Below are 144179 nucleotides of genomic sequence, written 5' to 3' on the forward strand. Positions count from 1 at the left end.
TGTGCCTCTGTGTGGTGGGGTTGTCTATGCTGTGCAGTCTCTCTGGCCTTCGTCAAAACTTTTGGTCGTAGGGGTTTGTGGGTGATGTGGGTGTGTGTTTTATATAGTATTGATTGTGTGGGAGTGGTGTTTGTATGTGTATCAGGTGTGTGTATTTCGAATTGTCCAATGTGGCGGTGTTTTCGAGATGTGTGTGTATTTTGAGCGCGGCTTCGTGGGTTGTGATAGCATGGGCCTGTTTCTGTTGGCGTGACAGTGGAGGTTTTGTTTTCGCCAGTTTATCACTGATCTTTGGTGTGGCGGACTTGTGTGGGTGTCTGAATTTCGGCGGATTCCGAGATGTGGGTCATAATAGCTGTGGCGGATTTCCGCGGCCGCGGTGGTGTATTGGAAGTCTTCTGCACAGCGGTAAGCGGCTTTTACCGCCAATGTTGTAATGACCACCATAATTCCATATGTAATACATGGACATCTCCCTCCCTTAGATGTGTTCAGACTTAATGACCCTCCACTCAATACCAGGGCAGAAGACTTTGGGACAATTCCAAGTTTCTCATCTGTGCGTATGGCCCTATGGGAAAGGCCCCTTAGGAACCGTTGACCCAAATTATTGCTGCCCCACCCCGCTCATCTCAGAGTGAGAACCATAGATTCCCAAGGGTATCAGGCACAGCCAAGCGACATCATAATGGGGCGCAACAAACTCAAGTCATCTGTGCTAGAAATACGATACCGCTCATGCTACCCACCCTCTGAGAGCTCCTCAACTCTGACTCCTGCTGACTGCAATACTCCTACAATGGCAGTGCCTCCTATGGACAAGCTAGAAATTAGATTACAGGAAATCCATGACTCCAGAGTAGCGATAGAAAAACAACTTGGTGTCATGACCACGGATATTAACCTTCTCAAAGACGAGCATCGGAAACTGGCCAATAGAGTAAAAATCACCAAGCAGACACATCCACACTGATACCCAAACAGACTGAACAGGACACTTTAGTGGTGCAACTGAGCAGGCAGGTGGAGATGCTCCAAGCCTGCGCTGTCAACGAGGAGGGGCAAGCAGGAACAATATCCACATTGTGGGTATGCCTGAGGGTGTGAAAGGCCTGCAGGCCACCTAATTTATTGAGGCTTGGTTCCGGTCTGCAGTGGCCCCATCGGGCTTGTCAGATCTTTTCACTATGGAGAGGGCACACTGAGTACCAATGAATAAACCTACCCCTGGTGCACCCCCAAGGCCCATAGTGGTGCGGATACTTCATTTTAGAGAACGAGACCAACTGTTGTGGCTACCCGGTAAAATGCACAAATAACAATCAAGGAAACAAGTGTCTCAACAATCCCTGATTTCACCTTGATTGTTCTGTGTCAAAGATCTTCGTTTCAGGCAGTAAAATGCTTCATGCATTTTATTGGACTTACCTATGCCTTAATCTTCCCAGCCAAGCTAAAGATCGTACACAAACAGTGCTCACATTTCTTTAACTCCACCGAAGTGGCCCAAGACTAGCTAGACCTTAGTTTCCCTGACTCCTGCGGGAGTACACAACCACACTCTTCTCCTTAAAAAGCCACGGCAACCACCTCAAAGGCAACATAAAGGCCGGGCCACCAGGAAATGCTACTGAGGTGCCAACATAGCAGCAGGCACTGGAAGGCCAATGCACGGCACTACGCTCGACCACAGTGCTGCAAGATCCTGACTGTCACTCCAGCTCATCCCAGGGCAGTGCCTCAGACACTAACACTGATGGCAGCATGCCACTATATCTGGCGATAACACCACAAACAGCTGACGACCTGTTGGGGTGAGGGTTGTAAGTATACGTTCACTCTGAGACACGCCATCCTCTAGGGGACTGATGATGCAATCTACAAATAGAGTTTACTGACCCTGTGCTGACACTAATCATGTATGATTGCATTCATTTCCATGAAGTATGCCTGGTAGTAGTCCAAATGATCAGTGCAAAGGCACCCCCTGCCTGATGAACATCATACAGAGACCCAGATGCTTGCCGCCATCCACCCTTTTATTACTGTACTCCACAACTCCATCCCATCACTATGGGGTCCATGGTCCAGACTTGCCACTGACTAAATTTGTGGTCCTATCCCACTAATGACCACCTGGGGGTTTGAACAATGCATCCCACAAGCAAAGGCCCATGGTTATTTCTGTTTTTAATGTTGCGTTCTAGATGGTTAACTTGAACGAACGTTTCTCACTGGACCGAGTATTTTGGGAATTTGTTCATTGTTTTGCCTCTGTCATCAATAATTATTGCATGCGGTGCACAATATCAAACAGCGGGCACTACACCTCAAAAGTTGCAATGCCAGTATAATGGTCACCACACCTAACTCTTACCTGGAACGTTTGGGAACTGGGCTCTTTGCACAAAAGACACAGGGTTTTGTCACAATTTCACAGGCGGCGCATACATATTACATATCTCCAGGAAACACACCTCACCAAAACAGAGGCCCAAAAGCTATGCAAAAGGAGGAGAGGTCCACTCCTTTTTACTTCCTACTCCGCCTATGCCTAAGGAGCTGCATTATGGGTGCGAGCAGTGGTCCCCCTACAAGTCCTTAAATCCGAAATTGATACACAAGTTCGCTATGTACTTTTACGAGGTAGCCTAGATGGGATGCCCATAGATCTAGGATGCCTCGATGCCCTGAATCACGGCCAAGATCTGTATTTTTCCCACCTCACTACGCTGTTATTGGATTGGTCTCATCTCCTCTGGGTCTTGGGCGGAGACTGTAATACAGTACTAGATGTTCACCTTGACCCTTCACATCCCCCTCTACCAGCAGCCTCTCCAATACAACAGGTTAAGGCGCTCCAACAGTGGGTGACAAATTAGAAGCTGTCTGATGTCTAGTGTAGACATACTCATTCTACTCACCCACACATGCACTCAACTGTTCCTTTGTGTGTCCCACTTACAACCGCAGATTACACATGCAAAATACTTGGGTAAAACACTATCAGAACACAACACCCTGGAAATTACAATGGCATGTTGCTGAACACCCACCCCAATACCAACTTGGCGTTTTCAACCCACTCTCCTCGAAGTTGCATCATTCTGAGACAAAATTGCTGCAACTATCGACAAATGTTTCCAGGAAAATGCTGGTACAGCTTTGTCGACATTGATAGAATGGGAGGCCTTCAAAGAGGTGATACTTGAGTCATCTATCCATTCACTAGTGGGTGCATGTGCAGAGGTTCTAAGGGAACTCATGCGAGTGGAGGACAGCTTGAGCTAGCTCGAGTGTGTGGCATCACATGACACAAAGAGCAAGCCCCGACTGCATAGCTTATCCTGAGCCACTTGAACACCTCCGAGTAATAGATCATAGGGCCTACACACAAAAAATACATACATAAAGTCGGTACGCTACTAACTAGACTGATAAAACTGGAGCAACTATCAACACCCATACTCTCAGTACAAACCCCTTCCTTTTACATGGTGGTGACACAAACTGAAATTAATACCACATTCCGAGGATATTATGCAGAGTTATACACAGCTCCACCGTCCCCGCCTGACCAGGCAATTTTAACAACATTCTTAAACCAGGTCAAATTGCCAAAAAATTTCAGCAACTGACAAGGAAAATCTCAGGGCTCTTATTTCTGTGAATGAAATACGTGAAGCCATTAAAGACCTAGCGCATAACAAAACGCCTGGGTCTGTTGGGCTTGCAGAAGAATTGTATTCTACCTACAACACGCGGCTGGCCCTGCGTCTTGAGAAACTATACAATGCCGCTCTAGAAACAGAGTCACTTCCCCCATTGACCCAGGAAGCACTGGTAAACTCACTCCTTAAACCCGGCAGATTGCCCACTGACTTGTAATCTTATAGGCCCCTGTCAATACTAAACATAGAGTACAAAATCCTCAGTAAGATTCTGGCATCTAGGCTGCTCCCTCTACTCCCTCATTTACTGCACCTGGACCAAAGCAGTTTCATCCCTGGTCACCGTACCTCCTTGCCAGATGCCTATCCCTCAACATACAACAGGTGTTCAACATTATGAGTTGGGACTTCATGCTAGAGGTACTTGCTGCCTTTGTGATTTTCACCGAATATACTGGCTGGGTGCGGTTATTATACATTAAACCTACGGAAAGAGCACAGACATGACAATATATCTTGTCCCTTCACCGCATATGACGAGGGACCAGAAAGGGATGCCCTTCATCTCCACCCTTGTTTGTACTAGCACTAGAACCACTAGCACACTATATTTGCAGAGAAGCCGTAAGTTGGGGCTTCGTGATTGGCGTACCTTCCATTCAATATGGTCCTGTATTATGGAGATCTACAGAGCAACTTAGATGATGCAGCTGAATCACTGTCCAGATTCAGTGATCTCTCTGGTCTCCGGATCAATGCTGATAAGTCCTTTGCATTTTTCTTTAGTGGTACCTACATGTATCCCACGTTCCAATTTGGGACCTTACTCATCAAAGTAGCACCATCCTCATTCTGATTGGTATCCCCATATATCACAAACAGTCAGATATACTAAAGGGTAATCTTATGAGGGCAATAACAGTGATCTGATCACAAATGGTCCACACTGCCACTCTCAGTGGCCGGCCGATTAGCATTGGCAAAAATGATACTATTACCCTGCTTACTGTACTATTTTGCAATTCGACCAAAATTAGTTCCGGCCCGAATATTCCAGGTAATTGACTCACTGTTAGTAGATCTGATCTGGGGTAACGATCATCACAGAATTATTCTAAAAAAACTGTAATTACCATCAGACAATGGCGGCATGAGTGCCCCAGATCATAAGGCCTATTGTATAGCTGGACAGCTGCAGTGGCTTTCATACTGGCTAGCTGGTCATCATTTGGAGGAAATTGGCTACACTGCCGAAATGCTCCGCCGGTGGTGACTAAACAGACTGCTGTGTCCTGGTCCTCCTGCGCTCATCACCAGATCTAATCTGTTACTGCGCATGACTCTACCCTATTGGAAAATGGCTTTCAGATATACTGTCTTCCCAGTCTCCTACTCCCCAAATGTTCCACTGAGCAGACTTCCCACATCCCTGGGTACCCTGACAGCCCATATGCTCCCCCCATCAGAGCAGGAAGGGGTGCATTCCCTAGGAGATCTATTCAAGATGGCATATTAATGGCTCACTCTGATTTTGCACAGATCCATGGGTTGCCAGAAACTCTGCTCCTAATCTACTCCAGTATACTGGACTATGTTCGTAAGCACTGGCCATCTGATGGGATATAGCCAGCAACACATGAATTCCTACAGGCACTTCAGTCCATGGGACACGGTAGGCACCTAATTCGTTGACTGTATCGAGGACTCGAAAAGCATCTCAAGATATCATTAGATCACCTCAAACTGAAATGGGAGATGGCCCTTAATAGGGGGCTCACGTGTAAAGAATGGAGTTTTCTTTTACAATATCCCAGGAAGAATTTCATAACTCCTGATTAAATTTCAATCAATCCTTAATATACCATCATGCATACCTACACCACATAGACTCAACGTAATGTTTCCCACAGCCTCATTGTGCTGCCCCTGATGCCACGCTATAGACTCTGCACTTGCACACATGATTTGGGCATTCCCGCTGCTTACTAATTACTGGACAAACATTGGGGCAACACTCAATAAGCTATTGGGCATTGATAATTAGCGTACATTAGAACAATGTGTATTGGGCTTATTTCTCCAACCTCACAGTTCCAAAGTAACTTCACAATTCTAGACTTGGCCCTCCTTTTAGCAAAACGATTACTGACCAGGCACTGGAAAACCCCATGATTTCCCTAATACTCCGATGCCATGAAGAGTTAGTGCACTGGGGACTAGTGGAGAGTGCAGCACTCCACTGCAAAGAGTACAGGAGGTTGCATAAATGACCGATCTCAATGCAATGGGATGCCCTATTAAAGGCATTTCAGGTGAGACACGCTGAGGATAACAGCAAGTGTTAATAGCTCATAATGGCCCTGATTCTAACAAACATATTGTTAGGAGACCCCACCATCCAGATTCGGCCTGTAAACTACCATTCCGCATCGCTGCCCCTTTCCCCCCGCCAAGGCATATTGGTTCCCCAGACTTGACATTTGAACACAGGTATATTCCAACCAGGAAGGAGGCCGGCTCATCACACTACTTTGAAACAGCGCTCCACAGTGCCTCATGTGCATACATGTACAACCAGAAAATGACAGGCAGATGGCAAAGGAGAGGGAGAGAATAGGAATGCTTCACAATTGCAAGAATGATTTAATGTATTACAATACCGCATTACACATTTGATGATCTCATCCTTCTATTCACTCTTACTTTTGAAACCAGACTTGCTATGTCTAATAGTTACACCTGTTCTTTGGACCTGTTCACTGATGTGATGTGTTGACGTTTGTCATAAAAAAATAATGCAATTATTGCCAGTCGCCATTACCCATTCTTGAACGCCTCAGTTTTGCAAATAAATGTCAACCTCTAAAAGTGTATGCTATAACTCAGCGATTATATGTACCTACATTGCAATGCTTATCCTTGACAAAATTGAGGATTTACTCTAGTGTCTTATTACTATCAATATGCCAACAGCCAGTTTACATATGCACATTGTCAACCTGGGCCCACCTACATAGTATTTGTTAATTAACTGGTCATTATCGCTGATTGCCAACCTTCTAACTATACCTAACGGCACCCACCAGACTCAGCGCCGTGGCGGATAAACTCAGCATCAAAATTCGACCTCAAAAGTTCAAAAGCCAAACCAGCCTTACCTGATTCACCAATTAAGAGCAAATTAGATATAAATAATATCATTTACATGATTCTAAAAAAATTGGCTGAAGTACATGACGTTGCAAAAAAACATAGACAGAATGCAACTGCAAATTACATCTATAAAGGCAGATATGAACTATATCAACAGTAAAATAGCAAAAGCAGAGAACAGAATAAGCTCAGTTGACGATACACCCACCAAAACATCCAAGGATCTAAAAGCCCTCCAACTCTCAACACGATCTATGAAGAAAGACATAGTGGATTTGGAAGATCAAAAAAGAAGAGGCAATCTCAGACTCTTTGGGATTCCAGAGGGTACCAAGGACTCAGCTGGATTTTGCATAGCTTGCCCAGAAATTTGATTACCACAAGTCACCAACCTAAAATTCAACAAAGAACTGGAAATGGAGAGGGCCCACCATTTCACATCATTCAAACATCTAAACAGAACTATCACAAGACTAATTGTTAGCAGGTGACTACTATACTAACAGAGAGAAGCAATGCTGGCATATATGAGCAAAATAACCACATCAAATATAATGGCCTCAAAATGTATATCGCACAAGACTACTCTAAAACAACGGTTGACACAAGGAAAGGTTTTTTCAGCACTTGTAGATCATCTAAAGAGCCTGAGTCTACAATTCTCCTTTGCATGTCTGGGCAAATTCCAAGGTCTGGCAAATTGCAAATACCACATTTCTGAAGATCACAAAGACCAATGAGCCTTTTTGCATGGAATAGAAAAGCACAAAGTGGAAATCTCACAACCTACCTCGAACAAACAGAAAACATGACTCAATCTGTTTATTATCAAGACTTTTTCCTCAGCTGTTAACCTGTTTCTGTTTCAAGCTGATGACACATTTTCTAGATAAGTATAAAATGTTCCCCAATATTAAATACTTAAATAATGTTCATGCATATATAATGACATAAGCTCCTCTTTATTGCTAGAGCTATAAAACAATTTCTTATTCTCAAATAGTTTTGATATTGTTGTACAAATCACCCATATGTTCAATCTACTCAAGACCATGCTCCACTCAGACCCATAATATTGTTGGTTCATGGATATTCATTATATAAACAAATCCCACACCAGAGTTCTTCTTGTTCAATATAATTAGTTTTATAGTTAGATACATGTTTTCACGTCATAGATGTGGACATGCTCCACACCATATGTCATAATGTTTTCTTTTGCTGATGGACAGACACTCTTCTCTGCCCCTTCCTCGAATGACGATGTTCTTGGGGTGATCAGTGAGGGGGGCGAGGTAGGGGACTTGGGGCAGCTTATGTTTATTCAGGTATTCTTTTGCTTTTTGTGTTTGGATTTTACTTTTTCTTTTTTTTTTATCTATCCCCTAATATTTGAAGGTCTTACTATGGGCACAACCACTTCCTCCTAACAAGATATGCACATGCATATTATCCTGCATTTAACCCATCTACATACCATGAATGAAGGAAAACATACTGCAATGCCCAGATTCACTTCCAACTCATGCTTATGAACTGATCTTATCTTGCCTATCACAACCTACCTAAAATTATATCTTTCCTGTGTTTCCACCTGATGGTAGACCTGTTCTACACACCGAATACACCAAATTCTACACTTGCTGACAAGCTTAATGTTGTCTCCATGAAGGTTAAAGGTTTAAAACATCTGGTAAAAAGACACAAAACATCTGACTATCTATATAAAACCAAAAGGGACATAACCATACTACAAGAAATGAGACTGCCTCTCAAAGAACCCAATACCTTCAGACATAACAAGATATTAGAAGTCATTTGTTCCCCTGCAACACACAAAAAAGTGGTGTAAATACAATAATCGCTAGAAGATGAAACCTAAAGATCGGCTCCCATACCACTGACAGCAAAGACAGATGGAAAATAACTAATTTAAGGAAAGATGACTTGAAAATAAAATACATATTGTCAATATCTACAGGGCCAGTGATGATGAGTCCTCCTTCTGGAACACCATCACAGAGCATAAGTCAACTACTGACTAATGACCTAATCATTGTAGTGGGAAATGTTAATATACCGTTAGTTAATATCCTTGAGAGGCAATCTACCTGTAAATGACACTAAAACTCACTATGCACTTCAGAAGCTTTGCACCAAATACAACTTAAAGGACCACTGGAGACTCCAGCACCCAGGCTCCAGAGACTATACCTTCTATTCAGCTCCAAATAATTCTTACACCAAAATTGACTACATTCACATCTCAGGCACATGCACACACTTAATAGACCAGGCATATATCCACCCTAGGTTACTCTCGAACCATTCATGAATTAACATGCTTCTTTTGGGAAGAAACCCCAAAGCACAGACAAATATATGGAGATTTGACAATTACATTGTATCTAATCCTGACAACATAGAGGAAATAGAAAAAAATCATCTTGAACTACATAAAAAAATGCTTCCACTGAAATACCAATAATAATATTCTGGAACGCACTTAAACAACCCTACAAGGCTCCACAATAAGCATAAAAGTGAAAATTAACAAAACAAACAATGCTCTATTAACAAAGCTAGAGGGAGAAATAAAACACCTCAAAACACTACATATAAAAATTGTAGATAACCCCACACTTTCTCTTCTCACAAATAAAGTTTGACATTACTTAAAGAGACAATACATGCTTTTAACCTGGGAGATAGTTTCATAAAGATGATCATGGCCCTATATAGCAACCCTAGTGCTAGAGTCAGAGCAAGAGGATTCCGATCACAACTCTTCACACTAGAAGAAGGCGCGAAGCAAGGATGCTCACTATCACCTTCTCTCTTTCTACTGGCTCTTGAACCACTTCTAATAGCTAAACAAAACTATGTAAACATACCAGAAGTTAACTTCAATTACACCATAGCAAAATTATCAGCATATACAGATGACATCTTAATAGTCACCAAAAATGCCAACACCTTGTCAATGCCCCATTGACATGATTGAATCATATTCAGCAGTGTCCAGTTACAAACTTAAGAGGGACAAGCCAAAAATTACAACATTAATCCTCTAGCCTCTAGGGTCAAAGAAAATACTAGGCAACTCTGGCCTAGCATGGCAACCTCATTACTTCAAATACCTGGGCATTGAATTTAAATCTGACCTAACAGATACCATTAAACATAATGAAAATATATATATTTTTAAATCGGATCTATTCAAAAGTTATCAGCTGTCGAAACGATCAAAATGATTAAAACTCCATTATTCAATTACCTAATCAACATGATTCCACTACTGCTATCTAACGACTTCCATCATAAACTCAACAAACTAATCACAAACTTCATTTGACAAAATAATGAATTAGAATAGCACTGAAGAAAACTCAGTCTTCTCATCGAATTAGGAGGTGTCAACCTTGCCAACTTTAGAAAATAACAGAAGGCTTTTTTAGCAAAATAAGGCTACCATTGGTTCTCTACACCAGATAGTTGTAGACCCATGTGGCTAATGTTTGAAAAAGCCATACCAGAAAATCAAGACCCCCATAACACTTCTCTGAAATGAAACCACACACTGTACCACAGCCAAATATACTTTTAAGGATACAAAAAATGTACTACTATGTATTGATAAAACAGCAGCCTGACCGATCCACTTCTCCAATTTAGTCTCATGTTGGCAAAACCCTAAATTCTGTATAGAAGGTAAACCACTTTACTGGCATAGCTGGACATTCAAAGCCATTTGCATTCCCAGTCAACTAGGCACAGGACCTTCTCCTATAACATTCAACAACCTCCAAAGAAAACACCACAGTGAAAATATAGAATTCTATAACTTCCTCAAACTTAAAGCATACATCACAAAAAAAATCTTAGACCAAGAAAGCTTTCCCTTCCAAACATTCTTGATAGATTTAATGAAGATGGCCATCAAGTTTCCAAATTCTCTAAACTATTACAACCCAGTGTCTCGAATATAAACTACAAAACAAAGAAGAAATGGGAAGCACACAGCTCTCACCCATACAAGAGTTGAAATGGAGAAAGATATGGAAATCAATTACTTCATGCAAAATCTCACCGCTATTATCACAGACCAAATTGTGGCTAATTTACAGCTCTTTTTGGACCCCATTATGCTTACACAAGCTGGAAATATTAGATAACCCTACTTTCTGGAATCGCAAAGAGACTTACCTCATTTACTTTTACTGTAAATCTGTTAAACCATTTTGGGGGAAAAAATCTTCTCTTTTATTACTAAAATATTTTGTATTCACCCGAAGTATGAAGTCAAAAATCGCATGAAAGGATTTCTAGTCCCCGACATCAAAAATAGCAATGGTAGTCTCTTACTTGACCTCTTATTAACAACTGCAGTCAAGTCAATTACCACCAACTGGAGATACACGAGCAACACTTCATTCACAAACCTTGTTAAACTGGGTAACACATTCCAGAGGCGCTGACAACATTGTCCTCCAACACTCCCCATGGAAATCACAACATAGACCCATCTTGAAATTCTTGGCCACATACTTTAAAACCACCAAACCTCCTTGAATGGCAATAGTTTTCAGCTTTGCTTGCATATCTATTACGCCCATATCAACACCTCACAAAAAGGAGCTTATGACAGTACCGAACACAAACCTATACAAGAAGTAAGATACTCACCTTCATTCCTCTAATTTCATCATACATGGATATATTCATTGGCTATATTTATACTTTTGCAGTGTCATAAATTGACTCTGTGTTTATTCAACATAATTATTTAATGATTATATAATGTGCAGTTGTCCTTGGGCATTCATTCCTTTAAAGTGCTCTCTCTTATTGTTTTTATATCCCTAAGTTTTACCTTGTCTTTGCTCACTGTAAACTCAATAAAGATTCTTTGAAATAAATAAAAAAATTTGGTGACAATAATAAAAAGCGTGTACATTTCAAAGAGAGCTAGTAAAAGGCAATAACAGGCTTTTGTGGGTAAACATTTAAAAAACGTTTGGGGCTTAATATAAAATGAAGAGCAAAAAAATGAAAATGGATCCTGAGTTCTGTACCTCACCTTAGGCACATTAGATTCAGAGATATCAAGAATGAAGCTTGGTGCTAAGAAATGCCTAATAAGTCTTACTTCTGGTTTATGGTGAAACCTTTAATCGATATTCTGGGTGACAAAATTAAAAGTAGAATCAGAGAAAGCCAGTATCACTGGCAGAAAATAACCTTGTTTCTTGTTAAACCATCAGGTTCAGTTAATTATTATTTCTGAAACAATTATCTTCAGAACATGTATATAAAACAATCAAACAGTATTTATTTATCAGGAGTTCAAAGAGTTTTACTAATAAAAATACAACATTCCAATCCTCATCAAACAAGTGTCCTCAAAGTGCTTTATCTTTGGAGTCTTAAATATTCACTTTCCTTCTGGAGTTAAGTTGGCTCACACAGAAAAAAGCTTATCTTATGTCTTGAAAATAAAGAAAAGAACTGGCAAATTTACCTTTGTGTAATGGTAGTTAGGGTACAATACTTTTCTGTGTGATTCGGCAGGTATGCAGCGAGTTTTAGGGATTTTGTAATTGTGCCTATTTCAGGTGTTTTACTATTGTTATCTGTTGTGTCTCATACTAAATACACTAATATGAATTTTCCATTCATAATACAGCTACATAAAGTTTACGAATTAACTATTAGCAATAGTTATGTATTTTATTTGTGAATATATAGCCTTATTTTTAGGTCTGACAGTAGACAATAACTTTTCAATTTACTAAAATGATTTAAATATAATATACTTACTTTCAGTCAGCCCTCTTCATCCATTTGTATGTTGTTGTGCCATTCACGTTTATCTTCCACACATTACAGCATGAGGTAATGGGTCAGCCCACTTCATCCATTGGCTAACTTCACTATGAGTATTGGCTTTCTGCTTTTTCACAAGGAGCACGTACATACACAAAGTAGTTCCCCTACATTCATGGGACTACTATGATAACGTGTTTGTTTAGACTAAATCATATTTTTTTGGTTTCACTATTTTTTGTAAAATATTAGTGGAAGCCTGGCAGCTCCACAACTGTAAGATGTTGCAAAAACTATGACAAAACAAAATTAGCATTGACAAAGCCAAAAGGTTGCAGCCAATGCCAGACCTATTGGCTTTGCTAATGCTTGTCATTAACATTTTCCACCTTACCTGCACATGTGGTTTAAGTCAATATGTTCTATTTCTTACACAGGCACCTATGCATGCATTTGATTCTTTTGTTGTCCTCATGCACCACTGCACTCATTCTCTTGGTGCCAATTGATTCAGTTCATTTAACTTCAAGATCCACATGGTGGTTTTGCATGACTACATAAATTGTGATGATTATCAACTGCATTGTAACCTTTCATAACTCCTATTAAAGTAAAGACACAGAAAAGTGGAAATGTCATCATGGGACGAGATGATTGCTTCAGTAATGGAGGTGGACTATTGGGTTGGTGGATAGTTAGTATCAAATAGGAATACAGAGTACAATATTATGGACAACAAATAGTGATGGTAAGGGGGTCAATCACAGTCACATCAACCAATACTTATATTGACTCCATAATGTAGACTATTAACATGCCTTCAAAGTGAGTAGATGAAGAGTTAGGAATGGTCTATACTTCCTGTTGTGTGGTTTTCTTGACAATACGTTGATTTGTAGAAGTGCGATAAAGATACTCCAAAGCCAAATGTCCAAATTGCAGAACTAAAACACAATCTTTTGTTATTACAAACCACAAAGGGTGGTATCATAATTTGTCCAATAAGAATTGAGTACATGGTTATTTTTTCGACAATCATAGACTGGTACACTACAGGAAAGATTTCATAACATTGAAATATATTATCCAGTAAAATTTCAGAGCAGTACATCGTCAGCAGATTTGTAGCAATAATTACATGTTCCCTATAATATCAGATTTATAAATATATGAGTCAATAGCAGGTGTCTTGAGTCAATAACAGAATGTTAATACTGAGCTAACATGCTGTGGTACATCACGAGTGCTGTCTTTTGAGCAAGCCTTGCATTTTGCAGCGTTTCAAGCTAACATATGTGAAATAGGAAAACAAGAGTTCATCAAGGTCATGTGCTTCAGCAACAGGCATCATCATCATTGAGTATCACAGGATGATGAGAGGCCTGGAAATACAAAATGGATTCTTTAACCATTTCCACATTCCGCCCTTATGCTTGTAAGTATCACTCCTTGGGAAATCATCTACACGCTTTGAGGGTGCTGATCTAATGCAAACAACTAGTAAGGAATATCTTTATGCATGTACGGCATACTTGTGTCAGCACACACAAGGTCACCAATGCTGCAACTCCAATTATGAGTACCTCCAGTAGCCAAAACCCCCACGTTGCTAAGCTGTACTGCAAGTATCTCCCAAATTCCACCTGTATGTATTCTCTTCACCTCCTCTTGGACCTCTTTAATTTTCCCCAATGCCTTGTTGATATTGTTTCTTTTGTTCGGTTTGTATGCACAACAGGTTTGGTGTACCCCCTGCCATACCCCACCTTCCTTGGCCAGGAGAACTTCTAACGCAATACGATTCTGCATTACCATAACCCTCATAGCAGTCAATTCTTCTGATATGTTACCAAGGGCCACTGCTATGGAACTGGCTAGCTATTTAATTAGCCCTGCCGGTTCCTGGATCCTAGCTGTGGAGTATGCTATTCCTATAGGAGTTAATAAGACCCCCATAACCGTCAGACTAGTATCTATCCTGGTAGGCATCCTTTCTGGCAAGCTTCTGGGCTAGCCAGGTGACCTATCAGCATCATGTTGGCTACATGAGTCATCCTTGGTAGCACCAAGGAAAGGTGGCAGCTACCACACCACCCAGCAGGTAGCGAAAAGTATGCTGAATCCCCACATATGAAGAAAAGCCCTTCAGGTCCTACTAACTTCAATGACAATCATGTGGGACCATCTCTCATGCTGTCTAAGTCTGTGTATCTGCGACATTTACTGGTGCCCACACATATGCTATGCCTCTCCCTTGCTGTGTGTTCCTTACAGGCTAGTGGTCCCTCCATGATAAGCATGTTTAGCACAATGCTTGGGTCCACCTCCTTACCAGTACTAACTTAACCCTTATCCTTGGAGTAGCTTATGCACCCTGGTGCCACAGCTCTAATGCAGATCTTTAAATGTGGCACTTTCAAAATCTCTGCCTTCTTATCCCACTCAGGCCAACCAGCTTCTGAGTCTCTCCATTTATTAACTTCCCATTTTTTGCAAGCCTTAAACTGGTTTAGTAGCTGTCGGTCTCCTGTCTGTGAATGCATTTTGGAATCCCACTGACCTTCCCCCGTGGACTTTGGGGACATCCCATATTGTGTGTGCATCAGTTCAACAACTATGTTGCACCCTACATACTATCCAACTGGAATAATTATTTTTCTTTCCCTTTAAAATCAGTATATGTCACAAGTAAGACAGTATAGCCATGTCATAGGTACCAGTCAATGACAATTGTAAATCTGGTCTCTTAGCTGTCAGTGCATGCCATTTCTCAAAGTACATGAGTACCCCAAGCCTTTCTCGTGTGGCTACCTGGAAAGCTGAGGTGTCTTTGGGTGGGGCTGGTTGGCTAGTGTTAATGTTGCTTTTGCTGAAGGGGTTCCCCATGTTCTAAAGTCAACTGACCCTACTGCTCATACAGAAAAAATCAGGTATTCTTAGCACAGGAAACACAAGGAGTTGGTGAACCTTTTTCACTGCACATGCCTGGGGTCACACAATAGGGAGGCATACACCACACTACAGGCGTCGCAGTCACTCAGCCAGCAACCTGTCTTGTTAGTGCAGGTGAAGAGGTCAGCGCTTCACTCACAAGACATTTCTTTTATTGCCAGTTCAACATAAAGCGTTCACTAGTTGGAGGGAGAAAGAAGAAGCTAAAGGTGCTGAGCTTTTCCCTCAGTGTCCTGTACCCAGAAAACAAGGTGACAGAGAAGCATGAATAAGTACAGTATTTACACCCCCTTGTTGTCCTCCCTCTGGGGAGTTTGCGGCAGGATGCAGATGAATCTGACTGAATCCACAGCCAGTGGCACACAGTTTATGCAGACAGTGGTGAACTTTGCAGGTGCTTACATGCATACACATATAACCTGATAAGCGGGGGACTGCCCCTAAGCTATGTTGGTGCTCCTTACTCGTACACCAATATTCCAGGGACATATTCCCAAAAGTTGGGAGTCTGAAATATGAGCAGTGTGGGGAAGGAATCAACCCAGAGAAGGGCTGTGATGTAGCCTAATGGTAATGTACTATTAAAAAAGATGAGCATTCTACAGTCCTGACATGGCACATAAAGTCATAATACAATAATACACAATTTCCTGGTAAAGATAGACGCATAATATTGTCAGTTCACCAAAATGTCAGACTACCCCAATATGAAGGGCACTTATCAGAGCAAGCAAGACATTAAAATATCCAACATTGGTAACAACATGGCCCTAAAAATGCATTGTAAAACATGTATATGCATAACACAGTGAAAACACCAGACTACCACCCTCCACTTGTACCAAGGATCCTACCGAGCCTGGGGACAACCGGATGTCCCACAGGCACCAGACATCTGGCACAAAAACATGCAGTGGAGGAAGGGACAGAAAACCAGCATAGTACTTTCTATCAGCTTGACCAGGCAGACCCCCACAGTCCCAAATCTGGCCAGAAACAGCAAACCTCACGCACAACCTGCGTCCACAGCTCCACCAGCTGTGAAACCCAAGGAGGGCCACCAGCTCACACCAGGACACCCACAGCTTCCTCTGTATTGGAGTTAACTCTGTGGAGGACTACCAACTTGGAGTCTCTGGAGTTAGTCCCACAAGACATCTGTTGCGACAAAGTAAACAATAAACAAAGAGGGTCATAAAGGCTAAGCACCCAAAGGGAAGAAAGATACAGAAGACAATCTCAACAGGCAAAGCCAACTCCATGGGAGGAAGGGGAGAGAGGAGAAAGAAAGAGAGCACAGGAGCAAGACCTGTGCCAAGGAGGTGAGGTATACTCACGGCCACACCAAACCTCCCCATGGTGAGGGCAGCACACGGAGGATAGTGGCAATCTGTGGACCGGCCCCAGGCCTGGCCGGGGGAGCAGTGTAGCTGGGTATCAGGTCACACTTTGGGATGCATTCTTCACCACCTGTAGAAGTGCCTCAGAAATTCCAAGTACAATCAAAGACAGAGAGCATCCATCTATAATGGTATAAAGATGAATGTATTAACATGACATGGGGACAGCTGACGCCAAAGCCAAATGTCCAAATTGCGGAACTAAAACACATTTTTTTGTTACTACAAACCACAAATAATGGTATCATAAATTGTCCAAAAAGAATTGAGCGCCTGGTCATTTCTCGGCTATCATAGATTGGTACATTACTTGTCTAGCAATCTCCAGGCAAAATTTCATAACATTTATATATATATTTTCTAATCAAATTACAAAGTAATAGTGTATTGTAAAGAGATATGTAACAATAATCATGTATTTCCCATAATATCAGTTGGGAACTTTTCGAGTTTGAGAAATATATTAGTCAATAGCAGGTGTCTTGAGTCAATAACAGAACGTTAATACTGAGCTAGCATGCTTTGGTACATCACAAGTGGTGTCTTTTCAGCAAGCCTTGCATTTTGCTGCGTTTCAAGCTAACATATGTGAAATGGGAACACAAGAGTTCATCAAGGTCGTGTGCTTCAACAACAGGCATCATTAACATTTCAGTATCTTGGGATGATGAGAGGCCTGGAAATATAAAATGGATTCTTTAACAAGTTTCTACAGATTTTTTGATGTTGTCGTGTTGATGTAAATGCAGGTTCATATTTTGTATTGCTATTGTTGCTATTATTATTATTATTATTGTTATTTTTATTATTATTATTATTATTATTATTATTTTTAATATTATCATCATCATCGATCACAACCCATCTAGAGATTGTGAGCCTGATATACACACGTGGATGAGATGGGGAGGACAGCACACACCAAAAAAATGGCCTGATACAGATAGGTAGCATAGGTTTTAGTCACACTTTAATGTAAATACCATAGAAGCAACAGTTACTTACCAAAATGAAAACAGCATTACATCATTTGATAAATCTATGTTGTCGACAAGTAATATCCCATGGTAGGTCCCATGTGAATCAGGGCAATGCTGAAGAGATAACAGCCCAATGTGACCATGCATCTGGTGGGGCAGTGGTGTGCAAGTGTAATGTCTATAATCTTCATGTAGATGGTGGATAATCTGTGTGTTAGGAGATAACATTTTAAGGGGGCCCACCAATCTCTGGGTCTAAAGGCAGATGGTAACAACTCTACATAAATCTTGAGTTGTTCATTGCAAAAGAGGAGGTTATCTATCCATTTCTGGCATGTTGTGTGTCTGCCCCCACCCAAGTGGCATGCCACAGCCCTCTCCGCTAATAGTAATGCAATGTATTTTTATGAGTAGTGTAAAGTCACTCTATCCAACCTAAAAGTGGTTTTGGGGTCCACTGGAATGTCAGTAATGTGGGAGAAGGCAGATGTCACCTCATGCCAATATTAGGAGACCACTCTGTGTAATTCAAGGACAAATGAAGGAAGCCTACTTTCGATGTCCCACAAAGTAAACAGCTACAACATTCTTGAATGCTTGAAACCATAATTCCATGCAAAATGGGCGGGGGATAAGCACACAGTCAAAATTAATAGTGTAGGATGCATATTCAACTGCTGGCTGATATCAAACCAATTTGTGTACAACAGAACTTCCAAGTATTAATAGGTATTTCTTCACCTAGATCCTCCTGCCACTCATTCTAGCCGGGCATTCATCAACCTGCTTTTCAGCTTGTATGGCCCTGCAGCACACAGAGATCAGCTGCTCTGTGGTTGTGTGAATCAGTACTGTCTCCAGTGTTGGGAAAGGGTCAGACTAGTGGGCAAGGTTGAAAGAAAAACTCGCCATGCCCTACTAAGCAGACAGTACAGAAATACATCAATTGGGGTGCTAGGACGACTTCCCTGGAAATACACTAAGGCACGGAAAGTCCAGCTGACATATATGCCACCCCAGTTACTGAGGCCCAGACATTCGAACTGTGATATTGTCTTTGGTTTGTGTGTCAGAGGCAGTTTCAGGTGACAGTGCAGCAGAAGCATTCGGGAGTGTGTCACATCTTATCCGCACCTCCTCATCAGTCTATTCAAAGCATTCATAGTTCATCCAGTGGTGCTAGCATCTGCCATGAGTGCTGGGAAGGGCCTCCAAATCAATGATGATATAGAGACGAGTGCTTCCTTGTACCACCACATGTGGTAGATATGGAGCAGGATGCATCCAGTAATGAGCAAAATGAGCCTGAGTACAAATGTAATACAGCTGTGGTCAGGCGCCTCAAAGACGCCTAATGCTAATAGTATTGTTTAAGCTTCCCACCACATCCTATCTTGTGTTCCCGCCCACATCAACCTGATCAGCTGCATTCTGAGAGAGTGAAAGAAAGACCCGCTGAGAATGAGTGTCACATTAGCAAACAGGTAAAGTACCCTGGATAAAATGACCATCTTTATCGGGCCGATACATCCTGCTAAAGAGAGAGGAAGAGATATCTAACATATGACCTCCTCAGCAATCTCTAGTGGGAATTCTGGCTCAAACTTGGTTATATTACAAGTGAGAGGGTATATATGGGACTTCGTCCAGTTAGTAGTCACACCAGAGTGGTTACCGTATTTAATGTACTCACACATAATCCAGTCGAGGCAGTGTCGGGGTTCCCTAACATAAAGGGGGTCATTCTGACCCTGGCGGTAAATACCGCCAGGGCCGGGGTCGGCGGTAGCACCGCCAACAGGCTGGCGGTGCTCCGCCGGGCATTCTGACTGCGGCGGTACAGCCGCGGCCAGAAGCGGAAAGCCGGCGGTCTACCGCCGACTTTCCGCTGCCCATGGGAATCCGCCATGGCGGCGCAGCTTGCTGCGCCGCCATGGGGATTCTGACACCCCATACCGCCATCCTGTTCCTGGCGGGTCGCCCGCCAGGAACAGGATGGCGGTATGGGGTGTCGTGGGGCCCCTGCATGGGCACTGCAGGGGCCCCCGTAAGAGGGCCCCACAAAGAATTTCAGTGTCTGCTTTGCAGACACTGAAATTCGCGACGGGTGCAACTGCACCCGTCGCACGTTCCCACTCCGCCGGCTCCATTCGGAGCCGGCTTCCTCGTGGGAAGGGTGTTTCCCACTGGGCTGGCGGGCGGACTTTTGGCGGTCGCCCGCCAGCCCAGTGGGAAACCCAGAATGACCGCCGCGGAACGGTCTTCTGGCGGTTCCCGCTTGGCGGGCGGGTCCCGCCGCCCGCCAAGCTTAGAATCAGGCCCAAAGTGTCCTATTGTATGCATGCAAGCAATCCAGGATTTAGGTGCTGGTATACTGCAATGCGTACATTGAGTAGTGTCTGAATTCAGCAGCGAGTGCATCCAGGGCCAGTGCACAAAAAGCATGGCCAAAATCAGGCAGCCCTGACTTGTCCTGAGTTAAATACTGATACGGTCCAAAATAGCACCATTTACACAAATTCTATCGACATGGGAGGTGTATAGTAACCTGACCCATGCCGCAAAGTCATGGGGCAGGTCTATTCTACTGAGGAGAGTAAAAACATTATCCCATTCAAGGGATTAAAACACATTAGAGCATTAGAGGTGTCCGAGAATACAGCTGCGGTGTCCGATTCACTGCCCATGTCATTTATTATAGCATGTTGGATACAATGTATGCAAGTTATGAGCCGTAGATTGATGCGGTAGAAAGCCAGATTGGTCATCTCTTACAATGTCGGGTAATTCCAGTGATAAACAACTAGCAATATGTTTGCCCAGTATCTTGGGATCACAGTTGAGCAAAGAAAGAGGCATGGATGATTCACATTTAGGTGGCGCTTTTTTCCGGCTTCAACAGTGCTACCAGGACTGCCTCTTGCATGTTAGGAGGGAGAAGGCCTAGGACCGTACCTCCTGACAGAATGCAAGCAGCTGCAGTTCCAATATATCTACATAATGCTTATCAAACTTTACAGGCAGTCCATCAGACCATGGTGCTTTGCCAGTTGGAAGTTAGCCTATCATCTTGTGGATCTCGTAAAGCATGAATGGTTGTGACAAAAATGTACAATGTGACTCCTCTAGCCAGACAAGAGCCATATTCATATTTTCAAGATAGTTCACTCTCAGGTTCCAGTTCCTTTTGTGGAGTACTGGTCTGCAAAGTAGGCAGAGAATATACAACAGATTTGTGCAGTGTGATAGCATGGTTGCCCCTCTGGGTCATGGAGTTCCAAGATTCAGTTGGCTGCCCAGGGCATTTATTTATTGTGGCCAGTGATTTACCGGATCATTCCCTTCCACCACAGGATCACGCCTTGGCATGTTTCCCTCTCAACTTCTGTTCCCTCCCAGCCACCTCCAAGTATTCTGTGATTTTGTTCTTGATATTTTCTACTGTGGCACCACATCTATCTGTTCTAGTCCCATAATGTCCTGCTCAAGGATAGTTAGGTGCATGCAAAAAGACCTTAAAATGCCATAATGCCAGAAGATATACTGACCTCAGATTGTGACCTTGAAGTCCTCGGATACTGTACAGATGCATTTGACTGAACTCACATTGCACTGGTCAGTAGTCAGCTATGTCACTTTGCAGTTCCTCTGAAAATGCCCCCATCTCAACATCAGCCTCCAGAGCCTAGATGTAAGTGAAAGGAAAAAGGAGGGACAAGTGCAGCAGGGCTGGGGAGTAGTGCCATGTGCTTAAATTCACTGACCGAAGGTACCACATCTATTATGGTCAGCCAGAGCCCTCAGCGAGACCACATATCGTACACTGCTGAGTAAAAAGTGGATCTGCCTCTGCTAGATTTCCAGGTCGCCAAACATCAGGCAGATTTGATTGTGAATAAATGAGTCACAGCTGTGCTTCTCCAGCCTGGCAGATTTGAGGATCCTTGAAGGTCTTCCCACGGTATACAGTTAAAATACCCTTTTCAGATCAGGGACTGTAGCCAATACTGTGCCCAATAAAGATGTGTAGAATGTCAGGTCATCTACATTTAGACTGTAACAAGTGAATATAGTGATGTTTTTTCCATTACATCTACCCCAAAGCAGCATTTATTGACCACATTGATTACAGCATGTACCCAATGTGTGCAGCGGTGTGCCCTTCCTAATCAAGATAAGGACTCCCCAAGCATAAGATGAGTATGATGAGGCAACGTGATGTGCTGCCCATCTAGTGGCGAACTAGCGTCTCTGTTTTAGTAATGAGGATGTCTCCTGTCGTAGGGCCACGTTTTTTTGGTGTATGTATAACTAAAGAGGTACCTTGTATATCTTACGGGGATTGTTAAGGCCTCTCCCATTTGATGCTAAGCAATGTGCAGGAACAGTTATGTGTGTGCTCTATACATCCAAATGGGTATGTTTGGTGAGACCATACGCAGGTACACTGAACTGTAGAGAAATGCTATCCAGTACAATAATACAGTTGTAAAACTAAGGCTCAAACTAACAGTAATAAAGTCAAAACCCAAAACCCCATCAGCCCCCACCGACACCAGCAGCCCAATTCTGCCAGGACACAGTCAGTGTGTCCCAACTAATGAGAACCATTCTACTCAGTAAGAGCACCAGAAGATAACAGAGAAACCCTAAGGGGATATTGCCTATGGGGAGGCTCCCTAAGAGCCAGCGATCACCCCTCTCTAAGAATGTGGAGGGAGGGTCAGCGAGGACACTAATTTACATTTCATATTGAACATTTGTCTGGGTATACATAATTCTGTCAAGTAAAACTTATAGCAACCTTTTAAACAGGCATCTAAGATGAGTCAAAGCAATTCTGGTATGTCTGATGCAGCTCAGCAACCCAACCCGCTGTACTGTATTGTGTAAAGTCAGCTGCAGTCTGAGTCATTGTGGCCCCCGGGTTACCATGTCTTGAGGTGTTCAAGCTATGTGTGCTGTCTTTTTCCAGTTTCTTTTTTAATTTGGAGACTTGCTGTGGTGAATTAAATATATGAGGCTTACCCTCTACCAAAAAATTTAAGTGGGCTGAATGTATCCTGGCATGTTAGATGTTGACCTTTAAGAGTTATTTCTTTAAAGGAATACATTTCCATCCAGTTTCTTGCGCCACAGTGTCAAGTTCAGAAAAAGGTATGTCTCATTCCAATCAAATGCTAGATGGCCTTTTTCTCTCACTAATCAAAGAGCAGTGTCTTGATCTGTGAAGTTGAGAAGGCACACCATGATGGGACAGGCCAAGGCCTTGGGAGAAGGTCGGGCTGACGGGGCTGTATGTGCCCTCTCTACAACCAAGAACTACAAGGTGATGGATGGAATGGCTGAAAAAATCTCAGCCACTGGCAATCGCTCGTGCCACATCCCAATCCATCAATTTTTGCCCACCATACCATCTCAGTTTGGAATCAGCCAGATGCACATAAATCTTGACCCTGCTCCTCATGGGAACAGTCTATCCCGAACTGCCAGGCAAGGTCCTCCCTAAACTGGAATACAATAAACCTTGGATCGGTTTCACTGTAGATAGGGCTCTTCAGTTAATTATAGCTTGGTTCCATTGGCAACAAGTCTACCACAAAGAGGCATGAGAAGGACTCTGTACCAAAGCCGGAGTGTACCACAGTAACCGTTTAGCATAGTCCTCCATTTTTACTTGTAATGGTGTACTCTGGGATTCCAAGTATGCATAGATAAATGCACCCTGATCTTACATCTAAGACTTTATCTTGGAACAATGACACGGAGGATCTTTTCCATCCTCAGGAGTGTTTCTCTTTTAGCACTGAGGTCAGCTTCCTCTTTAGAGATTCTCTGTTTGATCTCCTTCAGCCTGGTGTCCTGTCTTTCCAATATATTGCTAATTTCATCCATGCAGGTGGTCAAGGAGTCCATTTTATTGTCAATGGACACAAGCCTTTCTTGTAGAGCACCCAAAAAATCTCTCATGTCCAGGTCCTGCCTCTGTAATGAGGGGGATACCTTGAGATTCGGCCATTGTGTCATACTTAGTGCCAGTCTACAGTCCATGCCAAGGCTTAAACTGTAGTTTCGGTAGTTTAGTATCTAATTTGCCTATCATGTAGGGAGCTTGTGATAGTGCCACGGAGATATGTGGGACACAGAGCTTGCAAAGCTTGTCAGTGCCGGCAATGTAAATTTAGTGTTATTTGCCCCAGCGATGTGTGTTATGCCGAGTGAGAAGGCCTGCAAGACAATGCTTAGAAGGTGGGCCGTCCCTCCACTGAGGCCCCCCTACCTCAAGCAGTCCAGGAGCAAGTGGGCTCTTCTCTCTGAGACAGAGCGGTGCAACTCATGGGCATCCCAGCAGACAGTAGGAGTGATCCACCCCCATCCACTGACCAGAGGACGCCCGTGCACCTGGAACAGGTAATTAATTTCCTCACCACCGAGCATCACACCAATACAACAGCAGCCACCATCTTGAATCAGGAAAAGCAACCTTTGGGATGCCCTCAGAGTTTCTCCATATGAGCCAGAGGCTCAATCTCACCCTGCTAGGCATGCACCTCAGTCCACCACTAGTCCAGTGCCTACAGCATCAGTCTCTCTCCAGAGGCAGTGTGGCCCAGTGGAGGCTCTCAGGCATTATGCACCCACCAACCAGATTTTCACGGCAAGCACCATCAAATTCAATACCTCCCTCAGCTGTCTCCAAACAGAGTGATGCTGCCTGAGTAAATCAATAACAGTGTCTCAACTGCCTCGACCGGCGCTGGGCATTGTCACCATCCAGCAGGGCATGGCCATGATCCTGACTGCAGGGCCACACCTCCAGGGCTCTGTACCGTGATGTAACACTTGCTCTGCTCCCTCATCAGACAGCTATGGGGACACTCTGGTGCACTCAAATGAAAAACTGTTTAGGAATCTATTTTGATCAGTTTATGTCGGATTAGGCCCTGTGAAAGCAAGAGCCTTACAACAGTGCAGCCATTTTAGCCGGCGCCCCCACCAGGTTCATATAATAAATCTTACTATTGTGATATTCAACTAATTGTGAAGATCGCAGAAGAGCAAAGACATACTGTTGAGTTAGCTATGTGACTGTCTGCTTATATTCTAAAAGGAGAACCTCAATTCCAAGTGAAAACAATTCTTAACAAAAGCAAATGAACTATAGTCACATGTTGTATTTTTGTTTGTTAAGACAAGCAGTAAAATAAGATGAATTTTTCACACTTTGGCAATTCTACAAATATTTTGTCTTGCATTGCAGCCCGGTACAGGATACTGGATGATTTTGTTTTTGTTGTGGCGGGCACCACACGGGAGTCAGGTGAGAGTGTGAGATTTGTGAGAGATTTTAGTGATAAAAATCTATAATTATTATGTAATCATTTTGACAGACTAACATGTGATTTAACTTTGATTAATGATTGTATTAACAAAACGGGCCGCCATCTTATATTGACTTATGCTAACTTGAGCTAACCGGAGTTATTTTTCATTATTCAGTTTTTCTCAAGAGATGAGTGTGCTTCTTAACCAATAAATGTGTTAATAGTGACATCTGCAGGACCAGAGAAGAAGCAGATGCAAGGTCATTGTGTAATGCAACTAATGGAAATATTTCAACTGTCTCTCAAAGTTTGAATATCTCATTGTGAGAGAAATGTTATTAACATGTGTATTTTCCTCGAGGGTGGAAGTAAAAGAAACAGTGTTAATCATTCTTCCTGCGTGTTTGTGTTCTTGGTGAAATGGCAACAAAGGATCCACAGATGAGACCGAAGCGAAGGAAATCAAGAATATAAAATGTAGTAGTTTAGGTTTTGTCAATAGAGTAATAGCGCATATAAAACTTGGTGTAGGTCTAATGTACAATTTCTAGATATCTGTTAATATTCTGATTGGTCATAATTTTCTCACATTATGTCTCATCCAATCATTTTCACTGACAAGTTTAATTTGACATTCTGGCACTAGTTTTGGGGGGCAGTCTTGGGTCAGTCTTCGGACAGTCTTCGGGCAGTTACTTATGAGTGTATTCTTATGCTATTTTATTACTATTAATGCTTTAATGGTTTAGTGTGTCTTATAGCCCAAAGTCTAAACCATTACCCCTATCCTGAATCCTGATGCTGATTGCTGATGGTGTGCCTCTGATGAAGTAGACAGTGCTGGTGTTATCCGTAGTGCATTGGTAATGTATAGACTGTGATTTGCTATGTGTCTTTTTGTTTTCCAGGTACCAGCTGCATTTAATAATTAACTGCTGCATATACTTTTTGATATAACCTGAATTAGATATTTTCTTAAATTTGTCTTACTAAAACTTTTGCATGAAGCCCAACATGTTAATGCTAATTATTGGTTAGTGAGGGAAGGGTTTTCTCACATGCTCATGATATGTTTCTGATGCTTTTTCATTTATCATTATACTGTTGTATTCAATCTCTCTTGCTCAGATTCTGGTGCTATGATTTTGTGTTATAACCCTTGAGTTGATTTGTCTACTTGCATTGATTAAACTCAGAAATATAAGGCAATTGAATCAGCCTTTGTTGTCTCTCTATATGTATCATTTGTGTTTGAGAATCATTTTCGTGACCCTAGCGTTGTTAACATAGAGGAATACAATTGTTAACTTCTTAATAAACTGATGTGGTTATTGAAGTGTTATTGAGATTGTATTGATTCCCATATGCTGTTGTGATGTTTATGATGTATTACAATTGACATCCCCTCCAAACAAAGTTGGTTCGGGTTATCAGCCTGATGTGTGAAATCCACTATTCAGTCAAAGATAATAGCTAGGCATTCTCAGCATTCACAAGAGCATATCTTTTACGTGGCTCTCTGTCACTCCTGGCTCCCCTCTCCAAGACAACTTAATGACTGACTGTCATTGATGCTGCTGGCAACACTTATATTGTGTTCCCAACTAACGAGTCGAGAGGCCCCATCTACATACCGCTCGAAGGCTACCAGATTTGCTATATGGAGAAAAGTTAAACTTCACCCACAGTCCGTACCACGCTGTCAGAAGCAAAAGTGAAACCAGCAACGCTGGAAACAGTTACCATCCTGGGACTGCACTAATGAAGTGGTCAGTAAAAATTAATCATGTCCCAAAGAGCAGCACCATGCATTTGTTTTGAGGTATGTTTTTCAATCTTTGGCCAAATATTTATCTGTGATAAGATTATTATCGCAATCGAGTTATATTCTTGGTCTTTATGAGTGGCTCTGGCTTATGTTTGTAATTTATGGCTATTTCTTCAGCCATCAAGAGCGTTAACGTATTTTGGCTCTGTAAAGAAAAAGGAACATCGGTGAGAGCTATTGTCAAAGGCCTTCTCAGTTTGCACTGAGGTCTTTGGGTTACAAGAAAGGCTGGATACAAGAAGAAGTTATGAAAAAATAAGCTTGCAATAAAAAAGCTACTGAGAGCTGTTTTTAATTCGCTATGACGTGTCACACATAAGGTCACTCATAAATACCCTGAAAGCCTATAATTGTCACACATGAGCAAACTGAAAACCTGCCAGCTATGCAAACTGGTGCTAACTAATATGGGGTTGTACCCTTACATTGAGAAGGTTGTTGTAAATTTAAACACTGGAATATCAACTTCTCAATGTTGTTGTGTGGTAAATATATTTTTGTGCTTTTGCATTTTCAAGAAACATCAAGTAACCCTGAACCACCACTATTATTGGAAGGGACCTTCTTTTGCATGATATTCCCACAGATATTTTCCTTGACTGTTTTTTTTGGAATTCTGTAGATTTTACCCTTGCGAACCAGAGATAAAGTGCTTGTGCTCCTCATCTAAACATTATGGAATTAATATACACCTGAATTAGCACATTTAATATACCTATAAGTCCCTAGTATAAGGCATACTGTTGCAGCGTGGTTGAGCAGTTCTTAAACTGCCAATTTGACCTGCCAAAATGCACACTGTTGACAGGCCTCGAACACTCCTCATAAATACTATTAAGACACCCCTAAGGTGGATCTTTCTGGCCAGCAAGGCAGGGTATGTGGTATTTAAAAGTAGGACATGTAAAATCTGAATTTTCCACTTGATCTTACAGTAACTAGCCCCTCAAAGTTATATTCACTGTAGCAGGAAAGCTCCAGGATACACATTTAAAAAAGGAATACTGCCTCTCAGGAATGAGACCAGCTACAAGATAATTGAACAACTATTTTTAATAGTCATTCAAATTCCAATTCAAGGGAGAAGTCATATGTTTTCTAGATAATATGGAAAACTAAATGTACCTTTAGAAAGTTACCCTTGCCCTTTCTAAAGTCCCTGGAAGCTAAATCTGCATTTTGCTTTCCTGCATTTGCCAGCCACTAATTCACATTTCCATATATGTGAATGAGGTCTGAATTTGCTCCCAGGACAGGGACAAAAGGCCTTGGATGAAGGGAGGCATTGTGTAATTGACAAGGTGACCTGTGGGCTAGGCCCAAGGACTTGAAAGAGTCCTAACCTGTCACAAGCAGATATAGCTAATACCCAGAGCTACACCCTTCTTTTGTCTTCCAAGTCAGTCAGGCCCCAATCACGGTAGGCATATTGTGCCATTACGGTGTTTTAGCCTGTTTGATGGTCTGCAGTGTTTACATTTACATTTTGGAATGCACTTTAAAGGAGGGAAACAGAATGCCAAAGCAAATTACTGTGTATCCACTGTCTGGTTGCTGATTTTTTTTTAACTTTGTTGTACTAGGCATCTGTCTCTGAGATTGTTGTGGGTGCAGGGACTGCTTAAAACTTGAGTTTGGTGTTAGATGTGGCAGGACCGTGGGATTTCATTAACATGCTCAATGTGGGTAGGGTTGTCTCAGGAAGCTTTACCCCATTGATTATGGCATCCCTAGGGGTAATTTTCAACTACTAAATTATGTTGGGCATTTGGTAACTCCAAGCACCCACTTCAGAGTATTGCTGGACTTGTGGAAGATTAGAAGAGGATTAATCCTATTGTCTGAAACCTGAAGACCCTATAGCACTGGACCTGTTCTCCCTCTTGCATCCATCACAAAGAAATGAACTCCAAGGGTGACCTCCTGTTCATGCTACAGGGATACAACAGGTACTTTCCTACAACTGCCCAGTTGATCAGTGGCAACTGGCCACGGACTGGTCTGGACTCTACCTGCCAGCATGTAAGTCTCTAAGTGAACCTCCTGAGAACTTAGAGGGCTCTAGAAGTGTACTTCTGCAGTGGAACTTAAAACAATAAATTCAGAAGGTAAATTCTTCAACTAGGAAGAGCCTGGTTGGCATATCCTACCTGCGCTCCACTGCGGTCAGCTCCAAATTGTGACCATTGACCATCATTAACACTTGGAGCTTCTTGGTGCTAGTTTAACCTGAAACTTTTAAAATTAATATCTAGAGTTTCCCTTATTGGATGTTTAACATTTTCGCGCAATTTTGTTCATTGGATTTTTATTGTTTTGCATTTTGATTTTATTTCTGTTTTAGCACTGCATAATATTTTACAGATTGCCTGTCAGTTAAGTATGCAATGGCAGTTCATCCATAGGAACGCCAGGGCATTGCCCCTGTGCGTGTCAGATGTCACATATATATTTTTCACAGTAAAAGTGAATGTAATTATCATTATGGCCCGGCCGAGACTTCGGTCACCACGCCCAATGACATTCCGTGGGCTGGTCCACTCCAAGCGTAATGATTGGCAGCCTATCACAGTGAAAGTTGAAACAAAGTGTGCATGTCAGTTTGGCCATTTTGTTTTCCAAGGCCAAATTGACATGCATACTTCAGCTCTTCTCAACCTACGCTATACAAGTGAGCTGAGGGAACACAGGCACAACCTCCTGGTCCTGATATGAGCACTGTGTCTGCCTTCCCTATCCAATCCTGGTGCTGCTGTCATTCTGTTAACTAATACAAACAACATCAAAACAGCATCAGAATTTTTTTAGTTGAAGGATGCCACTATTACACACCTCTGCGGAGTCCGCACTTTGATTCAAATTCAAAAGGCCTGCATCACAGCATGACACTTCAGTACTTAAGCGACTGACACAGTTGGTCTTCAGCACCTCAAATACATACTGAGACATAAGGAAGAGAGTAAGGGTGAAAATAAGATAATAGTGATTTGGAGCACTTCAAAATTCGAACGCAGTTAAGAAAATATTTCAGACTGAGTAATAATAACTGTCCACTGAAACCTGATCGTTGTACAGTGCTTTTAAAATTGCAAGCTACTGAGAGCTACGGAGCGCTACTAATGCACCTCATTCTAGACCTATCCTTGTCCAGCTCTCATAATTCCTATGCTACACGAGTGGTGGAATACCATGCAGCCCTCCCAATGTACCTCATTCTTTCAACATAGAGTAGTAGAACGTACTTTAGGAAAGCGCTAGAGATACCCTATTTTTGCAGCTCTGCCCCCATTTGGGATTCACCTGGTACTCCTGAATGTCTTACTGATAAATTATCAATTCCTTTGAGAGTGAGTGGGATTGTAAGATGGGGCCAGATAATGGAAGGACCAGAACTGTTAAGCTGGTCGACACTTTATGAAGGGACTGGAGGGACAGTCTCCAAATTCAAGTATCTTCAGATAGCTAGTTGGGTTAAATCGCAACAAACAGGAGAAATAGGAAGGAATATATGGGAAGGAAAATTAAACCAGAAAATCATTAATAAAGAAGTCGCTATGTGGTGCCATGCTCTGTTGGAAGCAACAAGGGATGGGATATCCCTTCCCTTGTTGAAGTGGGGGGGGATTTTTCCAACTCTAGATGTGAAATCTTTATGGTATAGGTCCTGCTCAGAATTGTGGTTCACGACCAGCCCGGCAGAGTTGAAGAAAAACCACTTGTTCACACTTCATAGGGTTTACTGGACGCCGGCTAGACTAACAGCTATTGGGAAAACTCAGAAAAACTGTCCGAGGTGTGGTGACGATAAGGCAAACGATATACACATGTTTTGGCAATGTTCAAAGTTGTGGGAATATTGGGAGGAGATAGGAAACACTCTAAAGATAATATTTAATGTGAAAGTAAAATTGGATCTCTCTATGGTGGTGTTTGGGGTCAGCGAACAGGGTATGAATTATCAAAAACTGTCAACACATCAGGAGCATTTGTTGTTTGTATTAATACTCTTGGCTAGGCGAGAAATTTGTCGTAAATGGGTTGACCCCTTTCCCCCCCGCTCTAAGGATTGGCAAATATCTGTAAATCGAATGTGTATAATGGAACAACGAGGTCCCCTTTCTAGAAGGGATAACTTCTGGATGAATTGGGAAAATGTCTACCAATAGTTCATTACTTCCCTTTTTCTCTTTTCTTTCCCCCTTTTTTTTTTTTTTTTTGTATATTACTGTGTTGCTGTCTGGTCTCCGCCTTGTGCAAACTTAGTCCAATGATTAGTACTCCCCTTACCCAATACTGGGTGATGCTTTGGTTTAAGACTAGGTTTCATGGAAAATAGTATATCCTGGTTGATGGCATACGATTGGGAGAATAATAATACGTAGACCAAACGGGATGTCCTAAGGGTTACGTTTCCCTCGTTCGGAACTATTCTTCTCTCTTCCAAAGCAAGGGTGATAATTATGAGGACAATAAAAAAAAAAAAAAAAAAAAAAAAACATAGAGTAGTAGAACGACTTTAGCTTTCCCTGTACTGCTTCTGTAAAAAACACAGCCTATTCACCTCTTTTTCAACCAGCAATTCTTATGCTATCTGACTGAAAAGATTTACATAAATATCTCCTAATGCACCTCACTCCTGACCAGTAACACTCTTGAAACCCAATGAGATCTAAATCAGGCGTTACTGATTAACTTTCATCCTAGGCAGCATCCCTTGTGATTTAACTATCAAAATGCAAGCACAATTCTACAAATGAATCTTATAATAATCCTGCAGCATCATAAAACATTCAAATGTAAATATTTAATCACTCCTCTGCCACTGCACATCAAATAGCAATGGTCAATAGCAACTGTGTATATTGTTCCACTACACAGATATGCAATAACATCCAGCAGTGCACCACATTTTCATAAGCAGACTACATCTATTTTCAATTGGTGAGACCAAAATACAATTCTCACAATGCGCCCAGCCAAACCAGCAATATCCAACGTACAAAGCTCTTCCACTCTGGCTTGGTTCTTTCAAACTGTTCTCAAGCATTAAATTGTATGATGTTTATATTTAACTGTATGCAGTCAAGCAGTGAGTGGGCCTACCTACTCATGCACCTCTGACCTGACAAGCCTCACTGCCAGCCAGGAGTATTGATGAGATTAATGCAATAGGGCCTTGAGGCATGAGGGTGGCTATGCACTTCGGTCATTGCTGTCTTTTACTACTCATCCAGGGACACATTTTCCTTCCTAGCAATAAGGCTCATGGCACACTGAAAACATCACTGATCATGTTGTCAGAACCTCCTCCTTAGGCTTGGACTCTCAGGGAGCTGAGAATTTGAAAAGTTAAGTCTTACTCTTAGAGGGTGATGTGCTGTATAATAGTTAGTTCAAATAGCTCATATAACTCTTTCAATCAATAAATTCCAATAGTCATTTATATACAGATGGCAAAAACCAGTGGGTTATGAAATCCTTTGGAATAAATATTTATCTAAGTCTAAAAAGTCGTTTGCACATTTCATGCTGAGCTACATAAGCAACAGTGAGGTGCACAAGAACACACAGTCAGATATCTTGCTTAATTCATGATGAGACACTCTCACAGTTGCTTTCAGGGGCCTCATTAAAGGGTGCCAAACTCCTGGACACTGTATCCTGTGGTTTTATTTCCCCATGTGATTCAAGCAACTCTGTAGTCACAATCAAAGAAGATGGAAAAGCCACTAGGGCAAGGCACACATAGGGGGTCATTACCAGCTTGGCGGTCACTAGACTGCCAGACTCGAGGGTGGAGGTCGGACTCCCACCAATGCGGGAGTCCGAGCACCACATTACAAACCTGAGGGTTGGGTTGCCAGAGAACCACCAGCTCTGCCAGGATCGGAGATCCCAACGGTCTGGAGGTGGTGGCGGTCCTAATCTGCCAGGGGCAGCGCTGCATGCAGTTCTGCCCTGGGGATTACGACCCCGTTCTTCACCAGTGGTTTCCTGGAGGTACTACCTCCATGAAAATGCTGATGGAGAACGGGTGCTGGGAGCCCCAGGGGGCCCTGCACTGCCCATGCACCTGGCATGGGCAGTGCAGGGGACCCCTAGCCAGCACCATCGTAATATACACTGTCTGTTTTGCAGACAGTGAACATTGCGATGGTGCTGGTGCACACTGCAGGCTACAGCATTGCCTTTGGCTCGATTATGAGCTGGAGACAATCCTGTAGATCTTTTTCCTGCTAGGCCAGTGGCGGAAACTCAGGTTTCTGCCCGCTGACCTAGCGGAAAACTCTAAATGGGGCCAGTGGGGAGGTAGCTTGTGTGGCGGCAACCTCCCTGTCGCATGTTCGGCAGACGGGAAAAACCATCTGCTGAACTCATAATGACCCCCATAATGTCTGTGTTGTGGGTTTTGCACCACAGTGAGGTATTGGGAACAATAAATGTTTCTTTCCAGTGATATGTACCATTTTAGATTGTTGTGTGGTCCCAAGTTTGTCTACCAGGGCACTCTGCAGTGTTTCCTATAGGCCCAGCCTAGGTCCGCGTGGACCTGTGGTGTAAGTTCTTTCTGCTCACAGCTTCTGAAAGGATTCATGTAGTTCTAGTAAGAGACAGATCCTACTTAACTATGCACAACATTTCTCTGGCCTCTACATAGAGACTCAGATAGCCATAACCCCCCAAAGAGTCTCAAACTCCATTATCAAATGAAATCTCTTTATTGATGTCATAACTGCACTTTCTCAAGTGCTTTATTAACCTTTTGGTTTCTCAAATATGCTTGAAAATGCACCATGTGCCCACTCTTTTTTCAAAATAATCCTGGGGTTCTACATAGTTTTTTCAGAATGTGAGATAAACTGTGAGCACCAGTCAGAAATCAGAATAGGTTGAATCCCATGTTAAAGAACCAGAGCTTGTAAAAACACTGATGTTACTTTAGTGCATAAGGTACTACTTTCAAAAGAGTAAAATTGGCCATTTTAGTTAAGTGATCTACAGACATGACCATAGTGTCAAACTGTGGACACATTTTGGACAATTAATTGTAAAGTCTAAAGACATTGGGCCTCATCATGAGTTGGAGGTCACTTGACCACCAGACTTGCGGATGGCGGTCAGACCGCCGCCAATGCGGTGGTCCAAGGGCCATATTAGGACTGTTGGACTTTTTTTGCTTATGCAGGGTCATCCCCAATCTTTTTGCCTCCTGCCTCCTATTTTTTCTGACCTGTTGCTGTTGGCTTTTGAACTCTGAGCACTTTACTACTGCTAACCAGTGCTAAAGTGCATATGCTCTCTGTATAAATTGTATGTAATTGGTTTATCCATGACTGGCATATTTGATTTACTAGTAAGTCCCTAGTAAAGTGCACTGGAGGTGCCAGGGCCTGTAACTCAAATGCTGCTAGTGGGCCTGCAGCACTGGTTGTGCCACGCACATGAGTAGCTCTGTAATCATGTCTCAGACCTGCCATTGCAGTGTCTTTGAGTACAGTTTTAACTGTAAATTCGACTTGGCAAGTATACCCACTTGCCAGACCTAAATCTTCCCTTTTCTTACATGTCAGACACCCCTAAGGTAGGCCCTAGGTAGCCCCAAGGGCAGGGTGCAGTGTATGGTTAAGGTAGGACATATAGGGGGTCATTCTAACCCTGGCGGGCTAAAATGACGGAAGCACCGCCAACAGGCTGGCGGTGCTTCCTTGGCCATTCTGACCGCGGCGGTAAAGCCGCGGTCAGAAAAGGGCAACCGGCGGTTTCCCGCCGGTTTACCCCTGGCCCAGGGAATCCTCCATGGCACCCGTCGCACCCCTTCGACTCCGCCAGCTCCATTCGGAGCCGGCATCCTCGTAGAAGGGGGTTTCCCGCTGGGCCGGCGGGCGGCCTTCTGGCGGTCGCCCGCCGGCCTAGCGGGAAAGCCAGAATCTTTTGACCGCGGTGTGGTCATTTGGCGGTTCCCGCTTGGCGGGTGGCGGTCATGTAGGAATGACCCCCATAGTAATGTGTTTTATATGTCCTGACAGTGAAATATTGCTACATTTGTTTTTCACTGTTGCAAGGCCTGTTCCTCCCATAGGTTAACATGGGGGCTACCTTTAAATCTGATTAAAGTGTAGATTCCCTTTGGGAGCGGATGGACATGTGGAGTTTCTGGTCTCTGGGCTCACAATTTAAAAATACATCTTTTAGTAAAGTTGATTTTAAGATTGTGTGTTTGAAAATGCCACTTTTAGAAAGTGAGCATTTTCTTGCTTATACAATTTCTGTAACTCTGCCTGTTTGTGGATTCCCTGTCTGGGTCAGTTTGACAGTTGGGCTGGTTGCACCTCACACTAGACAGTGACACAAAGGGAGCTAGGTTGTAGTCTGCATTTCCTGATGAGCCATCTATGCTAGGAGGGAGGGGAAGAGTGGTCACTCACACCTGAAAGGGCTGTGCCTGCCCTCACACAATGCAGACCCCAACCCCCTGGTGAGTGTCTGGGGCCTGGCCTGGGCAAGGCAGGATTTCACATTTAAAAGAGACTTTACTTTGAAGTAGGCCTACTTCAAAGGAGAAATTGGGTATAAGAAGGGCACCCAAAACCACAGATTTTAGAAACACTTCTGGAAACAAGAGGGACCTCTGCCTGGAGAAGAGCTGAAGAGCTGATGAAGAAGAGCTGCCCTGCCTGTGACTGTGCTTTGTGGAGGTATCCTGCAGTTGCTGCTTCTGCCAGAGTAAGAGGGCAAAGACTGGACTTTGTGTGCCTTCCATCTTGAGAAGAACTCTCCAAGGGCTTGATTTAGAGCTTGCCTCCTGTTGTTTGAAGTCTCAGGGACAGCAAAGACTTCTCTCTGCCAGCACCTGGAGTCTCTAGAGAGACTCCTACTCTGCCATGTGGTGCCCATCCAGTTCCTGGGACCTGAAAGGAGAAGCAGGCAGCCTAAAAAAAAGGAAATCCACGCACTGACCGCGATGCGGGGAAAAGATCAACGCAACTCCGATCTGCAGCTGAAGAATCTACACACGGAGCAGGAGAAATGACGTGCAGCATTGCTGACGGACACTGGGAGATAGCAACCCGCACTGCGTGGTTTTCGGATCATCGTGCGGCTGGATTTCCGATGCAAGAACCACTGGGCATGTAAAAACAACGCAAGGGTTGCCCGGACCCAAGAGTGCTGACCGGATCGACGCATCGCTCTCCTGTGGAAAGAAGAAACGACGCACCCTGACCCGACGAAACGAGAAGTGACGCAAGGTCCCGCTCGTGAGTGGAAACAACGCATCGCAAGCCTTTTTTGACGCACACTCACCCGTGCGGGGTTATTTTTGATGCACCCAAGGTACTTTTTCATGCTAACAGTGTTAGTGTGTGTTTAAAACTACTTAAAAACTATTTTTACATTTTTATTGATAACTTGACTTGTGTATTGTGGATTTTTGACATTTTGGTCTAGTTTTGTTTAGATAAATATTTCCTATTTTCTAAACCTGTGTTGTGTCATTTTGTAGTGTTCTCATTGAGTTACTGTGTTTGCTGGTACAAATACTTTACACCTAGCACTCTGAAGTTAAGCCTACTGCTCTGCCAAGCTACCAAGGGGGTAAGCAGGGGTTAGCTGAGGGTGATTCTCGTTTACCCTGACTAGAGTGAGGGTCCCTACTTGAACAGGGGTAACCTGACTGTCAACCAACGACCCCATTTCTAACAAGGACCATGGCGGTTGGGTTGCGGTGGGACTGCCAGCTTCGCCAGGATCAGAGATCCCAGCGCTCTGTCGTTTGCTGAGGTCCTAATCCACCAGGGCAGCGCTGCAAGCAGCACTGCAATGGGGATTACCTCCTCATTCTCCGGCAGCCATTTCAATGGAAGGCAGTGCAGGGCACCTCCAGCCAACACTGTCGCAATGGTCACTGTCTGCTTTGCAGACAGTGAACATTGCGAGGGTGCTGGTGCACCCTCCATCCTACAGCATTGCGGCCAGCTGGATTACGGGCTGGAGACAATGCTGTAGGGTGTTTCCCACTAGGCCAGCAGGTGAAAACTCAGGTATCTGCCCGCTCACCTAGTGGGAAACTCTTAGGCCCATATTTATACTCTCTTTGCGCCAGACTAGCGCCATTTTTTTTATGCAAATCCAGTGCAAACTTAACACCATATTTATATTTTGACGTTAGACCCGTCTAGCATCAAAATATCTGAGTTTGCGTCATTTTCTGGATGCGTGAAACCGCCTTGCGTCAATGAGATGCAAGGTAGGCGTTCCCGTCCAAAATGGGACTCAAACACCCGTGCGCCATATTTATTCATCCGGTCAAAAATGATGCATGGCTGGGAAGCGGACCCGAAAAATGACGCAAAGCCCGATTTGCATAAAATTTTAACACCTGGGTCAGGGCAGGCGCTAAAATGGGGCAAACACACCACTACTTAAAGAAAACTTACACAGCAACATCATTGCTCAAGAAGGACGATATGGAGGTGCTACTCATGCAGCACGCCAGATGAGGCAGAGCACAAGACCGACAGCAGCAACTACCACCACACCATCGTGGACTCCAAAGGCAACACAGAAGGCAGGAGAGGCTCTCCAGGAACAGGACCACCCTCCTGGGCCTCAGGGAACAGGATATCATCCAGAGGTACAGACTCAACTGGCAAGCCATACTGCAACTGCTGCGCCATATTGAGCCACAGTTAACAACCAGCCTGCAGACACCCCACAATACTCCACCGGAGACCAAGCTGCTAGCTGTCTGGCACATGTTGGCAAGTGGCTCATTCCAAACTATGGGTGGCCTGGTTGCTGGGGTATCACAGTCCTCATTCTCTGCCTTCCTTCCCAAGGTCCTTGATTCATCATCTCCCTCATACCCTGCCACATCAGCTTCCCCAACACTCAGCAGAAGCAGCAGGAGACCAAACAGGGTTTTTATCAAATACATGGATTCCCACATGTGCTTGGTGCTATTGACTGCACCCATGTCCGGATTGTAACACCTGCTGCAACCAAGCACCTATACCACAAAAGAAAGCACACCCACTCCATAAATGTGCAGGCCATTGTTGACCACCAGGGATTGTTCACAAACATCTTGGAAAAGTATCCTGGGAGTGTACATGATTCTTTCATCTTCTGAGGTGTGACACAGGTAGTTATGTTTGCCATCCTGACCCAATGGGATACACACCTATGGACAAATGACAGCTGTCAATAACAATAGATGCCACTCTAGAGCCACAAGGGGCCAATTTAAAACCACACAGTGACATGGCCTGCACTGGCAGTACAACTTGGAAGATTGACCATTTAATATTACATAAGGCCATATAGTGAATCCCACACCCTCCCAAGCAATAAGTACTGTGAGAGGGGTGTGCAATGTGTGTTGCTGCATGTCAAACACCATGAGACACATAGCATGATGATGCTGACTCACATGTAGGTGACATGGAAATACTGAGGCAGTACCAGCATCACACATCACTCCTGGGGTGACGTTGCCATCTAGCAATAAGGAAGTGGACTGTGCTATGAACACATGTTGATGTGACACTAATGGAAAGTGCACACTGCTGCACATACTGAAAGAGCCAATTCACCATCTACATAACAGATGTACATGGAGATGGCCCTTCCTGCACACATACATCCACCTCCGCAAGCCAGTTAGCCAGCTCACCTGGAGCAAGTTCAGTAGTGTAGGTGCATGGTTGCACATGAGCCACTGGCAGAGGGAACCACAAAGGTCTATATAGAACAAAGTCACACATGGGACAATTGGGCATTGTCAGTACTGAACACCTCTGTGCTGGCAACTTAGGGAGATATGTTGGGGATTGCCACCAAGCTCAATCAAAGGGCCTCACATGCGGTTTTCATCTGCAATTCCATATGTCCAAGGGGATGGGATGTCCAGGCCATACAGTGCAACCATGCTACCACCACATTGGAATCTATTATGTGTGTGGAAGTATAATGTCCCCTCCAGTGAACGCACACTAAAACATCTTGCTCACTACATAACGCATCGGAGAAACACACTGAACTGCAGTTTGGAATCTAAACCATAGACATCAGGTGAATGAGCTAAACAAAAGTTTTCAAGTCAAACAACCCAATGCAGAAAGACCCTCACAGAAGCCCAGGATCCCACACAATGCCCCAAGCACATATGAGTCACAAACAGCACAAGATATCAACTGCCATGCTACATGACATTCCTGGTGCAAGGGACAACAAAATACTTGTGCCTATTTTCTCTTTCAGCTGATCAGGGTTACAGGATCCAGCCATGGATCATGATCCCATTCCCTAACCCAAGCACAGCAGCAGAGTGTGTCTATAATGAGGCACATCGGAGGACATGCACCATTGTTGAATGGACCTTTGGCATTCTGAAGTCCAGATTCAGGTGCTTGGACATCACAGGAGGCAGCCTCCTATATTCCCCAGAAATGGTCTGCAAGATCATATTGACTTGTGCCATCCTGCACAACATTTGTGTTAGGAGGAACGTCCCCCTATATGAACCTGAACAAGAACTGCCTGAAGAGAAGGAGGAGGCGGATGGTGCCTGGGAAAATGAGGGGGAACATCCAAACACAGCTGCAGGAATGCGTTGCAGATAGCAGATAGTTCAAAACTTTTTTCAACAATAGTCACTATAAACACATTGTTACGATATGGAATTAAACACCTCACTTTATCACTGAATCCTGCTCTGGGTAATTATTTATGCATCACATGTTCTTTAGGAATCTGAGTATTACCACAGGGAGCATGTCACAAAGACAAATCTGACTACTTCTGATGCCACATCCCATTTGATGGGTATGATTGTACAGCAAACATCACACACATTTTGAATGAAAGCTAGTTCACATTTGAAGGGCAAAATCATAGGACCACAGCTATGGCAGACAGCCATGTTGCCAACATGGTCTACTGTAGCACATGACACACAACTATGACATCTTCAATCATAAGGTAAATAAACGCATCATACATGAGGCAGTGGATGTGAAATTGCATTGGTAATAGGAATCTATGGACAGACCCTTGACATTAGTAAGTGTGACATTAGCTATCTCTGCAAGGAGCTTGTGTGACAAGAGGTGTATCAATCTTGAAAATGGATAGCACGAGTGTCCCAGGTATGACAAGCAATGCTCACAAGACATGCCTTGCGCAGTCCATCCCAGGTAATAAGTCCTGCCACAGCCATGTTTTAAGTCTCTGCCCTCCCTTCTCTAGGGGGTGCTGTAAATGGACTATCTGTACCCTGGGAATCATCATCAACACTCACCTAGACTCCCATTCTGACTCCTGTTTGCTTTCCTTTTCTGTATGGCATGCCATAGTACAACTACATTAGCCTGCATGGACTTCACGTCCTATAATGCACTGCCTGGTAGTCGGTAAGACCTGTAATCTTCTGTCCACAGCTTCCCATGGGAAAAGTCCGGTTGGCCCCTTATACTGGATTCTCTCTTCCAGGACTTGTAAGAGACTAAAGCTGCACACACCTGTGAGCTCTCTCATGCAGCCCAGCCATTTGACTCTGCCCTGGCCTTGCTGCTGCCTGGAACTGCTTAGAAGCTGCCATTCCCTGAAGCTCCTCGTCATGCATTGGAGTACAATTAATTTGTGTACCACAGCCCTTGTTGGATTGTGTTACCCCTGAAACTGCTCTCTGTTTCCACAGTGTTGTTCCTGGTTGTTCCAGTAAAACTCTGCTCCATGTTTTTCTGCCTTGTTCATGTTTGTTCCTGACAGAGCCTGCTTTCTGTTAGCCAGACTGGTTCCAGTCTGTGCGTCAACCAGAGCCTGTTCCCTGTGCCTGCATTTGCCTCCTAGTTGGTTCCCATGCCCTCAGTTTCCTCTTGTGGTATTGTGTCTGGTAAGTGTATGATCAGCCTCAACTGTATAGAATTGTTTAATTTTGTATTGGTACTGGCACATGTTTTCCAGGAGGCTAATCCAGCCCACATCCTTTGTCTGGTTTTTCATGTATTCATTAGTGCCAAACAGTGACAGTGTGCTATGGCTGTATTCCTGGACTTGTTACTGTACCTCCATCCCAACAAACAAGGGCTGGTCTTGTGTGTGTAAAGACAATCCATGTTTGTGCCCTGACTGTCTAGACACAGATTTTCTTCTGCCGCCACCTTTCGTTGGGGCTTGTGTGGTGACTAACTGTGAGATTAATCTGCACAGAGGCACTGATGTTCCCTGTTGCTGTGGGAAGTTCAGAGCCCTACCCTGTGTACAAATGTAGTGATGAGCCCTGCGTGTTTGACCATTAAATATTTGTCCACACCAAGGTTGCTCTGTCTTTACTCTTCTGTATTATTGGCTGTACCATAGCTGCTCTATCCCCTTGTATGTCTCTACGAGATCTTCAGCTATAGGACAAATCTGCTTTGAAAGATACTCAAGGGTTGCCTCAAAATACTCCTGACTAGACCTGCACGAAACCGTAACACCACGGAGCCCAATACTGACACAGGGTATATATGCCCACACACTTGAACTGGACACTTTTGTGCAATGCACCTCTGAAAATATGTGAACATATGCAGCCTGCGCTGCTGGCCCACCACAGCCACAGGAGGAACATAGGTAATTTACATCAGTCAAACTGACGTGTACATAACAATTTTATGATTGGAATTGAGGCTCTGTGTCGCAAACACTGTATCTACCAAACATGTTTAAATGTCTGACTTATGGGTAGTATACACACAAGTGACCATGAAGTGGTAGGCAACAATTAATGACATGTGAGGGGTAACATATCCGACATAGCCCTCCTCAGCCATCCTCGATCTTCCCTGTGTATTGTTTGTTGTGGGAAATGTATTGCCCCCAAAGTCAAACAACTACACACAGCAAAAGAGTCGACACATATTGCAAACACATATCATGACTGTTGTACCTCATTGATTGGCATCTGATGTTGATACCCATTTGTAACACATTAACACATTCATACATGAACATCACGCATAATGTATTGCATGCCGTTCTAACAGAAGCACACAAATAGTTGTAACAGTCAATTCACACACAAAACACACAGGCCATGATTTAGATTTTTGTAGTGCAGCCTTGCTGTCCTCTAGTGACGCAACATCTGTGCAAACGTACAAATTCCATTTAAAATACCTAAGTTCGCCCTGCTTTTATGTCAGTAAAAAATAGCTAATCCTGCACAAAGATAGTAGAAATGTGGGCAACAGTTGCATTGTCTACCACATGTGGGCAAACACTGGAAAACACACTGCAAGCCATGCCATCCTATCTTTGTCTAGATATAGGCTGCATGCATGTTATATAAAGAAAAATGACGCAAACAAAGGTTGAGTCAGACATTTTGATGCAAATGCGTCGAAAAATGACGCAAACACACACTAAACATCAATAGGTTCCTAGCGTTAATTCCACCAGCGCACCCCACGCATGCGGATATCCATAAAATTTTTTGTTTTCCTGGAATGCGTGGGATTTTGACACTTATGCATCAAAAATATTCACACAAACTACGTAAGTGTCAAAAGAATTACACGCAAGATGGAAAACGGGGCGCAAAGGGGACAGGAAGTGATTTAATAGGATATCCTGTTTACAGACATGGTACAGTGGGCGTACTTTCACTTTCACTTTCACTTTGCTGTCTGTGATTTTCTGTAGTCTATCTTTTGTCTTTTGGTGTTACCTAATTGTATTTTGTACCTGTGTAAGTGCTTTTCTGTCTTTTATTGTTGTCAGAATTCTATTTGTACTGTCGGGGGTCTGTTTGTGGGTAAGATTAGTTGGAGTAGTTTGGGTCTGTCATTGGAGTTCGTAAGTTTCCTTTTTTCTACTTTCTTTTCCTTTATTTCTCATTTTATTGTAAAACATTTTGTACTGTACCATGTCGGGAAGGGTGCGGCTGGGGGGCATGGGTGAGGAGGAGCTTGGAGCATTTGTGTGGCTGGTGTGCCACTTCCTTTCTATGATGCTGGAGGCAGGGGGCCATGAGATACACGGGTATCACACGGAGGAAAGACGGCTACGTTTGGCAAAGGTGCTCTTCCACCTAAAAAGAATATTCAACACCTCCTGGAATAAGCATCAGCTGAAGCATCGCTGGGCTGACCTGGTGGCCCAAGAGCAGGACCTGCTGGACCACCTGGGTGTGGTGATCGGTGGCCCTGTTGGTGAGTATCACATTGACAAATGTGTACAGTTGAATGTTCCTGAGTGACAGTAGCAGATGTTGTGATGTGTTGCATGCAATGTTTGTGGCCATGTAGAATGCATGTTGAACAAACTGTTAGTGTACCAGTAATGAGATGTATTACACATGTTAATACATGGTAACAGTACAGTCCAGAGTTTCGTTGAGCCATGTCCAACTATTATTCTGGGCCATATGTACCAAGCTCTTTATAACTTTCACTGATGGCTAAGTTTACTGAATTTTTGTGTTTACATCAGGACACATTTTCATTCAAATGCACAAACCTAAATGTCCATTCTGCTATCAGATTGCACAATCACAAAACAGAGTTTTCTAGTGGCATTTAGGAGTAGGCTTTCAAATCCTATCATTGAGTCACAGGTGCCTATTTCTTTTTTTCTTGGACACAGTTGCCGGGACTGAGCTATTACAGTTACCATCCGTTTCAACGTGGTGCTAACCCATTTTCAAAAGGGGAGGGGTCACCATGGGATTCCTTCCTCTTTGTGAATGCATGGTCACAAACATTTTCTGAGCATGAAGTTGTGCAAGAGACCACTGACTGCTTCCAAAAATCTCTTTGAGTTATGAAATAGGTTGTTAAAATACTTTCCGTACACACCTGCTGAAATATTGCTGCATTTCAACAAATATTTACATCTCAATATGAAAGCAGTCACAGACACAGTGGTCTGCTGAGCTCAGCAGGCCAGCATCCCTGTAAGTTCCGCCATTACCAAGGGGTTTGCAAAATGAGACCTACTTCATCATGATTGAAGAGGTAGGTCATTTTCTACCCCATTTTATAATTGCAAACAGTGTCATTTCGAAAGTTCTACCTCTGATCATCCAGCTTCCTAATTGCTAGTTGCTCAGTTTTGCTATATGTGAATCACAATACCTGATATAGGTACATATGGTCCTGAGTGACACATTTCAGGTGTAATGACTACACCTGTGCCCATGCATTCTGTCAATGATGAGTAGCTAAGACATTGTCAGCATACCATCTTTCGCAGTTTTGGAACAGCAAAGTGGGCAATCCATGTTTAGCGCTACATTGTCATCATTACAAACACACGATCCCTGCCATCATGTTGTCATAAGGGGCATATACGGTTCAGGGGACACTGCCAATGGGGCATATGTTACCTACATACCACACTGGCACACATATTATGGACCACTGAAAGCACGTTAATTCCTGAATGAAAATCGACCCACATGTCCATCACACAGTTACTCATTGTCTCTTGATGCACAAACCACCATACCGGAGTCACTTGTATAGCAGTGCACCAGGGAAGTGCCATTGCAATTGTCTGTTGTAGTGTCTACATGCCTAATGTGCAGCTCTATCATATAAAATGTCACACACTGTGATGTTGTTCGCACATTTGTACAGTGATCAGGCATTGAGCATGTATCTCCCTTCCATGTTTTACAGGTGGACCGGCCCCCTATACCACCAGGGAAGTGGCTCGATTCGAGGACCCAGACGTATCCAGTAAGTGTGAAAATGTCTGTCCTGAGTTGTGATTGCAGCTGTTGTGTGATTGACTCTTGAGTGCTGGACTCATTGCAAGATATGATGAGCTGGGACCTGCTCTGATATGTGACTTGACTGGAGGTTGATGTAGTGTTCTATGCAAGGGTTAGACATTCACTGGCAGAGAGTCATATCTTGGGAGTCTAGTGATGTGCAATAGGCAGGAGCAGGTGAACAAGGTGATTGGTAGCCACATGTAGGCCCACATTTGAGTTGGAGGTGGTCCAGTGTCAGAATATTGTCTGCAAGTCATACCCTAGTTTACACAAGAAAGTGATGCATCAGTTTTGCACACAAAATTGCCCAACCCTGTATTGTAATGAACATGTAGGACTGTATGGGTGACTTTCCCCCAGCATCTAGCCCCAAATGTTGTACTCCATTTACGTGGCACTTAAGTGGTATGGTATAGGCGTGCATGCAGGTCAAGGCCAGATGTGTGCTTGCATCAATGTGGGTGATTTAGGAAATGTCAGTGAGATCTGATGTCGATAGTTGTCCACAAATGCAAACATGAAAGTAGATGTGATTGACCAGTGGTTTACTCACTCCTAGTTGGCAGGCCTCCTTACATGTGTTCCACTCACTAAATCCATGTAAAACTGGACAAGCCTCCGTGGTTGTACTTGATGGTTGAGAAGATGTATTGCATGCCCATGCCCCCTGAGGCACAGGGGCAGGGGGAGAAAATATATGTAGCTAGGTGTGATGGTCACAGTGCAGGTTACCAACATCTAATTCAGGCATGCATGTGTCCCAAACAACACTGACACCTTATGATTAGCAACTGAATTCCATCCTTCCAAATCACAGGTCTTGTGTGCCTTGAAGTCGATCCAGATGATAGGGATTAGTTGGCCTGGCACATGTTGAGTACTTGCTGCATTTGCATTGTGACACATTGCACTACATAAATGCACAGATCGCTTAATTTGGTACACACCTTGTTGTGCTGTGCTGTTAAATACTTGATGGGTAGGCCGTGTTGCCATGTCATTCTTCAGGGACAATCTATCATCTGTACTGTGATTTGAACTGCATGTGCAATTTGAGGGAGAGTGCTAGATTATCATTGGTACATGCATCACACAATGATGACATTAATATTTGCCTGTCTCTTTTTTTACAGCTGCCAACATGAATGCCACACAAATCAGAGCGTTCCAGAGGTGGGCAGTGCGATACAGGCATATCCTAGATGTGGAGTCTGGGTTTCGAATGATGGCAAGACACTATCATCAGGACAGAGCCACTGGAGCATGGTGGGCTTTTAACCAAGGGGGCCCGGTATTGGCCACACCAGGTGTCGCCACCACCCTGACTGCAGGCAGTGGCACAGTGGGCACCAGTATCTCTGCCACACCTACTGCATCCTCAACCTCTGGAGCTCCAGCCACAACACCTGCTGCACCGTCAATTCCACCACCCCGACCCCGACACCTGCAGTTGCTACAACATCAGGGACACAGACCACCACAGCAGCTGGTTTGGACATGGCTGCATTCAGGCAGCTTCAGAGGGACATGCGGAAGGTCCTGAAGAGAATGGACAGTCTCCAACGTGACATTGCTCGTAATAGCCGGAGACTGAAATCTATACAGAAAACTCTGAGGAGGGCAAACCTCTAAATCCTGCATTGCCTCACCCCTAATTCCTTCCCCTCCCTCCTCTTTCCTTATACTGTTTATTAATGGGTTTAGGGGGTTTAGTGATAGGTTGGAGTAGGCTATTAGTTTAGATAGGATAAATAGGTTGGGGGTGGGGGAGTTATATTATTACATGTTAGTTTGTGGGTGGGTGTTTGTTGGTTGATGTTGGGGTTTTTGTGTATGTGTGAGTGTGTTTGCAGACTCTTGATCCCCATTTACTTTCATGGACTATAGTGTATATGAGAAAAACGTTTGCAGCAAAGGGTACAAGTTACAACCTGCAGACATTTCTCCGGGTGGATATAATAATGATCCTATACCTTTGAAAGGCATGATGTCTATGCAAATAACATTTAAGGATAGACAAACCATTGGCAAGGTTTATTTTACAAATAAAGGATCCAATCTGTTAGGATGGAAACATCAAAGAGAATTGGGCATTAAACTAGACCCTAACAATTAAGAACCAGTACTACTGGTAGACGTCTTAAATTGTGAGAAAAGCATATGCAAAGAATTCCCTGAAGATAAATTGGGATTGTTAAAAGATTATCAACACAAAATCAAAGTGAAGGAAAATGCAATCCCGATAGTCCACAAGGTCAGACCTATTCCATATCTAATGCAAGAACTCTTGAAACAAGAGTTAAACAGAATCGAGCAGTTGGGTGTCATTGAACCAATTGAAAGCTCCTTATGGTTGGCCCCCATTGTAGTGGCTCGTAAACCTGGTGGTAAAGGCATTCGTGTGTGTGTGGACTTGAGGGACCTAAATGCAAACATTTGGGTGGATAGGTTTCCCTTACCCAGCATTAATGACATGTTAAGCACCATGGGCCCGGCCAAGTTTTTCAGTGTGATAGACTCATCCTCGGCCTACCATAAAGTAGAGTTGCATCCATCATCCCGTTCCCTCACATCCTTCATCACACCGTATGGGGCTTTTAGATAATGTAGGATGCTTTTTCGTCTTGCTTCTGCTGCAGCAGTTTTCCAGTGTATCATGCAGGGCATATTACAAGACATTGATCATGTGATGTGTTTCCAGGATGATGTTTTGATATATGGTGTCACGGAAAAAGAGCATGATGATACCTTGAAAAAAGTATTCAGGGCACTTGAACAAGATGGTATGACTGTCAAAAGAGAAAAATGTCAAATTTGCATAGAATCTGTGGAATATCTTGGCCACAAAATCTCTAAGGATGGCGTACAACCCAAACATAATTTAGTGGTGGTGGTGAAAGAAGCTTGTGCACCCACTAACAAGCAAGAACTGAAATCATTTTTAGGTTTAGCTGAATACATGGCAAAGTTTGTGCAAAATGTTGCTGTAGTTAGGCCCCCGATGAGAATGTTATTAAAAAAAGATGTCCCTTTTGAGTGGAACCTGGAATGCCAAACAGCCTTCATCAGGGTAAAGGAGGCTATTGTTAAGTCTCCCAAATTAGATAATTTTGATTCAAAAAGGAAAACGTGGGTGACAACGGATGCCAGCGGCAAAGGTTTAGGGGCGACTTTGTCTCAGAGTGTAGATGGACAGGAAAGGATTGTGGCATTTGCATCTAGATCCTTAGGAGGGGCTGAAGAGAACTATTTGACAATCGAAAGAGAAACTCTAGCATGTTTTTAGGCCATCAATCACTTCAAGTTCTTCCTATGGGGTTTACCTTTTACGGTTAGGACAGATCATAAACCGCTCACCAACACATTCACTACCAAGGGAAGAGAACATGCTACCATACGTATAGCCAAGTGGATGATGAGCCTAAATGCTTACAATTTTGTGGTAGAATATGTCCCGGGGAGGAAAAATATTATAGCGGATTATTTGTCCAGATTGCCAAGGAGTGGTGAGAGGGAGGAGGAGCAGAGTCAAGCTTAAGAAAGTGAGAGTCAGGCCCTAGAGCCAGTTTTACATGTTGAGCTTGAGGGTCTTTCAAAAGAGGAATGGGAGAAAGAGACCAGAAAGGACCGAGTATTACAGTTGCTCAAGGAGAAAATAATCAATGGATGGCCAGCTAAATCTAGAAGTATAGAGGAAGAATTGAAGGGGTATTGGGAAGTCAGATCAGAACTCCACATTTCCAAGGATATAGTTATGAGAGGGGAGAGAGTTATACCTCCTAAGGTGTTGTGGGACAAACTGGTGGAGTTAGCGCACAAAGGACACTTGGGAAGAAGCCTGACTAAAAACAAATTACGAGCTACTTATTGGTTTCCCACAAATGATCGATTAGTGGAGACTGTGGTGAGAGATTGCGTTACATGTGCCATGAGTGATAAGACTAATATGTCACCTATCTGTGAGCGCCCCTGCAAAAACCATGGAATAAACTTGGGTTGGATATTCTAGGACCTGTAACTAATTTGGGGGGCAAGGGACGTTTTATTTTTGTGTTGGTAGATTACCATTCACATTGGACAATGATCAAAATTGTAAATCAGATAACTACCCAGGAAGCAGTAGAATTCTTCTTAGAAACATTTATGAGAGAAGGGATTCCCAGCACTGTTGTAACCGACAATGGTGTGCAATTCACTTCTGATGCCATGAAGGAATTCCTCAAGGGATGTGGAGTTCACCATTTTAGAACCTCTTTGTATAACCCTCGCGTGAATGGGCTCGTAGAGCGAGCAAACCTAATGATTAAGGAATGCCTACAATTGGCATCAGTTTCGGGTGTAGCGTGTGAGACAGCATTAAAACAAATGTTGTGGTCTTATCATGCTTCACCTAATCTAGTTACAGGAGTATCACCTTTCCAGTCCCTCAAAGGAAGACTTCCGGGAACTAAACTAAATCCAAACTGGCTGAAAGGGGGGGAACAGAACGTGAGAGGAGAGAGGAGATGGCAGATTGCGTCAGACGGAATCAAGAAAAGTACAGAAGATGGTACAATGAGAAATACAGTACTAAGGATAAATCATGGAGTGTGTGGCAATAAGTCAAAGTAAAGCTTCCTGTTCCCACTAGAAGAGAGGGTAGCAAGTTCTCTAAGCCGTTGAGAATTTTTGATGTGAGAAAAGTTTTTGTAAGGTTGGAAGATGGGAGGATGTGAAGCATGGACAACATTGTAGGCAATCAAGAACCTATTTTGAGCCTGGGACAGGATGGTAATGATGAAAAAAAAATGGTCCTTTGTAGACACCTGTTTGTAGTAGAAGTGCCAGGACCAAGAAACGTCCTCCATGGCATAAAGACTTTGTTTTTCAATATTAAGGAAAGGAGATATGTTATCATTTTGATGAAATGGATTATTATTGTTCTTGATATGATAATCTTCTCTATCAACTAATTACAATTGTTCAGTTCTTCCCATATTCTATATGTAATTTTAAGATCACCTATTGATCAGGTTAAAGTGTAATATGTTAACAATTAAACAGTTGTCTGCCACTTAAGAAGCTGTGTCATACAGGAATGGTAACTCCCGGTGTCTCCCTAGAACGTTGTGACAATGGAACAACCGGGAGCTTACCTTAGAATGTTGAGGTGAGCTTGTTGACAGAATGGTTGCTGTATGGCATTGGAGGAGTTCGTTGAATAAACATCCTTTCAATTTCACTCTGTCGCGTTATTTACAACTGTTGTGAATAATAGTATGATCCTGACACAAATTTATAGCACCTTTCATGTAAAGCTTTCTCCATTAGTGTATAAAAATAAAGGCAGCATAAATCTCCCGGACCTGCATATCCAACAGATGAGAGATATAAGCAAACTATTTCTAAAGACAGTGAAGAGAGGTATTTGTCCCAAATTGACCCCCAGGTGGTTTACCAGAAAGTGTCGGATTGCCAAGAGTAGTCTCTTGGAAGTCGTTAAGTCAGACTGCCAGGCTCAGGTTATAATAACCAGGAAGGCTTACAAAGCTACTGTGACAGAGGCAAAGAAACAATGGGAAATTACTCAGCGGAATGATCTAGCAGAAGCCCTCACATAAGGTGATGCTAAAACCTGGAAAGGTATCTCGGATGGAAAACATACGGCAGATAGCCATTCAGAGCTAGTAATTTCTCCTGAGAAATGAATGACACACTTTCAGGGCCCTTATGCAGAGTGGAGTAATATAAAGAGTAGGCCACAGAAACATGACTGGGGTTTAGCAAGCGAGCATAGTGCTCCTACATGTAAAGCTTACCTACTGGACAGCAGACAGAGGGAGGTGATGGCGTTTACCCTAATTAAGACAACTACCACCCTAAAACAAATGAAAAGGGAAAAGACCCCTGGTCTTGATGGTATCCTGTGTGATATGTATCTTTCCCAACCTGACTTATGAATTCCTTATCTCAACTCCCTCAGTAGTGCTATATTGAGGGGTGAGAGTATTCCTTCCTTGTGGCAAGGGGCAGTCCTAATCCCATTGCATAAAAAGAGAAATAGAGACGTGCCAGCCATGCCAGCCAAGTATTGGCCCATAAGCCTAATTGGCACAAGCTAGAAGGTCTTCTGTAGGCAGGTCCAGGCTAGACTCCAATCTTGGCTTGATAACAACTCGATCCTTGCAGAGGAACAGGCAGGCTTTAGGGCCACAACTAGTACCCTTGACCAGGTTTTTTGTTTCATGACTATGGCCCTCATTATGACATTGGTGGTCAGCTGACCGTCACACCAGCAATGGCAGTAGTTCAGTTGCCAGGCTGGCAGTGAAGACCGTCCACTGAGCACATCGGTTGCCATTTTCAGGCTGGCGGAAGACAACACCCCGCCCTCCATATTATGAAATAGCAGACCGCCAGGATTTCCAGGGCTGGGACACCGCCACCAAAAGCCTGGCAGAAACACATCATATAAAAGGAAACACTCACCTCTGGCGACACAGAGGAGTCTGCGGTAGCCATGGAACCTGAACTGGAAGTCCTGCTGATGCTATACCACGCAATGGCAGTCCAGGAGCAGCCACGCCGATGAAGACGACGATGATGAGTACAGCCGCATAGCACACAAGGGAGGTAGGGGAGAGTGACACACCTACACACACAATATTACCAAACACACATACCACACACTGAGAACTATCTGAAGAGTTGTTCAATAACAACATAACCCAGGAGCAAAGAAAGCTAGGACATATACCTTTGGTCTAACTACTGTAATTAGGTGGGAACAGCGATCTCAATTGAATATATATGAATATATATATATATATACATAAATACACACGAACATTGAACATCAAATAGGAATCCAGGCATGCAAATTCTTTCTCAACCAAAGGAATATACGTTTTTATCAACACAATGAGATGCTTCTGGAAATGATTAACATTTGTCTAACAAATAATTATTTCTTGTTTAACCAACAACTGTATCTGCAAATTAAGGGCACGGCAATGGGTTTTTCTTTTTCTCCCAATTTTGCGAATCTGACAATGGGATGGTTTGAACAGCGAATAGCTTGGGCAGAAGAAAACGAGATTTACCAACAAAAAGTAGTGACTTGGCTGAGGTTTATTGATGACCTTTTTCTTATCTGGGATGGTACTGAGTCAGAATTTGCTGAATACTTTAAGATCTTGAACTCTAATGTAGCCAAACTTAATTTCACCTACGACATCAGTGCGACACGTGTGACATTTCTAGATACAGAAATTTATGTTAAAGAGGGGACAATTCAGACTTCATTGCACAGGAAAATAACAGCTACGAACTCCATATTACATGCTAACAGTTTTCACCCACCACGAACAAAGTGGAACATTCCCTATGGTGAATTTCTACGAATAAAGAAAATCTGCTCAGAGCCGGAAGAGTGTGAGAAGCACTTGAAATTAGCGGAGGAGAGATTCCTGGCAAAACAATATCCGAAAAAGTGTTTAGCTCTGGCACAGAAACGTGTGAAACAATCATCAAGAGAACAATTAATTCATGGAGGAAACCAAGCCATTAAACATGCCAAACAACAACAGCTGAGGTTCATAACAACATACTCACAGAGTGCCACACAAGTTCGTAAAATCTTGGAAAACCACTGGGCAATTTTACAAATGGACCCAACAGTGGGGGAAATCATGGGACAACACCCATTAATGACTTTCAGAAGAACAGCAAACTTAAGGGATAAATTAACGCACAGTCATTTCCAAACTACAAAAGCAAACTGGTTACAGAAAACTGGCTTTTGGAAATGCAGCAGCTGTAAGGCATGTAAAATTGGGGTGAATAAGAAAGAGTACTCCACAAATACTGGCATGGAGAGAGTGATACGTAAGCACTTGAACTGTAAAAGTCGATTCACAGTATATGTGATTGAATGTCCGTGTGGGTTGAAATATGTTGGCAGTACCATATGTGAGACTAAAAAGCGAATTTTAGAACATATTCGAGCAACTATCAATATGGATAGGAGCTATGCAACAGCGAGACATATGGAACAGAAACATGATAGCAAGTGGGAACTCATGACATTCTATGTAATTGATCAGGTACTAAAATCAGAACGTGGTGGTGACAGAGAAAAGAAATTGCGTCAACTGGAATCCAGACATATACTTGATATCCGATCTCTCACCCCGCTAGGTTTAAACCAGGATGAGGAGTTATTTGTACACCTATAAGGGTTGTCATAGCTCATAAGATGTTGCCATTCATTTATTTTAGGTCATTTCCACTAATTGATAAGATGCTTTCTTTCCCGTTGTCATTTGTCAGATAGACATATAATTTTGGCGCTATCAATGTAAGTTGACTGAAGGAATAATACCCAAACATTAATGTCCTTACATCAGAGGTGCAGGATTTAGTGAGGGCCTTGTTCAAAAGAAACTTTGGGGATTGTGCTATTGTAGGTAACATGCAATACATGAATATGAATTCAATGTGAATATAAATTAAAAACTAATGAGGGCCCCTATATTTTGTTAACACACCTCAGAAATTGCTTTGAAGTCTCCGTTAGTCGCTGAAACAAGATTTTATGACATATATTTAAAAATAATTTGATTCAATGAAATGCTATAAACTACATATACCAGAATGCAATGTGGAACTTAGTGAAAAACACCTTGGATTGTAGTTAAAACACTGTTATAATTTGGTAAATATGCATATAGAAAAACGTTTAATAATTTTTCTTTGTTAAAGTGTATATATTTAGTGATGTTATGGAGTAACCCTTGATAAGTGGTGTAACTTGAGTATTTTTTCTGTTTCTTTGGAGTACTTTATTTAAAGCGCCGAAATTAGCACACAGGAAACACCTGTGAACAAGGTCCGGTGAGACCGAAACGCGTCAGGGGATTCCTGTTTGTTTGTTTATGATCTCACTAATGTATTAAAAGTTAAGGTATTTTTGGCACAACTACAGAGTGCGGTTTTCTCTTGTTAAAAAAGAAAGAGAATCTTGTTTTCTGAAAATATGGTTGTCCTGCCTCAAACCAGCACCACCGGAGAATTAAGTGCGCCGTAACACGCAGATCAGGACATCTTTTCTTTCATATATATATATATATATCTATATATATATTGGCAAGTCCAAAGTCATTGAAAAGCCACAGGGCAACGTCTAAGGCCCAACCTGACTCCTGACAGCCCAAGTTACTCCACTGGGCAGGGGCATCATGGTGATGGTAGGCAGGCACCTCAGGGGGCAGGGGGGGGTTGGGGTTTTCTTGGGAGAAGGGTCCTTGGTTTTGGAGGGGTGGGCCCTTGCTCCATTGCTTAGGGGGAGAATGGGGATGCTTGGGGTGGGGGAACAAAATGCCACATGGGCCCCTTAGTGGCAGGTGTAGCTTTAGGGGCAAGATCAGGAGTGTACTGGGAGCTGGAGACAGTGGGATGGGAAGAGGGATCTTCCTTTTATGGGCAGGACGAGGGGGAGGAGGAAAAGATCAAGGCGGGAAAGGAAAAGTTTCTTAGGTCCAATGGGGTGGGTTTTGGGAGGAGCTTTGGGAGTGGAGGTAGAGGGAGTGGTTGTAGGAGGAGTAAGTATGCTGGACATGGTTGCAGGTGCATGGACAGTGTGCATGTGTGAGGTGGATAGCTGTTGAGTGTCTGAGTTGGAGCGTTTATGTGTTTTTGGAGGGGTGGGCAGACAGGGTGGGAAAGGACAAACAGGACGTGTGTATGTCTGTTGTTGTGGTGTCTGCAAGTGAGGTGGGTGTGCTGTATGAGGTTGTGATGGTGGTGGTGACTGTGCATGTGGTGAATGGGGTGCTAGTCTGCATGTCTGCTGTTGTGATGACTGTGGCAAAGCTGTACAAGTGGCAGGATCTGGGACTGATGATGCAGTGCATGCAGGTGTGTGTGTTGAAGTGACTGTGAGGGAGGAGGAGGAGGGGAGACAGTGGAGGCAGTGGCTGTTGTAGTATGTGCTTCTGTGTGTTGGCTGTGTGTGTGTGCCTGTGGAGTGAAGTGTGGTGCCTTTGCTTGTCTGTGCGAGTCCTGTCTGTTGTCCTGGGTGCATGCTTGTCTGATTGTGTGCATGGGATAGGTTGGGCGAGAGGGCTTTGGGACTAGGAACAGGTAGTTGGAGGGGGGACGGAAGAACCAGGGACACTGGCTCCCATCAAAGAGAAGGCCAGAGCCTTAAATGATCTCTGTAGGGCTGCTAAGCCACCGTGCATGCCCTCCTGGTTGGCATTGCATTGCTACATCTAGGATGCCAGCCCCTGGATGGCATTCACTATGGTTGAGTGCCCTACAGAGATGAATCTCAGGGGATCAATAGCCTACTCAGTGAGAGCAGCAGGGCTGACGGGGGCAGGGCCTGAGGTGCCTAGGGCAAAGTAGATGCCCACCCTCCTGGGTGAGCGGGCACGGGCAACTGGGAGGGAGGCTACTGGGAGGGCGGTGCTGGTACGGGGTTGGCAGAAGATGTAGTAGCTGGGGTGGTCCAAGAGCGGTCTGCCACCACCAGGGAGCTTCCATCAGAGGAGGATCAGAGTCTGTAGTAATTGCTCCAATCTCCCCCATGGTGCTCCCCTCACCCTCCAACCTACTGGTCCCCTCAACATCCGTGGACTCTGCCTTCTGGGTCCCGGGGGAGAAAGTAAGGGAGCACAGGGTAAATCACAGCAACAACAGCATATATGGCATGCACATCACCATCACTGACTGGGACTAAGACTGTGCAGTATGAACCACAATGACAAACCATTACCTGAGGACAACTGTGATATTGTGTGTTCATACTTCCTGTAGTCATGCACATCTCATGTTCAGTTTACTTAGATACCTACCACTGCGGAGGTGGAGGCAAGCACCCGTGTACAGACCCCTAGTGAACTTGGCTACACTGGAGGAACGGCACATCATACTCACCTATCATCTGTACAGGGCCACAATTACTGAGCTGTGTCAACAATTGGAGCCAGATCTGCTTCCTGCTATCTGTAGCACTACAGCAATACCCCATGAAGTACAGGTACTGTCAGTGCTCTACTTCCCGGTAAGCGGTTCTTTCCAGGTGACAGTGGTCTTGGCTGCAGGAAAGAGTGAAGAATTGTCCACTGTAAAGGCTGCATTCTACACCATGGGACACATACCACATGTGATTGGGGCCATTGACGAGACCCATATTGCCTTGGTCCCTACCAGGGCAAATGAGCAGGTCTATAGGAAAAGGAAGAGTTACCACTCTGTAAATGTCCAGATGGTGTGCCTTGCTGATCAATACATCTCCAACGTCACTGCCAAGTTTCCTGGATCTGTGCTTGATGCCTATGTGTTGAGAAATAGCAGTGTCCCACAGCTGATGGCAGGACTACAGAGGCAGAGAGTGTGGCTCATAGGTGAGCTTGTGTCTTCATGCAATGTATGACACTGTATGCCAACTGAAGTTGTACTCCATACCATTGTACATGGGTAATGTGTGCCCCTCACTACTTCCAGGTGACTCCGGCTATCTAAACCTGCCCTGGCTGTTGACCCCAGTGAGGAATCCGAGGACAGGGACAGAAAACTGGTGTAATGAGGCACATGGCCATACCAGGAGGGTTGTTGAACTCACATTTGGTCTACTGAAAGCCAGGTTCCGGTGCCTCCATTTAACAGGTGGATCCCTATGCTACGCCCCTAAGAAGGTCTGCCAGATAGGGGTGGTTTGCTGCATGCTTCACAATTTGGCCCTCAGGCGCCATATGCCCTACCTGCAGGAGGAGCGGAGAGCCAATGCACCTGTGGCAGAAGAGGACACTGCTGACAGTGAGGGGGAGGAAGAGGAGGATGTGAACAACAGGACACATATGATACAGCAGTACTTTCAATGACACTCAGGTAAGACTGTACTTCTGTTCATATCTCCATTACAGTTAAGTGCTGTGTGCCTGCTGTGTTGTGCCAAGCAATACCTTTACTTTTCAATTGACTGTCACTTATGCTTTCCCTTTTTGCAGATGTTGGCGTGATCACAACATTTAGGCCCTGCAATGGCTACATGATCTTCTGGTGGTGTACCCCCTGCAGCTGCTGGTTCTTCTGCATGATGGTGATCATCTGGCCCATCCTGTCCTGGGATTGTTGGTATGCCTCCAGGACATGTGTGAGTGCCCCCTGGGAAGTCGATTCCCTGAATCTTGCCTCCCCTGGCTCACAGCTGACCTTGCACTGTCCCAGGCCCCCTGTGCCTCTGCTCCCTAAACCGTGTGCCCACTCCACTTACACCAGGACCTTCACCGTCTTGCTTGTGGGGTGTCGACTCGGGTCCCTGTACAGGTGGGCACACTATTGATTGACGTGTCCTGGGGACAGAGGTTTGGGGATGTTGGCTGACTGCTGTGGAGTTGGAGTCGGGGGCTGTGGTGGACTGGGTGTGGGATGTGGAAGCCGACTGACCAGTGGTTCCAGATGGGCCAGGGAGTTCATCCAGATCGGGACATCCAGACTTGCTTACATCACTGAGGGCATCCTCTGCTGGAGGTCTAGATTGACGTGGCACATGCTCACCGCTGACATTGGCTGGGGCACCTGTGAACATGAAAGTGATTTGTCTCAGTCATTATCTGTCACATATTTTGCATTTCTGGGTTTCCCTCTGGGTTTGGTGTTGTCCTCCCATCTTTGGTTAGAGTATGGTGATGGATTGTGAGATTGGTAGTCCTATATGCTACCCATGTATTATTGTTCTGTGTGCATGCAGAGCTGGGAGGGGTGTGCTTCCAGTGGGTAGGGCTTGCAGGGGTACACAATTGAGGGTGGTTATTGGGGTGGTGAACTGTATGGGATGGAGTGGGGTGTAGGGAGTCAGGGTGAGGGGGTGACATGCCATGCAGGTATCAGTGGTGGTAGGGTAGTAATGTTGAATTACCAGTGTCCAGCCCTCCAGCAACTCCAATGAGGCCCTCAGGATACAGGATTGCCAAGACTTGCTCTTCCGATGCTGTCAACTGTGGGGGAGGAGGTGGGGGTCCACTGCCAGTCCTCATAATGGCATCCTGATACCTAGAAGCAATGGAACGCACCTTCCCCCGTAGGTCGTTCCACCTCTTTCGAATATCTTCCCTTGTGCATGGATATTGTCCCATAGAGTTCACTCTGTCCACGAACCTCCGCCATAGCGCCATCTTCCTGGCAATGGATTTCTGCTGGACCTGTCCACCAAACAGCTGCGGCTCTACCATGACGATTTTCTCCACCATCACCTGCAACTCCTCGTCTGTGAAATGGGGATTCTTCTGTGAGGAAATGCCCGTTGTGTGGTCGGTGTAGTGTGTATGTTGTGCAGAGGGTGTTAGGTGTTGAGGTTTGGTATGTGGTGTGTGATGCGTGAAGGGGTATAGGTGGTTGTGGTTTGTGTGTGCAGTTCTTTAAAGCTAGATTTTGGCAATTACAAAGGATTGTGGGTTGTGTGGGGGGTGTTTTATTATGCTGTTGGTGGGTGTGTAAGGTGTGCATATGTGTCAGGTGTGGGTTTTTTTAACTGGCAAATGTTGGCTTCTGTTGGTGTTGGGTGCCCAATTCTTCTGCGTGGGTCTGCATTACCAGTGGCTGACCGCCATTGAACGTCCACTGTGGTGATCCGTGGGCCATAATTTGGAGGGCAGTGTATTGCTGGCGTATTGGGCAGGGTGGTGGGTATGACAGTTTTTCACCTCTGTTAGGTCTGGCGGAATTGTTGTTGTGGCTGGTTTCTGTCAGTTTTGTGTTTGTGTGTCATTATTTTGTTTCCTGCTTCCACGGCGGTCTGTTGGCAGCCGTCACCACATCGGTCTTAGGATTAGATCACCAATGTCATAATGAGGGCCATTATGCTAGAAATATGTATTTTTGAGGCAGGAGCACTTGTGTGTTTCATTTATAGACTTATGGGCAGCATTTCATGTTGGTACTGAGAGACATCTTATGAGAGGCTTTAGAAGCATATGGAATTCCTGGTGATCTCTTGTGGATCCTGAGAGTATTGCACCAAGATACATACACAAAAGTCAGATAGAGCAGAGGAGGGGACCTTACATCTAAAATCCCCATTAGGCAAGGAGTTAAGCAAGGGTGCATGCTTGGGCCAACATTGTTTAGCCTGCAAACAAATTGTGCAGTGAAAAGGCTTTTACAATGTAGATACGATGCACTTAAAAGTGCTGGGGTAACTGTTCAACGCCTTATGTTTACGGATGATATGCTTTTTATATAAAAATCCCATGAGGAACTACAATGTAAGCTGGATACTTTTATTCTTTTCTGCCATGAAAAAGGTTTAGCATTAAATCCATCAAAGTTTATGATGATCAACTAACATCGGTTTTTCAGAAAGAAGCCGATAGTTTGTGGAGCCCCACTTGAACAAGTCAAACATTTTGACTACCTTGGGGTAAGGCTATCAGATAACATGCACTGGGGACCTCAACTAGACAAAAGTAAGTCTATTCTATTTCAGAGGGAAATGGCTATACAGAGAAGATATAAAGCTACCAGGGGAGCTTAGTCCTACCAGTTCTAAAAGTTCATGGGGCCGCTGCTGTGCCAGCAGCCACATATGGGGCTGAGATTTGGGGCTATGCAAATGTAACACCTTTGTCACAGACAGAAAATAAGTTTTCCAGGGCTTTGTTTGATCTCCCAACCAGTAAACCCCTTGTGGTGATCTGCGGAATCCTTCCTATATAGGAAATCGCTGGTCGAATTGGTATCCCTAGATTCACAAGTATGCATACCCTGGCAAAAACATATAAAACAATTAACGGATATGTTAAAAATTGGAAAATTGAGGAGCAGGCCTCGGTGAATGGGGAAAGACACTGTGCAGAAATTGAAAAAAGAACGTTGGATCTCATTGTGTTAAGAGCCTGGATTGATGAGAAAATTGGGAGTATTACTGCACAATTATTTTTACACAAGTGTATTCCCAAATTTTAACCATATGATGACAGAATCACTCCCCTCCAAGCAAAACGACTATGGGGGTCATTACAACCCTGGCGGACGGTGTTAAAACGGCGGTAAGACCGCCAACAGGCCAGCGGTAAAAATTTTGCAATTACGACCGTGGCGGAAACCGCCAACAAAGACAGCCACTTTAACACTCAGACCGCCACGGCGGTACAAACAAACAGCGCAGCGCTCACCACCAACAGACAGGCGGGAGACAATGTACGGCCCACACTATTATAACAGGCCAATCCGCCACCTTTTCCGGGGCGGATTCACTGCGGATAAAAACACGGCGGAAACAGACATTTCAAAGTGAAAACGCTCACCATTACACACTCCACGAGGAACGACAACACCATGGAGCCGGAACTCCATATTCTTCCTGCACTAGTCTTCCTGCTCCTGTACCAGGAGCACCAACGCCGGCTGCGAAGACCACTGTGAGTACTGCACCTACGACACAGGGGAGGCAAAATACAGGGACACACACACGCACCACCCCCACCCACTACAACACACACACCAATGCATATCCAAACATTACAGTAACACCCCCCAACCCCCCCGGAAGAATGCAAAGACAAAAGGAAATGAGTGGAACCATTGTAATATATCAAAATAGAGTAAGCAAATATATACATATATACACTATTATCAACATATACACCACGAATAGTAGTCCAGGTATTGCACTATTCATAGTCCGTGGACCACTGGGCCCAAAATGCATGGGCGAGGCCCACACAAGATACCCGAACATGATGGAGAGAACATTGCAGGGGCATCAGATAGAAATACAACAGGCACCTCAGGGGGAAGTGAAGGGGGGGCACCTCAGCCGGATGAGTGCACGACGCCAGATCCACGAGGGGCCTCCATGCCCATTGATGTATCCTGGGGAGTGCAAAGCCACAGTCTCTCAAGTCTCTCCAGTGGGTGGTTTGCCCACTGCTTTATCCTGGGGAGTGCAAAGCCACAGTCTCTCAAGTCTCTCCAGTGGGTGGGTTGCCCACTGCTTTCTCCTGGGGAGTGCAAAGCCACAGCCTCTCAAGTCTCTCCAGTGGGTGGTTTGCCCACTGTACCATCCTGGGGAGTGCAAAGCCACAGTCTCTCAAGTCTCTCCAGTGGGTGGTTTGCCCACTGCCTTATCCTGGGGAGTGCAAAGCCACAGTCTCTCAAGTCTCTCCAGTGGGTGGGTTGCCCACTGCTTTATCCTGGGGAGTGCAAAGCCACAGCCTCTCAAGTCTCTCCAGTGGGTGGTTTGCCCACTGTACCATCCTGGGGAGTGCAAAGCCACAGTCTCTCAAGTCTCTCCAGTGGGTGGTTTGCCCACTGCCTTATCCTGGGGAGTGCAAAGCCACAGTCTCTCAAGTCTCTCCAGTGGGTGGTTTGTCCACTGCTTTATCCTGGGGAGTGCAAAGCCACAGTCTCTCAAGTCTCTCCAGTGGGTGGTTTGCCCACTGCTTTATCCTGGGGAGTGTAAAGCCACAGTCTCTCAAGTCTCTCCAGTGGGTGGTTTGCCCACTGCTTTATCCTGGGGAGAGCAAAGCCACAGTCTCTCAAGTGGATAACAGTCTCCACTGGTTCTGGAGGTGGACTGGTGCCCAGAGTGCTTCATCCTGTGCAGGACAGACGGACTGGATGCATGTCTCCACTGGTTCAGGAGGGAGACTGGTGCCCAGAGTGCTTCACCCTGTGCAGGACAGACGGAGTGGATGCATGTCTCCACTGGTTCTGGAGGGGGACTGGTGCCCAGAGTGCTTCATCCTGTGCAGGACAGACGGAGTGGATGCATGTCTCCACTGGTTCTGGAGGGGGACTGGTGATCAGAGTGCATCACTCACCCTGTGACGGTCCCTGTTGCGTCACTGCCCCTGCCGCTCATGGGCTAGTGGTGCTTGAGTTGGCGGTGCTTGCCCTGTTCAGCGGTGCTTGAGTTGGCGGTGCTTGCCCTGTTCAGCGGTGCTTGAGTTGGCGGTGCTTGCCCTGTTCAGCGGTGCTTGCCTTGGCAGTCCTTGCCCTGGTCAGCAGTGCTTGCCCTGTTCAACGGTGCTTGCCTTGGCAGTCCTTGCCCTGTTCAGCGGTGCTTGCACTGTTCAGCGGTGCTTGAGTTGGCAGTGCTTGCCCTGTTCAGCGGTGCTTGCCCTGTTCAGCGGTGCTTGCCTTGGCGGTCCTTGCCCTGTTCAGCGGTGCTTGCCCTGTTCAGCGGTGCTTGCCTTGGCGGTCCTTGCCCTGTTCAGCGGTGCTTGCCCTGTTCAGCGGTGCTTGCCTTGGCGGTCCTTGCCCTGTTCTGCGGTGCTTGCCCTGGTCAGCTGTGCTTGAGTTGGCGGTGCTTGCCCTGTTCAGCGGTGCTTGCCTTGGCGGTCCTTGCCCTGTCAGCGGTCCTTACCCAGTTCAGCGGTGCTTGCCTTGGCGGTCCTTGCCCTGTTCAGTGGTGCTTGCCCTGTTCAGCGGTGCTTGCCTTGGCGGTGCTTGCCCTGTTCAGCGGTGCTTGCATTGGCGGTCCTTCATTGCCCAGCTGGGCTGTGGCTGGCGGGGCCCTCCTGGGCAGCTGGGCTGTGGCTGGCGGGGCCCTCCTGGGCAGCTGTGCTGTGGCTGGCGGGGCCCTCCTGGGCAGCTGGGATGATGGCGGTCTTCTCCGCCGTGCTGCTCCTCCCAGACTTTGCGGGTTTCTTCTGCCCCTTCCCCACCTTGGGAGGAGTCACAGCAGAGTCCACACTCCCCCCGGGACCCCTGTGATCGGCTTGAGTGGCTGGAGTCTTCCCCCTCTCCCGCCGGGAACTGGCCAACTTCTGGTGCTTCACAGGGGTGGGACTGGCTGTGCTCTGGCTCAGTGATAGACTGCCTGGCCTGGTGCACTCCACATACCTGTGACAACAGGCACCACTGGTCTCGGTGATTTTGTGGCTGAGGTGCTAGTACGTGGCTGAGGTGCTAGTACGGGACCTATGAGTTGGACGGGGGGGTGGTGGGAAATAGGTTAAGGGTGGACAGGAAAAGTTGTATGGAGACACTGGGACGGGTAGCTGGAGGGGATTTGAGAGTGGAGGAAGAGGAGGTGGTTGTAGGAGGTGTAACTTTTGTGGCTTTGGGTGCAGGTGCATGTGCTGGAGGCTGTTGTGAGGTGGGTGTATGTTGGGTGGGTGTGTGTCTGCGTTTGTGTATCTTGGGAGGGGGCGTCACAGACACACTGGGAGAGGACACAGGGGACATGTGTATGGTAGTGGGGGTGGTGACTGCACGTGAGCGGGGTGTGCTGCTGGGTGTGCTGGAGCGGGACATAGTGGCTGCAGAGGTAGTGCATGCAGGTGTGAGTGTAGACGAGACTGGGCGGGAGGAGAGAGACGACGAGGAGGGGGACACAGTGGAGGCAGTGGATGTTGGTGTGCTTGTATGTCCGTGATGCTTGCGTGAGTGCCTGTGGGATTATGTTTGCCTGAGCTTCCCTTGTGTGGTGAGGTATGTGCAGGCTGGTCTGATGGTGTGCTTGGGATAGGCAGAGGTACAGGGGATTGGGTCTGGGTGGAGGAAGTTGGGGCGGGGAGGCTAGACACAGGGACAATGGCTGCCATCAGTGCTGAGGCCAGAGTCTGAACGGTTCGATGAAGGGCAGCCTGACCAGAATGAATGCCCTCCAGGAATGCATTTGTGTGTTGCAACTCCCTTTCTACACCCTGGATGGCATTCAAAATGGTAGACTGCCCAACAGTGAGTGACCTGAGGAGGTCAATGGCCTCCTCACTGAGGGCAGCAGAGGTGACAGGGGCAGGGGCTGAGATGCCTAGGGCGAAGGTGATGCCCACCCTCCTGGGTGAGCGGGCACAGGGTGAAGGCTGAGGGGCTGCTGGGAGGGCGGTGCTGGTAGGGGGGGTGGCGGCTGTACCTGTTGAAGTGGGGGGCACAGATGTTGCCGCCACCACAAGGGAGCTCCCTTTGGAGGACGAGTCTGTGTCGCTGGTTGCAGATCCTGTGACCGCCGTGGTGCTCCCCTCGCCCTCCGTCCCACTGGTGTATTCAGAGTCCGTAGTGTGGGCCTCCATGCCCATGTGGGATGCAGCTCCCTCGTGCTCCAGGGCCACTGCACCTCCGTCTGATGATGCTAATGCGCACAAGAACAGGGAGACAGCAAAAAAAGGGGGGGGAAACAGAAGAAAGACATGTTGAGTGCATGCATTACCGCTACCGTTGGTGGACAAGACAGACACAGCAGCCCCCTGCACTACGTCGCGCTGTTGGGCTCTACACTGCAATTCCTGGGAAATGGCCTACAAGGCTATGGACAACATCTGCACACATAGATGACACAGTGGCATGAATACCTGTACTTGGCACTCTACAGAGGTGGGGTGGGGGGCCACAGGGCCATGCCTTACGAAGGGGCTAGCCTACGGAACTCGCCCTGGCCTAGGGAAACCCACAGCCCTCCTCCCCCACCCAGACACCTCCACTGCGCGCAAAGTCAGCAGAATGAGAGTGTACTCACCCCCTTGTGTCTGCTGTGATGCCCTCAAGCGCCCATCCAACTCAGGGTAGGCCACCCCCAGGATCCTGAACATCAGGGGGGTAATGGTTCGGCGGGCACCCCTCCCACGTGGGGAGGCCATCCCCAGCTGAGCCTCCGCCATCTTCTTGCTCCAGCGGCGAATGTCCTCCCATCTGTTCCGGCAGTGGGTGCTCCGTCTGTGGTGGACCCCCAGGGTCCGGACGTCCTCGGCGATGGCATGCCAAATATCCTTCTTCTGGTGGGTGCTGACCTACATGAAATGTACAGGGGAAGAAGAGAAGTCATTACCAACTGCACCGTCAAAGTGAGTGGCCCCCATCCCTACCCTTGCCATGTGGCACATGCACCCACCGTCTTTCATGCACGCAGAACTCTGCCCCCTTCCTTCTTACAACCAGACCTCTCCACACACGCATAGCCCATACAGCATGCTCCCTGTGTACTTACCTGTTGGTCTGGAGGACCGTAGAGTAGCGTGTACTGGGGGAGGACCCCGTCGACGAGCTTCTCCAACTCCTACGCAGTGAAGGCAGGGGCCCTTTCCCCAGACGCACGAGCCATTGTCTCTTCCAGACCGAGGTCACAGCAGCACTTGCAGTGTAGGTCCTCTCCTGTCGAAGATCAGGTATTGAGTGATTCAACGGCTAGAAAATGGCGTTCACGTCCGCGGCGGTCACGTCCGCGGCGGTGCATACCATCACTGCCGGCATACATCGTCATTGGCTCCTGGGACCCATAGGGTCCAATGTTAACCAATGCAGCATTGCGCCGCGGTCTTCGACCACCTACCGTGACGGTGCACAACGCCAGCGCTGTTACCTCACATCCCATTGTCCTGCTTTAGAGGTCAGGCAGCCGCCATTTCAGGGGCCCACATGGCCTAATTACCAACTGCATCACACATACCTAGGCCTTCTCTCAACACACATACAGGCCAGAATTTGTATATGAATCGTGTTCTGTCTAGACTGTGGGTACTAACCTCTGAGTTGTTTGACTCTGTGCTCGCTGTTGTCCTTCATAGGCACCGTCTGCTGGGACATGTGAGGAGATGGCGGAATCCTTCAGTGTACCGACCGCTGGTGGACCTGTCGACAATGGAGGAAAGAAATTTGATCATCACCTACAGGTTTGACCGTGCCACAATCCAGGAACTGTGTACCCAGTTGGAGCCAGACCTGATGTCAGCAATCCGCCATCCCACAGGAATCACCCCTCAAGTGCAGGTGCTGTCAATGCTCCATTTCCTTGCAAGTGGGTCTTTTCAAACAACTGTGGCCATGGCATCAGGGATGTCCCAGCCTATGTTTTCCAACGTGTTGTCCAGAGTGTTGTCTGCCCTCCTGAAACACATGCAGAGCTACATCGTTTTCCCTCAGGTGGAGGACTTGCCTACAGTGAAAGGTGATTTCTATGCCCTTGGACATATCCCCAGCATCTTAGGTGCTAATGATGGGACCCATGTGGCTTTGGTCCCCCCCCACAGGAGTGAACAGGTGTACAGGAACCGGAAGAGTTATCATTCCATGAATGTACAGATGGTGTGTTTGGCAGACCAGTACATCTCCCATGTGAATGCCATGTTCCCTGGCTCAGTGCATGACGCCTACATCATGCGGAATAGCAGCATCCCTTATGTGATGGGTCAACTACAGAGGCACCGTGTGTGGCTATTAGGTGACTCTGGTTACCCCAACCTGTCATGGCTACTGACCCCAGTGAGGAATCCCAGGTACAGGCAGAGGAATGCTACAATGAGGCACATGGGCGAACTCGGAGGGTGATCAAACGAACCTTCGGCCTCCTGAAGGCCTGGTTTAGGTGCCTCCATATGAAAGGTGGATCCCTATTCTACTCACCAAAGAAGGTGTGCCAGATCATCGTGGCCTGCTGTATGCTTCATAACTTGGCTTTGCAACGACAGGTGCCTTTTCTGCAGGAGGATGGTCCAGATGGCGGTGTTGTGGCAGCTATAGAGCCTGTGGAGAGTGATGAGGAGGAAGCAGAGGAAGAAGACATTGACAACAGGGACTCAGTCATCCAGCAATATTTCCAGTGAGACACAGGTGAGAATACATTCCTGCCTACTACAAGTACTTTTACACTTCTACCTCTCTCCTGTCTGTCGATTTCACCCAGTGTATGGTCACTGAGTAGTCCCTTTCCCTTACAATTTCACAGGTGTGGGTCCCAACGTGTGTAATCTGCTTAGACTCCTCATGGACTAGAGCTGTGTGACAATGGTATGTTGACATTACTATTTCCTGGAATTTTTTTCACTGTAATTGCAAATACACTATTTCGAAATCACAGACAGACAGATCTTTTGGTGTTTTAGGTGTGTTTATTTAAATAACAATTATTGGAGGGTGAAGTTAAATGGTGGAGGAGTGTCCATGGCAGAGTCCTGCCTATTTGTCTCATAGGTGCATTGCCCATATGGGCATAGGAAGTGGAGCTGGGGCAGTTCCAATATGGACAGGGTGACAAAGTGGGACAGTGGGTTGACAATCAGGGTGGTCTCATTTCTTGGCGGGGATCTTGGCATCGTGCTCTGTCTTGTTCCTGGATCTCAGGGACCGCTTGTGGGGTGGTTCTCCATCTGCAGGGGGTGGGGTGCTGGTGTGGTGGTCCTGTGGCGGTGCCTCCTGTCCACTAGTGCTGGCGGAGGTGGTGGGCAGTTCATCGTCCATGCTAGTTTCAGTGGCCCCTTGGAGTGCCACAGTGTCCCTCCTGGTGTTGAGTATTTCCTTCAGCACCCCTACGATGGTGCCCAGGGTGGAGCTGATGGTTCTGAGTTCCTCCCTGAACCCCAAATACTGTTCCTCCTGCATGCGCTGGGTCTCCTGAAACTTGGCCAGGACCGTTGCCATCGTCTCCTGGGAGTGGTGGTATGCTCCCATGATGGAGGAGAGGGCCTCGTGGAGAGTGGGTTCCCTGGGCCTGTCCGCCCCCTGTCGCACAGCAGCCGTCCCAGTTCCCCTGTGTTCCTGTGCCTCCATCCCCTGGACCGTGTGCCCACTACCACTGCCCCCAGGTCCCTGTTGTTGTTGGGGTGGTGGGCTATCCTGGGTGCTCTGTAGTGGTGGACACACAGCTGATTGACGTGTCCTGGGGACGGAGGTATGGGCCCGCTGGGTGGGTGCTGTGCTGGTGTTACCAGAGGGTGGAAGGTCTGTTGTGGCCTGTGCCTGTGTGAGGGGAACCAACTGTCCCGAGGCCCACAATGGTCCGGGCTGGTCATCTAGATCCAGGTGGACAGAGCTGCTGTCATCACTGTGGGCCTCTTCTGTGGGTGGGGTGGAGATGTCTGGACCCTCCTGTCTGGTGACGTTGGGTAGTGGTCCTGCAGGGGTGGAAAAGCATGATTATTGCATCTGTGTGTGTCATGGTGTGCAATGGGTGGGTGACCGTGTACCTCAGTGCTGGCATTCCTGTGTGGGGGCTTGTGTGATGATGTTTTAGGGGGTTGTATGGGTATGTGCAGTGGGCATGCTTTAGTGATGGGTGTCCATGCTTTGTTTTTGCATGCAGGGCTTGGTGTTGGGATGGGTGGTTTGTGATATTGGTACATTTGTGAGGAGTTGGAGTGCTGGGGGTGAGGGTGAGGGTGGGGGTATGTGCTGGCATGCAGGTAGGGTGGGGGATGTAATAGTTAAGATTTGTCTTACCAGAGTCCATTCCTCCACCGACTCCTGCGAGGCCCTCAGGATGCAGAATCTCTAAGACCTGCTCCTCCCATGTTGTTAGTTGTGGGGGAGGAGGTGGGGGTCCGCCGCCAGTCCACTGAACCGCCTGGTGGTGTCTTGAGACCACGGAACGCACCTTCCCCGTAGGTCGTTCCACCTCTTCCAGATGTCGTCCCAATTTCTTGGGTGTTGTCCCACTGCGTTCACCCTGTTGACTATTCTTCGCCATAGCTCCATCTTCCTTGCAATGGAGGTTTGCTGCACCTGTGCTCCAAATAGCTGTGGCTCTACCCGGACGATTTCCTCCACCATGACCCTGAGCTCCTCCTCCAAGAACCTGGGGTGTCTTTGCCGTGCCATGGGGTGGTGTGGTTGATGTGTGAGGTGGAGTGTGTGGTGATAAGTGTGGTGATATGTAGTGGTGTGTGGTGTTTTGTGCGTGGAAGTTGTGTGGGTGATGGTGTAGAGTGCCTGTGGATGCTAGTTTGTGGATGGTGGTGTCTCTCTCTGGCCTTTTCTCTGTAATAGTGATCTTAAGGGTTTGTGGGTGATGTGGGTGTGTGTTTTATATTGTATTGTGTGTGTGGGAGTGGTGTGTGTATGTGTATCAGGTGTGTGTATTTCGAATTGTCCAATGTGGCGGTGTTTTGTAGAAGTGTGTGTATTTTGAGCGTGGCGGTGTGTACCGCCAATGGAATACCGCGGTTGAAAGACCGCCACGTGGATTCGTGGGTCGTGATAGTGTGGGCGTATTTCTGTTGGCGTGACGGTGGAGGTTTTGTTTTCGCCAGTTTATCACTGACCTTTGGTGTGGCGGAGTTGTGTGGGTGTCTGAATTTTGTCGGATTCTGAGCTATGGGTCATAATAGCTGTGGCAGAATTCCGCAGCGATGTGTTAGCGGTCTTCTGCACGGCGGTAAGCGGCTTTTACCACCAATGTTGTAATGACCACATATATGTTTTGTTCAGATGTAAGGTTCTTCCCCTAAAGTAATTCACTGCAAGTTGGAGAAAAAAAATCTGCAGCCAATCTTCCTGCCCACACTGTTTAGCGCTCAATAAATCTGAGGATAATTTTTAATTCTTTTGTCCACAATACACCCAGGCGGGGAAAAAATGGATAATTCCACTATGTAAAAGAATGGGTGTGATACAATACAAGATAATGTTGCGAATATTAAAAAGTGAAACCCAAGAAACAATGGGGTTTGCAGTTTCTAAGTATTTGCACTGGACTCTATAGAAACCTATGCAAGCCTGTCCAGGTTCAAGGCATCACAACCAACTCGACTAGGGTGACCAAATAAAACAAAATGAAAGATGATCAGACAGAGTATAGTGCTATATGGACAACAACCACCCAGCTGGGATGCCAACTGCAACCTGCAGGACTCACCTGTATGCAGTACTGGCTGCCTGAGAGTGATCACCTTCCCACCACAGCCTCACTCCCTCAGTGCCCATTTAAATGATCGGTGCCCGACGTGCCACCAATTACCAGCTCACCAAGTGGAACCTAGTCTGCACATACTAGCTTAGAAAATCATGCTGGCATACACCAGCATGCTGCTCCATGCATTGCTTACCTTCCGCCTCGACTGTTGCAGGACCTCGTGCCCGATTGTACTATAGGAATCAGTAATGTACCCTTCAGCACTGCCCCACCAGAACAACATACTAATTTCTCAAGAACATGCTTGCCCAAGGAGAAGACAGTTTAATCCATCCTTCCGCACTGACAAGCCTGTGCTCTCTGCCAATCGTCCCCAACAAAGTCTGCAAGCTCCCCAGCAAGCCTCCGCACCTCAGGCCTAACAAAAACAAGCCAGCACTGAGTGGTGCACCCCTCTCACCCTGCTGACTCATAAGCAGATTGGGGCTCGCTTCCACTCTACTGTGTGTGCACCATGCTGGCCCTGGATGATAATAATCACTAATTCTCTCTGGGCTATGCCACGTAGTCCCTCCGCTGCACTCCCCGCTCTTCACCGCTCTTCCCAGGTCAAACACTCATCCAGATTGGGTCACACAGTGAATCCTACATCCTCGTAGATCTGATGTCCTAGTAACTTTTTGATCCATGTCCGCAGCTGTGTGGCAGAGAAAGAAGAGGCCGCTTCTTCATCCTGCAGTCCCTTAAATGGCCCTTGACTAGTTGTCGCTCCTTGATGATGTCACCAGACCAGAGGCTGTGACACAAACCACAGACTCCTTTGCCTGCTCCTGCCCATGGCAGCAACTAATGGCACCCCTTCCACTAGCCACGGGTTGCTCCCGGCCATTCTCACAAGTCATGCAATGGTCCACTTTGTCATTAACATCTTAAAAACAATGTAGATTCAGCTTAGGAGTACTTTAATGTTTTTCTCTTTCTGTGATCTTGGTACACCTTTGTTGCCCATTGAAGGAAGCATTGCATTCCATACTTTGCTTTGCCACTTTTTCTTTCCTATTAATCGATATGTTTGCAATCCTGTGCTTGTCATTTACTGCTTCTTTCTCTCTACTGTGTTTGTCCCTCAACTGCAGCATTGCTCTTTTACCATATTTGTGACCAACTGCTGTGTGAAAATTTCCACTGTTCAGGTCATGGAATTACTTTATGTTTTTTAAATAAATTTGATTATAACTCTATCAGAGTGCCTTTTCAGAGCAAACACTTATTCCAGAGTGTATTATTGTTTTTCCCCCAGCCCTTGCCTCCTGCCCTATCTATGCCCTGCGTATGTGCACCAGATGGTGGTCTCCATGATCCCACTTGCCAGATGATCCTCAACTACGAGCAGCTATGTTAAGTGCCTAAAAGACAATGGGGGTGATTCTGACCCTGGCGGTTGGTGATAAAGCGGCGGCCAACCCGCCAACAGGCTGGCGGTCCGAAAAATGGAATTCTGACCCTGGTGGGAACCGCCAACAGAGACCGCCACTTTAACACTCCGACCGCCACGGCGGGACAAACAAACATCGCGGCAGTCCCCGCCAACAGGCAGGCGGCAGACAATGTACCGCCCACCCTATCACAACTCACCAATCCGCCACCTTTTCCGGGGCGGGAGCACCGCCGATAAAAACACGGCGGAAACAGACTACGAACGGGAAAACGCTCACCTCTACGCACTCCACGAGGACGGAGGACAGCATGGAACCCGAATTGAACATCATACCTGCACTCGTCTACCTGCTCATCTAACACGAGTACGAACTCCGCCGCAGACGTCAACGGTGAGTACTGCACCTACGACACAGGAGGGGGGAGGAGGAAAGGTTACGGGCACACACATATGCGACCCCCACCACCCCCCCAAGATGTACACACCAATGCAGAGCAACAAGTCACAGTGACACCACCCAAACACCCGTAAAAAATACAATCACATAACCAAATTGAGAATAAATATTTATGAACAAAATAGTCTCAGAAAAGTATTTATCAACCATCAAAACTTTCTTCTGATAAACAAATTATTTACACAGCAGTGGATAACTGAAGCAAGTAGTCCTGCACATCTTACGAATCCATCATGTCCGTGGGCCAAAGTGTAGCGAAACAAGGGCAAAGCCCACACAGGAGACCTGAGTCCTTTGGAGAGAACACTGCTGGGGCATCTGGTGACAAAACCACAGGCACCTCAGGGGGAAGGGAAGGGGGGGCACCAAAGCCACATGAGTCCACGACGCCAGATCCACGAAGGGCCCACCATGCCCACTGTGCCATCCTGGGGAGTGCAAATCCACAGTCTCTCAAGTCTCTCCAGTGGGTGGGTTGCCCACTGTGCCATCCTGGGGAGTGCAAAGCCACAGTCTCACAAGTCTCTACAGTGGGTGGATTGCCCACTGTGCCATCCTGGGGAGTGCAAAGCCACAGTCTCTCAAGTCTCTACAGTGGGTGGATTGCCCAGTGTGCCATCCTGGGGAGTGCAAACCCACAGTCTCTCAAGTCTCTACAGTGGGTGGATTGCCCACTGTGCCATCCTGGGGAATGCAAAGCCACAGTCTCTCAAGTGGATAACAGTCTCCACTGGACAAGGAGGATGCATGGTGGGCACAGTGAACCGTGAACAGTGCCTGACAGGAAGGGCCCAGCGGAGCGGTGCTTGAGACGGCGGTGCCCAGCGGAGCGGTGCGTGACAGGAAGGGCCCAGCGGAGCGGTGCTTGAGACGGCGGTGCCCAGCGGAGCGGTGCGTGACAGGAAGGGCCCAGCGGAGCGGTGCTTGAGACGGCGGTGCCCAGCGGAGCGGTGCTTGACAGGAAGGGCCCAGCGGAGCGGTGCTTGAGACGGCGGTGCCCAGCGGAGCGGTGCGTGACAGGAAGGGCCCAGCGGAGCGGTGCTTGAGACGGCGGTGCCCAGCGGAGCGGTGCTTGACAGGAAGGGCCCAGCGGAGCGGTGCTTGAGACGGCGGTGCCCAGCGGAGCGGTGCTTGACAGGAAGGGCCCAGCGGAGCGGTGCTTGAGACGGCGGGGCCCAGCGGAGCGGTGCTTGACAGGAAGGGCCCAGCGGAGCGGTGCTTGTGATGAAGGGCCCAGCGGAGCGGTGCTCGAGACGGCGGTGCCCAGCGGAGCGGTGCTTGACAGGAAGGGCCCAGCGGAGCGGTGCTTGAGACGGAGGTGCCCAGCGGAGCGGTGCTTGAGACGGCGGGGCCCTGTTCAGCGGTGCTCTTCTGCACGGCGGGGCCCTGTTCAGCGGTGCTTGTCTTCACGGCGGGGCCCTGTTCAGCGGTGCTTGTCTTCACGGCGGGGCCCTCTTCAGCGGTGCTCTTCTGCACGGTGGGGCCCTGTTCAGCGGTGCTTGTCTTCACGGCGGGGCCCTGTTCAGCGGTGCTCTTCTGCACGGTGGGGCCCTGTTCAGCGGTGCTTGTCTTCACGGCGGGGCCCTGTTCAGCGGTGCTCTTCTGCACGGCGGGGCCCTGTACAGCGGTGCACTTCTGCACGGCGGGGCCCTGTTCAGCGGTGCTTGTCTTCACGGCGGGGCCCTGTTCAGCGGTGCTCTTCTGCACGGCGGGGCCCTGTTCAGCGGTGCACTTCTGCACGGCGGGGCCCTGTTCAGCGGTGCTTGTCTTCACGGCGGGGCCCTGTTCAGCGGTGCTTGTCTTCACGGCGGGGCCCTGTTCAGCGGTGCTCTTCTGCACGGCGGGGCCCCCTTCAGCGGTGCTTGTCTTCACGGCGGGGCCCTCTTCAGCGGTGCACTTCTGCACGGCGGGGCACTGTTCAGCGGTGTTCTTCTGCACGGCGGGGCCCTGTTCAGCGGTGCTCTTCTGCACGGCGGGGCCCTGTTCAGCGGTGCTTGTCTTCACGGCGGGGCCCTCTTCAGCGGTGCTCTTCCAGTCAGTGTAGGGAGTCAGACCTGGCCTGGACAACCTGCTCACTCGCCCTCCGAACGTGCAGTGTCAGGCCCCTTAGGAGACGGAGTCCTGGGCCCTTTGGTGTCGTCCCTTGCAGCCGGGATGGGGCGTGTGGGGCCCTCCTGCTCCGCGCTCCTGCTGGCTGGCCTCTCCGCCCTGCTGCCCTTCCGCTCCTTAGATGGGGCTCTCGGGCCCTTGCCTCCCCTGGCTGTTGTGGCAGGTGAAGTGGCCGGAGTCACCTCCTTGGGGGCATCCGTCTCAGTCCGCTCACGGCGGCCCTTCACTTTCCGGGTCCTCTTGCCTGGGGGGGGGGCTGCCAGTCCCCTTGCTGCTCAGCGAAGTGTCACTGCCGCCAAAGGGTGGACTCCATATTCCATGCACCACTTGTACCTTGGAAGCTGGGCTGGTGGTGGCTGAGGTGCCTTTGGGACTTTTCCCAGATGGAGGGGGTGGGTCAGGGGAGGGAAAGAGGTCAACATTTGAGAGGTAATATTTCTTTGGACCAGGGTAAAGGGTAGGAATAGTGGAGATAGAAGTGGAGGAAGAGGATGTGGTTGTAGGAGAGTCAGGTGTGCTGTCCTTGGGTGCAGGTGACTGAGACGTAGGCTGTCGTGAGGTGGTTGGCTGTTGTTTGGGTGTCTGCCTGCGTTTATGTGTCTTGGAAGAGGGGGTGACAGACACAGTGGGAGAGGACACAGGGGACGTGTACATGGCAGTGGGGGTGGTGACTGCACGTGTGAGGACTGTAGTGGAGGGTGTGCTGGTGATGGAAGAACTGGCTGATGTTGGTGTGCATGCAGGTGTGAGTGTAGACGTCACAGGGAGGGAGGAGGGAGACGAGGAGGAGGGGGACACAGAGGTGGTAGTGACTGTTGGTATGTCTGCAACTGGGTGTTGCTTGGGTGAATGCTTGTGTGTTCTGTGGTGCTTATGTTTGGATGAGCTGGCCTTGGGTGTTGAGGTGTGTGCAGGCTGGTCGGATGGTGTGGATGGGATAGGCTGAGGAACAGGAGACAGAGAAAGGCTGGAGGCAGTTAGAAGAGGGAGACTGGAGACAGGGACAATGGCTGCCGTCAGTGCTGAGGCCAGAGAAGTGAACGCTCGTTGATGGGCAGCCTGACCCGAATGAATGCCCTGCAGGTAGGCATTGCTCTGTTGCACCTCCATTTGCATCCCCTGGATGGCATTCAAAAGGGTAGTCTGCCCAACAATGAGCGTGCTCACGAGGTCAATGAGCTCCGCACTGAGGGCAGCAGGGGTAACAGAGGCAGGGGCTGAGGTGCCTGGGGCGAAGGAGACGCGCGCCTTCCTGGGCGAACGGGCACGGAGCGAAGACTGAGGGGCTGCTGGGAGGGCGGTGCTGGTGCGCTGGGTGGCGGCTGTACCTGTTGTTGCGGGGGGCACAGATGTTGCCGCCCCCGCTAGGGAGCTCCCAAATGAGGACGTGTCCGTGTCGCTGGTGTCTCCACCGGCCCCCGTTGTGGTGATCCCCTCGCCCTCCGGATCACTGGTGCCCTCGGTGTCTGTGTCAGTGCCCACCGGGGCCTGGTGACCTGCAGCTCCCTCATGCTCCGACGCCAATTCTCCTCCACCTGATGATGCTAATGCACAAGAAACAAAGAATAAGGGTGGGGGGAGAAATAAAACAAAGTTGAGTGCATGCCTTGTCAATAGCCTTGGCGGAGAGGACAGACACAGGGGCCTCATGCACTAAGCCGCGAACTTGGGGTACACTACTCTGTACTTCTGACTAGGCCAACAGGTCTAGGGACAACAGACGCGCTCATGGGTGATGTTGGACCATGGATAGCTGCTCTTGGCACCCTACAGAGGTGGTGGGCGGGGGCACAGGGCCATGTCTAAGGGAGGGGACTACACTACAGAAAGCGCCCTGGCCTACTGTCACCCACAGCCCTCCTCCCCCACCCAGACGCCTCCACTGCGCGTATAGATAGGAGAATGTGCTGATACTCACCCCGTTGTGTCTGCTGTGATGTCCTCAAGCGCCCATCCAAATCAGGGTAGGCCACCGCCAGGATCCGGGACATCAGGGGGGTCAGGGTACGACTGGCACCCCTCCTAGGTCGGGAGGCCATCCCCAGCAGTGACTCAGCGGTCTTTCGGGTTCCGCGGCGGATGTCCTCCCACCTCTTCCGACAGTGGGTGCCCCGTCTGGTGTAGACCCCCAGGGCCTGGACTTCCTTGGCGATGGCACGCCAAATATCGATTTTCTGATGGGCGCTCACCTGTTTGACATGTACAGGGTGGGAAAGAGAAAACGTCAAATTTCTGCATGTTTGGAGTACATGCTCCCCCTCCCCACCCTTGCCATGTGGCCCATACTCTCATCAGTCGTGCGTTGCATTCCTCATTTTCTCCCCACCCCACCAACTGACAGCCACCCCACTCCACACAGGCATTACCCATTCAATGTGCACTCAGTGTACTCACCTGTTGGTCTGGAGGACCGTAGAGTAGCGCATACTGGGGGAGGACCCCGTCCACAAGTTTCTCCAACTCTTCAGACGTGAAGGCAGGGGCCCTTTCCCCAGTCGCAGCAGCCATTGTCACTTCCAGACCGAGTTCACAGCAGCACTTGCAGTATAGGTCCTCTCCTGTGGATGATCAGGTCTCGAGTGATTAAGCAGATAGAAAATGGCGGTCACGCCCGCGGCGGTGCGTACCGCGGCGGTGCGTACCGCGACCGCCGGCGCACATCGTCATTGGCTCCTGAATCCCATAGGGTGCAATGTTAACCAATGCAGCTTTGCACCGCAGTCTTCGACCGCCTACCGCCACGGTGTGCCACGCCAGCGCATTGACCTCACATCCCATTGTCCCAGTTTAGAGGTCAGGCAGCCGCCATTTCAAGGGCCCACATGGCTTAAAATCTACTGCGTCACACAGGCCTAGGCCTTGCATTTGCACACATACAAACATAGCAGTCAATACATTTTCGTGTACTGTGCAAGCTGTGTTGTACGTACCTGTGAGTTGATTGACTCAGTGCTCCATGTTGTCCTTCCTAGGCACCGTCCGCAGGGACTTGCGAGGAGAAGGAGGAATCCTCCCGTGTACCGGCCGCTGGTTGACCTGTCGACAATGGAAGAACGCCATATAATACTCTGATACCGACTTGACCGAGCCACTATACATGAACTGTGTGCCCAGCTGGAGCCAGACCTGATGTCACCCATCCGCCAACCCACAGGAATTCCCCCTCTAGTGCCGGTTCTATCAGTCCTCCATTTTTTTGCAAGTGGCTCATTCCAGACAACAGTGGCCATGTCATCTGGAATGTCTCAGCCTATGTTTTCAAAGATTCTGTCCAGAGTGTTGTCTGCCCTGATGAAACTCATGAGGAGCTACATCATATTCCCAGAAGAGGCTGATTTGGCCACAGTGAAGGGTGATTTCTATGCCCTTGGACATATCCCCAACATCATTGGTGCCATTGATGGGACCCATGTGGCATTAGTACCCCCAAATGACGATGAACAGGTGTACAGAAATAGGAAAAATTACCAATCTATGAATGTGCAGGTTGTCTGTTTGGCAGACCAGTACATCTCCCATGTGAATGCCATGTTCCCTGGGTCAGTGCATGACGCGTATGTTATGCGTAATAGCAGCATCCCCTATGTGATGGAACAGCTACAGAGACAGCGTGTGTGGCTAATAGGTGACTCTGGTTACCCCAACCTGCCGTGGCTATTGACCCCAGTGAGGAATCCCAGGACCAGGGCAGAGGAACGGTACAATAAGGCCCATGGGCGTACTAGGAGGGTCATAGAAAGGACCTTCGGCCTCCTGAAGACCAGGTTTAGGTGCCTGCATATGACAGGTGGATCCCTAATGTACTCACCAAAGAAGGTGTGCCACATCATCGTGGCCTGCTGTATGCTTCACAACCTGGCTTTGCGACGCCAGGTGCCTTTCCTGCAGGAGGATGGTCCAGATGGTGGTGTCGTAGAAGCCGTGGAGCCTGTGGAGAGTGAAGAGGAGGAAGACGACGGTGAGGAAACAGACAACAGGGAAGCTGTCATACAACAGCATTTTCAGTAGCACACAGGTAAGGTTCAGCCACGCCATTTCCCATTTACTTAGAGCCTCATGCATCTCAACTTTATGTATTTCCCCCCAGCTCTTTTAAATAACATTTCTTTTTCCCTTCCCTTCTCAGTGCTTAATGACTCATAGCCCGACTTCTGCTTGGTTTGGCCATGTACTACAGCGTATTGACATTGGTATGTTGTCATCACTAACTGACATCACATATTGTGAACTGTTATGGGTTGTACGATTTTTTGAGAATACAGCATGACTCAAAACGGTTTTCGGTGCAATAATTGTTTTATTTTGTGTGCTTAGATAATGGTACATTATAGTAAAACGGTGATGGGTGGGGGTGGAGTGATGTCCATGGCAGAGTACAGTTCTCAGTCTGACAGGTCTATTGTCCATATGCCTGTGGAAGGATGGAGCAGGGGCTGTTTGAGTTTGGACAGGGTGGCAAGGTGGGACAGTGGGATGACTTCTGGGGGTATCTAATGCTGGCGGTGGTCTTGGCATGCTACTCTGTTTTTTTTGGGGGTCTTAGGCTCCTCTTGCGGAGTGGTTGTTCTTCAGCAGGAGGTGGGGTTCTTGTGGCCTGTCGTTGTGTGTGGGCCTCCTGTCCACTAGCGCCGGCGGAGGTAGTAGGCTGTTCCTGGCTAGTGACAGGGGCCCTGTGTGGTGCCACATGGTCCCGCAACGTGTCTTCTATCCTGTTGAGGGCCTGGACCATGCTCCCCATGGCGGTAGCGATGGTGGTGAGTTGGTTGCTGAACCCCATGTAGCGTTCTTCCTGCTGTGCCTGGATCTCGGTGAACCTGGCCAGTACCGTCGCCATCGTCTCTTGGGAGTGGCGGTATGCTCCCATGATGGTAATGAGGGCCTCTTGGAGAGTGGGTTCCCTGGGCCTCTCCTCCCCCCCCTGTCGCACGGCAGCCCTCCGAGTTGCCCTGTTTGCCTGGGCCTCTGTCCCCTGGACGGTGTGCCCACTCCCACTGCCCCCAGGTCCCTGTTGTTGTTGGGGTGTTGGGTTGGCCTGGGTGCCCTGTAGTGGCAGACACACCGCTGCTTGACCTGTCCTAGAGACAGAGGCATGGGCCCGCTGGGTGGGAGCTATGCTGTTGTTCCCAGGGGGGTTCGGGTCTGCTGTGGCCTGTGTCTGTGTTTGGGGAACCCACTGCCCAGAGGTCCCCGATGGTCCGGGCTGGTCATCAGGTTCCAGGTCGACCGAGCTGCTGTCCTCACTGGGGGCATGTTCCGGGGGGTGGGATGGACATTTGAGGACCCTCCTGACCGGTGTGTTGGCATTCGGGTCCTGCATGGGGTGAGAGAGTATGGTTATTGTTTCTGTGTGTGAAATAGCGTGCGATTTATGGGTGCCCTTGTCCCCCAGTGCAGGCATTCCCTTGTGGGTGGTGTTGTGAGGGTGGTTTGTGGGGGGGGATGGGTATGTGCAGTGGTCATGCTTAGGTAATGGGTGTCCAATGTTTGTGGTGGCATGCAAGGGTTGGTGAGGGGTTGGGTGGGTTGTGCTAGGGAAACATTCTCAGGGATGATGTGTGATGGTGGGTTGGGAGTGAGGGTGGGGGTGTGGGTTGGCATGCTGGTGGGGTGGGGGGGATGAAGTATATGAGATAGGACTTACCTGAGTCCATTCCTCCGGGTACTCCAGCGAGGCCCTCAGGATGCAGGATGTTTAATACTTCTTGCTCCCATGCTGTGAATTCTGGTGGGGTGGGTGGGGGTCCTCCGCCAGTCTTCTGCACCACGATGTTGTGTCGCGACACCATCGAGCGCACCTTCCCCCGTAGGTCGTTCCATCGTTTGCGGATGTCGTCCCTATTTCTGGGGTGCTGTCCCACCGCGTTGACCCTGTCCACGATCCGCTGCCATAGCTCCGCCTTCCTTGCTATGGTGGTGTGCTGAACCTGTGAGCCGAAGAGCTGGGGTTCCACTCTGATGATTTCCTCCACCATCACCCTGAGTTCTTGGTCCGTAAAGCGTGGGTGTCTTTGTGGTGCCATGGGGTGGTGTGGATGAGGTGTGGGGTGGTGTATGTGGTGATGAGTGTGTTGGTGTGTGGTGCTTTGTGCTACTATGTTGTGTGTGTGATGTTGTAGTGTGCCTCTGTGTGTCTGGCTCTCTATTCTCTGATGTGTCTCTCTCTCCTTCGTCTCTGATTTTTGGTTGTAGGGGTTTGTGGGTGATGTGGGTGTGTGTTTTATAGTTGATTGGATGTGTGGGAGTGTTGTTTGTATGTGTATCAGGTGTGTGTATTTCAAATTGGCCAATGTGGTAGTGTTTTGTAAAGGTGTGTGTATTTTGACCGCGGCAGTGTGTACCGCCAATAGACTACCGCGTTTGAAAGACCGCCGCGTGGATTTGTGGATCGTAATGGCATGGGCGTATTTCTGTTGGCGTGGCGGTGGAGGTTTAGTCATCTCCAGTTTATCGCTGGCCGCTGATGTGGCGGACTGCAATGGAGGTCGGATTTTTGGAGGTTTGGCAGTTGTGGGTCAGAATGACCGTGGCGGCTGACCGCGGCTGCGGCGGTATTGTGGCGGTCTTCTGACCGGCGGTAAGCGGCTTTTACCGCCGAGGTCAGAATGACCCCCAATATATGCAAAGCTTTTCATACCTGAATGATAGCCACCACATTGCGTGACATAACATGCCTTATGTCATCACTTGTGCCAATGCACATTATTTAATGCACGTTGTGGCAATCAGTGTGGCAGCTATCTTGAAAGTACAGAAAGCAATGTTTCCATTTGTAGGCTTTTAACATAGTTCCTAGGCATTGAGAAAAGCCTATTACATCGTTCACTCACATTAATGAGCAAGAACTATGTTTCTTTAGGTTTGGCACTAACCAAGACCTTTTGATTTTTCTAAAATAATATATAACATACATATGTATAGGTCATTCAGCCAGCTCTCTCCAACCATTGGTCTGTTGCTGTCTCATTAACATTTTTCTTTGGGGAATCGGGGATCAGCACAGAACACTGACACCTGGTTGTGTGAAAAAGGCCACTTTATTGAAACTGGTGCACATTACAACATTGAACCTGGCCTTAAGCCTTACAGAACTGAAAGCCTCACTATACACTGGATTAGATAAGTTACCCACTCCCTCTCCCCTACAAAAGGTCCCTCCTTCTGCAATTTAAACTGCAAAGCTCTACCCTCTGTTTTGGGTTAAACTTCTTCCCTTGAGGATTTCAACTGCCCATCCCGTTTAACTGCAACTGTTAAACCTGTAACTAATTTAACTTGTTACTCAAGCTAAAACTGCCTGCTTCCCCTAGGCGTGCTCTTGCCTACTCGTTCCCTTTCCGCTTGGCTCGCCGCTGCCAACAACAATAAACTTGGCTAACCCATGCCAAATTCTCCTTGTCTGCACACCTGTTTGAGGAAAACTAAGCTGGCAAATCCTCCTTATCAAGAGGAAGAATCCTCCCCCTGCAATACTTGTGAAGGGGGGGTGGTAAAGACAGATCCTGACACTAAAGCCAGCCAATTTACTAATTACTAACAAAATTGTGTCTGGCGAGATAAGACGCCGTATAAATACTCATGTAGTCCAATATAGCCCAACTATTGCCCATAGCCCAAGGAGCAGTCACTGGACTTCTCCATTCCCCAAACTAGCCAGAAGTCCCCATTAGCCCATCACAGCTAACTGGGTGGCACATTCGGGCAGCCCACTTAGGGGGTTATTCCAACATTGGAGGAAGTGGTAATCCGTCCCAAAAGTGACGGTAAAGTGACGGATATACCACCAGCCGTATTACGAGTCCATTATATCCTATGGAACTCGTAATACGGCTGGTGGTAAATCTGTCACATTTGGGACGGATTACCACCTCCTCCAAAGTTGGAATAACCCCCTTAGTCTATTGTCTAACTTCACTGTGACATCATAATACTGTTTCACAAGGAGGAAATACACACTAAAAGTATTTTCCAAATTGTGCTTGTAGCAAATTTTTCGTTATATTGGCGAGTGCCCAAAAGCTTCTCCAGCAATAAAGATTTACAAAAACCATGACAAAAAAACAAGCATCCACAAAGTCCAAAAGCTGTCAGCCAATGCCAGACCTACTGTTTTTTTCAGTGCTGATTTATTCTGTTACTAACTTGAGCCTGTGAAAAAGCTGTGCGTGTTGACCTCTTTCTCCATTGTCTTTCATAGTGCTAACGTGCCACGGAATCCTAGCTATTATCTACAGTGAATAGTGTATTCTGGGCTACAGAACGATGGATCGAAGCAACATAGGTTTGAGGGGATGTCATCAATGAACAACTTGAGCATCAACAAAGGATAGTAATAATCAATATATTAAACTCTAATCAATAACCACACCAGTTTATTAAGAAGAATTCATTGATTTATTTCCCTATATTAACAATGCTAATGTCACGAAAATAACTCTCAAACACAAATGATAAGCATATAAGATCAACAGCAGTTCCAAAAGAATCAAACTTATTATTAATCCAAAAACCGGTAATAATTGCAAAGTATACATTAGTTCAGCATCAAATGATCTCAAAATAAGTCATGAGCATTTCAAATTAGTTTCCTCTCTAACCGCAAATTAGCATCAACATGTTAGGCTTCATGTGAAAAGAGGTTAGCAAAACAAATTTAGAAAAATCTGTTAATGATAAAAAAATATTATTAATATGCAGCAATTAAGTCAGAAGTTGCAGCTGGTACCTAGAAAGCAAAAAAGACACATATTACATTACAATGACAGACATTACCAATAGAAAAAGTAGAAACAGCAAGTAGCTTGCTTCGGCTAGGGGACACCATCAGTTATGGCCTAACGACAGCTAAACCCAATCAGCCAATAAGTCTCGAACCATCAGAGTCGAACCTAATCTCCTCTACAAATCACTAATCATAATAATAATCCCCAGAGAATTCTACCCAAGTTGTTATACTAAATCCTAATAAGCTTATGATTGGCCAATCTATGGGGTGGTTTCATTTCAGCCAATCGACAACTAAATTGATGACCTAAAACAAATCTACTATAACATTTTCTTCAAGAATAACATTTCCTCTTCTGTCTCGTCTGTAGCTCCATTATTTCATCGCCTCTGGAATATCTTGTCTCAGGAAGAAACTTTTACTGTTTTAACTCACTTTCATCCTTGAGGAAAGACCAGATATTAGTAACATTCTCAAACATTAGGACATTTCAACTTAGGCAATGCTCAGTTAAAACATGCCCTTGTAAAACTTAATGCAGCAACCCATTAGGGGTAGCTGTGAGCACATCTACACAAACTTCGAAGACACTTCTATGTAAGCTTTTGAATCATAGAAAATAATCACAGCTTCTAGTTAGAATTCCACACAGCTAAGAACTGAAAAGCAAATATTTTCAAAAGTCACTCGTTTTGCATGTTAATTCATTAAACATTTTAGTATAAAAAATCATTAATAACATATTAGAAAATTCACACTCTCACACTAGCAAGCTTGGAAGCATTTATTTTTGTGCCAGGCATAGGCTTTAGCAAGTTCGAGCTGATGTGAAATTCAGAGCACTTAAAATGAATCACACTGTGAAGGCATTGAATGACAGCATTCACAGAAATTAAATCACATTTGGGAAGCTATAATTACACAGAACATCTACAGAGTCCTCCCCATTAGAGTGCTAGAGGTCTTGCTTTTCTGTCACAGAGAGACACTGTTATGATGGCATTATAGCTGAAGCAAAGCTGTGAGAAATCCACAGGCAAGTATATTATAATTTTTTTTTTTTTTTTACACAGTAAATTGAATGACATAAGGATCACTGTGCCTTGAGAATCCGTCACATGATTGTAAATCAGAAGTGAAATGATGTACGTAGATTTTTTCTCTTTTACAGTAGTTTTCCAAAAGCATGGTACACGAGGATGCTATATAAGTATGATGATATATATTTATTTAATTAATTTTTTTTATTTAGCTGAATTACACAAGGCAAACACAAAGCACCAAGCTACGAAAACCACAAGAAAGAAAACTGTCTGGTTTTGCTATTTACTGATGTACGTTTATTCTACACAACTTAGAATTTCAGTACCGTATTAACGAGAGCAGCTAGGCAAGTGCATGCACTGTACTAGTATTGTATGGGACCTTGTGATGACGAGATGTATGTCCTATAGCGATGTTTTGACAAGGTCAGAGTTTTTCCACTAATGTCTTCGCAATGGCCATTGCTGTGCACGTTTTTAGGCCTGGATTTTGGCAGTATAACTGTAAAACAATCCTGCTCCTTAATATATGCATAAAGTGACTTCGGGTCTGTGCCTGACAGTCACTGGCTTTCTTCTACCAGTTTAGTTCACCCATTTGCTTGAGAATTTACCAATTATAATTTGGCTTAGCATAGTGGAGTATTCATCTTGTACCTAATGCTATTGGCTGTTTGGTTGTATCCTTCCATTTCCACAGGGTGGGGGAGATTGGGCTTCGAGGGGAGTCCTTTGGTCAGGGCTTGGAGGGGGTGCTCGGTGGTGATTTGGAGGGGGGGTACTTAGTCTTGCCTTTGAAATGGTGGTTTAGAAGGGGTTGTGCCTTGCCTTGGAAGTGGAGGGAGTAGGCTTGGCCTCAGGTTTGGGAGGGGTAATTGTGGACTTGCTGAGGGTGGAAAATCTTAGGTGGGGGAGGGGCATGGAGATGACCAGAGGAGGACTTGAAGGTGGAAGGCAGGGGCGTGGGAAGGGCAGAAGGATGCTCGGGGGAACAGGGAGTGGGCTAGTGATGGGGAACAGGGAAAATCTTGCAGGAAACGTTTCTTAGGGGCAAAAGATAGGTCATGGGAAGGACATTTGGGAGTGGGGGGAGAGGGAATGTTTGAGAGGTGTGTACTTGGAGGTGCCTTGGGTGCAGGTGCGTGGGTGGATAACATGTGTGTGTGCTGGGTGTCTGTTGGATGGGTGAGAGTGGGTATTTAGGTGTACTTGGAGGAGGGGGAGGAGATGTAGGGAGATGGCAGGGGGGATGTGTGAGTGAATGTTGGGGTGGTGTCTGCAGGTAGGGTGGATGTGTTGCTTGTTGGGGTGTTGATTGGCATGGTGCATGCACATGTGGTGTATGGGGTGCATGTATGCTGGTGTGATATTGTGTTGACCGTGGCAGTGAGAGCACATATGGAAGGATCTGGGACTGATGAGGTGGTGACAGCAGGTTTGAGTGGTGTTGTGACTGTGATGGGGAGGTGGTGGGGGAGTCGGTGGAAGGAGTGGATGTTAGCATGTCTGCATCTGAATGTGATTTGTGTGCATGGCGATGGTGGCATTTGTGGTACTAATGTCTGTCCTTGCATTCTGTGTCTGTTGATGTGGATACATGTGGGTCAGTAATTGTGCCTTGGATGGGTGAGGGGAGAGGGATGTGGGTTTGGGAATAGGTAGCTGGAGAGGGGACAGAAGAAGATGGGACACTGGCTGCCGTCAAGGAGGAGGCCAAAGCCTGAAACGATCTCTGCAGGCCAGCCAGGGCACCATGAATGCCTTCCAGGAACGCATTGGTCTGCTGCATCTGGGATGCCAGTTCCTGGATGGCATTAAGAATGGTTGACTGCCCCACAGAAATGGACCTCAGGAGATCAATAGCCTCCTCATTGTGGGAAGCAGGGCTGACTGGGGCAGGGACAGAGGTGCCTGTGGTGAAGGAGATGCCCATCCTCCTGGGTGATTGGGCAAGGGAAGCTAGGTGGGGAGCTACAGGGAGGGTGGTACTGGTAAGGGGGTGGCGGACAAGGATGATACAGGCATGGGCCCGGATGGGTCTGCCACCGCCAGGGAGCCATCATTGGAGGGTTAATCTGAAGATGGTGTGATCAATCCTGTTTCCCCATGGCACTCCCCTCGCCTTCCTTCCCACTGGTCCCTTGACTCCACTGGTATCAGCCTCCTAGGTCCCGCGGGCAGCAGCTTCCCCACTTGCCGGTGCCCCTTTTTCTTTACCAGATGATGCTGATGCACACAAAGACAGAGGAGGAGAGGGAGGGAGGGTCAGAGAGAGAGACAGGGTGCAAACGGTCAATGCCAGCACAACAGTCACACAGATTAATTGCAACATCCTCTTATGCCATGCCATGTCACGCCACGCCCTCATCTACACATGCTACAACAATGGAACACTATGGGGGAAACCACAGCAATGCACACATGTACAGCTGATGGTGACACAGATGCAATCGTGTACATGATGAGAGGCATACCCCCCCACACCTGCCAGTACCTGCCCACTTTCCATGCCCGTTGAGACACACAATTCCTGGACTACTGAACCAACTGAATCCTGCATGGGTAGTTGGTATGCCACCTTGGCCATTGCCAAATTGCACCATGACATCTTGGCCCACCTTACCTCACTACACATACAGTACCTGCCAGTGTATGAGGGCTCTACATTCACCCCAGACACAGTGGTTGACAAGAACCGATTACAATGGCCTGACACCTCAGATGCAATGATCCTGTTTGCATGATCTGGCTAGCTCATTTTGGTAGTAGGTGACAACACAGATGCCACATTGAAGGTAACTACCCCTCAATTCACTGACTGCATGGCATGGCCACACATCTATGATGCCAATCCTGCCCAGTTGTCTAATACCCATAGTGGACATGAATCTACCTGGTACCCACGCTACAGATTTCCAATAGTAAACACCCAGAGCCAATATGGCAACACATATTGTAAGTGAGAGTGTGTACCATGTTCATTCTCCAGTCACACTACCTCGTTCCAGGGCCCCCATCCCGATACGCGCCACTCATAGATAGTACAGTGACATTGGCCTCATCTGCTGCTCCAGTGCCCCATATAGCTGTTCATACATGGGTAGGACCCCATCCACAAGCTTATCCAATTCCTCCTCAGTGAAGGCTGGGGCCCTATCTCCTGCAGGACGTGACATCTTGGCTGCCAGAGTCAGAACGCAGCAGCACACACCATGGCAGTCTTATGTGCACGAGTGTCAGGAGTCAAGTGAGCATGAGCACATGAAATGGCAGTCACGGATGCTGCACGCATCACAGTCACTGCCGGCGGCGATCACCATTGTCTCCAATAAGCAACTATGTTAACCAATGAACAGTTGCACAGCAGTTGTGACCACCTACTGCCATGACATGTTACCCCAGCGGGATGGGCTCACTTCCATCTATCCTGTGCATGCAGGACAGGCAGCTGCCATTTTACATGTGCACTGTGCATTGAGGTTGCATTAAAAGTGCGTTATGGGTGACATTTGGTGACCTGTGCACAGTTCAACTACGTCCGCACAGTCAATGCTGCACATCATGATTCCTACTCCCTCCTATTCCCAGGTACGATGGAAGGTTGAGGAAGAGGAATGCTCCAGTTTACAGGCCCCTAGTTGACCTTGCTACCCTGGAAGAGCGACACATCATTCAGAACTACCATCTGAACTGTCAGACCATCATGGAGCTGGTGACCCAGTTGGAGCTGGATCTGTTGCCTGCCATTTGTCATCCCAATGCCATCCCACCCACAGCACAGGTGTTGTCAGTCCTCCACTTCCTTGCCTCAGGGTCCTTCCAGATTACAGTGGGCTGGCAGCAGGGATGTCACAGCCCATGGTCAGTAATGTTCTGAAGGACATACTATGTGCCCTGCTAAAACATCTGCCTAGCTACATCAGGTTCCCCCAACATGCTCATTTTGGCACTGTCAAAGCTGCCTTTTACAATTTGGCACATGTACCTCATGTGATAGGGGCCATTGATGGCACCCACATTGCCCTGGTGCCACCCAGAAGGAGTGAACAAGTGTATAGGAACCATAAACACTTCTATTCCACCAATGCGCAGGTGGTGTGTCTCGCTGACCAATATATCACACAGGTGACGGCCAAGTTCCCGGTTTTGTGCATGACTCCTACATTCTGCTGAACCGTACCATCCCACACATGATGGCACCACTACAGAGGGACCGGGTCTGGCTCATCAATATGTATCCTTTCATATGTGTGCCCCTCAGCTCTCAACACTCACACAACCTGCCCTATCACCCTTCCGATCTTGACATAGCTCTTAACTCTGTGCACAGAGGTGACTCTGGTTATCCCAAACTTCCCTGGCTACTGACACCCACGAGGCATCTGACTACAGCTGCTGAAAACTGTTTCAATGAGGCCCACGGTCAGACAAGATGGGTCATTGAGAGGACCTTTGGCCTGCTGAAGGCCAGATTCCGGTGTGTGCACATCTCCGGAGGTGTCCTACTCTAAAACCACAGAAAATGTGCCAAATCATTGTTGCCTGCTGCATGCTACACAATCTGCCCATAAGACATCACATCCCATTGCTGGCTGCAGAGGAGGTGGCAGCTGTACCAATGGCTAATACAGGGGACATGGGGAATGATGAGGAGGAAGATGATGGGGATGCAGCTGACTCCAGAGCAGAGCTGATACCACAATACTTCCACTAAGATACAGATATCTGTCAAATGTATGGTATGTGACTTGTACAACTGTCTGCCTTGTGCCATGCTACCACCTGGTATCTCTAATCACTGGAAGTATTGGTTGAAGCTCTGACTCTGGGTGGGTTGGGTGGTGGATGGTGGGTTACATGTGCCCATGAGGTGGGTTCTTACTGTGCACAGGTCCGTGCTATTCTCAGCCTGCTGTTGTGTTGAGGCACTTGTGACATCTATGTGCATGACCATTGTTCCCTGAACTGCCAGATTCAGTGCAATATGTGTGCTACACTAGGTGGTTTCCTTTGTATTGCATCCTATTCTGGGAGTCGACATTGGGGGTCTGTGCTACATTACTGTTCGTGGCAGTGGGAACTGCCTCATGTCTGGCTCTGTTTGCTGTGAGGGAGAGACCATAAGGGAGATATGTCTTAGGAATGTGGGTTTGCTTTGGCCATATGGTTTGCGACTTGACTTGCCATCTCAGTCACTGTTAGTGGCTTCCTGTACTTACAGGGCATCTGTGTTGAGTTGGCACATGTGACTCCTATAGTGATTGACGTCCCTGTCTTGTTCTACTTTCAGGACATTGTTGTGGTGCACTCTGGTCCCTGCCTCAACTGTTGTCTCCCTTGACATATGTCTCCAGCCACTGCCTCCTCCATTGTGATCTTTGAAGCATATTACTTACCCTTCTGTCACTCTCACATACATTGGCAAGACAATGGGTTGACTATTTGACATGCAATAGCAGTGTTTTTCGTACTCATGACGATTAACGGCATAGCCAGTAACTGTGCTCATTTGGTGTTTATTTGGGAGGGACAAGTGCAAGGGGTGATGAGTGGGGACATGGCAGGTGGGATCATCAGAGTACTTAGTTCAGCTGTCGGTAGTCAAAGTCCAGTATGGTGGCCATGGGACAACAGAGAGATGACAGTGGACAGTCAACAGGGTGTCTCAGTGACACACACAGGAGAATGTTCAGGAGAGCGCCACTTCCTGGTGGTGGTCTTGGTCTTGGCATCAGTTCCGGCTGGATGCTGCATGACCTCCTGATGGTATTCCCTCTGCAGCCTCTGGGTCTCCTGCACAATGGCGAGGATCTGGGTCATGGTGTCCTGGGTTTGATGGTATGCACCCAGGAATTGGGTGAGGGCCTTCTGGCCAGTCTGGTGTTGTGGTTGCTCCATATTTGTTCCGTGGCTGGATATGGGTGGTTTGTTGTTTGTGACTCGTAATACGACGGTCACTGTACCACCACCACTGGCGGTATGGTGGCGGCATTTCACATAGCGGTCTTGCCCAAATGAGGACCTGCGTGCCAGATTTAGGATCGGGGACGAGTTAGTCTGTCACAACGGTGACGGATAGTCCATCTGCCAAACTCTAAATTCCTTAGGATAGAATGGGATTTAAATTTCAGCAGACAGGATATCCATCATTGTTGTGACAGAGTAACCCATCAGCCGAGTTCTAAATCAGTCCCTGAATCTTGAAAAAAATGAAATTATCTTGTTACAAGGATGGCGTGACATTCATTGCCATGCCACCTGGCTAGCCAAACTGCGTTCAATATGATTCTCTCCCTCACCAGCAGTAGAGATGAAATCTTTAGGTATTTGACTGGATACCTATCTTAGCATGCCCTCCTAAATGGCACACATAATTTCAGTGGCTAGATCAACAATGTATTCCCTACAAAAAGTTAAGTATTTTCTCTAACCTTTAGACTTCAACCAGTTGTTCATGCTTTGGGGTTTCTTTCATTGATTATGAAAACTCAAGTCTGATTTGATCAACAAATCCAACGTTGAGTCTTTAAAAGTCATTCTTCACTCGACAATTAGCCTAGTGCTACCTCGTTGAGTAAATGTGAAGTGTGGGTGAGGGAGGCCCCCCTCCCATGACCACTACAATTCTATTGGAGGGCCATGTGGCTCCCCTCTCTGGGCTGATCCCGGTCCTGGGGACCCATCCTTAGGTGCCTGGCCTTTAATAATTGGAGGTGGGGGGCCACACGGTCCCCCTCTTCTGGCCAATTTCAGTCCCTTGGACCCCACCCCCCGGGCCCAGCCTTATATATTTTTTTATATTTTTGGGTAGAGAAGCCATGCCACCCGCCCCCTTCCTCAGCCAATTTTTCCCCTGGGACCCCTGTCCCCCGGGCCTGGCCTTAAGATATTTATTTTGTTTGGAGGGGGGCTGCGCAACCCTTCTCCCCCGGCCGATCCTGGCCCTGGAGCCCCATCTCTGAGCCATCTCTCCTGGGTCCCTCAAGGCACCCATGGTCCCAGCTGGCTTCCCGCCTCCTGCAGGAGCCGGCATTGCTGTCACAGACAGGGAGCTGCTAAAGATGTACCTCCCTGTCTTTGAGAGCTATTGCTTCCTCTGTTTCCCTGCTCACATCTCTACAGGTAGGGAAACAGAGGAAACCTCTGCTTCCAGTGAGGGAGAGCTGTTTGACAAGTTAGAGTAAACAGCTATGTCCCGGGGCCGGGCACCACAGCACATAGCAGGAGCTGGCTCAGGAATGTGTCATCTATGGCTCCTCAAGTGGGACTGCATGACACCTCTCCAACATTAAAGTTAGCCCCAAGAAGGTGGTGGTGCCTGGGGGTCCATGACACACCCCCTTCATTATGTTTTTCAACAGCCCCTGGGAGGTCGCAGTCCCCCGGGCTGCGGGGGCCATACAGCCCACTGCATATAATTTACTGTTAGCCCCAGGGAGGTGGTAATCCCTGAGGCATGGAGGGAGCACACGCTCACCCCCACATTCTATTAATGTAAGCCCTGGGAAGGTGTCAGCTTGGGGCTCGGGGGGGTCCTGTGGACCCCCTCAGTATAACTAACCAATTTTGCCCTGGGGAGGTGGTGGCCCCCGGGGTGCGGGAGGCCACACAACCCCAGCATACTATTCACCGAAGCTCTGGGGAGGTGGCAGTCCCCGGGGCTCGGGGGTGTCCTAGGAACTTCCCTAGTATAATTAACCAATTTTGCTCTGGGGAGGAGGTGGTCACTGGGGCATGGCCCCCCCGCATACCATTAATTTAAGAGCTGGGGATGCAGGGGTCCCTCAGGCATAAATAAGCCCTAGGAGGAGGATCCCATGCAACCCGCTCCTTATTTTTTACATGCCCCTGGGACCTGGCTCACCCTGGGGCTTTCATAAAACAAGCAGGGGGACCACGCTTGTTTTGTGTATTTTTTACCACAGATTTGAGACCCTAATGCAAATTTGTGGCAAAATAATTTTAAAAATTACTATTTTGCCCTGGGGGGCCTTTGAGACCCACCTCCAGAGCTAAGGGTCAGGGTCTCCCTACCTTGGACCCTCTTCTTATTTTTTACCTTTTTTTATGGGACTCGGCAAGAAGGCTGTCAACACTTCTTTGCTGAAGTGTTGGCAGCCAATCAAATCTCAGCCTAAGATTTAATATTTAAAAAACTACTGAACGGATTTACAGGAAATCACAAAGTGATTCCTCAAAGTACATAGATGTGGAGTTAAGAATAATAAATCTATACTTACCTATTTGCGCTTACTTTCTCTGATATTCTGTCGGCATGATATTTTTGTTACTGATAGTCTGTCAGTGATCCACATCTACAATGGCTCCCCTTAGAAATGAGAATACATTACAAAACTCCCTGCATTATTTTCAAAGCACACCATGATAAACAAACAGAGTACACAATTCACTTGAAGCACTAATGGATAGAAAAATTTGAGGAGCAAAGACATTTTCAGGCAAGAAAATATATTTCCACATCATTGTGCTGCTAACACAACTCTTTGAAATTTGCTGTCTCAAGACATCAGATATACTAATGACTTGCTTTTCTTCAGGAAGAAAAAAACCCTCAAAACCTATGTTCTGATTTACATCATTTCAATGGAGGGGTTACTCTGTCACAATGGTGATGGATATCCCATCTGCCAAAATCTAAATCCCATTATTTCCTATGGAATTTAGATGTTTGTGGATGGGATATCCGTCACCGTTGTGAAGGAGTAGCCCCTCCACCAAAATGTAAATCAGATCCTTAGTTGTTTCTGCTGTATTACAAAGCTTAAGTTTGTTTCATATACCACACACTCTTGACGCACAAATCTCTTTCTTTTCTCAGTACAAACTTGGTCCTCTAGCTTATGATTTTCATGCCTCCTTTTCATCCTTTCATAGTGATGTCCCAAATCTTCCTCTATGGTCTGCCTCAACTAAGATCTTCCAGGTTATGAAATGCACTCCTCAATTTACCTCTGCCCATTATTTTAGTATAAGCCACTCATTTCTACTTCAACTAAAGTTGTAGCTTATTTCTCAAAGAACCTAAATTCTGCTCTTTTCAAATATTAAAACCCACCTTGTCAACCTCAATTTTTGCATCATATTGCCATCTATGCTCCTGCCAGCTGCTCAGTGTCACTGTTCTCCGTGTCTCTTGCTCTCTCTTCTCTATCCCCCTTATTTCTGCCTCCTCTTGACACATTTACCTGATTTTCATACCCAAAGGACTTTTCAGATTATTTCTTCCTCCACAGAGTCTCCTCACCTATTGCCACTTAGGGCCTCATTTACAACAAACTGGTGCACCAGTTTGCTGTCGCGCCGCGCGGTGCGGCGCGAGCCGAGAGCTCGACTCAAGCCGGGCGTTCGGCTCGGGCCGCGCACCGCGTTGCTAGGACGCGACGCGCCCCTAGCCTCTCCTGCGCATTTCGAGGCCCCAGACTTGCATGGGGCCTCGTTCTACCTTCTGCTTTCCACTATACTAGGGGTCTATGACCCCTTTTACCTGTTTTTTCGTTTCTTTCCCTTTTTTCTTCTTTTTCTTCTTTTCTGCAGTCTTTTGTTGTGCCTTTCTTTATGTCTTTTCCCCCTTCCCAGATTCCTGTTCTTTCCCAGCATTCCTTGTTCCCTATTCTCTATGGTTCCTGTTCTATTCTGTTCTATGTGTTGTTTCCCTGTCTAAGATGGTGTCCTTTTACTTCCTGTGGGTCACTTCCTGTTTTTTAGTATATAAGGGCTGTGTTTTCTTCTTTCTTTGCGCTGCAACACTTTCTGCTCAGTTAGTGTCTTCGCTCCTTATTTCCTCACCTTTTGGTTCTGGATTTCAGCATTCTGTGTTTCCTGACTTTTGCTCCTTTTGGATTCCTGTTTGTTTGTTCTTGTTTTTTCCAGGAATCTTCCTGTTTGGAGGTTTTTCCCCTTTTTCTAAGGGTTTTTTTTTCCCTCTGGCGCTATTTTCTGAAGGGCACGGTCTGTTCTTGGTGTCTCCATTGCCTACAGCACCGTGGCTACCAGAAAGAGTCGCCCCTTTTTGGGCCAAAGTCGAACATTGAAGATCCACGCCACCAGATCTGCAAATTCCAGGCGCAAGCAGCACGTGAGTCGTGACAGATTGCAGCGCCTAACCATTCCGACGTCCTCAAACACCATGGATGACTCAGTGGCGGCTGCTGCAGATCCGGAACAATCTCTTTTGACCACGATTCAGCAACAAGCTCAGGAATTGCAACAACTACGCAATGAAAATGCTGCGTTACGACAGGCTTTGGCTCTCCGCACCAGTGATGTTCCAACTATCTCCGCTTCTACCCCTTGTTTCTCTGGTGAACCAACCAAGCTTCGCGAGTTCCTGGATGCATTAACAGTGTACTTCGCCTTCCGACCTACCCAATTCTCCCACGACAGGACCAAGGTGGGTTATCTTATCAGTGCCTTATCCGGTCCAGCCTTGGCCTGGGCAACCCCGATGGTGTCCTCCAACAACCCTGTATTGTCGGACTATTCCACCTTTGTGAGTCGCTTCAAACAGATGTTTAGCCGTCCTGGATTGGAAGCCTCTGCTGAAGAAGCCCTATGTGACATCCAACAAGGCTCGCAAGACGTCCTGCAATATATAACCCGTTTTCGTCAGCTGGCGGCAGAGACCACTTGGGTGGAACGTACTCTGGTAACTTTATTTCGTAGAGGACTCAAAGAAGAAATAAAGGATGAACTAGTACATTCTACCAGAGTGGAAGAGCTTCGTGGCCTGATGGATCAAGCACTGTCCATCGAATATCGTCTTCAGGAACGGAGATCGGAAAAGAAAAGGAGTAGAGGGTTTTCCCAGCCAAGTAGCTCACGAGCTTGCCTGCAGCGTTCCGAGGAACCTCGCACTCCTGCTAGAGACATCGAAGGGGAACCCATGCAGGTGGATACTACCCGAGGTCCGCTCTCTGCTAGTGAACGAGAAGACAGACGCAAGAGAGGGTTGTGCCTGTACTGTAGTTCTGCTGGTCACATGCTTCGTACCTGTCCTGTACGTCCGCCCAGTCCTTCGGGAAACGCCACCTCCCGTCCTCTGTAAGAAGGGAGGGGACGGGATCTACAGCTATACCTTCCATCAGCTCCTTTAATGACAATACAACCGCCTTGTTCATTTTTCCTGTCCTGTTACAACTTCCTGACGGTCGTCAAGAAAAGACTATGGCATTACTAGATTGTGGTGCTAGTGGTATATACATGGACAAGACGTGGGCTGCTGCTCACCAAGTTCCGACACAAGCAAAAGAAGTACCCAAACAGGTACACACCGTGGATGGATCCTTGATATCCTCGGGTCCTGTAGACACCACTACCCTGATGTTAAGTCTACAGGTGGGAAACCATCAAGAACACATTTCCTTCGATCTTATCACGTCCCCCAACCATACCATCATTCTTGGAATTCCGTGGTTCATCAGGCATAACCCCTATATAAATTGGGTAACCCGGACAGTTTCTTTGTCTTCGCAATTTTGTCATGAGAACTGTTTTACTTCCGACAAGTATTGGTCTCCGAAAAGATCCTTAGATACTGAAGGTGCCACTGGTATGTCCATTAATACGGTCCAAGGGGTCCCAGACCACTATTTGGAGTTTCAGGATGTTTTCCAAAAAACTTCGAAACCTGTGCTACCTCCACATCGAGAATATGATTGTGCTATTCCATTGGAACCCGGCACAATTGTTCCTTTTCTGAGGATGTACTCTCTCACGGAACCCGAAAGGGAAGTTCTAAAAGAGTATCTGGACGAAAATATACAGAGTGGTCTTATTGTTCCATCGTCGTCTCCGGCTGGGGCTCCTCTCTTTTTTGTGCCCAAGAAGACAAAGGATCTTCGTCCTTGCCTGGATTTTCGAGGTCTGAATAAAATAACAATTAAAGATCGTTATCCTTTGCCTCTCATCAGGGACATACTAGAAGCTATCAGAGGGGCTCAACGTTTTACTAAATTAGATTTACGAGGAGCTTACCACCTTTTACGCATAAAAGAAGGCGACGAATGGAAGACAGCTTTCAGGACTCCATTTGGCCATTTTGAATATAGGGTTATGCCGTTTGGTCTCACTAACGCCCCCGCAATCTTCCAGAGATTTATGGACTCAGTGTTTTCAGACCTTCTGAATCAGACAGTCGTGATCTACCTAGATGATATTCTTATTTATTCTAGAAATCCTGAACTCCATTCTTCCCATGTGAAACAAGTTCTTCAAAGACTTCGTGCTCATCAACTATTTTGCAAACCAGAAAAATGTGAGTTCGACATGACGGAAGTCAAATATCTGGGCTATCATTTAAGTCCCACCGGCATAGCTATGGATCAAGAAAAGGTACAAGCTATCCTAGAGTGGCCTTCTCCTTCTTCCATAAAAGAAACACAATGTTTCCTAGGGTTAGCAAACTTCTATCGACAATTCATTCTAGACTTTGCCAGACTGACTAGCCACATAACTCACACCTTAAAAAAGGAAAATTTAAAGAAAGGGTTTGTCTGGACTGAGGCGGCTGAAACAGCCTTTCAAGAATTAAAGAGAGTCTTCACCCAAGCCCCCATCTTGAGACATCCAGATACCACCAAACAATTTATAGTCGTAACTGATGCTTCTGAGAGAGCCATCGGAGCTGTCTTACTCCAACGACAAGAGGATGATGGTCTTGAACATCCTGTTTTCTACTTGTCTCATATCCTTTCCACAGCTGAACAACACTATTCTGTACTGGAAAGGGAATTATTGGCTCTGAAAACAGCCTGCCTTGAGTGGAGACAGTTTCTGATGGGTTCCAAGGAACCATTTGAGGTGAGGACAGACCACCGTAACCTACAATGTTTACGAAATTTTGTATGCCAGAATAGTCGTCAGGCCCGCTGGGCCTTTTTCTTCAGTCAGTACGATTTTTTCATCACATATATTCCTGGATCTCAAAACATTCTGGCTGATGCTCTGTCTCGGCGATATCCAGAGTGTACTCCTTCCTCATCTCAGTATCTTCTGGAACCCCGTAAGATCATTGGAGTGGCTCAGTCTTTCCTGGAAGAAGTACAACTGGAATACGCCAACCTATCGGACCACGACATTGAAGAACTAAGACCATTAATACATAAGAAACAAGGATATTTTTATTATCAAAACCTGATATTCCTCCCTACTAACAAGGTGCAAGAAAAGGCATTACAAATGTGCCATGATTCACCTGTAGCTGGTCATAGAGGCATCAAGGCCACACAAGAACTTCTTTCACGATTTTTCTGGTGGCCTACCTGGAAGCTGGATGTGGAAAGATACGTTCAGGCCTGTCCCATATGTGCCCAAATCAAGATACCCCATACCAGACCGGCAGGATTACTACAGCCTTTGCCTGTTCCACCGGCCCCATGGCATACCATCTCTACTGATTTTATGTGTTCACTCCCACCATCAGCAGGAAACCGGGTCATCATGGTCACAGTGGATTCTTTCACGAAGATGGCTCATTTCACTGCCCTGAAAAGGCTACCTACTTCTCAAGAACTAAGTCAAATATTCATTGATCATATCTTCCGTCTCCATGGACTTCCACATACCATAATATCTGATAGAGGACCTCAGTACATTTCCCGATTTTGGAGGCATTTTTGTAAAACACTAAATATTAATAGAGCCCTGTCTTCAGGATTCCATCCTCAGACCAACGGCCAGACCGAGCGTCTGAACCAAGGACTAGAGCAATATCTTCGATGCTTTTGCAATTCTACCCAAAGTAACTTGAACACTTACCTCTCTATAGATGAATTTTCCTACAATAACTCAGTCCATAGTGCCTCCAAGGTCACTCCTTTTTTCTGTTCATATGGTTTTCATCCTACCTCTTTTCCTACTTCTCCACAATCCAACTCTCCTCTACCCGCTATTACCTATTTCTCCAAACGCCTTCTCCAAATCCATAGACTAATTCGATCTAATTTGTTACATACCAAGAGATATATGAAGAAGGCTGCAGACAAGAGACGTGCAACCAATCCAGACTATCATCCGCAAGATAAAGTCTGGCTCTCCTCCAAATTCTTACCCTCACGTCTTTCTCAAAATAAGTTCACACCTCGTTACTATGGGCCTTTCCGTATTCTTCAGTTGGTCAATCCTGTCACTGTCCGTCTTCACTTACCTCATACATGGAAGATTCATCCGGTCTTTCATGTTTCTCAGCTTAAACCTTATGTGCCTGACCCTTACTCACGTCAGTTTCCTTGTCCACCTCCTGTACTCGTGGATGATGTTCCTGAATATGAAGTACAGGAAATTTGTGACTCTCGTCTTTTTCACAAACGCCTTCAGTATCTGATTCACTGGAAGGGTTATCCTCTCAGTGAATGCTCTTGGGAAGATGCATCTTCCGTTCACGCACCTCTCCTGATTCAACGCTTTCACTGTTTATTTCCTCTCAAACCTGGACCTTCGGGAGGGGGACCTACTGTCGCGCCACGCGGTGCGGCGCGAGCCGAGAGCTCGACTCAAGCCGGGCGTTCGGCTCGGGCCGCGCACCGCATTGCTAGGACGCGACGCGCCCCCAGCCTCTCCTGCGCATTTCGAGGCCCCAGACTTGCATGGGGCCTCGTTCTACCTTCTGCTTTCTACTATACTAGGGGTCTATGACCCCTTTTACCTGTTTTTTCGTTTCTTTCCCTTTTTTCTTCTTTTTCTTCTTTTCTGCAGTCTTTTGTTGTGCCTTTCTTTATGTCTTTTCCCCCTTCCCAGATTCCTGTTCTTTCCCAGCATTCCTTGTTCCCTATTCTCTATGGTTCCTGTTCTATTCTGTTCTATGTGTTGTTTCCCTGTCTAAGAGGGTGTCCTTTTACTTCCTGTGGGTCATTTCCTGTTTTTTAGTATATAAGGGCTGTGTTTTCTTCTTTCTTTGCGCTGCAACACTTTCTGCTCAGTTAGTGTCTTCGCTCCTGATTTCCTCACCTTTTGGTTCTGGATTTCAGCATTCTGTGTTTCCTGACTTTTGCTCCTTTTGGATTCCTGTTTGTTTGTTCTTGTTTTTTCCAGGAATCTTCCTGTTTGGAGGTTTTTCCCCTTTTTCTAAGGGTTTTTTTTTCCCTCTGGCGCTATTTTCTGAAGGGCACGGTCTTTTCTTGGCGTCTCCATTGCCTACAGCACCGTGGCTACCAGAAAGAGTCGCCCCTTTTTGGGCCAAAGTCGAACATTGAAGATCCACGCCACCAGATCTGCAAATTCCAGGCGCAAGCAGCACGTGAGTCGTGACATTTGCTTGCTTGCAGTGCCCTGAGTCACCCTAACAACACCATGGTAGCGCTGTACTTACAATATAGTGCACCATGGCACTTGTTAGCACAGCTCCGTCAGAATTTTGGACGCAGTTGTGGCTCTTTGCTGGATTAGCATCAAAAGTTTTGACACTAGTTCAGCGAGGCTCGGGGAGGCCCATTCAAAACAGCCTAGCATCACTTTTAACACTTGTCCTTGAGCAGACGTTAAAAAATGACACTAGAATAACACAGTAAAATCTTATAGATTTCACTGCGTCATTCCTGCGGGCCTCCTACCAGGGGAACACCTCCCTTGCATACATTATACCTGGCGCAGGTATAATGTGGCACAAGGGTCTTCAAACTGGTGCAATGGTTCCATTGTGCCAGTTTGTAAATATGGCGCAGGGTGGGTGACTGCTCTGTGGCTCTTTGTGTAAAACAATTACGCCACAGAGGCACAAGAGGCTTGTAAATGAGTCCTTTAATGTTTTTTGAGTGCTCCTCCTTCGGTGCTCTTTGCTTCTCCAAATTGTACTTCTCTCGTTAGTCTGTAAGCATTATATAATCAGATATTTGTTCTATAATTCTATTATGGTTTCTGTTATAGTATGTGTTACATCATTTTGTCTGAAGTAAAAGGGAGCAGCTCAAACTGTTGTTTTTGTTTTGTTAAGTGCACAAGTGCTGCTTTGGTTATGCTGAGCTTTGTAAAAATGTTAAACAAATAAATAAGAGATAGAGAGAGTGCTTTACACGTCGGGCAGTGCAAACTACTGGTTGTTAGTTTTCCTTTGCTACTTAAAGTTCTCAGATCTAAGAATGCAAGAAGAAAATGTTAGTGTTAGAATGGGAGTTTGGGGAGCATGGGCTTGCCCGGTCTCCCCACTGGCTTATTGGGCGTCAGTGGTAGAATCCACCATGCAGGTTTTTTAGGATTGGTTAGTTAGGGCGGAAGGGTGGGAGTAATAGGGTGTTTATAAATAAGGGGCAAGGTGTGGGCGGGCTCTTTGGCCGTTTTGTTACACCCATTATGGTCATTTTTGGAAGTTGTGAGGTAGGCCTTAGAAGGTGAAATTGGTGTTGGCTGTTTTGTGTAGGTGTCGAGATTTAGGTAGAAGTGGTTATTATGGATAATTCCATCAAAGTAATTCAGGCTTTAAAAATATTGCAGGATGAAGGTAGAGAGGATCTGCCACAAGATGGGGTGTTGGAGCAGGCATGGTAGGATTAAAGAGGCCAAATAGGGTATCCTCTGAGGGCATGTCGGCGGCAGTACTTGTATGTGTGTCACCGATTCATGAAAAAAAAAAAGTTCAGTCGAAAAGGTGTATCGGGAAGGACAGTTAGAGCATCGCCAGAGCGTGTTGATGTAGATAAGGCTGTCAAATGTGGTGGATTACCTGTGCAAGTTCGGGCAGTCGGAGAGGCGTGTGAGGTTTGCGTGTCGTTCAGGCGCGCCGATTAGGCGGCGTGTTGTAGCCAGAGGGAGAGGAGCCTCTTGAAAGAGTGAGGTGGCAGAGGAGGGCCGCTTGGAGAACTGGGGAGATATTGCGCATGCACCTTTGGTGACACGTGTCTCAAGGGAAGTCAGAAAACAAGCTCTACTCCCCTCGGAAACAACGAATGAGCGAGGGGAGAGAACATTAGAGAAAAGACCGTTGGGGGTGGCTTTAAAGATGGCAGCACCCACCGCAGAAAATTGGGACATGGTTATAGTGGTGTTGGATAAGGAGGATGAATCGCGTATGGAAGAAGGAAGTGTAATTTCAGGTATTGAAGTGGTTAATGTGCCTGTGGTGAGGCAGGATGGTAGAAGGCTGCAGTTTATTCCCAGGTTAGTGAGTCCAATGCTGCATAAGGTTCAGGAATGAGATTTCAATAACCTGACTATATATCAGTCAGAGCAGCATACTGAATTTGTAGACAAAAGTTGTTTAGGTATGAGAGGTATGCTATATGGTGAGGCTGATGTTAGTGGAAAGGCAGGTATGGCGTAGGCTAGACTGGATTTCTGGCAGCCAGGGCCAGTGGTACCACTGACTGGGTGTGGCGGCAAGCATGCAATGGGCGGGCATGAGGAGCAGTCATTATCAGTACGGCTTTGGCGGCCTGTAGTTAATCAGAGGAGGTCGGTGGGGGTTAGGGCACCCTCAGGACACCGGATTGAAGAGAGGGCAAGAACCGGAGAGGCTCATCTGACAGCGGGGGATGCATTTAGTCAAGTACTTCAAGATGTGCAACAATTGGTGTCTGAAGAGTCGTCTACCAGCTGGGGCGCTGGCTGTGCAGAGCATAATTTGGATGTGGAAGAGGAAGTTTTAGATTACGATGATGGGGATGAACCGGAGGAAGGGGTAATTGTGCAACAGAGGGGGGAAAAGGAAGGTTTTGGGGATCAGTCAAAATCTAAAGGAGGAAGGAGTTTTGGTGTTTTGCAGGAGGCAACAATGAGGGTGGTCCGGAGCGATGTCGGGATGGAGGAAGTCGGAATACCATCACGGCTGGAAACTTACCTCAAGGAGAGGCGAGAGGGGAATGTTTTGGAAGGGGAGAGGTATCCCAAGCTGTGAGTGCGGATTTGGGTGCAAAGGCTTTGGTTAAAGACATGGGGATTCAAGTAGTTATGGGGAAAAAAAGTGATGTGGTCATCAGAAATTTAAGACAAGAGGTAAGTGAGCAACTATGGGTGCAGGTAAGTCGGGGTTAAGTCAAAATGGGAAAAGTCAAGTTCAAGAGAATAAGGCCCATATTTATACTTTTTGACACAAATCAGCGCCAGGGCAGATTTGCGCCAAAAAGTTTACCGCCGGCTAACGCCATTCCAACGCGCCAGCCGGGAGCCTTATTTATAGAATGACGTTAGCCGGCACTGCGGCCTGGTTAGCGTCAAAATAAATGAGGGTAACCGGGCAGCGGAGGTGAAGGGAAGGCTGGGGGTTGTGCACCAGAGAATGGTGCAAGTCAGGTTAGAGTCAAAAATATTGGCTCTAACCTGACTTGCGCCATTTTTTTACGCACAACCCTCGTGGAAATGACTCCTGTCTTAGCAAAGACAAGACTCATGCCTACTCATGTAGGGGGGCCCAAGTTAAGCCCCCCAATGCCACTTAAAAAATATATTTATACTTACCTGCACTCCCCATGAATGGGTTCCCCCATCCATGGGTGTCCTCCAGGGGTGGGCTAGGGTGGCAGGGGGTGTACCTGGTTGCAGGGAAGGGCACCTGTGGACTGCTTCCATGGTCTCCCACCATGGAAATGAGCCCACAGGTCCCTTAACGTCTGCCATGACCCAGGCGTTAAAAAACTGCACAAATCCGGCTGGGCGCCTTCTTTTAAGGCCCGCCTCCTCCTGTGCGTCATTTTGATGCCAGTGGCACATGCCTTAGAGTAATTTTTTGCACGGGAACGCCTACCTTGCATGTCATTAGCGCGAGGTAGCTTTTCACGTCCAAAAAATCAACACCAAACATCATAACTTTGGCACAGGACGGGTATAGCGCCAGAGTATAAATATGGAGTTAAGTTTGTGCAAAATTTGCATCCCAAAAAATGACACAACTCTGGTGCAAACAAAGTATAAATATGGGCCTAAGTCTGAAAGTGAGAGAGCTGGAGAAAGTGTTAAAAACAAAAGGTTTCCATACATGGGAGTGTCGATGCCTTTGAGGGTGCATCTCACTCAGATCATGAAGGATAAAATTTGTAGCAGTGAATTTATTGATGTTTTTAAGGTCCTTCATAGGGAAGTTCAAGCCAAGGAAGGTTCAAAAGAAGAGGAGTGGGAGTTAGTGTGTAGGCCCAAGGTACCTACCACTATTGGGAACTGGACTTCTACCTTTTTGATATATGCAAGCGTTTATTGTGAGCGCTATCCGGAGAGGTGTGTAGCATTATTCAAGTATATGGATATTGTGCGGAGGGCTCAAATGGATTATGGTGGTTTTGGTTGGTTTAGATATGATGAGGAATTTGGGGTAAGGATGGCTATTTATCCGGATAAAGAATGGGGGAGATTGACAATGAATTAAGGATGCAGTGGCTTCGGATTGCGAGGAGCGCGCCGGTGATGCACACTGCTAGTGGTTTGCCATTACAATATAAGCCCTTTCAAGGTCGTCCCACCCAATATGGGGTGGGAAATGCGTTGAGAGGACAGCTGCCTCAGAATGGGACATGCTGGTCGTTCAATGCAGCAATGTAAATTTAGACATGACTGCTCCGACTGTGGAGTTAGACATCCAGTTTACCAAAGTTTCAGAGGGATGCACTGGGGATGGCAAGGTTCACATGGTGGAGGCGGTGACAGGAGCAGGGGACACATGCAGCAGGTGACAGGTAAGGGGTCCTACTCTTTTTAAATTGGAGATCTTGCAGTATTGGTTACAATTGTAGCCAAAGGAGTCAGAGGCAAAGATTTTGTTGTGGGGTTTTACAGAGGGTTTTAGGCTATGTTACCAAGGGCCAAGAATATGGATGTGGGCCAGAAATTTGAGGTCGGCAATGGAACAATCAGAAGTGGTGAGGGGTAAGATGCGAAAGGAAATTGAATTGGGGAGAATTGTGGGCCCCTTTGATTGTTGGCCGTTGCCAAATTTGACGATTTCCCCACAGGGCGTTGTGCCAAAGAAACAACAGGGTGAGTTTCGGTTGATTCATCATTTGTCATGGCCGGTGGGGGCATCCATTAATGATTTTATTGCTCAAGAGGACTCCATGGTTCATTATGCGTCAGTTGACAAAGCAATTTCTCTGGTGAAACATTGTGTTATTGGTGCAGAAATGGCAAAATCCGATATTCAGTCGACTTTTAGACTCCTTCCAGTGCATCCAGATGATTTTTCTTTATTAGGCATTCAATTTGACAATGCCATTTATGTTGACATAATGTTGCCTATGGGTTGCTCACTTTTGTGTTCTCTGTTCGAAATGTTTAGTTCATTTTTGCAGTGTCTTTTTCAGTCACAGTGGTTATAAAATTGTAACTCACTATTTGGATTATTTCTTTTTAGTGGGAGCAGTTGATTCAGGAGAATGTCAGGAAGCTTTGTTGGCTTTTCAAAAGGCCATGCTCGATATGGGAGTTCCATTGGCTCCAAAAAAAAACTGAAGGGCTCACGACTTGTTTGCATTTTTTAGGTATTGAGCTAGATTAAAAGAAAATGGAAGTGTGTTTACCTAAGGAAAAAGTACAGTCCCTGGTTACATTGTTAAATGAGGCAGTTTAAAGACCTAAGTTGGAGTTGAGGCAGGTGCAAATTTTGCTTGGGCATTTAAATTTTGCTTGTAAGGTTGTAAGAGTTGGAAGGGCTTTTTGTAGGAGGTTAGGTTTTGCACTTAGTGGTGCGATGTTGCCCCATCACCATATCCGGCTCCGAGCCAGTGTTCGGGCTGATTAGAGGATGTGGATTTCTTTTTTACATGATTTCAATGGAGTGACGATGAGGATTGGTTTTGGCAAGTCAAATTTTTCTCGGATGCTTCAGGTGCGCATGGTTTTGGCTTGTTCTGTGATGGACATTGGGCTGCTGAGAGTTGGCCGATTGCATAGAGAGCAGCCAAGCATATTATTGCCTTTTTGGAATTTTTTCCATTAGTTGTAGCATTGTCGATTTGGGGACACACATTAGCCGATAGAAATATGGTCTTTAATGTGGACAATCAGACAGTGGTGAATCTAGTGAATTCACAGAAAGCAAAGGATGAGAAAGTGTTGAGAATATTGAGGTTGTTTTTACCGAATTGTTTGAAGTTCAGTATAATGTTTAAGGCCAAGTATGTTCCAGGTGTTAATAATGACATTGCTGATGCACTATCTCGTTCGCAGTGGCAGAGATTCCATGGCTTGCACCGGGAGCAGATGCGCAGAAGATAGCAGTTCCGGAGGCATTGTGGGAGATGGGAATTTGAGGATGTTGGAGCTTATTCAACAGTCCATAGCTCTGTCTAAATGGAAAAGTTATGATCAGGCTTGGTCTGAATTTCTTAAATCAGGTACAGTTAGGAGAATGGGGAGGGGTTTAGATTGTAGGGAAAGGCGGGAGGATGCAGTTTGTTTCATCATGCAACAGTTGATTTGGGTTTGTCGGCAGTAACCATATCGGGTAAGTTATCAGGTATTTAATTTTACGATAAGTATTTTTGGGGTTATGATCCAATGGATGGAGAAATCTGCAGAAGCATAATCGCGGGCTGGGCTGGAAAAAGGGGGTGTAAGGTGTGATCAGAGATGTCCGATAACATCGCAGTTGTTGAGGGACCTAATCTTAGTTTACAAGAAGTTTATTTTTCTGCATGGGAGGTGGTTCTGATGTCCCTATGCATCTCATGGCTTTTTCATGGGGCGTATAGAGTCTTGGAGCTGTTGGGTGTCAAAGATAAAAAAGATGTTTTACGCTCTGAAGTGCGGATGAGGGAAGGAGTTATCTATTTGTGGTTACGTTCATCAAAGGTTCATTAGTTGGGAAGCGGATGTGAAGTGGTAATGCGTGGGAGAAATTCCCCTGAAGGTCCTGTATATTGTTGGTCTTCTTTTTCCAGGATTTTGCTGGACGATTCCAGGTTTGTATTCGTTCATCAGGATGGTGCACATTTGAAGTCACGTCAGTTACTTTCAGTTTTGAAGTCAGCAATTAAAGACCTGGGTATGGATCCACAATTTTATGGTACCCATTCGTTTAAGAATGGGGCAGCTACAGAAGCTAAGCAACTTGGGCGATCAGACATGGCAGTATTGGATTAGGGTTATTGGAAGTCTTAGGTGGTGATTCCTAGTTTGGCGGACGGCGGTCGCCGCCCGCCAAGCGGGAACCGCCAGAAGACCGTACCGCGGTCAAAAGACCGCGGCGGTCATTCTGGCTTTCCCGACTGCCAAAAGGCCGCCCGCCCGCCCAGCGGGAAACCCACAGCAACGATGAAGCCGGCTCCGAATGGAGCCGGCGGAGTTGCTTTTGTGCGACGGGTGCAGTTGCACCCGTCGCGATTTCCAGTGTCTGCTATGCAGACACTGGAAATCAATGTGGGGCCCTGTTAGGGGGCCCCACGACACCCGTTCCCGCCAGCCTGGTTCTGGCGGTCGAAACCGCCAGAACCAGGCTGGCGGGAAGGGGGTCAGAATCCCCATGGCGGCGCTGCCTGCAGCGCCGCCATGGGGGATTCTGCAGGCCAGGGGAAAACCGGCGGGAAACCGCCGGTTTCCCTTTTCTGACCGCGGCTTTACCGCCGCGGTCAGAATGGGCCTGGATGCACCGCCAGCCTGTTGGCGGTGCATCCGCGGTCCCCTACCCTGGCGGTCTCGGACCGCCAGGGTAGGAATGACCCCCTTAGTGTTTTAAGCATTATGTTAGATCAAGCCAATTTTGAGGCATTTTGAAATGTTACATGGCTGGCAGTTGTTTTTTATGGGTAATTTTGTGGGTTTTTCTGCCTTTTTCAGGTTGTGTGGCTGGCCCAAGCAGAGCAGTTTGTTCAATTTGGATAGTGGGGCATTCCTTCGTGCAGTGGGCCGAGAAGCAGGCTTCATCAAGATATTTTGGGCAGCAATTGGGTTTTTATGGGCCCAGAATTCAGATATGTTGGGTGGAAAAAAAGTGGTATGAGGTAGGGAGAATTATTATATGTTCTGTCAAGAAGATTAACTCAAGGGGTTTGTCCTGATTTATTGATGGTTCATTTGAGTGAAAATTACTTAGTGGCTTTATCGGGGATTGGCCTTCTGAAGGCCATGAAGATGAATCTATTGAGGAATAAGCAGAAATGGGCTGGGACACACATTGTTTGGATGGAGTTGGTGCCTATGCGGGTTTGGAGGGGAGCAAATTCATTCAAAGGGATAGAAAAGCAGCTGAAAAAAGTGAACAGGGAGATGAGAAGTTTTTGTCAGGTACATGTTTTTTCTTTTTTTCCAGTTTTGCAGCATGAGGAGATTGTACATGGGGATGTAGATTTTTTAGACAAGACGGGGTGCATTTATCTTTTTAGGTAATGAGCATTACTTATTGGATATTATATTGAGGATCTCAGATTTACTAGGAGAGAATTTATGGGATCATGAGTAATTACAGATTTGTTCTGGTGGTGGAGGAAAACGCCTGGTGGGTTTTCCTGTGTGGCGGTTTTTTACAGACATGCCTTGGGGGAAAGGGTACGGATACACAAAGATGAGAGGTCAGGGAGGTGTGACAAGGAACAAAAGGGAGGAAAAGACTAGGGTAACTGAAGAAGGTGGACAGCAGGACAGATGGGTACTGGATTGGTTGGGTCAAGGTGGGGATGGGAAGAGGGTATTGATGAGGGGTAGGTTTTGTAGAGGGTAGGGCTGGGGTTTTGGGAAGTTATATGTATTAGTGAGGAGTTTTAGTTTTGTAAGGCTAAATGCCAAGGTTATTTGTTTTATACCAGACCTGTTCTATTAAAGTGGCCTTTTACCCCTAATTGCTGAGTTGTGGTTTCTACGCCGTTTCGCCCGATATGTTGATGAGAATTTTAGAAAAGGATTGTTATGGTTAATCCATTCAAAATGTGTCTACCAAATCTTTACTGCCTTTCCAAATGATGAGAATTTCATCAGTGTTTCATTGCCATAACTTTAATGATGCCTTACTGAGTTATATACTGAGTAGATGTATCTTATCTCAAAATTATGTATTAAAAGGCCAACCCAACTTGGGGCGAAAGTGCTAGCCTTGGAACGTCCTTGGTTTTGATGGTACAGTTTCTGTTGAAATAAGAAAAATCACAGTTTTTTAGAACCAAGTTAGTGCCTTCCAAAAAGAAGTGTATAGTGGTGGTGTTCACCCCTATTAGTTCAGAGGAGTTACTTCACTACTGATAAAGTAAGGTGGGGTGATCAGAAAATCAGTTGACCAATTAAAAGCCATTTCTTACTGATATTCAATATATCCTTTGTATCTTTTTCGAAGGAGGACATGTTTTCATCATATGGCTTAAGGAAGAAATCACAAAAGATGGATTTAGATTTTAAAAGAGAATCTATACCTGACACAGTAGGACATCCCAAGGTGATTTTGTAAGCTGGTGAATTTTTGTGAGGATGTAAAAGTATGGTGTTTTAGCATTCACTTTTATGAGATACTCTGTTGCAAGCTTAAAAATCCATCCTGCACATTCAGCCTAAAATATCATAGCTTTGATGCTATTACTAAGACTATTAGTAACGTTTTCTGGTAAAATCTCTTAGCTATCTGTGTCACAAAATGGCAGCTTTTTTCAGCAGGTTTGATCATTATTGCTTGATTATCATATAGACCTATAAGTTCACTGTTTTCTTCACATGATGCATTTTGAAATGTGGGTCTTGCTTGGGATTTTTCAGTATGTTTAAAACTAAATATTAGAATGTGAGAATTTCCACTGGAGAACGATTGGCAGGTGGAAGACATCTTGAGGGTAACAAAGCTCTGTGTTATATGCTTTACTGACATTTACACCATCATTTGCAAAATAAGATTCCAAGTTGTATTTTTCAAAAAGGTTGAGAGTCAATCATAAGTGTACGGACAAAGCAGAGTCCTAGCCGAGGACAGCCGAGGACAGCCAATGCTTCCATAGGCCGAGGGTTTATCTCAAAATCATTCCCATGCCAGCTGAATTCTTAGGAGAAGGTGTGAGGAGACAGACAAGAATTTTTCAGCTTCTGTATGCCTTAAGAGAGAGCGAAACAGATACACATTTTACAGTCAGGATTGGGACTCATGAAGCAGTGGTGCCTAATCAAACAATGAAAGTACGTGCATGTTCATTAGCCATCATTGCCAGTGGCAGGTCTTGTAGTTTACAGGCCAGAAAGAATGACGGGCACTCACTGGGTGTTCGTTTATGTTTTATTACAGCAACTAAAGAGATGTGTTTCGGCACCAGGTCAACACACACACACACACACTTCAGCTGCTATCTTCAAAGTTTTGAGGTGATTTGTCAAGTGGGGGCAGAGAAAAGGGGGGGCTCTCAAAACATGTTTTCCCCATGCAATTTCCCTTTAGAGATTGTAGAGACAACTGCAGCCCGAACCGCTGGACAGAATAACATCAAATTTGGCAGAAAGGTAGATCTTGGCTCAGAAAGAGTACTTTTTGTGTATTGGTGCAAAACCGTTCAGTAGTTTTGGAGTTAATAAAGGAAAACAAAATATAGATATCTCAGGATGAAGGGTCTACAGATCTGACAGATCTCATGGTGAGATCTGATTGGATGGCAACACTCAAACCAGGAAGTGTTAGCAGCCATCTTGGGACTCAGACTCAGTCAACTCCCAAGAACAAAGTAAAAAAAAAAAAAAAAATTGAAGGGGCAGTAGGAACACCCTGACCCCCTAAGCTTAGTGGTTGGGTCCCACAGGGACCCAGCAGGGGCCCAAAAAGTTTTTGTTTGCTGCAAATTCATGAAGGCTCTGCGAATACACACCAAAAATTTGAAAAACCAAGTGCCGTCTCTTGTGCTTGTTTATACTGCAGCCCCCAAGTGGGCCAGGTTGTCAACACCAGAACAGTACGCGCTCTATTGGCGTCAAAAAATTAAAAAAAACATCACTTTAAAAATAACATGATTCATGCATTGTGCTGATATGTTGTATTTTACCCTTTTGCATTGCAGAGTTCAATCCTAAACACTTATTCTTAATATGATTACAAATACTGTTTCTTTGCAAGGTATTGCTACAGGTTTTCAGAGTGGGTTAGGGTGTGGCCTCTTTCCAGGGCCTTCCAGAGACTTTCCCTGCAACATGCCTGGGTGTGGTTCTGGGCTGGGCCAAGACTCTATATAAGGAGAGTCAGCCCAACTCCCAGTGCTCACTATTCAGAGGTTCCAGTGCAGAAGAGCAGCTATTTCCAGAACTTCAGTTCCAGTGGCCTTTTTGATCTCCCAGTTCTGCTTTGAAATCTTCATTGGTGCATCTTGTTCCTGGGTGGTAAGACGGTAGTTGGGTTTATTCCCAATACCGTTTATTTTATCTAGAATTATCTCATTCTAAGATCTGATCGTTTATTTATGTTAACAATTTGTTTTAAGGTCATAGTCATAAAAAGTGCACTCGAGTATTTTTGTTAAAGTGTGTACATGGATGTTTATGAATCGGCAAGAAGCGCGATTCGTTTATAGTTTTGAAACTCATGTTACATTGCGCGCCAGTGTTTATTGACATACACGTGGATATTTATGAATCAGCAGGAGGCGCGATTCGTTTGAAAAGCTTTGAAATCTTGAGTTGCATTGCGCGCTGGCATTTATTGACACATACATGATTGATCACGAATCGGGAAGAGGCGCGGTTCGTTTATGAAGCTTTAAAAGCTTGTGGAACATTGTGTGTTACTATTTATTGACATTTAAAAGAAGGTTTTGAAGTGGCACGATGTATAATTAAATTTAAGATAATTTCAAAACCTGTCGCTATTGTGCAACCATTTCTTGACTTTGCATGGTGGCATTCGAGTCAGCAGGACATGCAATTTTTTACTAGAGTTTATTTATGTTGTGAACTGCATATTACCATTCCAGGATAATTGCTTGGTACAATTCAAGTTGACAAGTATGGGAAATATTTCTTGAACTATTGAACCCATTGAAAAATATTTCTTCTCTAGTGTTTTAAGAGTGTAATCTGTGTTGAAAACATTTCAAGGAAAATATATATAGGATCAGAAGTTCTAGATGCAATATTATATGCTCCTATTATGCATATTCTTGTTATTCTAATTCATGCTTGAATAAGAAAAGTTTTATTTCAATTAATCTTGATTCCATTACAGGTATCTGATCATCACAAAATCTGTTCATTTTTAAAACTGCAATTCAAGATTGCTCATATTTTCAGAAAGACTATGTTTATTAATATTTACTTCAGGTTATATTGTGAGTTCTAACCTTTTTTCCCATTAAAGGTCTCCTTCCCAGCAGTACCCTTCCTAATCCCCTCTTCCCCTCTTGAACTCTCACAATCTCTGTGAATTGTCTATCAGAGTCTTGGAGTTGTTCATTAGAGGACGTGTTGGGAACGTGCGCAAACCCCGAGGATCTGGTGGCTCTGACAGAATAGTGAGCCCACAAATTATTATCCTCCTGGTTTGTGTATGTTCTCAGCATGGCCACGCTAGACAAGTTAGTTAAGGCTATCACCCAGCCCCAAGCAGAGGTGGTATCATCCAAAGAATTGACAACCAGCTTAGCAGAGAGAGTGAGTCAGTTGCAAGATAAAGTAGAGAAGAAGGAGCAAAGTCCCACAGGGGTGTTTTGGCCAGGTACTTCTTCTCAGGCTTCTGGAAGTAGTCCAATTTCCCTAAATGTTCCTGCTGCTATTCCTTTAGCTCCCCCAGAACGTTTCTCAGGTGACCCATTGAAAGCGCAATCTTTCCTGGTCCAAGTGGAACTACACTTCACCTGCAGACCAAATACCTTTCCCGATGCCCAGTCCAAAGTAGCTTTCTTGTTATCATATCTGACTGGAGATGCAGCCACTTGGTCAATTCCTCTTGTGCGTAAAAATAGTCCCTTGTTGTATAATTGGAGAAATTTTGTTCGTGAATTTGAGAGAGTTTTTGATCGTAGAACTGTAACACAGTCAGCAGATCATGAATTATTAAACTTACGCCAAGGAAAACAAGACCTAGTGTCGTATTTAGCCAACTTTAACCGGCTGGTTGCCGAGACTTCCTGGCCTGAAGAAAAACAAGCGGTCTTGTTTTACAAGGGACTCAAATAGGAATTAAAAGATATCTTAGCGCAAATCGATCCACAACCTACAGACTTTCAAGAGTTAATAAATCTTGTCTTGAGACTTGACCATCGTTTAGCAGAACGTAAAGGAACGCACAAAAAGATTGAAAAATATTCATGGCGCGTTCATGATAACAGAGATTCAAGAACTCCGAAAGAAAGAACGTCGGAACAGATGGAAATTGGAACCATCAGAAGACCTTTGACTAAAGATGAAAAGGACTTACGCAGAAAAAATTGACAATGTCTTTATTGTGGGCGAAAAGGTCATTTTGCCAAAGATTGTCCCATCAAACCAAAGAACAAGAAAGGTCCAGTTCAGAAGGTCGCAGCCAATGCACCAGTCGAGTTGGAAAACTAAAACACCCGAGATGCAGAGAAGGGTTGCTCTTGGGTGTCACCGTGGACCCTTCACAATCTAGACATCTTAAACTGGAAATAAGAGTTCAGGTCAAGAAAGAGATCTATTTCAAAAAAGCTCTAGTCGATTCTGGAGCTACTGGGAATTTTGTTGATGTCCAATTGGTTCGTGCATGGGGGATCCATGTATTGAAAAGAAAAACCCAGAAATCATCCAGGCAGTCGATGGAAAACTCTTGACTGGTGGTCCGGTAACTCTTCAGACTATCCCCTTGTCAATGATTTGTGAAGATAAGATTCTAAGAAAGAAACATGAAGAGAAAATCATTCTAGATGTGATCCATGCTCCCCAATATGGGATTATCCTCGGCTTGCCATGGTTAACTCCTCACAATCCAGAAATCAATTGGGCAGAACGACAAATCGTGTTCTCATCTGCGCTATGTAATGAACAATGTCTCCCCAAAAAATCAAGTACCAACAGTTTGCAACTCTAACATAGCTACTGCTGCGGAGAAAGAAACTCAGTTGCCCAAACAGTATTCATCGTACAAAGATGTATTTGATGAGAAAGGAGCAGAGACTCTACCTCCTCATAGATCTTATGACTGTCAAATTGACCTAGCCCCAGGTGTGACACTTCCCAACTGTCGTGTATATGCTCTGTCAGAACATGAAAACCAACATTTACGAAAATACCTAGATCAATTTTTGGAGAATGGCTTCATTCGCCCCTCTAAGTCTCCTGCAGCTTCGCCTTTATTTTTTGTTGCAAAAGCTAATGGAGAACTTCGAACTTGCATTGACTATAGAGGTTTAAACAAAGTCACCATCAAGAATAAATATCCTTTACCCCTAATTCCGGTTTTATTGGAACAAGTAAAGAGAGCAAAGATCTACACGAAGCTTGATCTTCGAGGTGCTTATCATTTGGTCAGAATGAGAGAGGGTGATGAATGGAAAACAGCGTTCAAGACAAGATATGGCCTTTTTTAATATACCGTCATGCCTTTTGGTCTGTGTAACGCTCCAGCAGCTTTTCAATTTTTCTTGAATTACGTTCTTAGAGAGTACCTCGACATATTTGCCATAGTCTACATCAATGACATTTTGATCTACTCAGACAATGAAAACGAACATGTACAACATGTCAAGAAAATTCTTGCAGCCCTTCGAAAACACCATTTATATTGTAAACTAACCAAGTGGGAGTTTCATGTTACCACAGTGGAGTTTTTACGGGTTATTCTTACCCCTCAAGGTATGGTGATGGCAGAAAAGAAAGTAAAAGCTGTATCTGAGTGGCCCATTCCAAAAACTGTTTGTGATGTACAGTGCTTCCTGGGGTTTGCAAATTTTTACCGAAGGTTCATAAGTCATTTCTCCCAGACAGTGGCTCCAAACACTAAGCTACTAAGAAAGAAAGAAAAGTTTGTATGGTCCCCAGAAGCTGATCAAGCCTTCTCGACTTTAAAGAAAGCTTTCTCCACTGCCCCAGTTTTAACTCATCCTGATGCGAATCAACCTTTTATAGTGGAAGCTGATGCTTCAGATGTAGCAATAGGAGCCGTCTTATCACAACGAAATAAAGACACTGGTCAACTTCATCCTGTAGCTTATACGTCTCGGAAGTTGAACGAAGCCGAACAAAACGATGTCATTGCTGAAAAAGAACTTCTGGCAGTTCGGGACGCCTTTAAAGAATGGAGACATCATTTATTGGGTGCCAAATACACTGTTACAGTGTATACTGATCATCGTAATCTTCAATTCATGAGTTCCGCCAGACTTTTGACCCCTAGGCAATTACGCTGGATGCTTTTTTTTGCCGAATTTGATTTTGTAGTAACCTTCCGGCCTGGTAAAGATAATCGCAAGGCTGACGCCTTGTCCCGTCAAGAGTCTACCACGTTGCCTGCATTTCAAGCCTCCAGAGCTATCATTGCTCCAGACAAGGTTCTATGTATCATAAAAACTGAAGATTTCTTTGAAGAAATTCGCAATTCCTTCACTGTTGAAAAATGGCAAACATGGGCCCAAGCTGATCCCAAAAGGTCAATCAAACAAGGTTTACCCTTTCATGACGCTCGTTTATTCATACCCACTATCAAACTTCGCAAGATAGTGTTTCATTGGTTACATGTTATACCTACGGCAGGTCATCCAGGTATTCCTAAAACTCTTGAACTGATCCAACGTTATTTTTGGTGGCCTACCCTAACAAAAGATGTAAAAGCAATGGTAAACAACTGTGAAGTTTGTTCTCGCATTAACACAAGTCATTCTAAATCAAAAGGATTATTACATCCTCTTCCAACTCCAAGTCGTCCATGGGAACACATTTCATTAGACTTTATTAAAGGTCTGCCAGTGGTTCAACAGCATTCAGTAATTCTGGTGGTAGTAGATAGTCTCACAAAATATGGACATTTTATTGCCTGTAAAAAATTGCCCACTTCTAGTGAATTGGCAAACATTTTACTGAACAGAGTGGTTCGTTATCATGGACTACCAAAGGTTATCCTCTCCGATCGGGGGTCACAATTTTCCTCCAATTTCTGGAAGACATGGTGTAAAACACTCCAAGTGACATCTACACTATCTACTAGTCACCATCCTCAAACAGATGGTCAAACAGAAAGACTAAATCAGACTTTAAAACAATACCTACGTGCCTACGCTGAAAAGGCACTTCATTCTTGGACATCTATGCTCTGGTTAGCTGAGTTAGCTTACAATAACTCATTCCACACTTCCATTGGCGTTACACCCTTTTTTGGTTTATTTGGTTATCATCCTGACACCTTGCCCATCACAATTCCTCAAGAAAGTTCTCTTACTCCAGCTGTGTCAGAAACCATTCAGCATTTACATCAAACCCAGAAGCTGATTCAACAGTATCTAGAAAAAGCCAAACAAAAATATAAAAGACATTATGATAAGAAACATTGTGAGGGACCGCAATATCAACCAGGTGACAAAGTGTGGCTTTCCACAAAACATAGAGGGGGTCATTCCAACCCTGGCGATCGGTGTTAAAGCGGCGGCCAACCCGCCAACAGGCAGGTGGATAAAAAAATGGAATTCTGACCCTGGCGGGAACCGCCAACAGAGACGAGGGGCCTCCATGGCTACTGTTCCATCCTGGGGAGTGCAAAGCCACAGTCTCACAAGTCTCTACAGTGGGTGGTTTGCCCACTGTTCAATCCTGGGGAGTGCAAAGCCACAGTCTCACAAGTCTCTACAGTGGGTGGATTGCCCACTGTACCATCCTGGGGAGTGCAAAGCCACAGTCTATCAAGTGGATTACAGACTCCACTGGTTCTGGAGGAGGCATGGTGCCCAGAGTGCTTCGTGCAGCCCTGCCCGACACAGATCCGACCCTGCCCCTTCTGCCAATGGGCCAGCGGTGCTTGAGATGAAGGGCCCAGCGGAGCGGTGCTTGAGACGGCGGTGCCCAGCAGAGCGGGACTTGAGATGAAGGGCCCAGCGGAGCGGTGCTTGAGATGGCGGTGCCCAGCGGAGCGGGGCTTGAGATGAAGGGCCCAGCGGAGCGGTGCTTGAGACAGCGGTGCCCAGCGGAGCGGGGCTTGAGATGAAGGGCCCAGCGGAGCGCTGCTTGAGAGGAAGGGCCCAGCGGAGCGGTGCTTGAGACGAAGGGCCAAGCGGAGCGGTGCTTGAGATGAAGGGACCAGCGGAGCGGTGCTTGAGATGAAGGGCCCAGCGGAGCGGTGCTTGAGATGAAGGGCCCAGCGGAGCGGTGCTTGAGATGAAGGGCCCAGCAGAGCGGTGCTTGAGATGAAGGGCCCAGCGGAGCGGTGCTTGAGATGAAGGGCCCAGCGGAGCGGTGCTTGAGATGAATGGCCCAGCGGAGCGGGCCTTGAGATGAAGGGCCCAGCGGAGTGGTGCTTGAGGTGAAGGGCCCAGCGGAGCGGGGCTTGAGATGAAGGGCCCAGCAGAGCGGTGCTTGAGATGTAGGGCCCAGCGGAGCGGTGCTTGAGATGAAGGGCCCAGCGGAGCGGTGCTTGAGACGGCGGTGCCCTGTTCAGCGGTGCTTGACTTGAAGGGCCCTGTTCAGCGGTGCTTGTCTTGAAGGGCCCTGTTCAGCGGTTCTTGACACAGCGGTGCCTAGTTCAGCGGTGCTTGTCTTGAAGGGCCCTGTTCAGCGGTTCTTGACACGGCGGTGCCCTGTTCAGCGGTACTTGTCTTGAAGGGCCCTGTTCAGCGGTGCTTGTCTTGAAGGGCCCTGTTCAGCGGTGCTTGACACGGCGGTGCCCTGTTCAGCTGTGCTTGACTTGAAGGGCCCTGTTCAGCGGTTCTTGACACGGCGGTGCCCTGTTCAGCGGTGCTTGACTTGAAGGGCCCTGTTCAGCGGTGTTTGTCTTGAAGGGCCCTGTTCAGCGGTGCTTGTCTTGAAGGGCCCTGTTCAGCGGTGCTTGTCTTGAAGGGCCCTGTTCAGCGGTTCTTGACACGGCGGTGCCCTGTTCAGCGGTGCTTGTCTTGAAGGGCCCTGTTCAGCGGTGCTTGTCTTGAAGGGCCCTGTTCAGCGGTTCTTGACACGGTGGTGCCCTGTTCAGCGGTGCTTGTCTTGAAGGGCCCTGTTCAGCGGTGCTTGTCTTGAAAGGCCCTGTTCAGCGGTGCTTGACACGGCGGTGCCCTGTTCAGCGGTGCTTGACTTGAAGGGCCCTGTTCAGCGGTTCTTGACACGGCAGTGCCCTGTTCAGCGGTGCTTGACTTGAAGGGCCCTGTTCAGCGGTGCTTGTCTTGAAGGGCCCTGTTCAGCGGTGCTTGACACGCCGGTGCCCTGTTTAGCGGTGCTTGACTTGAAGGGCCCTGTTCAGCGGTTCTTGACACGGCGGTGCCCTGTTCAGCGGTGCTTGACTTGAAGGGCCCTGTTCAGCGGTGCTTGACTTGAAGGTCCCTGTTCAGCGGTGCTAGTCTTGAAGGGCCCTGTTCAGCGGTGCTTGTCTTGAAGGGCCCTGTTCAGCGGTGCTTGTCTTGAAGGGCCCTGTTCAGCGGTTCTTGACACGGCGGTGCCCTGTTCAGCGGTGCTTGACTTGAAGGGCCCTGTTCAGCGGTGTTTGTCTTGAAGGGCCCTGTTCAGCGGTGCTTGTCTTGAAGGGCCCTGTTCAGCGGTGCTTGTCTTGAAGGGCCCTGTTCAGCGGTTCTTGACACGGCGGTGCCCTGTTCAGCGGTGCTTGTCTTGAAGGGCCCTGTTCAGCGGTGCTTGTCTTGAAGGGCCCTGTTCAGCGGTTCTTGACACGGCGGTGCCCTGTTCAGCGGTGCTTGTCTTGAAGGGCCCTGTTCAGCGGTGCTTGTCTTGAAAGGCCCTGTTCAGCGGTGCTTGACACGGCGGTGCCCTGTTCAGCGGTGCTTGACTTGAAGGGCCCTGTTCAGCGGTTCTTGACACGGCAGTGCCCTGTTCAGCGGTGCTTGACTTAAAGGGCCCTGTTCAGCGGTGCTTGTCTTGAAGGGCCCTGTTCAGCGGTGCTTGACACGGCGGTGCCCTGTTCAGCGGTGCTTGACTTGAAGGGCCCTGTTCAGCGGTTCTTGACACGGCGGTGCCCTGTTCAGCGGTGCTTGACTTGAAGGGCCCTGTTCAGCGGTGCTTGACTTGAAGGTCCCTGTTCAGCGGTGCTAGTCTTGAAGGGCCCTGTTCAGCGGTGCTTGTCTTGAAGGGCCCTGTTCAGCGGTGCTTGTCTTGAAGGGCCCTGTTCAGCGGTGCTTGTCTTGAAGGGCCCTGTTCAGCGGTGCTTGTCTTGAAGGGCCCTGTTCAGCAGTGCTTGTCTTGAAGGGCCCTGTTCAGCGGTTCTTGACATGTGTCTCCAGGGCACCAGATCCGGCCATGAGATGGAGTTCACTCGCCACCCGACATGTGGCTGCCGGGCCCTTTGTGCACATCTGTCTTCTCGCTTGCGGGGCCCTCCTGTGCTGCCGTCCCGGGCCCGTGGGTGTCCTCCTTCACACCTGGAATGGGGCTGGTGGGGCCCTCCTGGGCAGCTCGCCTGCTGCCGGACTTGTCGGTCGTGCTGCCCTTGCCACCCTTCCCTGCTCCTCTGTGGCCCTTTCCTCCCTTTGTCGGTGTGACAGGTGGCACCCCACTTCCTGACGGTGCCAGGGTAGTGCCATTGGAGCCTGCTGTCTCTGGCCTCTCGCGCCGGGCCTTGCCTTTCTTAGATTTTTTACCAGGGGGTGGGCTGGCTGTCCCTTTACTGCTAGCCGAAGTAGCTGCCCTTGAAGGTGGTGGACTCCAAAATCCCTGGACTATTGTCCTTGTAGGTCCAGGGGATGTGGTGGCTGAGCTGCTGATTCGACTCTTAAGAGATGGAGGGGGTGGGTCAGGTGATGGAAAGAGGTTAATTTTGGACAGGAAAAATATTTTAGGAGCAGTGGGAAGGGTAGGTGCAGTGGGTATGGGAGTGGAGGAAGAGGATGTGGTTGTAGGTGAGTCAGGTCTGGTGTCTTTGGGTGCAGGTGCTTGTGCTGAAGGCTGTCGTGAGGTGGATGGGTGTTGGGTGGGTGGCTGCCTGCGTTTGTGTGGTTTGGAAGAGGGGGTGACAGACACACTTGGAGAGGACACAGGGGACGTGTAAATGGCAGTGGGGGTGGTGACTGCACGTGTGCGGAGTGTCCTGGTCGGTGTGCTGGTGATGGACGTAGTGGCTGATGATGTTGTGCATGCAAGTGTGAGTGGAGACGTCACAGGGAGGGAGGAGGGAGACGAGGAGGAGGGGGACACAGAGGAGGCAGTGGCTGTTGGTATGTCTGCATGTGGATGTTGCTTGTGTGAATGCTTGTGTGATGTGTGGTGCTTATGTCTGGATGAGCTTGCCTTGGGTGTTGAGGTGTGTGCAGGCTGGTCTGTAGGTGTGTCTGGGATAGGCAGAGGAACAGGGGAGTGGGACTGGGTTGAGGAAGTTGGAGGAGGGAGGCAGGAGACAGGGACAATGGCTGCCGTCAGTGCTGAGGCCAGAGCGTTGAACGATCGCTGATGGGCAGCCTGACCCGAATGAATGCCCTCCAGGTATGCATTAGTCCGGTGCACCTCCATTTCTACACCCTGGATGGCATTCAAAAGGGTAGACTGCCCAACAATGAGCGTCCTGAGGAGGTCAATGACCTCCTCACTGAGGGCAGCAGGGGTAACTGGGGCAGGGCCTGAGGTGCCTGGGGTGAGCGGGCACGGGGCGAAGGCTGAGGGGCTGCTGGGAGGGCGGAGCTGGTGCGCTGGGTGGCGGCTGTACCTGTTGTTGCGGTGGGCATGGATGTTGCCGCCACCACAAGGGAGCTCCCTTCCGAGGACGTGTCTGTGTCGCTGGTGTCACCACGTGTCCCCGCTGTGGAGCTCCCCTCACCCTCCGTCTCACTGGTGAACTCCGAGTCGGTTGCATGGCCCTCCAGGGCCATGTGAGATGCAGCTCCCTCGTGCTCCGATGCCACTTCTCCTCCGCCTGATGATGCTAATGCACACATGAACAGGAAGACCAACAAAAAAGGGGGGGGGAGAAATAAAGACATGTTGAGTGCATGCATTGGCGACACCGTTGGCGGAGAGGACAGACACAGAAGCCCCCTGCACTACGCCGCGCACTTGGGGTACACTACTCAATCCGTGGGACATGGCCTACAAGCCTATGGACGACAAATCCACACATAGGTGACACAGCGCCATGATTAGCAACCTACAGAGGGGGGAGCGGGGGCACAGGGCCATGCCTAACGGAGGGGCCTAGCCTACGGAAATCGCCCTGGCCTAGGGATACCCACAGCCCTCCTCCCCCACCCAGACACCTCCAATGTGCGCTAAATCAGCAGAATGTGCTTGTACTCACCCCCTTGTGTCTGCTGTGATGTCCTCACGTGCCCATCCAAATCGGGGTAGGCCACCGCCAGGATCCGGGACATCAGGGGGGTCAATTGACGGGAGCCACCCCTCCTACGTTAGGAGGCCATCCCCAGCAGAGCCTCCGCGGTCTTCCTGCTCCCGCGGCGGATGTTCTCCCACCTCTTGCGGCAGTGGGTGCCCCGTCTGTTGTGGACCCCCAGGGTACGGACGTCCTTGGCGATGGCATGCCAAATGTCTATTTTCTGATGGGCGCTGACCTATGTCACATGTACAGGGGGAGAAATAACATTGTCATAATTTTCTGCATGCTCGATGTGAGTGGTCTCCCATCCCCACCCTTGCCATGTGGCACATGCTCTCATCCGTCGTTTGATGCATGCCTCAATCACTCCCCTCCCCACCATCTTTCATCCACCCGACTCAACACAGGCATTGCCCACAAAGCATGCTCCCAGTGTACTTACCTGTTGGTCTGGAGGACCGTAGAGTAGCGCATACTGGGGGAGGACCCCATCCACGAGTTTCTCCAATTCTTCAGAAGTGAAGGCAGGGGCCCTTTCCCCAGTCGCAGCAGCCATTGTATCTTCCAGACCGAGGTCACAGCAGCACTTGCAGTATAGGTCCTCTCCTGTGGATGATCAGGTCTCGAGTGATTAAGCAGATAGAAAATGGCGGTCACGTCCGCGGCGGTGAGTATCCCGGCGGTGCGTACCGCGACCGCCGGCACACTTCGTCATTGGCTCCTGAAACCCATAGGGTTCAATGTTATCCAATGCGGCTTTGCGCCGTGGTCTTCGACCGCCTACCGCCACGGTGTGCCACGCCAGCGCATTTACCTCACATCCCATTGTCGCACTTCACAGGTCAGGCAGCCGCCATTTCAAGCGCCCACATGGCTTAATTTCTACTGTGTCACACATGCCTAGGCCTTGCATCGACACTCATACAAGCCATTCAATGCATAGAGAATCGTGTACTGTGCAAGCTGTGGGAACGTACTTGTGGGTTGATTGACTCTGTGCTCGCTGTTGTCCTTCCTAGGCACCGTCCGCTGGGACTTGCGAGGAGATGGAGGAATGTTCCCGTGTACAGACCGCTGGTGGACCTGTCGACAATGGAGGAAAGACATGTCATACTGACATACAGGCTTGACCGAGCCACTATACAGGAACTGTGTGCCCAGCTGGAGCCACACCTGATGTCACCCATCCGCCAACCCACAGGGTTCCCCCTCTAGTGCAGGTGCTGTCAGTACTCCATTTTTTGGCAAGTGGCTCATTTCAAACAACAGTGGCCATTTCATCAGGGATGTCTCAGCCTATGTTTTCAAAGGTGTTGTCCAGAGTGTTGTCTGCCCTGCTCAAACACATGCGGAGATACATCGTTTTCCCTGAGGTGGGGGATTTGCCTACAGTGAAGGGTGATTTCTATGCCCTTGGACATATTCCCAACATCATTGGTGCCATTGATGGGACACATGTGGCTTTGGTCCCCCCCAGCAGGAGTGAACAGGTGTACAGGAACAGAAAAAGTTATCATTCCATGAATGTCCAGGTGGTCTGACCAGTACATCTCCCATGTAAATGCCAAGTTCCCTGGGTCAGTGCATGACGCGTACATCATGCGAAATAGCAGCATCCCTTATGTGATGGAACAACTACAGAGACACTGTGTGTGGCTAATTGGTGACTCAGGTTACCCCAACCTGTCGTGGTTACTGACCCCAGTGAGGAATCCCAGGACAAGGGCAGAGGAACGGTACAATGAGGCACATGGGAGTACTAGGAGGGTGATCGAGCGGACCTTCGGCATCCTGAAGGCCAGGTTTAGGTGCCTGCATATGACAGGTGGATCCCTAATGTACTCACCAAAGAAGGTGTGCCAGATCATCGTGGCCTGCTGTATGCTTCACAACCTGGCTTTGCGACGCCAGGTGCCTTTTCTGCAGGAGGATGGTCCAGATGGTGGTGTTGTAGCAGCTGTGGAGCCTGCGGAGAGTGAAGAGGAGGAAGACGAAGAGGACGACACAGACAACAGGGACACAGTGATACAGCAGTATTTTCAATAACACACAGGTAAGAATCAACTCTGGAATTTTACATTTACTTACAGTCTCCTGCCTCTCTACTGTCTGTCCTTTTCACCCAGTGTATGCTAACAGAGTTGTGACTTTCCCTTCCAATTTCAGAGATGTGGGCCCCACTGCGTGACCTCTGCTTTGTTTGCCCATGGACTACAGCTGTGTGACAGTGGTATGTTGTCATCACAATGTAACTGGTCATTTTGGCACGTTTATGTCTAATACATATTTTCAAAAATACAGGCAGACTCCAGATTATTTGTGTGCAATAAGTGTGTTTATTAAAGTGCTCAATTTTGGGACATGGTTGAAAATCGGTAATGGGTGATGGTGGAGGAATGTCCATGGCAGAGTCCAGATTCTCAGTCTCACAGGTGCATTGTCCATATGCCTGTGGAAGGTGGAGCAGGGGCAGTTTAAGGTTGGACAGGGTGACAATGTGGGACAGTGGGATGACATCAGGGGGTATCCTTTCCTGGCGGGGGTCTTGGCATCCTACTCTGTCTTCTTCCTAGATCTCAGGCCCCGCTTGCGGGGTGGTTCTTCTTCTGCAGGGGGTGGGGTTATGGTGGCCGGTTGTTCTTGTGTCGGGCCTCCTGTTCACTAGCGCCGGCGGAGGCGGTAGCCTGTTCCTGGTCCATGCTAGTGACAGGGGCCCTTTGTGGTGCCACATGGTCCCGCAATGTGGTGACAATCTGGTTGAGAGCCACAACGATGGTGCCCATTGCGGAACTAATGTTTCTCAGTTCTTCCCTGAACCCCATAAACTGTTCCTCCTGCAGTACCTGGATCTCCTGGAACCTGGCCAGCAACGTCGCCATCGTCTCCTGGGAGTGTTGGTATGCTCCCATGATGGAGGTGAGGGCCTCGTGGAGAGTGGGTTCCCTGGGCCTGTCCCCCCCCTGTCGCACAGCAGCCCTCCCAGTTCCCCTGTTTCCCTGGGCCTCTGTCCCCTGGACCGTGTGCCCACTACCACTGCCCCCAGGTCCCTGTTGTTGTTGGGGTGGTGGGTTAACCTGGGTTCCCTGTAGTGGTGGACACACCGCTGATTGACGTGTCCTGGAGACAGAGGCATGGGCCCGCTGGGTGGGTGCTGTGCTGGTGTTCCCAGAGGGGGGTAGGTCTGCTGTGCCCTGTGGCTGTGTGAGGGGAACCGACTGTCCCGAGGTCCCCGATGGGCCGGGCTGGTCATCTGGGTCCAGGGAGACAGAGCTGCTGTCATCACTGGGGGCCTCTTCTGGGGGTGGGATGGACATTTCTGGACCCTCCTGGGCGTTGTGGTGGCATTCGGGTCCTGCAGGGGTATAAGAGTATGGTTATTGCTTCTGTGTGTGCTGTAGCGTGCAATGGGTGGGTGCCCGTGTACCCCAGTGCTGGCATTCCTTTGTGGGGGCTGTTGTGATGGCGGTTTGTGGGGGAGATGGGTATGTGCAGTGGGCATGCTTAGGTGATGGGTGTCAATGGTTTGTGGTGGCATGCAGGGTTTGGTGTTGGGATGGGTGGGTTGTGATGGTGAGACATTAGCAAGGAGGATGTGTGATGGGGTGGGGGGGATGGTGGGGGTATGAGTTGGCATGCTGGTGGGTGGGGGGGATGAAGTAGTTGAGATTAGACTTACCAGAGTCCATTCCTCCAGATACTCCTGCGAGGCCCTCAGGATGCAGGATATTCAAGACCTGTTCCTCCCATGTTGTAAATTCTGGGGGTTGAGGTTGGGGTCCGCTGCCAGTCTTCTGCACCGCGATGTTGTGCCTGGATACCATGGAACGCACCTTCCCCCGTAGGTCGTTCCACTGCTTCCTGATGTCGTCCCGATTTTGTGGATGCTGTCCCACAGCGTTGACCCTGTCCACTATTCTTTGCCATAGCTCCATCTTCCTGGCAATGGTGGTGTGCTGCACCTGTGTCCCGAAGAGCTGGGGCTCTACCGGAACTATTTCCTCCACCATGACCCTGAGTTCTGCGTCTGAAAACCTGGGGTGTCTTGGGGGTGCCATGGGGTGGTGTGGATGAGGTGTGGGGTGGTGTTTGCGGTAATGAGTGTGGTGAGTGTGGTGGTTTGTGGTGTTTTGTGCGTGGTTGTTGTGTGGGTGATGGTGTAGTGTGCCTCTGTGTGATGGTGTTCTCTATTCTGTGCTGTCTCTCTCTGGGCTTCGTCTCTGATTTGTGGTCGTAGGGGTTTGTGGGTGATGTGGGTGTGTGTTTTATAGTTAATTGGGTGTGTGGGAGTGTTGTGTGTATGTGTCTCAGGTGTGTGTATTTCAAATTGTCCAATGTGGCTGTGTTTTGGAGCTGTATGTGTATTTTGAGCGCGGCGGTGTGTACCGCCAATGGAAAACCACGGTTGAAACACCACCGCGTGGATTCGTGGGTCTTAATGGCATGGGCGTATTTCTGTTGGCATGACGGTGGAGGTTTGGTCTTCACCAGTTTATCTCTGGCCGTTGGTGTGGCGGACTTTTGTGGATGTCGGGTTTTTGGCGGTTTGCCTCTTGAGGGTCAGAATGACCGTGGCGGTTTACCGCGACCGCAGCGGTGTTGTGGCGGTCTTCTGACCGGCGGTAAGCGCCTTTTACCGCCGAGGTCAGAATATCCACCATAGACTTCAAGAAGAAGCACATGTTTAACCCCAAATTCATAGGTCCTTATACTGTCCTTCAGCAAATCAATCCAGTGACTTATAAACTACAATTGCCCGGATCCTTACGGATTCACCCAGTGTTCCACACTTCCCTCTTGAAAAAGGCAGTCCAAAAGGTCCATCCTCATCCAGCTCCTGTTTTAGTACAAGGGGAAGAAGAATATGAAGTCAAGAAAGTGTTGGATTCTAAACTTAGAGGACGTAATCTTTGGTATTTAATCTCATGGAAAGGTTATGGTCCTGAAAGTAACTCATGGGTTTCCGCATCTGATGTTCATGCTCCAGTACTTGTGAGACACTTTCATCATCTTAATCCAAGCAAACCAGGCCCTAGAGCGCGTCTGGGAGCGGGGAGTACTGTCAACACCAGAACAGTACGCGCTCTATTGGCGTCAAAAAATGCAAAAAAACATCACTTTAAAAATAACATGATTCATGCATTGTGCTGATATGTTGTATTTTACCCTTTTGCATTGCAGAGTTCAATCCTAAACACTTAGGGGGTCATTTTGACCTTGGCGGACGGCAGAGGGCGTCCGCCAAGGTACCGCCGCTGAATGACCGCACTGCGGTCAAAAGACCGCGGCAGCCATTCAGACATTTCCTCTGGGCCGGCGGGCGCTCTCCAAAAGAGCGCCCGCCGGCCCAGAGGAAATGTCCCTGCAACGAGGACGCCGGCTCAGAATTGAGCCGGCGTAGTTGCAGGGGTGCGACGGGTGCAGTTGCACCCGTCGCGTATTTCAGTGTCTGCTTAGCAGACACTGAAATACTTTGCGGGGCCCTCTTACGGGGGCCCCTGCAGTGCCCATGCCATGGGCATGGGCACTGCAGGGGCCCCCAGGGGCCCCGCGGCACCCCCTACCGCCATCCTGTTCCTGGCGGGAGACCCGCCAGGAACAGGATGGCGGTAGGGGGTGTCAGAATCCCCATCCTGGATGGGGCAAGGTCACAGTCTCTCACCCTTGTGTCACACCAACAGGTGTTGCAGGGGCCAGGACACACTGCAGCCCATGTAGTCACCACTACACACTGCTCGCCGGCGGTGATGGCTGCTAAGTGGATGCCAGTTGTGCTGCAGGTGGCGGTGCTGGCAGTGGTGGTGGTAGCCCACAAGCCTTCACCTTCAGCCTCGGACAGCTACCCACTGTGGCTGCTGCTGCTGGCAGTGGTGCTGCTGGCGGCGGTGCATGTGGCGGTGCTGGTCGCGGTGCAGGTGGTGGTGCTGGCCGTGGTGCAGATGGTGGTGCTGGCAGTGATGGTGGCAGCCTTCAGGCCTTCACCTGCAGCTTTGGACGGCTGCCCACTGGGGCTGCTGCTGCTGGCAGTGGTGCTGCTGGCGGCGGTGCATGTGGAGGTGCTGGACGCGATGCAGGTGGCAGTGCTGGACGCGGTGCAGGTGGCGGTGTTGGCAGTGGTGGTGATAGCCTCCAGGTCTTCACCTGCAGCCTCAGACTGCTGAAGTGCCATGGCTGGTGTTGTGTGCCCCTTCTTGACCCTGGCAGAATAGTGGTGCCTCCTTGCTTTTGCCAGCTGGTGTCCTTTTCCCCTTGCTGTCAGATGTCCCCTTCTTGCCCTTGCTAGGTGGTGGACCCTTCTTGGCGTTAGCAGGTGGTGCTGGCACACTGGCTGAGCTGACAGGTGCCTCCCCCACCTGCAGCAGCTGCAGAAAACACAGTGGCCGTGGACTGGGTGGCTGAGGTGCTGGGCTGGGTTCTGGCCACCCTGGCCCGAAGTGAAGGACTGGGGGGAGGGGTAGGGAATAGGTTAAGGGTGTCAAGGAAAAGCTTCTCAGGGACACTGGGGTGGGAAGAGGGTGAAGGTTTGGGAGTGGAGGAAGAGGGAGTGGTTGTAGGAGGTGTCAGTCTGCTGTGTTTGGGTGCAGGTTCATGGGCTGGATGCTGTTGTGAGGTGGATGGCTGTTGGGTGTCTGTGTGCTTGCTTTTGTGTACTTTGGGAGAAGGGGTCATAGACATAGTGGGAGAGGACACAGTGGATGTGTGCATGGATGTGGGGGTGGTGATTGGCAGTCATGGGCGTGTAATGATAGGCATGATGGTGATAGTGGATGAGGATGTGGTGCATGCAGGTGTGAGTGGAGACGCTACTGGGAAGGAGGTGGACGACGACGAGGAGGGGGACACAGTGGAGGCAGTGGATGTTGGTGTGTCTGCATGTGGATGGTACTTGTGTGAGTGCTTGTGAGATGAAGTGTGGTGCTTGTGTATGCCTGAGCCACTTCTGTGTGTTGATTTGAGTGACTGCTGGTCTGAAGGTGTGCTTAGGATAGGCTGGGGTTGAGGGGATTGGGACTGGGTAGAGGAAGTTGGAGAAGGGAGGCTGGAGACAGGGACAATGGCTGCCATCAGTGCTTTGGCCAGAGCCTCTCTGTTGGGCCGCCACCCCAGAGTGAATGCCCTCCAGGTATGCATTTGTTTGTTGCAAATGCCCCTCTACACCCTGGATGGCATTCAGTATGGTTGACTGCCCAACAGAGAGGGATCTCAGGAGGTCAATAGCCTCCTCACTGAGGGCAGCAGGGCTGACTGGGGCAGGGCCTGAGGTGCCAGGGGCGAAGGAGATGCCCACCGTCCTGGGTGAGTAGACACAGGAAACACACTGAGGGGCTGCTGGATGGGCGGTGCTGGTACGGGGGTGGTGGCTGTACCTGTAGTTGGGGTGGCCATAGAGGTGTCCACCACCGCCAGGGAGCTGCCATTGGAGGAGGTGTCACTGTCGGTAGTGTCCCCCCCTGTCCCCGTCATGGTTATCCCCTCGCCCTCCATCCCACTGGTGCCCTCACCGTTGGTGGATTCAGCCTCCAGTACCATGTGGGATGCAACTCCCTCCGTCGCCGGTGCCTCTGCTCCTCCACCAGATAATGCTAATGCACACAAGGACAGGGTGACAAAACAAAAAGGGGGGGAGAGACAGAGGATATACTTGGTCAATGCCAGCAACAATACTACCCTTGGCATACCCAGCTCACAGGGAACAGCCCTATGCACAAGGCCATGAACTACCAGTTACAATGCTAGTCACCAGCCCATGGGGTACAATGCCCAACGCCATTACCTGCAACCCTGAAACCCACAGGACCCTGCCCAGTAGTAGATGCCCACTAACATTATTGGGGTTGGAGTGCATCTGAACTTCCCCATCATTGAACATACCCTGCCATGTTCGCCCTGGCGTAGGAGCACCCACAGCCCACATCCCCCACCCAGGTAATACCTTAACGCGCGCAAAGTCATGATTCAGAATCTGTTCTCACCCTCTTGTGGCTGCTGTGATGCCTTCAAGCACCCATCCAACTCCGGATAGGCCACCGCCAGGATGCGGAACATCAGGGGGGATCAGGGTACGACGGGCACCCCTTCCTCGTTGGGATGCCAGCCCCAGCTGGGCCTCCACCATCTTCCTTGCCCAGCAGCGCAGATCCTCCCACCGTTTGCGGCAGTGAGTGCTCCGCCTGTCAAAGACCCCCAGGGTCTGCACCTCCTTGGCGATGGCACACCAAAAACCCTTTTTCTGAATGGCGCTGACCTGCAGAAAAAATACAGCAAAAAAGGTTTTATTCATACCGTCCGGACTGTTATACTCATAGCCCAATATATCTCCCCATCCCCTTACGCACATACATTGACCACCATACATGCAGCACTTTGCCCAGGACCCCTCAGACCCCCTCCTACACAAGGCTTACACACACAGCAATCCATACATTAATGACCCACGCATCATGCTCACAGTGTACTCACCTGTTTATTTGGAGGACCATAGAGTAAAGTGTACTGGGGTAGGAACCCATCCACCAGTCTCTCAAACTCCTCCGAAGTGAAGGCAGCGGCCCTTTCCTCAGACACTCGAGCCATTGTCGCTTCCAGACACAGGTCACAGCAGCACTTGCAGTGTAGGTCCTCTCCTGTTGAGTGAGTGCACAGATAGAAATTTGAGGTCACGTCCGTGGCAGTGCGTGCCGTCGGCGTACATTGCCATTGGCACCTGGAACCCACGGGGCCCAATGATAACCAATGCGGTGTTGCGTGGCGATCGTCGACTGCCGACCTCAACGGCGCACAACGCCAGCGGAATTACCTCATTTCCACTTGTACCTCCTCACAGGTCAGGCAGACGCCATTTCAGGGGGGCACAGAGCATGGCACCTAACTGTGTCACAGCAGACATTGGCACATCAACTGACTTTTGAGTTCACATACTGTTTCTGTGAAGGAAAAAATGCATATCACGGTTGACATATGTGTGAATTTGACCTTCTGCTCACCGTTTTTCACCCTAGCGTTCAACCACTGACGATGAATAGGAGATGGAGACATCCCCCGTGTACATATCCATGGTGGACCTGGCAACAATGGAGGACAGGCACATTATCCTGACCTATAAACTTGATAGGACCAAAATCCAAGAACTGTGTGCCCAATTGGAGCCAGACCTGATCTCAGCTATCCGTCTTCCCACAGGTATCCTCCCTCTAGTGCAAGTCCTCTCAGTGCTTCGTTTCCTGACAAGTGGTTCCTTCCAAGAGACAGTGGCCATAGCATCAGGGATGTCACAGCCTATGTTCTCAAACGTGCTGACCAGAGTGTTGTCTGCCCTGCTGAAACACATGTGCAGCTACATCGTATTCCCACAGGTGGAGAATTTGGCCACAGTGAAGGCTGACTTCTATGCACTGGGACATATCCCCAACATCATTGGTGCCATTGATGGTACACATACTGTATTGCATTCCCCCCCCCCAGAGAAATGAACAAGTGTTCATAAATAGAAAAAGCTTTCACTCTCTGAATGTGAAGGTGGTGTGTTTGGCGGACCAGTACATCTCCCATGTCAATGCTAAGTATCCTGGCTCTGTGAATGATGCCTTTATCTTGAGGAATAGCAGCATTCCATATGTGATGTCTCAACTCCAGAGGCACCTGGTGTGGCTAATAGGTGAGCCCATGGTCCCCACCCAGTGGATGTAGGTTTATGGGTGTGGGATTGGCCCTAAGGGTGAGTGTGTGGCTAACAGGTATCCCTCGATTTTGCTGGTGACTCTGGTTACCCCAACCTCTCATGGCTACTGACCCCAGTGAGGAATCCCAGGACAAGGGCAGAGAGCGTTACAATGAGGCACATGGGTGAACAAGGAGGATCATTGAGTGCACCTTTGGCCTCCTGAAGGCCAGATTCCAGTGCCTCCATCTGAGTGGTGGATCCCTGTACTACTCATCCAAGAAGGTATGCCAGATCATTGTTGCATGTTGCATGTTGTACAACCTGGCCTTGAGACGCCAGGTGCCTTTTCTGCAGGAGGATGAGCCTGGGGATGGTCATGTGGCAGCGGTGGAGCCTGTAGACAGTGACAAAGAGGAGGCAGAGGAAGAAGATGTGGACAACAGACCCACACTAATTCAACAGTACTTCCAGTGACACACAGGTAAGACACTGTAACTTCACCTTCCATTGCAGTTTTGCGTTGGACATTGGACATGGCAGCCTGAATTCCCTATTTCTATGGCCACTTACTGTACCCTTTGGCATCTCTATTTTCAGATCTCTGTGCCCCACTCTGGCTCCTGGTGTGTTTACTGCTGCCCATTACAGGTCATACCTATGTAAATATTACAGTACATTTGAATTGCAATGTTTACAGTTTGTGTAACTAATACATTTGTGAAACAATTGACAGGCTCCATATTTTATTTTGTTCCAAGGATGTTTATTTAGGTGATGATAAGTGGAGGGGGCATTACAATGGGATAGGTTGATGATGGAGGAAAGTCCAGGGTAGAGTCCAGTCTATCTTTCTCACAGGTGCATTGTCCAAGGGGGCATAGGATGGGAAGCAATGGCAGTTGAAGGTGGACAGGATGACAGAGTGGGACACAAGGGTGGCAAAGTTCTCTGGCTTTTTCCTGGATCGCAGGGACCGTTTGCATGGTGGTTCTCCTTCTGCAGGGGGTGGGGTGCTGGTGGCCTGTTGTTTCTGTGGTGGGGCCTCCTGTCCACTAGCTTCGGCAGAGGTGGAGAGCTGTTCTTTGGTTTGGCTAGTGTCAGGGGCCCGTTGGTGTGCCACTGCCTTCCTCATGGTGTTGGCCATGTCTGCCAGCACCCTTGCAATGGTGACCAGGGTGGTGTGGATGTCCCTCAGGTCCTCCCTGATCCCCAGGTACTGTCCCTCCTGCAGCCGCTGGGTCTCCTGCAACTTGGCCAGTATCTGGCCCATGGTATCCTGGGAATGGTGGTATGCTCCTAGGATGTTGGTGAGTGCGTTGTGGAGAGTTGGTTCCCTGGGCCTGTCCTGCCCCATCGCACAGCAGTCCTCCCAGCTTCCCTGTTGTCCTGTGCCTCTGTCCCCTGAACCGTGTGGCCACTGCCACTGACCCCAGGTCCCTGATCATCCTGTGTTTGTGGGGTTGCCTGGGTTCCCTTTACTGGTGGATTGACACTGCTGATTGGTGTGTCCTGGGGACAGAGGGATGGGCCCGCTGGGTGGGTGCTGTGCTGGTGTTTCCTGAGGGGGGAGGCTCTTTGGTGGTTTGGGACTGTGGCTGGGTCACCAACTGTCCAGAGGTCCCTGATGGGCCAGGTTGGTCATCGTGATCCAGGCGTGCAGAGCTGCTGTCATCACTGTGGGCCTCTTCTGGGAGGGGGGACTGGATGTGGCTGGCACCTCCTCTCCAGTGATGTTGAGTGGGTGTCCTGTGGGGATGTAAATGCAGCGTTATTGTTTCTGCATGTGCCATCTTGTGCATGGATATGTTTCCCTCTATGGTTGTTATTAGCAAGGCACCTTTGGGTTGTGTGAATTGTGATTGGTTTGGCTAAGTGATTGTCACTAGTGTGTATGCTGTGATGATGGCTATCCATGCAGGTCTGTGATGGGGGTCCTTGCATTGGTGTTGCATGCAGGGCTTGGTATTGGGATGAGTGAGATGTGATGGTGGTGTATATGTGAGGTGGCGGAGTGATGGGGTGAGGGTAGGGGTAGGAGTTTGTGATGGCATGTACATGGGGGGTGATAGTAATAGAGAGTTGACTTACCAGAGTCCAGTCCTCCTGCTACTCCTGCCAGGCCCTCAGAATGCATGGTCACCAAGACTTGCTCCTCCCATGTTGTTAGTTGTGGGGGAGGAGGTAGGGTTCCTCTGCCAGTCCTCTGTACAGCTATCTGGTGTCTTGTAACCATGGAACGCACCTTCCCCAGTAAGTCGTCCCACCTCTTCTTGATGTCATCCCCTGTTTTGGGGTGCTGTCCCACGGCGTTGACCCTGTCCACGACACCCCGCTATAGTTCCATCTTCCTAGCAATGGACGACTTCTGCACCTGTGATCCGAATAGCTGTGGCTCTACCCGGATGATTTCCTCCACCATGACCCTTAGCTCCTCCTCTGAGAACCTGGGGTGTCTTTGTGGTGCCATGGGTGAAGTGTGAGTGGTATGTGTGAGGGTGTATGGGGTGATGTGTTGGGGTGTGTGCTGTGAGGTGCGTGGATGGTCTGTGGGTGATGGTGTTTTGTGGCTCAGATTCAGTGGGTGCTCCTGGCTTTTCTCTCTCTAGCTTGCCAAAATCTTTGAGTCGTAAAGGGTTGTGGGTAGTGTGTGTGTGTTTTATAGTGAAGTGGGTGTGTTGGTGTGGTGTGTGTATGAGTCTCAGGTGTGTGTATTTTGTATTGTCCAATGTGGTGTAGTTTTGTTAGTGTGTGTGAGGAAATGGGTGCCCCAGGTGGGGTCAGGTCACCCAACAATTTGAGGTGAGGCCCGAGGGGATGGGGTCCCCAGGGCATATATTGTCCCAAGGAGCTAGGCTGTGTGCTCCCATCAACCCTTTAAATGGTGTGCAGACCCCAGGGGAAAAGGTACCCAGGGCCAGTATTGGCCAAGGGAGAGGGGCTGCATGCCCCCTTTACACTTTAAATGGTGGGCAGGGCCCAGAAGATGGGTCCCCAGGGCACATATTGGCCAAGGGAGGGGCACCGTGCCGAAAGCAGAGTTTGGACAGAACGCATGGTAATGAAATATCACTTGACGTTTAAAAAAATGATAGAAATTCACTGAAGAAAACAAAGGTTACAGGGAAGTTATAATTAGAAAATAAAATGTAAAAAAGCTTAGAAATGTACTAAAAAATGAAAGGTTACATGGTCGTTAAAAATTGACATGCACAAAACCATAGAAGTTCAGCTGTTATTTCAAGTAACTATAACTTGTACTCTAAGATAGCTATAACTCACACCATCGCCATGCACTGCTAATTACCCCACATATTACATTAGTCATTACATCTTCTATGACATCATTGATAATATCACTGCTACATTTGCAGTAAAATTATTGATGAGAAAACTGTGCATGGCGGAGGCGCGAGTTATAGTTACCTTAGGGCACGAGTTACAGTTACATATATTATATATACAATATGTATATATTGCATTTATTAATATTATATATAAAATATGTATATATTACATTTATTATATTACATAAATAAATATATATATATATATATATATATATATATATATATATATATATACATATATATATATATGTATTTATATATATATATAACATCTATAACTGTAACTTGTGCCCTAAGGTCACTATACTCACACCTCATACGGATCTATAGCATATATGTATATATATATATATATATATATATATATATATATATATATATATATATAGAGAGAGAGAGAGAGAGAGAGAGACCCATATGGTGTAGCTAGGCATAAGCAGAAAGCTGTTGATCAATACTGCAAAACTGTGGACTTATGAGATGATTGTTTCCTGCAAGTACCTATCACATCTAATTTTAAAGTCACTTTCCCTCAATCTATCTCACCTAATTTTAAAGTCACTTATCCTTCCCCTATCTTGAACCAGATCCTACGGATCATATTATATGCTTTTCTGAGATGTTTCATAGATGGATCACCGATGCTCTTGACACAGTATTACCGCCATTTACTAAAACAGGCGGTCGATGCAAAAAAAGCAGTCCTTACTTTTCTCCTCACCTTCACCTTTTAAGAAAGCAATGTAAACATCTTGAGAGGAGTTTGAGAAAGACCTATGACACCTCTTCAAAAGTTGAATATCGGAAAGCAATTAGATACTTTCACTAAGAAATCAAATCGGCTCAGGCATCTTATTATGTTTCCAAAATTGAACAGTCTTCAAATGCACCTAAGGAAGTTTTCTCAAATTCTCAGAAAGATCGTCCACCCCATCTCACATAATGAACTGGTAGATGCTTCTCAAGAACATAGCAACAACCTTGACCTCTTTTTTCATAAGAAAATTCTAGACATTTATTCTGCTTTACCGGATACTCCCAAGCAGGTAACAGACCCCCTTAATCATGGCTCTCCTCCTTTCTGGAGGATAGGACTTTTAAGTTCTCATTCATACATTTCTAACTGTGTATCGCTTAACTGTGGGGTCCCTCAGGGCTCCTCCTTGAGCCCCACATTATTCAACCTCTACAGGCATCCACTAGCAGAGGTCATACATGGTTTGTCGTTGGTGTCCTATGCTGGCGATACTCAATTGGCCTTTCCTTTCCCACTAAACATAATACCAACCACTCCTCACTAACTCCCTATCTTCAAGCAGTAACAAGATGGATGGATGACTGCAAACTTGGACTGAATGAAGACAAAACTGAGGTAATGTTTTTAGGAAATCACTTCCTTCAGGGGCCTAAATCATTTATCCCGGAGTCACTGCAAGCCCTGCCTCTTCCTAAAGATAATATAAAGAGCCTGGGAGTCTGGCTTGACTCGCGGCTCACTATGGATCATCAATCCAAAATGACAGCCACCACTTGTTTTAGTCTTCCAAGACTTTTAAGGAAAGTCTTCAAAATTCATCGATTCTTAGCCAAGAAGATAATAGTCCAGGCCCTAATTATCTCATGTCTGGACTACGGCAATGCTCTTTATCTGGGCTCCCCCAAGTATGTAGTTAAAAGACTGCAGGTGGTTCAGAATGCCCCCGCTTGGCTCCTCATAAATATACCCAGACATCAATCCACCAAACCTTTTATTTCCTTCCTCCACTGGCTTCCAGTGGAACAACGGATAAAGTTCAAATCCCTCAGAGTAATACTTACGGCCTTACACAAAAGAGGTCCAGTCTTACTAAGAACGGTTGCTTCCTTCTATTGCGCCTCTGAGGTCTCTCAGATCTTCGACAGCCGCCCTGTTCAGGCTTCTTGCTGTGAATAGAGCCAGATGGGGTGGGATATCCATGTCCTATTTAGGCACCAAGCTATGGAACTCCCTCCAGAGCTCCAGCTGACCAGCCAAGAACTTCCCTTTCGCAAATTGCTTAAAGTCTGGCTGTTCAGAGCATAACCCATAGGTTGGTCTTTTTGGATCTGTGTTAGCGCTGGGATACAGTAAACTAAACTAAATTATCTAAAAAACAAAAAAATAAAACAACATCTTGGTGTACTTCAAACTGATGGTCCCTTCAGTCTTCTTTTTAAAAGGTAAGTTTTTCTTCTTGTTTTTTTATGGATTATTAGTTACTTAGAATATATATATATATATATATATATATATATATATATATATATATATATATATATATATATATATATATATATATATATATATATATATAAGTTGTTTAAAAACCAAAAATAAAACCTTACCTTTAAATGAGTTGTTCAGGCAATTGTTATTCGGGCACAATTGTTGTTTAGACAGTAGTTGTTCAGTACCTATTTGTAGAGACTTTTAAGTTGTTTAGCAGTAGTGGTTTAGGCTATAGTTGTTTAGGACCTAGATGTTATGTCATATATTCCTGGAGGAGGGCAATCCCCAAGCAGGAATCCACTATTAGACACCAGACAGGGCGATCGGCAAGGACTTTTGCTCCCCCACTCATTCACCTATCAGCCTTTCTGACAGTCTGAGTTAAAGTGGCAGATGGGGGCAATAGCCCCCAAACTGCCCCTCCGGAGGAGCAGAAAGCCCACAGGACACCAGGGTTCACCTTCTTTTGAGGGCATGGGGTGGTGGCGGCCCAAAATGGGCAGGCCAATGCCTCAATACCCCAAAAACAAATAGGAAAACTGTTTCTGACCCTCCCCCCCGGGGGCATACAGGGGTTATTACCCCCAATCTACCCTCCAGGGGAAACAGAAAGTCCACAAGACATAAGGGATTTTTTTTTAAAAAAATAAGGGTGGGGGCTGTCCACAATGAGCATGGGCATGGCCATTCCCCACCGACATAAATGGGGATGGACCTCTTTCTACACCCCCCCCCCACACAGAGCAGGTCAGGTAATAGCCCTCATCTGCCCCCTGAGGGGATAGAAAGCCCACTAGGCACCAAGGATTTTTGTTTTGAAATATCAAGGGGTAGGGACTGCCCTGAATGTGCATTGCATTGCCCCTAACCTCCAAAAAATGGGCACAGTCTTTCTGCCCTCCATGTGGGGCAGATGGGGTAATTACCCTGACCTGCCCCCCTCCCCCGGGGGAAGAAGCTCACTAGACAGCAGGGTATATTTTAAAAAGAAATTGGGGTGAGGCTCCTGACTATAGACATGGCCATGTCCCCACCCAGTATAAATGAGACAAAGGCTTTTTACCCCCAGGGGGACAGAAATACCCACACTAAATGCCAGGGGATAAGTTTTTTTAAACAAAAAGGGGTGAGGGATGCCCACCATGGGGGCACAGTCTTTCTGCCCCCAGATGGGCAGCAGGAGGTGATTACCCCTGATCAGGACCTTGGGGAGGCAGACAGCCCATTAGACACCTGGGAACTTAAAAAAAAAAGAAGGGTGGGTGCTGCCCACCACCATGGGCATGGTTATGCCCCCACCCCAATTGAAAGAAGCAACAGTCTTTCTACCCCCCCTTGCAGACTAAAGCAACTCATACCAATGGCAAGCAAGAATAAATGTGAAACTTTTAGATGTTGATTTTACATATGGGCCAGGAGAGCTTAGCTAACTCCCAATATTGTACCATGAATGGCTGCATGTTTTGGGCTTGGGTAGGCTGCCACCTGGAAAAACCTACCAGACCCAGATAGTTTTGAAACCTAGACATCTGGGGAGTGCATGGTGGTGTGTTTTACATGCACCCCACATAATTTTCTTACCATGGTCAATAGGAGTCTCCGAGCAAGGGCTCACATTGTTTGATCTGTTTCTGTTGCATCAGTAGGCCCAACCACACAAGTGGGGCAAAATTTTCATTGGCACAGATGGGGCAATGCTGAGTGGTAGGAATTTTGTGGATTCCTGGGTATTCTGGAATTTTCAATCACCGAAATGTAAGAAAATGCTTAATTTCATGCAAAGTTGGAGGTTTGCAGGGCATTGTGGGTAAAAAGCACCTAATGGGATCCATGCAAGTCACACCATCCTGGATTCTCCTAGGTATCTCGTTTTCAAAAGCATACAGGTTGGTACTGACTAAGCTACGGTCTAAAATTTGGAGCTACACACATCGGAAAAAGAGGGTCCATTTTCAGTGGAAAAATGCTCTGCGTCCATGTTGTATTTTGGGCCATTTCCTCTTGCGGGCACTAGGTCTACCCACTCAAGTGAGGTACCATTTTTATCAGGAGACTTTGGGAAATGCCGGGTGGGAGGACGTTTGTGGCTCCCTAGAGATTCCCGAACTTTCCATCACAGAAACATGAGGAAAATGTGTTTTTTTAGTCAAAGTCCGAGGTAAGGGATTCCAGGTGAAATAATGTGGTGAGAGCCATGCAAGTCAAATCACTCTGGATACCCCTAAGTGTCTAGTTTAAAAAAATGTACAGGTCAGCTTGGTTTCGCTAGGAGCCAGCTGGGCTAGGGTCCAAAATATAGATCTATCCACATCAGAGAAACAGGGTTAGTGTTTGGTGGAAAAATGTGAGGTATTCATGTTGCCTTTTGGGTCATTTACTGTTACAGGCACTAGGTCTCCCCACACAAGTGATGTACAATTTTTATCAGGAGACTAGGGGGAATGCTGGGTGGAAGGAAGTTTGTGGCTTTCTGCAGATTCCAGAACTTCAATCACATAAATGTGAGGAATTGTTTTTTTTAAGTCAAAGTTTGAGGTTTGCAAGGGGTTCTGGGTAAGAAATTAAAGTGAAAGCCACATAAGTCAGCCCACTAGGGATACCATTAGGTGTCTAGCTTTTACAAATGTACGGGTTGGCTTGGTTTCCCTAGGTGCAAGCTGAGATAACGTCCAAAATCTAGAGCTACCCACATCGGAAAAAGAGGGTCAGTTTTTGGTGGAAAAATGTGCTGAGTCCATGTTGCATTATGGCCTGTTTCCTGTTGTGGGCACTAGGTCTACTCACACAAGTATGGTATCATTTTTATCAGGTGACATGGGGCAAAGCCGGTTGGAACTTTCCATACAGAATTGTGAGGAAAATGTGTTTTTTTAGTCAAGGTTGAGGTGTGCAAGGGATCCTGAGTGCAATAATGGGGTGAGAGCCACATACGTCAACCCACCTTGGATACCCTTAGGTGTCTAGTTTTCAAAAATGGTCAGGCTCGCTAGGTCTCCCTAGGTACCAGTTGAGCTAGGGTCCAAAACCTAGAGCTACCCATATTAGAAAAAGGGGGTCAGTTTTCAGTGGAAAAATGCACTGCGTCCTTGTTGCATTTTAAACTGTTACCTATCACAGGCACTAGGTTTACCCACACAACTGAGGTACCATTTTTATTGGAGGATTTATAGGAACATAGAATAGTAGAACATTTGTTATTACCAATTGTATTTCACTGCACTTGTGCCTTTCAAATGTAAGCCAGGTATAAGAAAGAGACATTTAGAAAAATACCCTTCAAAACATATGCTAGTATGGGTACCCACAATTTTCTGAGATGTAGAAATAATCACTGCTCCTAAACTCTACATCTTATGCCCATTTCAGAAATACAAATGTTTCCTTGATACCCATTTTTCACTCTCCCTATTTTGCTATAATTGGTCTATACTCAGTACTCAATGAAAAACCTTTGTATGGTGCAGCTCAGTTGTTTGCTCGGGGTAGCTTGTGTTCTTGGTGAATCTGCAGACCCTGTATATCCCCAGAGCCTGAAGCGTCATGCTGACGTAATGGTATATTGCCTTTGTCAATCAGCCATCGTGACAAAAAGTTACAGAGCAAAATGTTGTGACAAATGCCTATTTTTTCCTACTCATTTCCATATTTTTTTATTTCATCAGTTATTTTCCTTGAGAAAACCTTGGAAGACCTACATATATGACCCCTTGCTGAATTCAAAATTGTGTCTACTTTTGAAAATATATGGATTTTCTGGATCACCCGAAGGTTTCAGACTGGTTTTCACCACAAACTGGAAGTAGGTAGAGAGCACAAAAAAAGAGAAAAATCAGCTATTTCACAGTATAAACCAAAACTGTGTTAAAAGAAATAGGTTTTCTGAATCAAATCTGCCTATTACTGAAAGCTGGGAAGATGATCATCTTAGCACCACAAACCTTTTGTTGATGCCATTTGCAAGGAACAATAAACACTTTCTTCTGCAGCACTTTTTTCCCATTGTTCCCCCCCCCAAAAAAATTAGCTATATGTTGCCTAATTTCTCAGACCCTTCCGGGGAATCAGCAAAACTCTGGGTGCTTTGAAATCTCCAGGACATTGGACAAAAGGACACACATTTGGTGTGGACAGCTTATGTGGACAAATATTTATGGAGGCCTAAGCGTGAACTACCCCAAATAGTAAAAAAAAAGATTTAATACTGAGCTGGGAGGCCTAGCAGCGAAAGGGTTAAATTTGCCCTCTTCTGCTCCACGTTGTATCTGCATGAACCTTGCAATACCCACATACAACTAATCATGATAAATGTCTGCCAAATTTCATGTGGATTCATCCAATGGTAACGCAGTTAATAACATATTGACACTTTTCAGCCCTCTTCTTTGAAAATGTTCCCCCTCTTGACAAATCTGCACAGATGTAAACATATTGAGTAATCCAGACATGCTAAGCAATAAAGGTATAAGCAAATCAAAAAATATATATTTACAACAATTAAGATATCCCTAAAATTAACCTCTTCAAAGCCCAGAGCAGAACACTTTTTAAATAATATTTTTTTAAACTACCAAAAAGATTATACCAAACCAATGCACTTCCTTGAGTAAAGCTCTACTTACATGCCAAGTCTATAAGATTTCAATCCAGTTCTGGTGATCTGCATAAAACTTGCCATATGACCCAGCTATGATAATATATTTGGAATAATTTGTGTATATTTGTAAAATGGTACCAAAGTTATTAAGAACACAAAAATGACTTTTCAAAGGAAACTCTGACCTACAGTAACTTCACAGGTGCTATCCCTAATGATGCCTTCCAAACGTTGACTGTTGATTGGTACTTGGATTTGTCACTTCAGTAGGCCCAGGGCATTAACTTCACCCTCAAAAAGGCAGGTTTGCATTCCATCGCCAGACAATACTCCAAAGGCACTCTTGTAATTAAACTGATGTCCTTTGAGGAAAGGAAGAACAGGAACCATCGGTTTTTGTTCTTCTGTTGATTTTTTGACAAGATACTCAATTTGTGGAGCACATCATTTTGCACCTCAGAAGGGTAAATGTATAAGAAAATGATTTTTGTTCTGTGTCTGTATTCTAGTCAAACATCCTAATATGTCTTCTGACTGTGACTGAAGAGTTTGAAGCTGCTGGAGCCACAGATATGGAGCAAAAAAATGTATCTGACATAAAAATATCTGTTGCTCTAAGATTGATAGTATAGGTGGGAAGTCTGTCACTTGCTGCATTTAGACTACTAACAGATGAAAGTCTTTCAAAAGTGAATGAATTGTATAATTAGTATAGGCACTGGTTTGGATCTTAAAGTTCAATGTGGAATTGACTTGTTTCACTATTGTTTCCAGCTTCTTGTCTACTGTATCTGGCTTCCTCTAAAATAATCACCCCAAGATACAAATCCATTAATTAATGAATCAGCCTTTAACACAGTGGATAAGTCTTCAGAACATTTCTCTAAGGGATGCCTTATAGCAAGGAACTTTTGGAGGACTGATGCTCCACCTCATGCACTCATGTGACAACACTTTACAAGCTGCGGAATGTAGAGGGAGGCTTTAAAGTTTCTTTACATGATATTAGGTAAAAATGTTATCCTCCTCCACATCTATTGACATCCTTGGGACGAATAGCATTCTTAGATGTTTCAGGACCACTGCTAATTCTGTTCTGGAACAAAGTGCCCCCTTATCTTTCTCCTGATTTATCTCCATTTTGGTATTGTAGTCAGTCTAGGTAAGTTATGGGTCTCGAGACGGAGCCACTCACCTGAAAAGCAGGATTTCTGCAGGGGCAATGGTATGCCCCCGACCTCCTGGAACAACTCTCGGCACTTCATGTGCTAAACCTTTGAAAGTACCCGTTGAGGAATCCATCACCCAGGCAGCCCTGTATGTTGTGGCTTGGCTTTATGTAGAGACGGGGTCACTCACCTGAAAAGCAGGATATCTGCAGGGGCGATGGTAGGCCGCCTGGCCTCCTGGAACACCTCTCAGCACTTCCTGGTGGACACAGAAACCCTGGCAGGTGTCCCAAAAGGAAAGAGGGAGTGGAAGAGAAAGAGGCAAAACACAGCCACATCTTGCCGGTCCAGCCAGGCACCCTGTATCTTCATGAGGGCAGGCCGTTGTTGACAGAGTGATAGTAGAGTTAGTGCACTCAACTTCCTTGAAAGTGAATCTCTCTTTCTGATATGGGCACGGGAGCGGTAGAAGGACACCTGGATGCTCCAGCACTTTTCTTGGATAATGATAACTGTTGGCACAATTACTAACACTGCATTACCAAAAACCCAAACTGAGTACCATAACAATAAGTACTGCAACGCTAGGGCGGGCTTCATACAGATTCACTGTTGCACACTACAATTAGAACTGTGGTTACACTTATCATGTACAAGAAAGACAAACAAGGGCATTAATTATATCATGTATAACTTCCCTGCATGCATAGGGTTAAACTAAAAGGAACAAAAACAATCAAAGAAATACAAATGTCCACTCTGGGTTTAAACAGTTAGGGTGGCACAGTTTGGTTTGGTTTCACTGTGTGTGTGAAAAACCCTTCAAAAGCAAATTCCTCAAACCTGAAACACAAGCATGAATGACACAATTTAAATCCAAGAGTTATGCTATTAGAGAAAGAAAAGTCACGTGAATGCTCTTTTAAAATTGCAATATCACTTTTTGTAGTACTTGAGCTCAAGCAGATTTCCTGAAGCACATTTAGGCAAGTAACTACAATAATAATGTAGAATGTTCAGAAATGCATTTGTCTCTTCAAGATAAGCACGCTGCCAAAATACAAGGTCTGAAATACAACAGCTGTTCTAGGAAAGCGTGGCGCTCGAAGAACAAACTCCCTGAAGAGTACTAGTCACTTAGCTGCAGTCTTTTCCGTAGTGCTGGAGGAATGCCTGGTGTCAGCTGGTACAGGAATGAAGAAAAGAATTGGCTCAAAAGTCCTGAATATGAGGATGACAGCAGGGGCTGGACTGCCAAATCAGATGCTGAGTTCAGGTAGCAAAAAAAAGCCAAGCAGGGAGGCATGCTTCACTCTGCTATTTATAGGCCATCAGGAAAGCAGTTGAGTTTCCACATGTGGATGAGTCACCACACCCAATTAGAAGCACATGTCTACTCCACACCCAATTAGAAGCACACGTCTACACCTGCTCACATTAGCAAACAAGCATTGGTAAAACAAACATTGATAAAACCAATTGTGTAACACAGCACATTCGGTTTACTTAGAAACATAAAGGTTTAACCAAGAACAGAGATATGATTTAACCCTAATCCTTGGGGATGCTGCCAGATAATGCAGGAGGCACCTTGGGGATTCCTGACAGTCCTCCCCACCAAGGACCCTCTCAAAGGGCAGAGCTTGGAAGTGTGCAGGAGATGGAATTTGTTAGTAAGACGTGGAGCATGAACTGTGGACGTGTGTTCCCAGGAATTGTCCTCAGGCCCATAGCCTTTCCAAGCCAATAAATAGTGTAGAACACCATGGACGCACCTGGAGTCAAGAATTTTGGCCACTTCAAATTCCCATTGCCCGTGTACTGTTAACGGGGGATGTGGTGGGTCATCGCGGGTATCAGGGGAATAGGAATGGAGTAACGACACATGAAATACGGGGTGTACCTTGAAATCATGTGGCAATGTCAGTTCTACTACCACAGGATTGATAATTTTGGCAATAGTAAAGGGGCCTAGAAATCGGGAGTTTCATTTTCTGGATCCTGCAAGATGGGGATTTTTTGATGAGAGCCACACCGGATCTCCTATCTGATAAGAGGGGGCAGGTCTCCTTCTTTTGTCAGCTTGTTTTTTTACTTGAGCTTGGTAGAGTTTTAAATGGTGTTGTACTTGTTTTTGAATCTCCTGTACCTCTTTATTGTGTTTCTGTACTGATGGGACTCTTGTGGATGTTTGGGACCCAGTTAGAGGTAGCACTCTTCGGTGCAGACTAAACAAACATTAAAATGGGGATACTCCTGTAGCCATGTGGACACTGTTGTTATATACAAATTCAACAACAGGTAAAGCCTTATCCCACTCAGTAGACCATTTGTCAAGGTAACATCTCAGGATTTGCTCCAGCGATTGGTTGGCACAGTCCGTCTGCCCATCCGTTTGTGGATGAAATGCAGAGGACAAGCGGACATCCATACCGACAGAGGAACAGAAGCCACGCCAAATCTGTGATATAAATTGGGGTCACGATCAGAAACAATTGTGGTGGGCAACCCATGAAGCCGTACAATGTATTGGACAAACAAATCAGAGAGCTTGGAAGCTGTAGGGAGGCATTTTAATAGAATAAAATGAGCCATTTTAGTTAGGTAATCTACAACCAACCATATGACAGTGTGTCCATTGGAAGCTAGGAGATCAGAAATAAAATACATACTTATGGTATGCCATGGGGCTACCGGAATTGGCATGTGAAGTAACAATCCTGTGGCGCGAGTATGTGGGGTTTTAGCCCGAACAAAGGTAGAACAAGTCTGGACATAGAATCTTACATCCTGCACAAGTGTGGGCCACCAAAACCATCTGTGACAGAGATCTAACATCTTTTTCTCACCCGGGTGACCTGCGAGGACAGAATGACGTCCCCAATGTAACACTGTATCCCGTAATTCTTTGGAAGGGACGTACAATTGATCAGCATGGTATAGTAAACCCTCTTTTTCATACACATCAGTTGAACAGGGAACCTTGTGTTGGGCTACCCATATTTTCTCAAGGAACTCTTGGGAAGTACACACAGCCACGATTGTTTCTCGGGGTATAATGCTTCTGACCTGTTCTAGCGCAACATCAGAGGAGAAACCCATCCTAGACAACGTGTCTGCCTTTTGTTGTATAGTACCGGGCATATAGGTGATTACGAAGTCAAACTCATTAAAGAATAGAAGCCAGCGTAATTAATGAGGTGTCAAGGCCTTTGTCGCTTGTATAAATTATAAATTACGGTGATCTGTGTAAATAGTTATGGTGTGTCTGGCTCCTACTAGGTGGTGAAGCCATTCCTGGAAGGCAAGCTTGATGACCAGAAGTTCCTGCTCCGCCACCGTGTAATTTTATCTCTGCGGGTAGCAATTTCTTTGAGAAGTAAGCTACTGGATGGAAATGCCCAGATTCAGGATCTCGTTGGGACAAGACACCACCCACTGCCATTTGGGAAGCGTCTGCTTCCACGAAAAATGGCTGAGCTGGGTCGGGATGATGGAGAATGGGTGCTTCAGTGAATGTGTTTTTAAGATGTTGGAAGGCTTTCTCAGCTTCTGCATCCCAGAGGATCTCAACCCCCTTTCATAGGAGACGAGTCATGGGAGATACCACAGAAGAAAAGTAGGGTATAAATCTCCGATAAAAATTTGCAAAGCTCAAAAACTGTTGCATTTCCTTGATGGATCTTGGGGCTACCCAATCCAGGATGGCCTGT

The sequence above is a fragment of the Pleurodeles waltl genome, chromosome 4_1 (assembly GCF_031143425.1).
Source record: "Pleurodeles waltl isolate 20211129_DDA chromosome 4_1, aPleWal1.hap1.20221129, whole genome shotgun sequence".
Lineage (NCBI taxonomy): Eukaryota > Metazoa > Chordata > Amphibia > Caudata > Salamandridae > Pleurodeles > Pleurodeles waltl.